The 123,360-nt window shown below is 34.0% G+C and overlaps 1 long non-coding RNA gene across 1 annotated transcript; it reads right to left on the bottom strand.

Moving 5' to 3' along the window:
• Positions 1 to 13,594: 13,594 nt before the first annotated feature.
• LOC145242405 (uncharacterized) lies at positions 13,595 to 91,181 on the bottom strand. The gene is made up of 3 exons (XR_013862727.1): positions 91,025 to 91,181; positions 90,809 to 90,914; positions 13,595 to 14,902 (listed from the first exon to the last, which is right to left on the bottom strand). It is a non-coding gene; the product is annotated as an uncharacterized LOC145242405 (long non-coding RNA).
• Positions 91,182 to 123,360: the final 32,179 nt, after the last annotated feature.

Below are 123,360 nucleotides of genomic sequence, written 5' to 3'. Positions count from 1 at the left end.
GTAGAATGAAAGAAAAAAGAGGGTAAAAGAAAAGAGAATGGAAGAAAAGAAAGGTAAATAGATAGAATGAAAGAAGAAAAAAGGATGAAAGAGAATGAAATAAGAAAAAAGTCATAGAATGAGAGAAGAAAAAAACAATAAAAAATAATGAAAGAAAAAGATAAAAAATAAATAATGCAATAAGAAAAGAAAAGAAAACGATAAAAAGAGGGTGAAAATAAATTTCAAACAAAACAAAAAGAAAAAAGAAAAACAATTATAGTCTTAGTTTGCATAAGTGATTTTTTTTTCTGAAGGATGGGTCAGAGTTGTTACGTGTAACACCAATAAAGGATGTACTCTGGAAGAACCCCTCCACACACAAACACTAGCCTCATGATACCCGTTCAATCCACCCAATACAATTTACTACTTCGTTTTCAGTATTTCAAGTAGTCTTTAAAAGTAACTTGTACCAGCTCGTAGTTTTACTTTCTTTATGAAGATAAAATAAAAAGAAAACGATACAAAAAATAAAAAATAAATAAAAGGAAAAAAGAAAAAGAAAGGGAAAAAGAAAAAGGAAATCTGAATAAAAGAAAAAAAAGAAAAGAAAAAAGTTATTTTTTATAAAATGCCTGAATCATCACTCCCTTAAGTCACATCTTAAGAAAGCTATATATCTTCCTTGTTTGTATACTCATAGAAATATTTCTATTTTACTTTTTCTTATATATGTAAGATAAAGTGCCTTTGTTGTTATTTTTTGTTACTGAATAAAAAGTGTGAAGAGGAGTGCTATCTATTGACAAATGAATTCTTTTTATTTCGTTCTTTTTAAACATTTTAATGGAGTTTGATATTTTTTAAACTTTTTTGTCTATCTTTATATTTAGTCCCTATTTGTCTCATAGTGTCTTCTATGCATTATCTTATTCTATCTCTGAATGCTGTCTTCCACTTCCATCTCATTCCTTTCCTCCTAAACTGGGCATCTTGGGGGTGTTTGCTTGCTACATATGTTCATGTGACTAGCCTAGGCTACTCTTGTCGGACAGGTTTGAAGATATTGGTTTTTCCTTGATCTTGTGGAATTATGTTCCAGCAGTAAAACAATTTTCATCAATACTTAATTCTGATTCGTTTTCAAAATCAGACCTCCACCAATCAGAAAAAAAATTGCTCTGGGAGCAGAGCACTTGTTTTGTCCAAGCTATTTAATAACACACGAGTATGAGGGAGGGGGGGAGGAAGACTGACTGACTCACAAACTCTTGTCAGTCACAATATTGGTGATATTTATACATATATTATGCATTTATCTTTCTTGTGTTGCGCTTATTTTAATTTTTATGGGCATTTTAAATTAAAATGCTCATAAAGAAAGTAATTTTGTATGATTCAATTTTTGACGGATTACAATTTATTATTATTATTGAAACACGCTTTTATCCTAAACAGACGTTATTTATATATATATATATATATATATATATATATATATATATATATATATATATATATATATATTAGGCACCACCAAAACTGGGGGGGGGCAGGTCAGTACTTTTTGACGGACCGTCTTTTTAAAAATCTACCAAAAATCAGGTAATTATCCGATCAATACGAAATTTTCAGCGATTATTAGGAGAAGAATGAACTTTATAACAGTGTACTTATTTTTCATAAACGATATTTATATATATATTTTTTTTTGCTTACAACCCCCCCCCCTGTTTTTAAGTGGGAACAAATATGCTTAAAATAATCATCTGAAACTGAACAAAACATATTGTGTTGTTGTAAGGGACAGAATTATAGATTCAAAAAAAAAAAAAAAAAAAATTGTTTGCATACCTTATTTTGACGTCTGAATATCAGAACTTCGATTGTGTTTAATTATCCCGCTTTTGAGTTTTGAAGTGTGAAATTCGGTGAATATGTTAAGTAAAATAATTAATTTAAGTTAAGCAAAACAAAAAAAAATTTTTTTTAATATTTATACGAAAAAAGCCATTTTTAAATTTTTGATAAATAAATTAACAATTTTTTTTTTAGCGAGCCGAATAATGCATGAACATTATTAAACAGGACATGCTTTGAATAATCGATACAAAAAAAAAAATTCGATAAATATTGTGCCCTTTGTGTTAAAAATAGCATCATTTTTTCGATCTCGTTTGAAAACGTTTGCCGCTTTTCGACTACGGTGGACCAAACGCGCTGAAATAATTTTTTTTTATTCTGCTTTAAATTGCCCCCCCCCATTTTGGGGAGCCTGGCCCCCACACACATACACATTAAAAACCAAACTCATACAAATGGTCACCCATCTGGTGCTGGCCAGCCTCAGTTTAATAATACATTGAAATTTTCGTCACTGAAAAATAAGTTTTTTTTGGCCTGTTTGGTCTTCCATAGTTTTCTTATCATCAAAAGAAAACGTAAACAGAGTCGATCTGAACTCTACGTCGACGCGAAATATTTGGTTACCTATATGAATAAGTGGAATTATTTGAAATTCAGGTACTTATATTATAATATTTTTGCATATTCTCTTAGAAAATCATCCTAAATCTTAGTTAGACAATAAATAAATAAATAAATAAATTATTTCAAAAACCCTTTTTTTTTTAAATATTTAAGTACGTTTTTTGTGCAAGACAAAAAATGTCAATTGTTAACTTTTGGGGAAAATTTAACATTTAAAATTGAATTAAAAATAGTAGAAAAAGTTTTACATTATTCTGTTTTCTATATGATAAAATTCAGGGTTTTATCTTTCTGGAAAAAAAAAGTTACTCAGAAATAATGGATTTTAATAAATGTAATTTAGTTTTAAAAAACAACAACAACTTGATTTTGCGGCCATTTTTGGCGGTGCCTAATATATATATATATATATATATATATATATATATATATATATATATATATATTATTCAAATTCAAATGGCTGTCTTTCAGAGCATCATTTGATTGGTTAATTTGTCCCGTAACAGCTTGTGAATGAAAACAGATTTCGCAGTCGACACCTAAAATATTTTTCCACAGATAAATAATGATGTCGTTTTGTCAGCATACATTTCTGATCTCCGTGGATACCATTTTCATTCTTGAGGAAAATTACGTCAACATCAAATTTGCTTAATCTTTTTTTATATATGCTTGATATTATGATGTCGATACTCATTTTAGATACAGTAGCATAGATTTGAGACGTTGTATCTCTTAATTATTCCCAATGTCAATCGGTTGACAACAGAGTCAATCTGGGTTGTAGTCATTCATCTATGGATTTGATGACAATTTTTACTTGTTTTCTTGGAAAAGTGTCAAGAATGTGTGTGTGTGTGTGTGTGTGTGTGTGTGTGTGTGTGTGTGTGTGTGTGTGTGTGTGTGTGTGTAAAAATATATATATAATGGAAACGGATTCCTCTAGCACTTCCGACATTATACATTTTGTCTTTGTTTTACTATAACTATTTTTCCCCTGTTGGACGTAATCTCACAAATATCTAAATCCACTGAGAGAGTAGCAAAGGCTTTTAGTCCAATGCAAATCTCTTCTATTCCGTAACCCAATTTCACTGCTTCTTTTTTGGTTAATTTCATATGTAGCCGGTTTATTATTTGCCTTTCAACAGACTTACTATTTTATATATAGTACATTACAGTTAGAGATTCGTTTAATAAATGCTCCTTTATTCTTAATCGTTTATTGAAAATACAGTTTAAACCAAACCTATTAACTTATACATATTACGAGCGTATACACTTAGTTTTAGGATTGTCACAAAAACGAACACCTCAGCTTGTACTAACATAGTCAACTTTGCATACAAATATCATGAAAACAAATATTTTGCCATATCGTCCTATTAAATTGGCTTCCTTTAATTCAATTTCACAAGACTTTTAGAAAAGCTTACAAAATTATTCTTGCCATATGCGTGAACTACACATACGTGAAGATTCCATACATATGTTTCTAAGCACGAACACACCTGCTACATGGTGACTGGTATGGTAGCCAAAATGCTACATGGTGACTGGTATGGTAGCCAAAATGCTACATGGTGACTGGTATGGTAGCCAAAATGCTACATGGTGACTGGTATGGTAGCCAAAATGCTACATGGTGACTGGTATGGTAGCCAAAATGCTACATGGTGACTGGTATGGTAGCCAAAATGCTACATGGTGACTGGTAGCCAAAATGAATCAAATTACTATCTACCAGATCTGTACACTTCCATAAGACTATGTGATGAATTAATGCGCCCACAGACAACCTTATAAATTCGCCAATAACGTGCAAAACTGGGAATGTGCGACATGTTTTGGCATAGGATTTGCAAGTTACTTTACTTTTTTTTTTGTGGTATTTCTGCTTATTACATTGTTAAATTAATGTACACACTATGTTTACACAGATAAAAGTATGTGTTGCTTTCTTTCTGTTATAGGATAGTCAAGTTGAATTAATTTTTTGTGATATTTGTGTTTATTAACTTTTTAGAAATAAAAACTGAAAAAAAAACAAAACACGTTAGGACTACCTAAACACTTATCAATCTTACTTCTGGTAACATTTATTTCTTATGTAGATGTTTTTTTATTTTTTTCACTTCTTTGCTTAGCAAATTTTGTGAAAGTACAAATTGTTTGGCTAAGGCCCCCCCCCCCCGTTTTCATAATAGTTTTCGAAATTATATCGTTATTTGTTCAGCATAGTACGTAATCAATCAAAGAAGGATATTTTTATTTGAAACAGAACGAATAATATTTTCTTTGGGCCATTTACTGGCCAAGCTGTCGGTGCTTCTATCATGTTAATTTGATACACGAAAGTAATCACCCACTATTTATTATTTTTTTATACTTCCTTCTTTGAACATCTTTTTAAACCTGTTGGAACGTACTAACCAACAAACAGTAGAGTTTGGCTTGGGAGAGAGGGTGCTATAAGTCAAAATTTACACTTTCTTTAGGATTTTCAAAGTTCAGTTTATTTTTAATAGTACTTGTGTTCAGTACATAATTATATAAAAGTATAGAATATACAGGTAGAAGAGTAACTTATTTTGCTTTTGATAACATTTTTGGGGGGAAGGAAGTGAATAAGATACCCAAACTTTACCATTTGGGGGGTGGGGGTGCTTTTCAAGTTGTTAATTTTTAGCATTTAGCATGTGATTATGAAATTGTTAGATAAAAGTACAGAATAGTTAATTATACCCCCCACTCTCCCTATATTAAGAATGGGTTTTTAAATAATAACGTGTGGTTTGAGTTGTCCCCCTTTGCAAATTGGCTGTTTGGAGAAATGGAAAACTAGATGGCTCTGGTTGATAGTCAATTTGCATAAGTGGAGAAATGGACAGCATATAAATGGTACTTTTTTTTAAGCAGGTGTGAAGAGTGCAGAGAGTGTAACAACGGTTGGAAGAAGTGACGGCGAATTCTTTTTGTGACGGTGAATTATTTTTGGACGTTGAAGAGCTCGACCTTTTGAAAGGAATAGCTGTGTATTATATATATTTTTTTTTAATTTCTTTTTTTTTTCTACTTCACTACAAGCTATTTCGTCGGGAACTATGGAAGCAAAGAGGATGAGCAGATTCTGTCCCCCAGGGAAACGAACAGGGGGAAGCCACTGTGCCGGTGGCTACCCCACTTATTTGATGAAGGCGCTTCAGGGTATGTCACCACAAGTAGAGGTGACCCTAAATGGACGAAGTGCAAAAGCCCTTGTCGACACGGGCTGTACGTCAACAATTGTCACCAAAGACATGGTTGACACATGCAATGGAACCAGCAGCATTACGGCAGAGAGGTGAAGTGCAATGGCACAAGTATCGTTCGGTTGATGGTACGTGGGATGTCACTAACAATCCACGCGATTGTTATTAACAAAATTGTCACGGGTGTCGATGTGGTGCTAGGGATGGACGCAATTGCTCGACTAGGGGGCGTTACGGTATATAGGAACTCCTTGAGATTTGGAGGACATCAAGGGGCTGCAGGTGGTCAATTCGAAAAAGGTGTCACAGGAACGGCCGGGTAAGACAAAAGTTGCACGATAGAGGACCAAGATTTCTCTGCACACTTTGATGGTGAGAAATGGACAGTCAAGTAGGCATGGAAGGGAGAACCTCCCATACTGAACAACAGAGTGGCATGCTACGAGCATACGTTGCAAGGAGGCACAAGAAGTGAATTTGAGAAGGAGGTGGACCAATGGATCTCAGAGGGGATTTTAAGACCATGGATGGAGAAGGTGGAAGGTGTGCTGCCGTTAATGGCGGTTGTTCAGCCCACAAAACAAAAAGTTCAGCCAGTACTGGACTTCAGGGAGCTGAATGTACACGTTGCGTGTCACATGGGAGGCGATGTGATGGACGTGTGCGGAGAGACCATGCGAGAGTGGAGGCAGATTCAGAAGGCTGCGACGATTGTGGATTTAAAATCTGCATACCTACAGATCCACATTTCACAGGAAATCTGGAAATACCAGCTGGTCAGATACAAGGGCCGAACATACTGCCTGACTAGGTTGGGTTTTGGCCTGAATTCTGCACCAAAAATCATGGCAGCGATCCTCAAAACGGTGCTAAGCAAGGAGGACGCAGTCAGAAGAGCCACCAGTTCCTACATTGATGATATTTTGGTGGATGAGACGGTAGTAAAACACCTCAACAGCTTTGAGCTAATTGCAAAATGCCCGGAATCGTTGGAGGGAGGAGCTGTGTTAGGGCTCCAACTAAGGAACGACCAGATAGGACGGTTAGTGTTCCGGAGGGGAAATGAGATCCCGGAGGTGTCGGAAAAATTGAGCAGGCGAGAACTCTTCTCAATATGCGGAAGACTGGTGGGCCATTACCCTATTGCAGGATGGCTACGGACTGCATGTAGCTATATAAAAAGGCGAGCTAGTGGAGTGAAGTGGGAGGATGGAGTTGATAAAGAGACTGTGGACATTATGAGAGAGATTATTGAAGAGGTGAAGAGAGAGGATCCAGTGAGAGGTGTTTGGCATGTACCCAACAGTGCAGAAGGTGTTGTGTGGTGTGATGCAAGCTGTATAGCAGTGGGGGTCACCTTGGAGATAGGTGGTGTTACTGCAGAAGATGCTGCTTGATTGCGGAAGAAGGACGACGTGGCTCACATAAATGTGGCGGAACTGGATGCGGTTATGAAGGGCATCAACTTAGCCTTGAAATGGGGGCTACAGAATGTTGAGGTGAGGACCGACTCAGCCACTGTGTACTCTTGAATCCAGTCCGAAGCTACAGGAGAAAGGAGGGTGAAGATGAAAGGCACTGCCGAGATGCTAGTAAAGCGTCGATTGATGATGTTAAGGGAGCTGATTAGGGAATTTGATCTTCAACTTAGGGTCACTATCGTTCCTTCAGCGAAGAACAGAGCAGATGTGATGACGAGGGTGCGGAAGACCTGGCTAAAGGCGCCGAATGAGGCGGCTGTTGCAATATGTTGTTTGAATGAAGACACTCTGAAGGATTTGCATGACATGCACCATTTTGGAGTGGATAGAACCTTGTTCTTGGCCAGGAAGGTGGACCCCAGAATCACAAAGGAGGTCGTTAGGACAGTGGTTGAGAGATGCAGCCGGTGTCAATCGACCCTGCGTCGAGTAGACACGAAGCTGGTGAGGTTCAGGTGGCAGAGAACTGGAGCAGGTTGGCGATAGACGTAACACACTATCGACAGAGGCCGTATCTGTCAATGGTCGACTGTGGACCAGGAAGAGTAGCCATTTGGAGGGAGATCAAGGCGGAAAATGCAGGTGAAATTGCAAAAGTCTTGGAAGAGGTGTTTTTGGAGAGGGGTCCAGTGATGGAAGTGCTAATGGACAATGGAACTGCCTTTCGCTCAGCTGCCATGGAGAATGTGTTGGATAAGTGGGGAGTGCGGCGCTATTTCAGGGCTGCATATAGACCAGGCGGAAACGGAATTGTGGAGCGGCATCACAGGACCATTAAGGCTATAGCTGAAAGGGGCCAGATTTCGCCGCCAGAAGCTGTCTTCTGGTATAATATGGCTCCAAAGTCAGGGCAAAAAGTGGAGTCAGTGCTGCAGAGGGCAGTCTTCAAGTACGAGTGGCGGCATCCCCGAACTGCACAGGTACCCGCGGAGGAAGGCGAGAAGCGAGTGACTGTGTGAGTGGGAGAGGAAGTGTGGATCAAACCGCCTGATGCTCGCTGTACCACACGCTGGGGGAGGGGCATTGTGACAAGTGTCCAGTCCCCGAACAATGTATCTATCGACGGCATCCCTCGACACATCCTTGATGTGCAGCTGGTAGTGGTGTCATCAGAGGAAAACAGCGACGTCGAGCCAAGTAGCGACGTTCATGAAGAGGCTCCGCGGAGATCGCAGCCAGAGAGACGGCCGCCATGTTGGTCGAGCGACTACGTGATGGGTTGACATGTGATGATCATGTAGATCAAGGGGGCGTGTGGTTTGAGTTGTCCCCCTTTGCAAATTGGCTGTTTGGAGAAATGGAAAACTAGATGGCTTTGGTTGATAGTCAATTTGCATAAGTGGAGAAATGGGCAGCATTTAAACGGTACTTTTTTTTAAGCAGGTGTGAAGAGCACAGAGAGTGAAACGACGATTGGAAGAAGTGACGGTGAATCCTTTTTGTGATGGTGAATTATTTTTGGACGTTGAAGAGCTCAACCTTTTGGAAGGAACAGCTGTGTCTTATATATTTTTTTTTTAAATTTCTTTTTTTTTCTACTTCACTACATAACGTTATTATTTTAACATGAGGCTTGCCTCCCCACAAAACCAAATTTTGATACAAGGTCGGTTCTTAATGTGTAAAACATCCAGCTGCCCCAAAATAGTAAAACTTATTGGAACAAAAATAAAAATACTTGATTTAGTATAAAAATATTTTTGCACAATTGCCATACATTAGACTAATTGTAGCATAAGAACAAATACTAATCTTTTTTCCTATAAAAAGAAAGTTCCTGATGAATATCACATTTGTACGGGTACAATCTCTTTCACGAAAAACAAAAGTACATTGGTTTTAGCATTTTCCAATACTGTGTCGTTAACATTTCACATTTTTATTATGTGTGTGTGCGTTAGAGGATTCGGAAAATTATGTTTGTACATGATGTCCCCTCCTCAGTATTTCACTTACACTACCTCGGACTTTGAACATTACCTATGCTGAAGTAATATTTATTTTATCTGTTACCAAAAAAATGCCTAGAAACAGCTTCATAAAATATGCGCAAAATGAGGACGTCACTGATTCTATGGCAAGCATTGGAAGTCCCTATTGATCACTTAATACAAAAGAATACAATTTCATTCATTTGCAATTTACTCAAAAATTAGCACAGAAATAAGGTTCATAAATTTTATTTTTGGGTGCTTAATTTTATATTCAGCAATTTTAAGCTTATATTCATTAAAAAAAAAGCATATTTCATATTTTTTGTTAGCTTTTTTTAATTCCTCCAGGCAACGGGGTCTGCCAGTATATTATATATATGTATTAGTGTTGGGAAGATTAACCGGAATTAGAATTGGAAAAATCGGAATTTGGGGGTATCGAAATCAGTATCTGAATCGGCAAAAATTTGTGCTTATTTTCCAATGTCGGAAACAGTTCCTTTTGTCTTTTTAATTTAATTTTGTTTAAAACAAATTCTTCCACTGCTGGGAGTAATAATAAAATAATAAATATTTATTGATTTTAAACTACAAGTAAAACTAAAATCTATATCATTCCTTGCAAGTATGTTTTTACGTTTGAGAAAATATCTGCACGTTTAACGAGTTTTTATGGTAATTGGAAAAAGTAACAATTCTATCAAGAATTGGAATCAGTAATTGTAGCAGAATCAAGAAAAATATTGGAATCTTCCCATCACTATATATATATATATATATATATATATATATATCCTGCCCCCTACACTAGTCGAAAGAAGCTGACTTGGATAATTTCTGCATTAGTGTCCTATATGTATGGTTTGAACTTCATTTAAATCGGATTTAAGGAGTTCTGTCACTATAGGTCATTCAGAGGTGGGGGGGGCACGTAGATATTCAACACAATGAGGGTAACAAAGATTCAGGACCACTTTCGTTGTGTTTCCAGAAAATTTTATGCATATGGTATAAATTTTATAAAAAAAATAGGATATATTAATGATTAAAGTTTATGGCCTCATAGACTCCTTAGTGATTTGAGAACACTTCTATATTATTTTGCAGTAAATGTTACATGAAAATACACTTTTAGATTTTATAAAGATTCTAAGTTTTTTACATGTGTGTGTGTGTGCGCGCGCCAACTGAGCTTGCTACCTCAACTGTCCATAATATTCTAACTCAATAATTCATCTATTCTTTCAATTTTATTAAACCAACGAAATCTTATACTGTCCAAATTTAATCTTCCTGAGGTCATCAGATCTAAGCCTATCTTTCAGATTCACATGATATAATGCATATATAGCATTATATCATTTCACTCCATGCCACGCATATCCTTAACCCTCACTGGTAAGGTTTCATTTCCATACATTATCACACTTCATACACATGCCTGATAGACCCTTACCTTGGTTGACATTAAAAGTTAAACATTTCTGAAGAAGTTATGACTATGATCAAATGCAGCTGAAGAGGGCCAAAGAGTAAAACAGCTGAAATGATATTACCATGACAACCAAGATACAGAGAACAATTCAAAAACATAAATGATATCTCATTTCAGAAATAAAATAATTTTTTTAACACAAATAAAACTTAAGTCGATTTAATTAACATTAAGTAGATATACAAGTAAATTACACTCTTCTATAAATAATCGCATTATTTTTTTTTCTTTTTCTAAAATGAAAGAGTACTTAATATTGCTATAAATAGATCACTAATTTTAAACGAGGTCAAAATACTCCCCAACTAAACCCACCCTTAGCAAAATGAGGTGACCAGCAAAAATATTTTCTACAGGGCATAAATTCCTTTATCTCAAACATTCTGAACTTGACTCATAAGGTACACGCTTTATTTAATACTAGCAGGACTCGTTAGCCGGCGTTGCCCAATGGAAGCATGACAGATCCAGAACAGAATCGTTACTGGTGGCCGTAGCCCAAATGAAATAATCTGACATCCACTGCTAGGCATTGATGAAAGCTACTGTCTGATTGTCAGCACTGTTGGTTACTAGAGATTAGTGTTAGTTTGGGGCGATAACATGCAGGTACTGGATGATTATATAGAAAGCATTCATTTAGCATAAACAGAGGTAGATAACTGCCTTCTACCGAAGACAGTATATTTCAATTAGCCTAGTGTTTTTCTTCTCGGTATATTGCAAGCATTATTTTCTAAAATTAGCTGTAACACATTTTCTAAATAATAAAATACTCCACAGAAATTAAAAGTGTAAAGAAAACAAATATATAACAAATCAGTGTTTCAGTAGTCAATATAATGTACGTTGAAACCTACCTGCGTAATATTATTGTGTTTTAACTTCTATAAAACCAATGGGTCAATGTGCACTGGTTGTCCAACCTACAAAGGGTGTTTAATCCAAAAGCTGTTCTTAATGGGTTGAAAATAAGAAAATGCCTTTTGGAATTTACTTGTATATCTTTTTTTTTTTTTTTTTTTTTTTTACAAAGGCATCACCACATTATCAAGGCCCAGAGGCCACTCAAGGATAAGGGTTAAAGAGTGTACAGTAGAAATTGGTCAATATAGTAATCATTAATAATGAAAATTTGGTAAATTTAATAACTTATATGGAACGACTCATCAAGAACTTATTTACTTTAGACTTGAACACAACCATATTGTAGTCAGCCGGAAAGCAGGAAAACGGAAGACAATTCCATAGGCGTGCAGTTCTAAGAAAGAAGCTTTGTTCATGGAATCTACGTTTAGGTTTAGGCACAGATAAAGAGTGGGGGAAATTATTGATAGTGTTTACAGCTAGACGAGTGTTTCTTGTGAAAGTTTGGCAAGGGGGGACCATAGATTGAAGCTCAGTTGAACACTTTCCATGAAAATAACGATACATCAGAGACAAACTCGCAACATCTCTTCTGTGAGATAGAGGTTGCAAGGAGGAGAAAAGGACATCTCCTACGAGGCTACGAAGTCTATTTTGAACTCTATCAAGGCAGGACAAGTCCTTTCTAGCAGCTCCTGCCCAGATGTGGCAACAGTATTCCATCCTTGGACGTACCTGGCTCTTATATAGGTAGAGAATAGCATCAGCAGTGAGATATCTACTGGATCGATAGAAAGATCCCACCATTTTTCCAGCGGCCTTGGCAACAGATTTGATATACGTGTTCCATTTAAGATCAGGAGTAATGGTCAAGCCCAGAAGCTTGTCAAAACTTGAGGCCTCCTGAAGACGAGAGCCATTCATTTCAATTGATGACAAATGTGAATTAGAATGTTGATGATGTAAAGAGAGAAGCTTGGTTTTAGATGCATTAAAAGTAACCAGCCACTCCTTTCCCCATTGTACTACATGCTCAAGATCAGAGGAGAGAGAATTGGAGAGAACTTGGTCGTTTACTGTCTTAGATGTGGTACCATAAATGGTAGTGTCGTCAGCATAAATGTCTACAAATGATGTAAGGATATGATTTGGAAGATCATTAATGTAGATCAGGAAAAGAGTTGGGCCCAGGATGGATCCCTGAGGGACACCGGCATTAATACTGTGAGCTTCTGATTTTTGCCCCTCAACTACTACTTAATGTTAATTAAATCGACTTAAGTTTTATTTGTGTTAAAAAAATTATTTTATTTCTGAAATGAGATATCATTTATGTTTTTGAATTGTTCTCTGTATCTTGGTTGTCATGGTAATATCATTTCAGCTGTTTTACTCTTTGGCCCTCTTCAGCTGCATTTGATCATAGTCATTACTTCTTCAGAAATGTTTAACTTTTAATGTCAACCAAGGTAAGGGTCTATCACATCTGGGGCAGGAGCTGCTCGGCCCACTCTATCCAGCCTTGATAGAGTTCAAAACCGGCTTCAAAACCTAGTAGGTAATGCTCTTTTCTTTTCTCTGCAACATCTTTCTCACAGAAAAGACTTGGAAGCTTGTCTCTGCCCTATCGTTATTTTCATGGCAAGTGCTCGACTGAACTTCAATTTATGGTTCCCCCCTGTCAAACTTTAAAAAAAAAACACTCGACTAGCTACAACCACTATAAACGATTTTCCCGACTCTCTATCTGTGCCTAAATCTAAATGCAGACTCCATGAATGAAGCTTCTTTCTCAGAACTGCCTGCCTGTGGAACACTGCTCCGCTGGCCTTCTTCCCGGTTGAATACAACTTGGTAGACTTCAAATCCAATGTAAACAAGTTTTTGTTGAGCTGTCCTCATAAATAATCAAATTCTACCCAATTTACACTATTAGCGATTACTACATTACCACCTTGCATTCATTAACCGTTATCTCTGAGCTTTGATAACTGGTGACTCCCAAGAAAAAAAAAAAAAGGATAAAAAAATGAAGATGTTATATGAATATAGGGAGAGAGGGTTAGAGATGATAAACTAACGGAAATCTTGTTAGTTTTAATTTTTTTAATTTACTTTTCGATAATATTTTTACAATTTTATTTTATTGCCGTTGTTCAAATGCTCTGAAATTCGTGTTTACCCAAGTACTTTCAATCCCTTCAGGAATCATTAGCAAAGTTTTTATTCGACCTCATGGGTGCGGTAACTACGAGAAGTAAATGTACAAAAACAAGTCTTTGTGTTTTTAATTATCAATGCAAAATGACATTAAGCATGTGGTTACAATAAAATTACAATTTAACATTTTTGTTTATATTGTGTTCAAAATGGTTCCTGAAGTAATTAAAAGTACTTGCCAAACATCCGTTAATTCACACTAACAACCTCGACAATCAATCTGAAAGAGGTTTTATTACTGTCAGTCTGATGTATAGTTCTGTTCAATGCTAGGAAATTCACCCTCTGTCTGAAAAAGGGTTTGCTTATTGTTAATTGCCTGAGGTGATCCTACTGAGGAATGCCGACAGGGCTGTTTAAGCAGTTTTTGTAGGCCAGAGTGCACTTATCCTAATGTTTTAGTTTTTCAAAGCCACACTTGACCTTGTGTCTAATCTACTGGAGAAGAGGTAAATAAAACGATTCGTTAAGTCTTCCAAAAACTTTTTTTTTAATGACAAACTATACATAGAAAGCATTATTCAACTTTGATTTCTGTTAAGACAGTTTTCTAGAATAATAAACGTAAGTCACTTTGAAGATAAAATACACGATATATCATAAAAATGGATCTTGGGTTTACTTTCAGTAGCCTTGTATCGCTCGCTTTCTTTATTTAGTCCTTTAGTCCTCACATTCCATGAAAAATGTTTCTTACAAAGGGGAAATAACTGCTGTTTTCTTGGTCTGAATTTATTAGGTTGTTGCATAATCTCCCAACGTTTTTTGTTTTTTTTTTAAGAAAATCAAAGAATTTTAACAGCAAAAGTAATTTTGTGTGGGACCCAAGCTCAAAGTTTTTGTGTGAATCTCATCGACTGAAGGTGGCGTGAAATTGTCACAAAATCACACATCATCTTTTCACCCAATTCTCTACATGTCTGATGACCATCTTCCTTCAAAAGAATCCTGAGTTATTCTTCGTCTATCTTGATTGGTCTTCCAGAATGAGGAGCGTCATTGAGGTCAAAATTACTGTGTTTGAATCTGGTAAACTAATCTTTAACGGTTCTCTCAGCTATAGCGTTTTCTCCATATACAGCACAAATATTCTTGGTCACTTCACTCGTTTTTTGACCTCGATTAAAGGCGAAAAGAAAGTGCCGAAAATGTGATTTTTTTTTTATCCACTTGACAATTCTGAAAAACGAGAAAAAATTATATGAGCAAAAAACGATGACTATTTTCTTGTAGAACAGAATATGTGCTTTCTGATGCCAAACGTCAAAACATGTTTTAGAATAAAAAATTTTTATGAAACGGCGAGAACTTATGCAACAACCTGATATAAAAACACTTTTCAGCTAATTTTTCACATTGAAATAATGTTTTTTTACTCCTTACATCAGGTAATTTCATTGTTTGGAGTGATTTCCATTAAAAAATATTTTTATTTTTCTTGTATAGAACTATTATTATTTTTATTTTTCTTGTATAGAACTAATATTATTTTTATTTTTTTTGTATAGAACTAATATTATTTTTATTTTTCTTGTATAGAACTAATATTATTTTTATTTTCCTTGTATAGAACTAATATTATTTTTATTTTTCTTGTATAGAACTAATATTATTTTTATTTTTCTTGTATAGAACTAATATTATTTTTATTATTATATAAACACTAGCTGGCAACCCAGCGTTACTCAATCGTACAATACGCTTAAACGTGATATTTTAATTTATGCAGATTGCATATTATTATAGAATAAATCCTCTATTAGCTATTATATATTATGAGGAATAATTCACAAAACAAATAAAAAATAATAATGATAATGTCGTTCATCAAATTCTGTCTGTGATTGTTTACACTATCATGTCAGCTGATATTTAGGCTTGACAATGAATGCCTTGGAAAAGTCACTTCTGATTAATTAGTTTTAAAATATGCAAACAAAAAAATGATTTGTTTAGATTTTAAGTGGTACCTCTTCTTTTATCGTAAATTGAACTCATTAATAAGAAAAAATTAAAATAAAATAGGCTTGAACAGGGGCTCATTTGATCTGTAACTGAATGCTCTACCACTAAGCTATATCTTCAAATTATAATAAATCTGTTTTTTTAAGAGGAAATGATTTACTGAAATTTTATTATCTCCCTTGTCAGTGTAATGTAAAATATTCTCCTCTAAGAATTATTCTTTTTATATACTAGCATGGGTGCCCGGCGTTGCTCGAGTGTTTGGAGGTGTGTGTTGAGCAAAAAAAAAAAAGTGGTAGTAAGAAGGCAGGCTCGAACCCGTACTGCGAAGGAGGAAAAGAACGGGAAAAAAACATGATGTCTTCGCTGTTACGACCACCGTCAAACCAGAAGTGGCGTAGGTTTAAATTAAGGCTAGACAATCGAAAAGAGGGATGACTTTTGAAAATATCGGCGAAAAAAGTGACCCCTCTCTGTAGGAAAGTGCCCAGTTGAGGTTGAAGAAATTAATGTTTTTAGCCAATTTTTCGGTATTAGTCATTTGAAGGGTCGAACTTAAAAACGATACTGATCTTCTGAAAATCCGTCACCTCTGTCGAAAGTTTTAGGCAGACATGTAAACATACATACATAGATTTATATATTTATAGCTCAAATTTTCGACCCAAACCGATTAAAAAGCTTACCTTATCTATGAATAGCCTTTATGTAAAATTTCAAATGTTTAGACCAGAAATTGTCTGAGTAATTTGGTAGAGACCGCAGAGGTCAATTTTTTTTAACTTTGACCCCTATTATGGCCCCTTAACATTCATTGTTTTGGGCTCAAATCAAGTTATTAAGTTAGATCCATGTCCAAGGAACCTATATCTAAAATTTTAAGTGTTTAGACCCAAAACTGTCGGAGGAGTTTGGTAGAGTTCTCAAAGGTTAAATCGTTGAACTCTGACCCCTTAACAGCCAAATTTCTGGTCGAAAACTGATTACAAAGATTTTCCCAAATCTCACTACCCTATATATCAAATTTTGAGTCTGTAGACTGAAAATTGACAGAGATATTGTGTAGGGAAATGTATACAAACACACAGACCGACAGACAGACAGACAGTTTCACTTTTATAGATATATACATTAAAGTTATTTTTAAGATCGAATGTTTTCGATTTTCAATACTTATCGAATGAATTTATGTATAAAACACATCTAAGAACATGTTAGTCATATAAATTAACTTTCTGTGAAATTTGAAAAAGATAGGCTCAGCCGTTTTGGACCCTATGAGGAACTTTCTCACACACACACACACACACACACAAAACGACTTTTATATCATGGTAGAGATAGAGATGTGTTATCTTATATAAAAGTAAAGAGACTTATTGTATGGGAAGTGGAAACAAATGTTTTTTATGTATCAACTCTTGATTGGACAAAATCTCCAATCACAACAGTGAGAATATTCAGTGCCAAAATTTTGCGCATAAAATAAAAAAAACTCAAACACAGCATTTTTCTTCCTTTTTCTTTTTTTTTGCTTTTCTTCCATAAACGACATAATACATTGTTAATTCAGACTAAAGAGACATTCACAAAGAACGGATTTGCATTGACTTTGATCCATAGTTTTTAAATCTGAATGAAACAATTTCAATTTATTTTTATAACACTCAAAAGCTTAAATTGTAAACATTTTCTAGAATCAAAATCCTGTAATGAATTTTGATCAAAATTGTATTAAGGATTCTAGACGTAAGGTATTCTAATTTGAATCTTTTTAAGTAGAGACAAAGTTTGCAATATCTGGGTAATTCAGACTATAGTTAGTTGGAGATTATTCTCATATATCAGCCGATAAACCTCCAACCTTCTTCAAGTGTATCTTGTCAAACTTGGGAATCTGTAGAGAATTTAAAATAGAACTTTCTATTTAAGTCACGAGGGTAGCTTGCACTTGTTCCTTCAGTCAGGACCAGGTAGAAGTCTTCAGCAATTCGAAATTGTATGTCGAGTTTTGCCGGCACTTATTTAACTTGATTAATACTTAGCAATTATATCCATTAATGCCACTAGTTCTTATGAACACTTCTAGTATGAATTTTTAGGGACATAAAACCTATTCTTGTTTTAGATGTGTAGTCTTACCACTTATTAGTATAGATTGCAACATTTTTATTAACTTTCTTGGTAATGCTATTCTAACCCATTATAATGAAAGATTTCCATATTGTATTAAATCCTACATTCTAGGTCAACTTAGGATGTCATTATTGCCCAACACATGTGTTGCTTCTTTGAGTCATCTTATTCTTCACTGTTCTTCTGTCTATAATTTTTACTTTGTCCCATAAGGGTTACAAAACTTGTCTACAGGGATTAATTTTATCAGTCCTGGGACGGGTATTCCTCTCAAATCTATACACGAGAAATTCCATATAACTTGACTAAGCTCATTGTAAGTAGGAAGGAATAGATTTTATTGTTGCTATAACCCGACGGTCTTGACATTTGACCCGGTATAGGCAGGTACTTCAAGTTCTTGTACATTCAGTTCTAGTGCATTTATTTGTTGCAAAACAACTTTTGAAACGTCTTGTAAATAAAGCTTGTACCACCAGATTTTCTTGTTTTCCTTCTTCGCTTTGGATGATATAATCTCCAACCTGCAAGTGATGATTGATGATGCAGTCGGGGATTAATGCTGCTGTAGCTTCTGGCACCTACACTAATGCTCAATAGGAAAGCCATGAATAAATATCTTGAGAAAAATGCAGAAAATAGTTAATTGATGAGAAAGTGTAAACAAATAAAATAAAAACAATTTATACCAAATGCAGTAGAATTTATTTATCTATCGACCTTGTTTCAACAAAGTAGGTTACCAACGAGTGTTGGAATGATCAAGTGGAAAAATCACAACTTTTTTGGTGGTGGGTATCAGAATCAGAAAACTTTTAGACTAATTTTCGATTTCAAAAATGATTCTTACTATTTTTTTTAACTGAATTTTCCATTGCCAGTACTAATAATAAAATAAATGTTTTTAAACTAGCAGTAAAACTAAAAATTTATACAGCATAACATCAAAATACAATGCAAAATTTATTTTAATCATGTAAAACCTGAAACTTTGCATAAAGTAAGTTTTAAAAGAATGCAGTTGATTTTAAAGGTTCCGAAAAATGTTTATAAATTTAAACATTTTTGTCAAGAAAAAATACTGATATTATAAAAATTTCATTTATTTTACGTTGTTGGATTTTTATCCGTTTTTCTAATATGAAAGGATTTTGCCTAGTGTATCTTACATCGTGTGAAACAAAATTGAACATTTTGAAAGTTTTAGTGTTAAGTTAAATTAAGTATAAATGAATTAGTGAATTCAAAGATTTTTATGGTTCTGTGTGAGAACACATTTTGGTTGAGTTCTCTTTTGATTTTACATTTCTATGTCTGTGCACTGGTTGTAAAAAAAGAAATATCGAAAGAAATAAAAAAAAAAAATGTAAAAAAGTAAATGAGAATGCAGATAGTTTTTTATGTTGCTGGATTTTAATGATAAAAATGATTCTTCATTATTATTGAAACCGGTTTGTAGTTCAGTAGTAACATTTTCATTCCATTGAAAAGAGATAAATACACTGACAACCGTGAAAGAGTGAATGTTTGCGATTTAACATAAAAATGTGTCTATATATTTTTTGTTAACTATTTAAGATAAATATAGTTTAAAAATTAATTACCAATATGTTTTTCATTAATTTTTTTCCAATATTTAAAACTAGCAGTACCCATGTACCGGCATAGCCCGATGGAAAGATGATATAATGCCAGAACAGATTCGTTATAAGGCCCCCTCCTTCAAAAACAAACTATGGTTATCTAGCGCATTATTGTTGACTCAACTAAATTTATTTTGTTTTAGTTTATGAAGAGGTCGGTAAGTGAAGAAGTGATACCGGACCGATGAAAGAAATATTGAAAAGTATGTTAGTTAATGTTAACTAAATGACAAAAAAATGTGCATGATCACAAGGAAAGTAATGAATAAAAACTGTTTATAAAAATGTTTTAATCAATCCTGAAAACATTCTAATAAAGCAGGTATCCTTCTATATTGTGGTAATTTTGTTTTGCTTTTAGGAAGTAGTCATTAAGTTATGAAATTAGACTTCCATTAAAAATTAAATAATCATAATTTTTAAAAAATGTGTATCCCCCTAGAAACAAAAGAAAAGCAATGAAAATGCTGCTGTGAAATGACCCAGAAGCGAAACTGGCAAAGCTGTGTTGGCACTCCATATCAGGATTGAAAAAAATGATGATCATGAGGATAGCAGTAGTAATAGTACTGATAGCAGTCGTGGCAGCAGAAGTAATAACAAGAGCATTAAAGACATTTGACACAATTTCCAAGATAAATAAACTATTTAATTTGTGTGAATGTTTTTTCTAATAGCGAACTTTAAAACTTGTAAAAAAAAATGATTGAATTTAACTTGTTCTTTTACTAACAAAAAGTTGCACGGTTTGGTTTTTAAATAAAATAGAAGCAGTATGTTAGAAGTGAAATATTCAACATTTTGACTTTTAGAGATTTATAAACATTTTCACAAAAATCAAATTTATGAAAAAAAAAAAAAAAGATAAAGTGAATGCAAATTTTAACTTTTGTTTTTGTGGAAAATACTCAGCTAGATCATACGCAAATCTTATAGACGAACCGCATGTGAATTTAATATTCACTTGATAATTCCTCCTTATATCTGTTTAAAAAATTTTGCCTACCAAACCCCTCTATCAGTTTTTGGTCTATACACATGAAACTTCATATATAGAGTATTCGAACTCATGCAAAACTTTATATTTGGGTTTTATCCAGGGAAAATCGGTGCAAAAGGGTAAAAATTTAAAAAGTGACATTTGCCAGGTGAAGGTTGAACGACAGTATTACGAATACGCATGTATAACGTAATAGCTATTGGTTCATGTTTTAATTTTTAGCCTTGCAGCAAACATGTCTTCATAGCGCAAGCATTAACGTCAAAGGAAAAAGTAAATCATAAGCTAAACGTTTTGGTTTCAATTCTCGGTGGTGGCACATGAGTCATTTTTGTTTAAGTCTAATATAATAAAAAATGCAAAATCTGCATTAATCAAAATATCATAATAAAGCATATTTTACAACTGTGCAATGCTGGGAACCCTGCTAGAATATATATATATATATATATATATATATAATAAAAATAAAAGTTACAATAAGTTTACTAAGGTAATCAAAATGGTAAACTTAAAATATATTATAAATATTAAAGAGTTAATATTTACAAGTAAAATAAACTCAGCTAGATGTAAAAAGCTCAATAAAACCGAAAAGGAAATAGAGCTTATAATATGAACAAATGATTAATAAAATATGTTAAAAGACATCTTGAAAAAGAGTTAAAAACATATTTAATTTTTAAAAAAGGAAGCACAAGATAAGTGGATAGTCCTTAATCTGCGGAGTTTCGAAGAAATACTCTCATTCTCATCAGAGGGCAGGAATTAGCAAAATGCAGGATCGGATTTTGCATATAAAAGTATTTAATGAAACTACAAGTCAAAGATCTTACTTGGTTAAAAAAAGGGTGAGGTAAGGGGAACAGAAGGCAAAAGAAAAATAATAAAAAGATTTCACATGAATGGATAGTCCGGTGAAGGGTAAAAATCCAAAAATGGTAAAATCCAAAACGGTCGAATTTAAAATTTCAATCCGATGGGTAAATTCCAAATGGTCCAAAATCATCCAAAAGGCAGAGTTCCTTGGAAAAAAGCGCAAATGGAATGAATTCCAAATCATTAAAAGAAAAGCACTAGAGATAATATTTAAAACACGTCTGTCAAGGCGGGATGAATCAAAAAAATTTAATTAAGGCTTAAAAAAAACCCGAAAAATGGTGACAATTTAAATTTGAAAAGCAAGGTCAAACTGACCCAGACAAAAAGCGCGAAAGTTAGCGTTAATAATTAGGTCAGCTTAGATATGCACGTGAAAGTCTCAGAATTAAATTAAGAAAACTGATCAGATGTCTTTTAACATATTTTATTAATCATTTGTTCATATATATATATATACTAGCAGGGGTGCCCGGCGTTGCTCGGGTGTTTGGAGGTGTATGCTGTGCAAAAAAAGCAAAAAAACAAAAAAAAATGGTTAATTTTTTAAAAATTTGACCCCTATTATGACCCCTTAAAATTTATTGTTTCGGGCTCAAATCACTTTATTAAGTTAGATCCAGGTCCAAGGAACCTATATCTAAAATTTCAAGTGTCTAGACCCAAAATTGTCGGAGGAGTTTGGTAGAGTTCTCAAAGGTCAAATCGTTGAAATTTGACCCCTTAACAGCCAAATTTCTGGCTGACACCCGTCACATCGATTTTCCCAAATCTCAGTACCCGGTATTTCAAATTTCGAGTCTATCGACTAAAAATTGACAGAGTTATTGCGTAGGGAAATGTACACAGACAGACAGATAGACACGTTCACTTTTATAGATATATAGATAGATATAGTAATTTATAAAATATATATGGCGATTAAGTCATATATATTTTATAAATTACTAACTAGCTCTACCTACGTATTGAGCACTTTTGAAGTAAATACTTAAAGTTTACGCATAAATCTATACTTTCGTATATCAAATTTATGTGAATAAATGAAGTAGTTATATATATATATATATATATATATATATATATATATATATATATATATTAGATAGATAGATAGATAGATGAAGCATGTTGGGAATTTGATGTACTTTTTTATTCATCCATTTTTTTAAATTTTTTTATTTATCCACTTCTCTTAAGTTTGTCTTGTATTAAAGCCTTGACTACTTTTCTGGTTTATTACAAAAGAAATCTTTTTTTTTTTTTGTGCAAAAGCTTTTTGAATTTTATCTTACTCACTAAGACTGTCCTAACACGTCTTTACCCTGCATACTTATCTAAGCATTAAACGCTTTGAACTTAGATTCTTACTTTGGCATCAAAAATCCTCCATCTAAATTCATATTGATTCTGCCGAAACTCTAATCTATCTCTCCCACTTCTGAATTGAATCGTTCTACCATAATCCTTATATACACAATGCCCGATATATGAGATATGAGACTTTTGAATCCAGTTTATGCGCGCGCGTGTGTGCGTCTTTTTTTTTAAGAATATATGTCTATTCTGAAACGGATTATAATACACAGATCGAATAATGCGCTTGATATTCCGGACAAATTACCGAACAAAATTCTTCACTTGCAACCTGTATCCACATGTACACCTGCATCTATTGAACTTTGAAAATAATAACTTAAATCCTGATTTCTTTTAATCCTTCTTGTTTCTTTGTCCTTTCCTTTTTATATTATATATATTATTATATTTTATTTCCTTCTTTTTTTTTTTGTATTTTCCTCGTTTATTCTTTCCTTCTAATTTCTACTTTTTTTCAATTAAAGGAGCAAGGACCAAGGTTTCATTAAAAAAAAAAAAAACGTGTTTAAAAAAAAAAAAGGTTTTTAACTTCGGACTTTACAGGTAAATTTCTAAAAAACACTACTTTTTTGTTTTAAATTTGAATATATTATTTATTGATCTTTTATCTTCAATTTGTGATATATAAAACTTTGGTGAGTAAATTAATTATTTACTTTTTAATAGACATTTGAAAATGGGGGGGTAAAAAAAACGTTTGTCTAAAATATTATATTCGGTTTATTGGAAAGAGCATAAAATTTCACATTCACCCTGAAAATATCGTAAAAATTGAATCAATAGAAAAATTTTGATAGATTTTTAAAGTTTAAAAATTGAAAATACTGAGCTCGTAAAATTCAATTAATTTCATTACTGTTTTTTTAAAAAATAATATTTCTATTACTTTTTATACAACTTTAATAGTTTATTTTGGAAGTATAATCCATAAAGAAAATAAACAACCCACCTTTAAAAGAGAAATTACGAGTTTTTTAAATTTTATTCGCAGTTTCATGTTAGAGGTGTCAAAAATTCATACAAAAATTCTGATACAGCTAGTCATTTAAGCCTTACTCCTTAAGCGATAAACGGACATTTGTTTATTATTTTTTTTTTTTATTCAGTGTGTAAAATCTACTTTGAACAACATATTTGGAAATTAGAAAAATAAAAAAAAATTTAAAAAAACTTTGTTTGAGCATGTTAAAAGTATTTAGTTTGGTAGATAATTAAATTCTATTGTGTTTAGTATAAGTTTTTTTTTTTTTTGCTGTTGTTTCTTGCTTTTTAGAATTTTTGACAAAGCGGGGTTGCTTAGATCGTATTTTAAACTAAACTACGGAGGTTGGAATGCCCCCCCCCCACCTAAAATGTACTTGGAAAAATCGATATTATAGCGAGATTTAAGAATGGCTAGCCGAAAAAAAAAAAAAGGTGAAAAACAAAACAAATAATCAATGAATAATTGTTACCAAAGGCAATAAATGCTACTTTTTTACTTACATGAATGAGTTTATTTTATGGTTTAAAGTATTTTCAAGCGCTTTTCTTTATTTTTTAATCTAAAATTGCGGGTGTGTGGGTACAAAATATCTCCAGATTTTCTAGAATTCCCCGCTAGATTGCAAACGAAATCTCCAGATCTAGCAGGAAAACCGTTAAATTGGAAACACTGGTCACGTGAGGCAAGCGGTGATAAATAATTGTCCATAAATAAAAAAAATGGCCTATCGGTACAAAGAAAACCACCTATTTATTAAAGAAAAATTAAGTATAATGTTATAATTAAAAAGAGATATATAGAAACACGCATGAGTACAATAAACATACCAAAATGTCGAAGCAATCATTTATGTAGTTATTTAGACTATTAATTACGAACGAACCAAGAGTTACATTATATATATATATATATATATATATATATATATATATATATATATAAAGTAAGGTTTTTTTTATTTGCATGTACAGAATTCATTCCTGAACTAATTCACCGATAATTACTATTTTTGGAACACAGCTGTTAGGCATAGAATCTAAATGTGGGTTATATTTTGTTTATTGCAGTTTGATGCAAAGAGAGTAAAAAATAGGGTGAAGTCCTTCATGAAAAGTCAAAAAACATTTGTGAAACTTTAACAAGTATCAGACATCAATCAAGAAAATATTCCACACATTTCAGTTTCTTTGGAGCATTTTAAAGGGTTGCGTGGGGCATCACCAACTAAGCAAGATTTCTTGAATTTAAATTTTTACTTAAGACCCTTTAAACTTAAGTTTTAGATTTTTACTCCAAAACATTCTTAATGTCATAATCTTATTGCTTGATGCCTCTGTTCAGTCTGAAGAGACAATGGACACTCCTATAAGGGTAACTGCACTTGTAATAGTGAGACAAGGGTTGCGCAATTACCAACCACACCTCCTGAATCAGCACTGCTTGGGTCCAGTGGCAAGGAGAGGCCCAAGACTGACTGGAAACAATGCCAAGATAAGTGGAAAACACATAACGCACCTGGAATTCCCAAATGGTCACACATTTTAGTACTGATCAGATTTGACATTGCTTAACTTTGCTGATCTGACCTGAACCGGTGTGTCAATGTGATTATTATATACTAGCAGGATCGTTAACTGGCGTTGCCCGGTGGTAGCATGCATCCCCCCTCCCCCACGTAAAAATTTAAAATATGGCTGTTTTTGTCATTTGCCAACCCCCAACCTCCTCATGTTAAAAAATTCATAAGCACCAAGTTATGCTGGCACATAGCCGCATATGGTATCGCGCTCTTCCATCATAGGCATCAGAGATCAATATCTACTTTAAAATTTGGTGTTTATACATTTTTTTGTACCGTGCTATTTGTAATTAGTGTTTTCAGGTTAAATTCAACTTTCACGCTATTTTTTTTTTTTTAATTGTAAGGTGGAAAAATATTTACAAAAGACCCTCCCCTCCTCATCTATATTGCTCAGCCCTTTTAATTATAAATTATTATAAAATGAAGCACATTTACTCATTGTAAAACTTCATCTGGCATTATTTCTTTATTTGGTAGATATGAAGAATGATTACACCCTTGAGAAATCCTTTAAAATTACCACTTTTATAGATTTTCAGGGGTGCTGAAAATGAAAATAACGTATAAAACCTCAGCATATGAGTAGTTTCCAAGATATGAAGAAATGTTAATTTCTAAAAAGTGGGGGATCATCTTTCTATAATAATTTAAAGCAAAATGAGCACCCATTATATGGCCACTTTTTTTCGGGGGTGGGGGTCAATGTACAATGAACACAATTTAATGTAACATGAGCACCATCGTTTTTTGTTTGGGGTTTGTGCACGTCAAATCGATTATTAATGCCTAGTAGCCCCCCCCCCCAGCAAAAAAAAAATTGGGGTGCTCAGTTTACGGTAAATTGGGGTCATTGTACCCCCCAAAAAACAAAAAGGTGGCCATAAAGTGTGTGCTCAATATACATTAAATTATTATATACAAGTGGTCTCCTACTTTTGTGAAACTAACAGTATTTTAAATTTTTGCCGGAATTTTACACATTATTTTCATCTTCAGCATACCCGAAACCATTTTTTGAAAGAAACATTTCTTCATACATGTTAAAGTACTTGGCCGGAATTGTACATGTGATTGTTAAGGATTGATCGTAGGTGGAAAGAATCCTCGTATTTACTTTTTTTTTGTATTTATTAAATAACATGGTAAAGTACTTGTTTACTGGAATTTTAAACGTGATTTTTTTTCAGGGGTGTTGAAAACATATATGTCGTAATTTGAAAGGATTGGTCGAAGGTGGAAAGAATCCTCATATTTACCCTTTTTTTTGTATTTGTTAAATAACGTATCTAAGTGAAATTAAAATTTAATGACACCCTCACATGTATAATAATAGCGTGATGTAATTTTATCCATTTATAGTTTGTATATTGTGGTTTGAGTTGCCCCCCTTTGCAAATTGGCTGTTTGGAGAAATGGAAAACTAGATGGCTCTGGTTGATAGTCAATTTGCATAAGTGGAGAAATGGGCAGCATATAAACGGTACTTTTTTTTAAGCAGGGGAAGAGCGCAGAGAGTGAAACGACGGTTGGAAGAAGTGACGGTGAATTCTTTTTGTGACGGTGAATTATTTTTGGACGTTGAAGCAAAGAGGATCAGCAGTGAAATGCTTAAGACGTTCTCTGGAGAGGGAGATGTTATAACCTGGCTGACCAAGGTTAAACTTGTCGCTAGGATGCGGGACATCGCGGATGTAGCCAGCTTGATACCGCTGTATCTTGATGGTGATGCTCTGGCCCTATATCTAGAGATGCGGGAGTAGGATCGACTGTCTGTTGATGCCATTGAGATACAAGGGCCGAACGTACTGCCTGACTAGGTTGGGTTTTGACCTGAATTCTGCACCAAAGATCATGGCAGCGATCCTCAAAACGGTGCTAAGCAAGGAGGACGCAATCAGAAGAGCCACCAGTTCCTACATTGATGATATTTTGGTGGATGAGACGGTAACAACTGCGGAGAACGTAGTAAAACACCTCAACAGCTTTGGACTAATTGCAAAACGCCCGGAATCGTTGGAGGGAGGAGCTGTGTTAGGGCTCCAACTAAGAAAGGACCAGATAGGACGGTTAGTGTTCCGGAGGGGAAATGAGATCCTGGAGGTGTCGGAAAAATTGAGCAGGCGAGAACTCTTCTCAATATGCGGAAGACTGGTGGGCCATTACCCTATTGCGGGATGGCTACGGACTGCATGTAGTTATATCAAAAGGCTAGCTAGTGGAGCGAAGTGGGAGGATGGAGTTGATAAAGAGACTGTGGACATTATGAGAGAGATTATTGAAGAGGTGAAGAGAGAGGATCCAGTGAGAGGTGTTTGGCATGTACCCAACAGTGCAGGTGTTGTGTGGTGTGATGCAAGCTGCATAGCTTTGGGGGTCACCTTGGAGATAGGTGGTGTTACTGCAGAAAATGCTGCTTGGTTGCGGAAGAAGGACGATGTGGCTCACATAAATGTGGCGGAACTGGATGCGGCTATGAAGGGCATCAACTTAGCCTTGAAATAGGGGCTACAGAATGTTGAGGTGAGGACCGACTCAGCCACTGTGTTCTCTTGGATCCAGTCCAAAGCTACAGGAGAAAGGAGGGTGAAGACAAAATGCGCTGCCGAGATGCTAGTAAAGCGTCGATTGATGATGTTAAGGGAGCTGATTAGGGAATTTGATCTTCAACTTAGGGTCACTATTGTTCCTTCAGCGAAGAACAGAGCAGATGTGATGACGAGGGTGCGGAAGACCTGGCTAAAGGCGCCGAATGAGGCGGCTGTTGCAATATGTTGTTTGAATGAAGACACTCTGAAGGATTTGCATGACATGCCCCATTTTGGAGTGGATAGAACCTTGTTCTTGGCCAGGAAGGTGGACCCCAGAATCACAAAGGAGGCCGTTAGGACAGTGGTTGAGAGATGCAGCCGGTGTCAATCAATCGACTCTGCGCTGAGTAGACACAAAGCTGGTGAGGTTCAGGTGGCAGAGAACTGGAGCAGGTTGGCGATAGACGTAACGCACTATCGCCAGAGGCCGTATCTGTCAATGGTCGACTGTGGACCAGGAAGAGTAGCCATTTGGAGGGAGATCAAGGCGGAAAATGCAGGTGAAATTGCAAAGGTCTTGGAAGAGGTGTTTTTGGAGAGGGGTCCAGTGATGGAAGTGCTAATGGACAATGGAACTACCTTTCGCTCAGCTGCCATGGAGAATGTGTTGGATAAGTGGGGAGTGCGGCGCTATTTCAAGGCTGCATATAGACCAGGCGGAAACGGAATTGTGGAGCAGCATCACAGAACCATTAAAGCTATAGCTGAAAGGGGCCAGATTTCGCCGCCAGAAGCTGTCTTCTGGTATAATATGGCTCCAAAGTCAGGGCAAAAAGTGGAGTCAGTGCCGCAGAGGGCAGTCTTCAAGTACAAGTGGCGGCATCCCCGAACTGCACAGGTACCTGCGGAGGAAGGCGAGAAGTGAGCGACTGTGCGAGTGGGAGAGGAAGTGTGGATCAAACCGCCTGATGCTCGCTGTACCACACGCTGGGGGAGGGGCATTGTGACAAGTGTCCAGTCCCCGAACAATGTATCTATCAACGGCATCCCTCGACACATCCTTGATGTGCGGCTGGTAGTGGTGTCATCAGAGGAAGACAGCGACGTCGAGCCAAGTAGCGACGTTCACGGAGAGGATCCGCGGAGATCGCAGCGAGAGAGACGGCCGCCATGTTGGTCAAGCGACTACGTGATGGGTTGACATGTGATGATCGTGTAGATCAAGGGGGCGTATGGTTTGAGTTGTCCCCCTTTGCAAATTGGCTGTTTGGAGAAATGGAAAACTAGATGGCTCTGTGTGGTTTGAGTTGTCCCCCTTTGCAAATTGGCTGTTTGGAGAAATGGAAAACTAGATGGCTCTGGTCGATAGTCAATTTGCATAAGTGGAGAAATGGGCAGCATATAAACGGTACTTTTTTTTAAGCAGGGGGAAGAGCACAGAGAGTGAAACGACGGTTGGTGAATTATTTTTGGACGTTGAAGAACTCAACCTTTTGAACAGCTGTGTCTTATATATTTTTTTTTTAATTTCTTTTTGTTTCTACTTCACTACATATATATAAACAAACATGGAAACATAAATCGAATAGGAAACTGGAAAGCCAAATGAAACAAAATATTATCAGATGCATCTGTGCATCTCTAGAACTACTATTGGGGTATGTTTATTAATAAAATAAAAGGTTAATTTAAATTAATTGTTAACCACATAATTGGAAACTGGAAAGCCAAATGAAACGAAATAATTGTTAACCACATTCTAACATGTGAACTAATAGTGTGATTTAAGTTTAGCCATTTATAGTTTTCTCTCTCTATTTATCTGTCTGTCTCTCTCTCTCTATCTGTATTTCTCTTTCTCTGTCTCTGTCCCTCCCTCTGTATCCTCCTATGTTTCTGTTTCTCTCTTTTTGTATCGTTCGCTAGTCGTAGTAATCCTCAAGTTCATAAGAAAAGAAAATACGGTCCAAGTAAATAAATAAAAACAATGAAGACGGGTTAGAGTGTAATTCTCACTATCTATCTGTCTTTGTCAGTCCGTCTCTCACTCTCTGTCTTTCTCCCTTCCCCTGTATCAACCCCCCCCCCTCTTTCTGTCTCTCTCTATTGCTTGCTGGTTGATATAATCAGCGAGTTCGTAATAAAAGCATATACGGTCTAAGTAAATATAGGCATAAATAGAAATATGTAAAAATAACGAAAACAGGATTGAGTAAGACTAAATGTAGAGCATAAGGTTCGTAACGTAATTAACAGGTATATATAAACCAGGGTTGCGGAGTCGGAGTTCTAAAAAGTAATCGGAGTCGGAGTTTTTCTTATCCGACTCCCGACTCCTTAAATTTATTTTTTACATGGTTTTCCTGTTTGGTTTTACCAGTTTTTTCTTTTTGTTTTATTACATTTTTACCCCAAACAAGGCACATTGCCACTTTGATGTGCTGGGCTACTATCAGGGACCTAAGTTGCAGGGATACTATGTCGAGAGTTCAGCAGAAAGGTGTCTATTCACATTACACTTGAACTTCTGCATGTCAGTACAATTGGGGAAGCAAGAACCCAGAAGAGAATTCCAAAGTCTAGCAGTTCTGGGAAAGAAACTATTAGAGTAGAAGTCTTTCTTACATCTAGGGATCTCTACTGTGTAGGGGTTGGACTTCGCTACTTGTTGGGTTTGTTGGGGATATTTTCGTCGAGGAGGTACAAAGGTTTGTAGTTAGTCAGAGCAGCCACCATTAAAATCCTTGTAGAACAGGCAGAGGGATGCAACATTTCATTGATGGGAAATGGGCTGAAGCTTACATGAAAGTTCAGGACACATCAGGTTGGCGACTCTCTTTTGAACCCTGTCCAGGAGCAAGAAACTTGTAGCAGAGGTCAAATTTTTTTTTTAACTTTGACCCCAATTTTGACCTTTTAACATTTATTGTTTTGGGCTCAAATCAAATAAAAAAGTTTGATCCATGTCCAAGTAACCAACATCTAAAATTTCAAGTGTTTAGACCCCAAATTGGCGGAGGAGTTTGGTAGAGTTTTCAAAAAGTCAAATCGTTGAATTTTGACCCATTGACAGCCAAATTTCTAGCGAAAAACTGATTAAAGAGATTTTCCTAAATCTCAATACCACTTACATCAAATCTCGAGTCTGTAGACTGAAAATTGACAGAGAAGTTTATTAGGGAAATGTACACACACAGAGACACACAGACAATTTCATTATATAGATATATAGATTGTTTGGACGTGCGCCCATCAAGGACAACCTGGATTCTTCTCTCATTTAAGAAGGATTTAATTATGTTAAGTATTCGTCCAGTAATACCATAGGATTTTATTTTCATGAGAAGACTATTGTGCCATACCATGTCAAAAGCCTTAGACATATCTAGGGCTACTGCCCTCCCTCTCTGCCTTATCCAGTGCTTGGTATATGCATTCAGAGATTACAGTTAGAATATCTGAAGTAGAATGGGCTTGTCTAAATCCATATTGAGTATCTGACAGAAGTTTAGCAGCTGTAAGGTGCTTGATTAATTATGGACTCAAATATTTTGGCGAAAGGAGAGAGAGGGCTAATTGGGTGAGAATTTAATGGGTTAGTTCTTTTGCCAGAGTTTTTGTAAACTGGTACCACAGAAGCAGTTTTCCAGCAGTCAGGAAAGCAAGATTTGTTAAGGCATTTGTTAAAGAGTTTAGAGAGAACTGGAACAACCTCAGCAGAGCATTTTTTTAATAGCACAGCTGGGATGAGATCAGGTCCACATGCTTTTGAGGTGTCTAGGTTTTTTATAATATCATGTACTTGAGAAGGGCTGATTTTCAGATCATCTTGTGTGGTTTCTGTCCGCCGAGGAAAATCAGGGAGGGAATGGCTTGCTGGGTCCAAGGTAGAGTTGGAGGCAAACTGATGGGCAAGCATGTTAGCTTTCTCAGATGCTATACAAACAACATCATGATTGTTGGATAGTGAGGGTATTGTCGATTGCCCATCATTTACTACACTATTATAGATTTTCCAGAAATCATGAGTTCCTAATTGTTGTGCTTCAATGCGTTTCCTGGTGGTTTCAGTGTATTCACTCTTAACTGTCGCAACTTCTTTCTTACAATTATTTCTAGCTTCTATAAACTTTTTTTCTATTTGTACAGGACTTATGCTGGATAAATCCACGGTATGCATGTTGTCTCTGAGCAATGGCAGCTGCGCAAGTAGAAGTAAACCATTGGGGAGAGTGGGGTTTACTATAGAACTTCCATGTAGGAACATGTGCTTCAATTGCTGCTTTGAACCATTCAATAGTCTCATTTACACTCAGTTCTGCAGGAAGAGAAAAGATATTTCCCTATGGGGCGTCTCTGATATGATCTCTAATGGCATCCCAGTCAGCGTTATTGTAGTACTTGGGTGTTCAGAGCAATGGCTCTTCAACATGAGGTCAAGAGTTTAGAGTGATGTCTATCAGTATCACAGTGTGATCAGCATTGCTGAATGGGCAATGAGTATTTGTTACACAATCCTCAGGAACTGTTGTAAGAAATAGATCCAGAAGTGAGGTTTGCTGATCCTAACAATTTGAAAGAGGGGTCGGGAATGTTACTGTCTGTGTCAAGGAATGGGATATAGAAAAGTTATGGATAACGCTACCAGCTGTGTCAGTGTAGTTAGAGAAGCCAAGCAAATTTCTATGGTTGGCGTTAAAGTCACCAAATACATGTATTTGGGCGCTAGTGTCAAGGGAGAGTGCTACAACTATATCGGCTAATACATGATTATAGTACAGTTCTGGGTTGATGGAGAGCGATAAAGAAAATGCTAGTAGCTAACATTATGTTGTAAAGTTTGTTTAAAGAATATGAAGGCTTGGTCACCTGATCTAATTTAGATTCCCTAAACAACATGGAGAGGGTGTTATGAATATAGACTCAAAATCCATGCATGTGTCTGTCAGAGTTTTATGACAAAGTGGAAGATAACCAGACATGTTAAAGTGGTTAGCTGAGATAGAGGAGTGCAAGTTAGTTTCACTTCGTGCTAAGATATCCGGGGAGTTTGCTAGGAGAAATGATTCAACATCATCTAAGTTAGCTCTAAGTCCACAGATATTTGTAAATGCAAGCCTCAAAGGAGGAGCGGAATTCTTTGTGTGTGTGATTTGAACATTTTTTTTGGCGGGGGGGATTGAGCTGTTATTTTATTTTGTAGTTTCAGATCTAGGGTGAGCTGCTAGGCAAAACGGACGTGCATAGCCATCACCATGCAACACAAATAAACCATCAGCTGACTCCTCATCTACAGGAATGTGGCCTCAGGAATGCCCTCCAGAGATGAGTGCAGGGCCCTTTTCCATACGCGACATGCCACTACAAACATCCCAATATTATACAACTGATGATAGAGCAGCCACTCTAAGCACTATCAAAGAGTTAGGGATCCTGTACTGTCAGTTGGAAATAGCAACTAGCAACTGTCAAACCAGTACCCTCAAACCTGTCTGACAGCAGTCCAATCATGTTAGCATATATGGTGAATAAGCACCCCAAAGATGCCCAGCTATACGGGGGGGGGAGAATGAGACAAATGTGGGGGACAGCATTCATTGCCCTAGTCAGGAAACAAGGCTAAGCACTGGACGTCTCTAATGAGTCCTTGTGGCCACACTTCTTCTCCTGGCTAATAGGCAAAGAAGTATGGAAGCTGGGCTATAGGTGGAGCCTATCTACTCCTTAAGCAGTTTAGGTTTGCAAACCCATGATTTGATCAAGTCACCAGCTCTAGGGAGGTTGTTATCAAGGAGGCCTCCCTCCCCTCTTTGGTGCCAAGACGTATGAGGTCAGTGGCACAGGTTTATTAATCAGAGTTTTCCTTCTAGATGGATGACCTGACCAGATCTACGAGTCCATCAGCACCAAAAGAGTTTTCCCCACGCCTGGTTTCAAAGCCAGGTATTTCTATGCCCCTGAAGTGAGAGTTTGGATTGATAGAGTTAATATCTGCTTTGAAGTTACACACCTCAGAATAGGATTAAAATTGGAAGATGTGGTTACGTTTTGAAAGGAGGTATCCATGAGTATGGAGTGTAGATTTACGGTTAATATCTACTAGGGTGAAGAAAAGATCAAATATGGTTTGTGGATTAGTGACTAATTGGAAAGTATAAGGGTTAGGGTGTGTTTCGAAAGTATAAGGGTTAGGGTGTGTTTCGAAAGTATAAGGGTTAGGGTGTGTTTCGAAAGTATAAGGGTTAGGGTGTGTTTCGAAAGTATAAGGGTTAGGGTGTGTTTCGAAAGTATAAGGGTTAGGGTGTGTTTCGAAAGTATAAGGGTTAGGGTGTGTTTCGAAAGTATAAGGGTTAGGGTGTGTTTCGAAATGTGCTTTAAGTGTTAGCTTTCATGTAAAGATAATCACCAGTACTTTATTCCATCTATGTGAATTTGGGCACAAACTGTGGCTAATAGGTATCTATTTTATAGATATTCTATAGAGTATAAATATAGGATAAGCTAATGCATACCTTAGCAATAGAAATCTATAGATGTTTAATATTTATCGATTTTTAAAGGGTCAATCTACTAAAGTTTAGGACCAGAAGCTAAACCCTCCTCCCAAGGTACGTGCAAAGTATGAGATTTTATATTAGTTTGGAGAAAAGATCAATTGGTTTTTTGTCAAGTTGGAACAGGAGAGAAGTATTATCACTTCAAAGCAAACATTTAGAAATAACATTTGTGCCAGTTATTTTATTAACATACATCAGTAACAATATACATGTGGCCAGTATAGGTCTTATATTTAATCATTACACTTATTCATAGAATGATAAATTATGATTTCCAAAAGAGGGAAGCAGTATAAATAAATAAGAGCAGGAAAACATATTTAGTGAATAAGCAATAACTTAATTGCTTCCTAAACAGTGGTTTACACAATTTAGTAGTTTTTGTATGGTTTTGCTTTTATTTTTGGAGATATATTTTGTACTGTACTGTACTGTAATGCTTCTACTTCAAGATATTTTGGTCTATCGGATCCTGTCTGGACAGCTGTTTGTGTTTTGGCTGTGACGTCACATAGGATTAATGAAAATTCTGTTTTTGAGTAGGATCACTGTGGATTACATTGGATAACAATTGGATTGTAATCTGATAGTTATCCAGTTCCTGAATCTACTAGAATTTGGCAATTGGATTAGTCCGGGATCAATCCAGAGTTACAATCTTATCCCCCCCCCCCTCAAAAGAAAATGTGCATAAATCAATAAGAAGCAACCCATGGAACTATGGCCTTTTATAGCTTTTCTTTCTTTTTTTTTACATAGGAGTTACCACTTGGTGAGGCCCGGATGCCATTCGAGGATAAGGGTTAATGAGAGTACAGAAGTCAATGGGATAATATTGTAGTAATCGTTAGTAGTGGAAATTTTTTAACTTGGATTACTTAAGAGGAACGGCACATCAAGAGTTTGTTTACGCTGGACTTGAATATGACAAATTGTAGTCAGCTGGAAAGCAGGCAAATGGAAGAGAGTTCCACAGGCATACAGTTCTAAGAAAGAAGCTTTGTTCATGGAATCTACATTTAGGTTTAGGCACAGGTAAAGAGTGGGGGAAATTATTAATAGTGTTTTCAGCTAGACGAATGGTTTTTGTGAAAGTTTGGGAGGGGGGACCATAGATTAGAGCCCAGACGAGCATCTGCTATGAAAATAGCGATAAAGCAGAGACAGGCTTGCAGTGTCTCTTCTGTGGGAAAGAGGTTAGAGGGAAGAGAAAAGGGCATCCCCCACTAGGCTATGAAATCTATTTTGAACTCTGTCTGTCTAGTCTTTCTAGCAGCTCCTGCCCAGATGTGGCAACAGTACTCCATCTTTGAATGTACCCGGCTCTTATATAGGTAGAGAATTGCATCAGCAGTGAGATACCTACAATTTTTCCAGCGACCTTGACAACGGATTTGATGTACGTGTTCCATCTCAGATCAAGAGTAAAGGTCAAGCCCAGAAGCTTGTCAAAACATGGAGCTTCCCCGAGACGAGTGCCATTCATTTCAATTGATGCCAGATAGGGGATCAGAGCTTGATCATGTAAAGATAAAAGCTTGGTTTAAGATGCATTAAAATTAACCAGCCACTTCTTTCCCCATTGCACCACGTACTCCAGATCAGAGGAGAGAGAATCAGAGAGAACTTGGACATTTATAGCCTTTGATGTACTGCCATAGATGGTAGTGTCATCATCATAAATGTCTATAAATGAACTTAGGATGTGATTTGGAAGATCATTGATGTAGATCAGGAAGAGAGTTGGGCCCAGGATGGGCCTTTGAGGGACTCCGGAATTAATACTGTGAGCTTCTGATTTCAGCCCATTAACCACTACTCTTATGAACCTATCAGAGAGAAATGATTTAATAATTGAGAAAACTTTCCAGCTATACCGTAGCTGGAGATCTTGTGAAGTAGGCCTTTATACTATACCCTATAAAAGGTCTTTGATATGTCAAGAGCAATTGCCCTAGAAAAGAAGGCTCTATCGAGAAATTCACTAATCCTATGAGATATAACTGTAAGCACATCTACTGTAGATCTAGCAGAATTGAAGCCATATTGCATGTTACTAAGAAGGTTATTTTTGCTGAGGTGGTTGACTACTTCTCCATTTAACATGGATTCCAACAACTTATGAAGCACAGGAGACTTTTTGGTTTTTAGTGAGAGGAAAGTGCCTGATCACCTGAATTCTTAAATATAGGGCATACTGATGAAGTTTTCTGGGGTGTTGGGAAGCAATTCTCCTTAAGACAACGCTTAAACAGCCCTGTAAGTAGGGGAACTTGTTCTGCTTGAAGCTTTTTCAGCACTATAATTGGAATGCCATCATTTACTGAAATCAAAGTTTTTGATTAGCTTGGCAACATCACACACAGATATTGGTATGTCACATCGCGTGTTTTCTGATACAAGAGGAAATACTAGGGATTGACGGCCTTCATCGTATAGGAGATAATTAGTTGCAAAGTTCTTGGCAAAAAGTTTGGTTTTGTCTGATGCTGACGAGATTACCTCATCCATTGATGATGGTTGGGATAGAGCACATGCTTCTGTTCAGGATCCTGTTTGCTATTTGCCAAAACTGGTGGGAACCAAGTCACTGCTCAGCTACTTTGGATTTAACAAACTGAGCATACAACTCTCTTGCATTCTTTATTACTCTTATACGGTGTTTGCTGGCAGTCCTAGAATCGGCTTCAGTCTCAGTACAGCTTCCAGTTTTTCTTTGATCCTCTTTCCATAAAGGCAATACTATCTTTAAAAAAATTTGTGGTAGTAGGAAGGCTGGCTCAAACCCATACTGCGAAGGAGGAAAAGAACGTGAACAAATGTGACGTCTTTGCTGTTATGACCACCGTCAAACCGGAAGTGACGTAGGTTTAAATTAAGGCTAGACAATCAAAAAGAGAGGATAACTTGCAAAAATAACGGCCTTTGGAACGGACACCTCCAACCTCCTCTGATCAATCACAACATCCCCATATTAAGAACAGCTCTCAGAATAGGCACCCCATCCTGTGAGTGGGAAGAGTTTCGTTCAATTTATCATGTCAATGTAGGACGCCCAAACCAAACATTTTAAAAAGAAAGTTAGTCTTGTTTACTAAGATTTGTATATTTTGTCATCTCATAATTTCAGACGCTGAAACCAAACAATAAGAAAAGAAAGTTTGTCTCGTTTAATAAGATTCGTTCATCTTGTCATCTTATAATGTAGGACACTTAAAGCTAACATGAAAAAAAGAAAGTTCATCTCATTTACTAAGATTCGTCCATTTTGTCATCCTATAATTTAGGATACTGAAATCAAACATTTAAAAAAGAAAGTTCGTCTTGTTTACTAAGAATCGTTCATAAATTCATCTAATAATTTAGGACACTGAAACCAAACATTTGAAAAAGAAATTTCGTCTTGTTTACTTAAATTCGTTCATGTTGTCATCTCATAACTTAGGATGCTGAAACCAAACATTAAAAAAAAAGAGATGTAAACAGTTAAGAAAGAAAATCGGGCAACTTATTTCTAAAGTTTTATTCTGAATACCTTTTTGGTAAGGAAAAAGTAAATGTCACGGTAAGGTAATGTGAACGTTCGTCTTTAACCTCACGAAAATGTGACAATAGAAAAGTATATTTTTACAAATAACGTGTGACGATAATGTGTGTGATCTTAAATGTGAGGGTGTAACTATGTATAGTTACGATTATGAGAGTTCTAGAATACTTTTATTTGGTTTAACATTCAGAAAAATATTGATTCACATAAATGTAGAGGCCATGTTGGTGAAGATGTGAAGTATTCGTTTTTAGTATCAATGTGTGTAATCCGGAATAAGAGATGTTTACATTTTCAGTCAATGAGAATACTCTGGATGTCAGTGGAAAGAAATCATTATTTTTGAACAGGGAAGTGTAAAAGTAGTTGTATGTCTATCAGTGTATGATGCAGTTAATAAGCGTGTCAGGACAATATATTTATATTGTATATATTTTTACTCGGTCTTCACTGGGAGAGGGAGTAATACTTTTTATTTAGAGAGGAAAATAACAGCTACTTCCATTGTAAATCTTTGCGATAGTGATGATGTTTCTCCTAGGTTGGAATGTAAGATTTTAATATAGCAAATATATGTGTGTAAGATGGCGTTCAAAAGTTACATAATATACGTTCTAATAGTCTAAATATAATAAATTTTGAAACAAACCTAGTGTACTTTGGTCCAGAGGGGAATTTCTGCAATCAAATTATTGTATATAGGATAGGATAGGTTTATGTATTATCACCTATGAAGAAAATATTGAACCTTTCGAACTTAGTTACCAAATTCTGTTCGGACTCTTCGATGTCAACCATTTATTACTAACACGATTATTTGGTTGTCTTCAGATGAAAATGTATACAAAAAAAAAAAATAAATACAGCAAATAAAGATTCATGGTATAAACCCTTTGCAGGGACGGGGAGAGGGGACATTTCTCCCACATTCCTTAGAAAAGATAAGGATCATTGACTTAATGTTTGAGAATGCGAAAGTTTATCGAGTATGACTATTGCTAGTGACATTCTTCAAAAATGGGTGTCACTTTATAAAACCAACATGTCCTAATATTGCTTCCATCTAACCGCCAACTTATTTGGAACGAAAATCTTAATTTACACTAGTGAACGTTAATCAAAACTGACACATATGATAACAATAAAAATATACGTTGTGTACAAGGAGTGTTCAAAGAAGGAGAAATACTGAACGGCAGTGCAGCAAATTTGGCTGGACAGAGGAGTCATGCAAGGCAGAAAAATTATACTACTACTACTACTACTACTACTAATAATAATAATAATAATAATAACTAGCGGGACCTGTGGAAATTCCACAGCAGCATTTTTCCTATGCAATATATTGTTGCTGGGCATGCTGTGAGCGTTCATTCAGCATGAATGAAGGCACAATCATATTCTAGTTTTTTTATTAAAACTGTACTGCCCCTTTACTAAAATAATAACTTTGATATACTTCATGGGCTGATTATTTCATTACAAACACACCGGTCAATTAACTCACATTTTATCATTTTTCATAATTATTTAATATGTTACTATGTTCGACAATAATTTTGCATAATTTCAACCCACATTATCGCCTCTCCCTTTACTAAAATAGTAAATTTGATATATTGTATCGGCTGATTATTTTATAAAAAACACAACTATTAATTAACTCATATTTCATCATTTTTATTTTTAATAATTCTTGGATATAGTACTGGGATCCTTCTACCACTCCAGAAGATATCTCACTACTGATGCAATTCTCTATCTATATAAAAGCCAAGTACTGCTGCCATATCTGGGCAGGAGCTGCTAAAAACAGCCTATCCTGCCTTGACAGAGTACAAAAAAGACTTTGTGGCTTAGTGGGGAATGCCCTTTTTTCTATCCTGCAACCTCTCGCCCACAAAAGAGACGTTGTGGGCCTATCCTTGTTTTATTGTTATTTCCATGGCAGGTGCTCGTCTGAACTCCAATCTCTGGTCCCCCCTCGCCAATCTTTCACAAAAAACACCCGTCTAGCTGAATCCACTGTCCAAAATTTCCCCCACTCTATATCTGTGCCTAAATCAAAACGTGGATTTCATGAACATAACTTCTTTCTTAGAACTGCACGCCTGTGGAACTTTGTTCCGTCTGCCTGCTTCCCACCGGACTACAACTTGGATGTCTTCAAATCCAACGTTAACAAATTCCTAATGAACCGCCCCCTTAAGTAAACACTTCATCAAATCTCCACACTAACGTAATGTACTTGCAATAACCCTTATCCCTGAATGGCTTCCGGGCCTTGATAAGTGGTGATCACTGTAAAAAAAAAAAAAAAAAAAATCTGGAGAATAAGGACTTTGTAAATTGTTTTTTGGAGTATTCAGTCGAACAATAAATTTTGATTGTAAATTTCAACTTAGTTTTAATTTTCTTTCTCTTATATATATATATATATATATATATATATATATATATATATATATATATGAAAGGAAATTTTTGTGCACGTGTGTGAGTGCATTCTCTATAGATTTGGAGACAGCTGGGCCATTCTTCTTTTTAATTTCACGCGAAGATACTTGATGTATCTGAGAGTGTTCTTATATAAGTTTTGTATCAGAATGCGTCTGGTAAGTATCGATAATTAATAATTGAAAAAGTCAGATTAAAGAAGGAAGTCCGATTTTGACCAAAATTAAGACTTTTATACAACCTAACATCATAATTGCATTTGAGAAGTTTTATCACTGCATAAGCAGAAAGGCTCGGTCTATAAAATCAACTGTAGATTTTTTATAAGACAGGGACGCATTCGAAATGAATCTTTTTAGATCACAAATAGAACCATGATACTTGACTTTTGTTCGTTTAATTTTAATCCAAGTGATTATGTAAAAATAATTTCATAAAATCAACAGTTGATTCCTTGATAAGACAGGGGCGCGTTTGAAATGAATGTTTCTGTTTAGATGACATCTGAACCAAAGTACCTTATTTTTGCATTTTTAACTCTAAGTGAAGTATTCACAGATAATTTTTTTAACCATTCATAAGGGGAGATCGGGGAGGGCAGGTAAAAATGGCAGAAATGTATATAGGGGAAAATAACGCAGGATGAAAATCTTTGCGAATATATATATATATATATATATATATATATATATATATATATATATATATAAAAATAAAGGGAAAGCGTTAAGTTTGTCAATTTAAAAAATAAATTATAACTATATTTAAAAGCGGAAGACCCTTAGCAACCCCCCTAAAAAATGAGATTTGGCTTTTTTTAGGCGATTACGTGTGAATATTTCGAATAAAATATTTTAGAATTTATAGTAGAAGATCATTTTTTCATATAAATTTAATAAAATGATCCCTCATTTCTAGGACATTCCAGCTTTTTGGGACAGGTTACTAATCTTTAATATATGTCTAACTCTGTCTTTCTTGTAATGTAGTAAAACCCTCTTAAGAGCTAAAACATGCGAAATTTATCTCCAATAGCAAAAAATAAAGAAAATGCTTAACAGTTTCGAGTCCGAAACCATTAAAAAGCCTTAGAAATAAGGGTGTTACTTTATGTTAAATTCGACAGACTGTTCATGCCCACCATTCACAATCAAGTATATTTTTATGTGCTCTGAATATTTGGAAAATAAAAATAAAAATTGATTTAAATATTTGCCAATTTTACAGTATCCTTTTTTTATCAGTTTGTATCATTTTTACTTTTCCAGATGTAATTAATGTAGGAACAACACAGTCATTTGTTAAAGTATAAAATAGCTAACAGTTGAGAAATTATAAACAATGACAAAAATCAGCAAATACCTGATACCAAATGCAGTGAAATTCAAGTATCTTTTATACGGGCTTTAACTGTGTTTAAGTTCTTTTTATTTCATTTCTTTTACAACAATTAACTGGTTGCTTGTCGCTTAACCATTGGGAACTTTACTCTTGAAAAATTGTATATAAAATGTCTCACTACCACTAACTCTAAATTTTGGAGTGCAACTCAAACTGAAGGTTAGTGGTAGAATAAGTCATTTGTTTCCAACTTGAAGAATTAAACCTCCTTAATTAAATTAAGCGTCCATTTGTAATCAGTGTGTAAAGACCACTTCGAACAGCATAATTGAAATTATAAAAAAAACAAAAAACAAAAGCAAAAAAAAAAACAACATTGTTTTAGCACGTTAAAAGTACTGTATAATTGTTTTTTTCATTTTGTGCTATTGTTTGTTGCTTTGTACAAATTTTGGCTGGTAACTTTTCTACACTTTAACTAAGCAAAAAAAAAAAATACTTATAAATTAGGTGGGGGTGCTTCGAGCGTATTTTAAATTACAGTGGCTGTAACCCCACCTCCAATAAAATGTACTTGGACTATGCAATTTTGTGGAGAGTAGCTGTCAAAGATGTGTTAATGCCAACCGGTTAGTTATATGAAAAAGAAAAAATGTAAAAAAAAAAAAAGTTACCGGCAGCTCCTAGGCATGAACGCTTATTAGAAAATGGGGCAAATTAAAAAGCAAACGCACTAACAAATCGGCGACATGATCTTGTCACTGTAATTGGTTTAGAAGTTACCCTTATAATGCATGATTGAATGAGTAACCTAATTAAAATTGTAACACAGCTGATCTCTCTCTCAATCTTTCCCTCCCCTCTATCCCCTCTCTCTCTCTCTCTCTCTCTATTGCTCACTGGTTGGTGAAAATGTATCCTGCTCACGCAAATCAGCAGGGGTGGATTTTGGAAAGGGAGAAATTATTATCTATAAATAAGAATATGCGAAAGATATTGTAAGTAGTGGTGGGACGATTAATCGGAATCGTTAATCGTAAGAATCGTGTATTTTGAGAGGTATCGGAATCGGAATCGCATCGTTAAAAAATACCTTAATTTTCCGATTCCTTCATTATGATTCTTTTAGTCTGATGTTGAAAAAAAGAAAAAAAATTCCTGATATTTCTAACTGCAAGAGAGAAATGTAGCATGTTATAAAAAGAAACCAAAGAAATTCATTATTAACAGGGCAATGCTTAGTGCCCCCTCCCTTACAAGGTTCATTCATTCAGATCTATTGTGATCAAAACTACAAAAGAGTTAACTTGAAAAGAAGTATGCAGGGCTCTACATTGCGAGTAAAAATAAAAAACCGCTTATCTTTTTGGCGATTGTTTTTTTTTACTGACAAATCTTCTAATACTGAATGAAAATGCTTTTTCAACTTATATTTTCTTAAAATAAAACGAGCAAAGTCAAATTATTTAAACAGTAAAAGGTTTAATAGAACAATATACTTTTTTTTCTCTTTTTAAAAGAAGGCTTTTGAAAGAAATATCTCTAAAATGAAATTGATCACGTTGTATTATTTCGCAAAATTTTGACAGTAGTCGGCTTCTTTTGAAGTTTCAAAAAAATCGACCCCATACCTATCTCTTCCAAACCTAAAGTTATTAAATAACCCCTTCGTTAATTTAAGGATAATTAATTCAATTCAGTCAAGTTGTTTTTTTTTAAATTTCATTGAAATAAAATCCATTTTTTTAATTTTTTTCTCCAGAAAGATAAAACCCTGAATTTGATTATATTAAAAGCAGAATAATATAATCTTTTTTTTAGAATTTTAAATTGAAAATGAAAAAAAAAAGTGTTTCACGCAGTTTTTTGCTGAACGAAAAAGAAATTAATATATATTTTTTAAAAGGTGTTGTAATCAATTAATTTTTATGTCTAAATAATATTTACGATTAATTAAATAATTTCATTTTAAAAAGTATTTATAAATAGAATTTTACTTAAGACTTATAGTTTAGCAATATTGAACCGCATCAACCATGTGTGAATTGAACACAGTCAACCAAAAAAAAAAAAATTCAAAAGAAATGCATATTTGCATTTCATTATGTAAACTTTTATACATTGGTTTCAAAAATTAAATTCTATAAGTTTTTTGTTTTTTTGTTAACTACTGAGGGTACAATTTACCGCTCCATCCCTTTATATTTTTTTCTTTTTGTCTTTTTTAGCGGATTATTTTCAATTAATTATCCAAATAAGTGACTAGCTTTAAAACAAAATTTAATAGTAATTTATTTGTTTACAGATAAACTGAATTTTCTAATATGGCCTCAAAGTCCAAAAAAAGTCTTGCATGGAAACTTTTTGAAGTTGATGAAGATCATGAGTTGAAAGCCATTTGCAAAGTCTGTCAAATTAAAATATCGCGAGGAACAAAACCATCTAACATGACAACAACCAACATGTTAAAACATTTAACTATGAAGCATCCAAATGAATTGGAGGAGCAAAATAAAAAAGAAAAGGAACAAAAAATTACCAACTAGTCACTCAGAGCAGTTTTATTAGTGAGGGTCGAAATCGCAGTGTCTTTTTTTTTTGCCCAAGTCACCAATTTTTTTAACCTTCCTTAACTTCAAAGAGTAAATACAATATATACAACTAAAAAAATAATTTTTAAAAATGCTGATTCTATTCATGAAAAATTCTTTTAACTAGAAATTAAAACTTAGGTAAAGATAGCTGACTGACAGCAACAGGAGCACTGGTTAACTACTGAACCACATGGAAAGGTGGGGGAGGAAAAAAGGAAATTAAATGATGATAATAAATTATGATAACCGTCTTTGAAAGGCACTAAACTCCTAAAATTTACTTCTTTAAAATTTTAGGCGGCATTCCCCGGCGATTTTAAAGCACTCTCTCTCAAAAAAAAAAAAAAAAAAAAAAAGATTTAATTATTAAGTTTGGGAAAGATATATTTATTATAACCGAATTCCTGTATGAAGACTGGATCTACTTTATTGGACGTTAATTTGTGAGATAAGTAATTTTTCAATGTTTAATGTTTTTAAAGTCTCAATTATCAATTAAATTTTTTTAATTGCGTTTTTTTTTTCAATTTATTTATAAAAAAAAAAACAGGGTTTAAAATGTAACAAGCTTCGAAATAAGTCTAATTAAAAAAAATCACTTAATTTTTAATTTCGACAACCCTGAGAATTTAATTATTAAAAAAATATTGAAATTTGACATTTTTTTTATTTAACATTTCTATTAGTTCAATTAATTTTCTTTCAATAATTCATTTCACTCAACAAACTTCACCATTTTTTGTTTTGTTTTATCTTTTTCTGTAATTTTGGTAACTATTTTTGCTCAATTTTATCTAGTATTTCATTTGTTTTTTATAGTGGTATCATTTTTATATGTGTTCCTTTGATATACCCTATTTCAAAATTAGTTTGGCTAAACTTATTCTTCACGTTAGAAACAACGTGTAAAAGTAATGAAAAAGTAAGAAAAAACAATAGGTGTTAACTACTCTTTGTGAATTATGGAGGTCTGAAGAACTGCCGTCACAAATACAACTATCAATAGCCAAACAAAAAATCGTTTTTGAAATTCCTTTACTTGTAACTTTTCGCTATACCTACCTTTTGGTATAAAACACAAAAACTTTCGATTAATGGTATTTCTCAAATATGGTCGTTAACTTTGGAAGGGTTATTTTGTATCTACAGCGCCATGTCACGTGGTATATTGTTTTTTTCATTACGCACGTTCATTTATAAATTATTAAATTAAATATTTATCTTTTTTTATATTTAATTAGTATATATTTTCTTTCTCTTCCGCTATATTTTTTTTTATTTAATTCATTAAATCTGTAAATTATGAGGACCAAAATAATGAATCGTGTTAATTTATTCTCTAATTTTCTTGTTTTTGTTCTGTTATATAAATTCTATTTTATTTGTTTTTGCTCTGAAGGATAAATTCTATTTTCTTTGTTTTTTTTCTGTATTCCAATTAAGTAAAATAAATTTTCTCTAAAATAAATTTTGCTAATTTTTCCGTTTAGTTTACTATATAATAATATTATTTAAACCAAAACATGACAGTGTAGACATAAAATATCTCTTCCAAAGTTAGGGAACATATTTGGGAACTACCGACCATAAGTATAAAACTACCTGGTATATTTCAAAACAATAATTCCCTAGGAATCGGAATCGGAATCGTACTTGGTATCGGAATCGTTAATCAATATTTTCCTGGAATCGGAATCATATAAAAATTAGAAATCGTCCCAACACTAATTGTAAGTATATGTATCAAATAAGTTAAGAGCGGTGAAAATCCAGAAGAGTAGGAATAAGTTGGAATGGTGGCGTTGTTAAGTGGGAGCGGTGGAAGTACAGGAAAGTAGAGAGGGAAATAGGAACTATTTCCTCTATAGCTGGTGAGATTATGATTGTGACGCTCTTCGGAACTAACGTAAGATTTTAATATAACGCCTAAATCTGTATATAATGGTGTGCTAAAGTTACATCAGACAGTGGCTAATAGTGTAGATATAATAAATTTGTATGTGCCATCTGCTGTTTTAATCCTATGGTATTTTGGCCCAGAAGGGAAAAACTATACCTCTTTTATTATATATAGGGATAATACAATTTATATATCTATATATATATATATTAATAAAATACATAAATTATGTATAATATATAATACAATACATATATAATGCACTACATATAATATATAATATAATACATATATAATGTATAATATATAATATTTTTTTTAATTACATTTTCACCCCAAACAAGGGATAGTGCCACTTTGATGTAGCGGGCTACTATCTGGAGCATAATTGCAAGGATATTGTGAAGGCGGTTGATCAGCTAGATGTCTGTTTAAATTACTTGAACTTCTACATGTCAGTACAGTTAGGGAAGCAGGAACTCGGAAGGAAACTCCAAAGTCTAGCAGTTCTGGAGAAGAAACTATGAGAGTAGAAGACTTTTTGACCTCTGGGGATCTCTACTGTGTAGGGGTGGGACTTTGCTGCTTATCGGGTTTGTTGGGGGTATTTACGTCGAGGGGGTATAAGTGCTTGTAGTTCTTTGGAGCATCTACCATTAAAAAACTTGTAAAACAGGCAAAGGGATGCAACATTTCGTTGATGGGACAGAGGTTGAAACTCAGATGACAGTTCAGGACCTTTCTAGTTTGCAACTCTCTTTTGAACCCTGCCCAGGAGTGAGAGACGAGTAGCACATGCACCAGTCCAAATGTGACAACATTACTCCATACATAGGCAAATGGTGGCATTGTAGATGTAAAGGATAAGTAACTTTCTAGCATAGTAGAGACAGCCCACCTTCCTTGCAGCAGCCGCGGCAATGCCACCAATGTATTAGTTCCAGCTCATGTTCCCTGTAAATGTTAAGCTGAGGAGTTTAAACAAAGGACTTTCAGGTAATGTATCATTAGCCATAGCTATTGGAGAAGGTTTCTTGTAATTATTAAAGGAAACAAGCTTAGTCTTGGCAGCATTGAATGTTACCATCCATTTAGGCGTTATATTAAAATCTTACGTTAGTTCCAAGGAGTGCCACAATCATAATCTCACCATCGATAGAGGAAGTAGTTCCTAGTTCCCTCTCTACTTTCCTGTACTTCCACCGCTCCCACTTAACAACGCCACCATTTCACTACAGACTGGAGATCTTCCTCTAGGGTTACTGCCATTGCCTTGAATATGTGTTCATTTATTTTCCCCTCATGCCTGTTATAGAGCGTGGTGTCTTCAGTAAATATACCCATCTCAAAAATAATTTTATCAGGGAGGTCATTTATGAATATCAGGAATAATAAAGGTCCAAGGATCAACTCCTGAGGTACACCTGAATTTATATCATATTGTTTTGACATATGACCATCAAGGACAATCTTATTTAAGAAGGATTTAATTATGTTAAGTATTCATCCAGTAATACCATACAATCTGATTTTCCTAAGAAAACCATCGTGTCATACCCTGTCAAAAGCCTTAGATATATCTAGGGCTAATGCACTATCTTCCCCTGTTTTATCTAGTGAATGGTATATACGTTCAGAGATTACAGTTAAGATATTTGCAGTAGAATGGGCTTGCCTAAATCTATATTGATAGTCGGACAAAAGTTTAGCATCTGTAAGGTGGTGGACTAGAGCTTGATTAATTATGGACTCAAATGTTTTGGCGAAAAGAGGAAGGACGTTAATGGAGCGATAATTTAATGGGTCAGTTCTTTCACCAGAATTCTTGTAAACTGGAACCACAGAAGCAGTTTTCCAGCAGTCAGGAAAACAAGATTCTTTAAGGCATTTGTTGAAAAGTTTGGAGAGAACTGGAGCAAGCTTAGCGGAGCATTTTTTAATATTGCATCTGGAATAAGATATAATATGTATAATACAATGTACACATATAATATTATATATTAGACAATACATGTATGTAATATCTCCATCTCCATATATAATAAAATGACTGTAGAAATTTCCCTCTTGACCAAAGTATCATAGGTTTGCAACAACAGATGCACCATGCAAATTCAATACATCTAGGCTTATAGCTACTATCTTATGTAGCTTTCTTTGAAAGACCCATAAACACATTCAGACGTGATAATAAAATGCTACATTACATCCTACAAGCAACACCATCACAATCACAACATCTTTAGAGGAAGAAGTCTCTATTTTTCAGTCTAAATATTTAGTCCTACCACTGCTACCAATTGTCATCCAAACAAATTCTACCCATTCCAGATTCTGTGATTATACCGAACGTAACTGGCTATTACATACATTGACCTAAAATCTTCCTTATTTCTGACTCATAATAAAGGCCGTTCATTCTGATTGGCTGTGTTCCAAAAATTCTCATATTACGGAATCCAATTCTTTGCTTTATAAACAAATTTTTAATAATATTAAAATCTGGCGTCATTAAGAAACATTTGTATGTGGCCTCTGTTGTTCTAAACCTACAGTATTTTGGTCCAGAGAGGTAAAACTGTGCCTTTTTTATTATATATAGGAATAATGTATAATACAATACATTATATATATATATATATATATATATATATATATATATATATATATATATATAATGTACTACCAGGGACACCCAACATTGGCTGGGATTGAATGATGATCAACGAATATTTCAAACTCCTATATTTTTATTGTCCTCAAAATCCGCGAAATCGCCCAGAAGGAAGCTTCACATGCCTCCATGAAGTAGCTTAGTCCAAAATGTTATTTTACATTGCACTCTAGAGAGCCTACTGTTTCTTTTATAAAATTATTTTATATAAAATTCTTTCCAGTTAACGAAAAAAACATTAAGAAATTTATGTGCAGGGTTTGAACCTACAGACCACGTCATGCAAAAATAAAAAAACACGCTATCAACTTACCCACAGTACAATTTTCACAGCCCGTTGTTCTTATCATTGTTGCTATGTGACGACATGGAAAAAATGGCTTAACTGATGATAGATAACTTAAAATAACGGTTTCGATTATCATGGTAATTATCAGGGTACTCTGAGACAAAACTTAACTAAGATCACTTCCAGACTTACACACTAAAGTTCTGTAAATTTTTTTAAAAATCTGTTCAGCCATTTCAAAGTCTATAAGGAAGGAACTCACACATGCACACACAGAAAAATTGCATTATGTATCTATAATATAAAGCTGTGTGTGTGTGTGTGTGTGGTCACAAATAGGCTTCTATATGGTTGACTATTTTAAAAAACTGATTACATATAATGATAGCAGATGTATCGAGACACAGGAATGGGTAGGTTTGATCTGGCAGAACGGTGGTTCATTAAAATTGTGGGGTCTGTGTTCGCGCTTGGTCCACAAAGTATGGAAATAAAAAATTTAAAAAATAAAAAAAAACGTTTACAAGTGTTTTTGATATGGATGTACATAAGAATACTTTGATAAGTATGTTTTAACTTAAATAGGGATGGTATAATAAAATTGTGGGGTCTGCGTTCACGCCTAGCCTCCATAGAATGGAAATAGGCACAAACTTTAATAAAGACTTTTCATATCTATCTGCGTAAGTATACTTTGATAATTATGTTTCAGTTTGAAAAAATATGGTATAATAAACTCATGGGGTGTTCGTTCGCGCCTGACCTCCATAGAATAGAAATATGTCAAAGTTTCCAGACTTTTTTATACAGGCATTTTAAATTTTCGTAGACTTTTGAAAATTCAATCTGTTATCACTATACATCTTATGTGATGAGTGACTAATTTTATGATTTCAGGTTCAATGAACAGCTACAGCAGGAATTGGAATACACCCTATTAAAGCCTGATTGTCACAGCTGGTGAATTTCAAAAATGCGATCTGAACGTCAGGACACTTTAGAAGAATGATATGTTATAAAATTGTTTTAAAACTGGAAAAAAATACCACAGAAACGTATAGAATGCTTCAGGTTGCTTTTGGACCATCTTGCATGAATCAAGCATCAGTTTTTGAATGGCATAAGAGATTCAAGGAAGGCAGTGAGTCTGTGAGGGGTGATGAGAGGTGTGGGAGGAGTAAAGAAGTCAAAACACCAGACTTGATTGACCAAATAAAGAATTTCATGGATAAGGACCGCTGTGTGTCTATAGAGGCAATAAGTACAGTTTTATGTCAGTGTGCGAGCTGTACACACAATTATTCACGATAAACCGAAGATGCGGAAGATTTGCGCAAAGTTTACTCAGAGAAGATCAAAAAGAAAGACATTGTCATGGGCATCAAGACAAGTCCTCACCCTCCTTATAGTCCAGACCTTGCTCTCTGTGACTTTTGCTGATTCCCTAAGCTCAAGGAAGGCTATCATTATGAGATAATTAAGGAGACGAAAGAGGCTATGAAGAGGGTCACTGACATGCTCAAACAAGAGGACTTCCAGGGGGCCTTCTGGAAGTTGTTGGAACGGTGCAGCCAGAAAAGATTATTCCAAAGGGGGTTAGAGTTTCACGTGTGTACTAACAATAGAAGTGCCCATACAAAAATGTTTGGAAACTTATTGAAGACATTCTGAATATATATATATATATATATATATATATATATGATTAATAAAAAGAGCTTATAGCTCTTTAAAGCGCTAAGGTAGTGAAAAAAAATAAAACAACAAATAAGTTGCCCGGCATTGCCCGGTCGCAAAATATGCTTAAATATGATATTTTGATTAATGCAAATTTCGTATTCATTATTATATTATATTGGACCCAATATATAGTAATGATTTGAAAAGTTAAAAAAAAGAAATGACTTGTGCGCCACTACTGAGAATTGAAACTGAAACGTTTAGCTTATGATTTACTTTTTCCTTTCACGTTAATGTCTGAGCTATGACGACATGTTTGCTACAAGACTAAAAATTAAAACATGAACCAATAACTATTACGTTACGCATACGTATTTGTAATGCTGTCGTTCAACCTTCACCTGGCAAATTTCATTTTTTTTAATTTTCACTTTTGTACCGATTTTCCCCAGCTAAAACCCAAATATAAAGTTTTGCATGGGTTTGAATACCCTATATATAAAGTTTCATGTCTGTAGACCAAAAACTAACAGAGAAGTTTGGTAGGCAAAATGTTTTAAACAAATATATATACACATGCATAAATATATATAGAAATGCTTACTTATGCAGAATACAAACAATACTAACATAATAATGATAAATTTTGATAACTATTATGGACTTTCAAATAACATTTTAATTTTGGGCTTCGAACAAAACACCACATTGGTCATTGTCCACAATGACAATTACGGCCAATGAACAATAGTTCTTTGAGACACTGTGAGTGCCGATCAGTGTCCTCCAGAGACTGTCGATAAACCCGATTACCCGCAAGTAATCACATCAAAACAGCAGTCATCAACTCAAAACAGCAGTCATCGACAGAGCACTGACCAATATAGATGATGGTGCCCGCCACTTGATCACAGTGCCCAACAATTGAAAACAGGTGATTTGCCGACCAGTTTCTGCCAATGCCTACCCATGTCCAGAACTGACAGTAATCACCTGGAAAATCATTGTCAATCACTGTCATAACCACCATCAGGCAACAGTCTCCACTACTGGATGACAGTAACATACAATAGATGACAGTGTGTGAATATTGAAGAGAGGCCATTTCATTTCAAAGCATTTCAATGGGACTCGACTGGTCATGATCGATAGTAACCAACAATGACCAAACACAACTAAACATCTAAAAATGCCAATGACTACCAGTGCTTGCCATTGAAGACAGATACTGGTTATGGCTGAGAGTGAATGCCAGGAACTAACAGTGACAGTTATAAAGGCAGCCAGTGTCCACCAGTTAATGCAAATAACAACCTCAAAACAAAAATAAACGTCAGTAACCATCAGTGCTCATTACAGGCATCCGATGTTTGAAAGTTGAAGACAGACGATTTCTGTTCAGAGCAGTCTAATGGAGGCTGACACTGATCATGACCACCAGTAACTGCCAAACAATGCTCGATAATGGAAGCAAGATGATTTCGTTTTGGCCACAGTCGCTAGTGTCTGCTATTTGCCAGAACTGACAATCTTAGTTTAATTTGTTTTCTGTTCTAGCTTTGTGTCATACTTCAACCAGGCAACACCAGTACATAGATCTTGCTAGTAATATATATATATATATATATATAATCAGGTTGACACGAAAGTTCTTGCAGTTTTTAACTTTTAAATTCAGATGAACATATCTCGGCTCCTACGAAAATTTGTTGATAGAAATAAGCATCATCAGAATCAACACAATTTTGCCAACGCAAAACAAGTGTATTTATGCCAGTAATGTAAAAATCTTGCATTCTGGTGGCGATGATATCACTTAGATTTTGAAGCATTCCTCAGGCAGAAAGTTGTCAAGAAGTTTGAAAAAATGATAGTCGGTAGGTGAGAGGTCAGGAGAGTATGGTGGATGAGGCAGAGTTTTGTAGCCCAATTCGTTCAACTTCTGCAAAGTTGATTTAGCAACATGCTGTCAGGCATTGTCATGGAGGAGAATTGGACCTTTTCTGTTGATTAATGGTGAGTGTTGTTGTCAAAGTTTCTGATGCGTTTTATCCATTTGTTGACAGTATTTCACCGCCGTAATGGTTTTGCCTGCATTCAAAACACTGCAATAGAGGAGACCAGTCACAGACTACCAAACAGTCAGCATGACCTTCTTTTGGTACAACTTTGGCTTCAGGAAGTGTCGTAGGGTTTTGTCAACATCTAATCATGGAGCTGAGCATCACCAGTTGTCGTAAATAACCCACCTTATATTGCAAGTCACAATCCAGTCAAGAAACAGGTCATTCTTTGTTGTAGACCCGTGCTAGAAGTTACAAATGAAAGAAACCACAAGTAGTGTAAAGTGTATAAAATATAATATGTATTTATCACAAAGAATACAGGAGCCACTAAAGTGGTATGAGAGGAACGTGTTCGTAGCATGCAGTTAAACATGGTATGAATGTCTCCATTTAGTCTCTGAAACCAGTGGTTGATTCCACTTAGTTCTGAAATAGGGGTGATTTATACCCCCTAACCCCCCCTCCCGAGCTTTTCATTCCCCTGGAATGATCGTATAGCTCTTTTTCCTGGGGCTGATCTCTATCGGGTCAGTAATTTTCCTTTTCCTGGAGGACCAGCGTTGTCCCGCTGCTTGTGGTGTTACCAAGTCGAACGTGTCATATATCTCGTCCATTACCTCTTCTTGTTCAGCAGGAGGCTGTCTTTCATCATCTGTGATACGTTTCTGAATTTGGTATAAATGTTTCTTGTGAGTAACTCTTGGACGTTCGATAATGTAGACTATCCACCCGATCCTTTTCTGGACCTTAACTAGTTCCCACATCGTCCTATTATTTTGTGTACCTGGAAAAATACCTTTTCACCAGGTAAATGCCTCTTTTTGGAACTATAGTATTTGGCGATTTCACCTGTTTTGGCAAAAGTTTCTTGAAGACTGGCCTAATTTTCCTCGCAAACATTAACTCTGCCGGTGACATCTTCGATGGAGTGCTTTCATTTGGCGTAATTCGGTAAACTTGTAAAAACTGTGTAGCGCCTTTTCTGAGGGCGTTCCTTTAGCCTTCTTCAGGGCTCTTTTCAGTGTGTCTACAAACCTCTCTGCCTGAACATTTGATTGGGGATGATAGGTTGGCGTCGTTATGTGGTTAACCTGGAAATCCTTGCAGAAACTTTTAAAATCTGCTGAAGTGAATTGTGTGCCATTGTCTGACACAAGACAATCAACCACACCAAACCTAGTGAACAATTCGTGAAGAGCACTGATTGTAAAATCCGTTGCTGAACTTTTATATCAAAATACCTCAGGCCATTTTGAAAAACTGTCTACCACTATTAAATAATAGTTTCTATCCAGTGGGCCTGCGTAATCTACATGTATTCTTTGCCATGAGTGATCCGCTTTAGGTCACAGACTAAATTGTATTGGGGGCGCTTTTGCAGCCAATGCGCATCCCTTCCATGACTTTACCATGCTTTCTATATCAATGTCCATATTCTTCCAGTAAACGTAGGACCTCACGAGGCTCTTCATTCGCGTAGCCCCAGGGTGCTCCGTATGAAAATCCTTTAGAATTTTCTTTTGTAGTGTAGCTGGGATTACTACTCTTTCTCAGTACAACAGTACCTCATTGCACATAGAATAAGCTTCCGCCGCCAATTCATCCAATTTAATTTTTTGTTTCATTTCTTTGATGAAACTATCTTCTTCGGCCTCCCTTATCATATCTTCCAAAGTCACTGGTAGTTCCTTGATCGTATTACATAGTATTTATGTATAGTCCTTTTCACTTTGTAGTGATGCTATTACTGTGTCTTCCAGCGGTTCCCTCGATTTAATCGCGACAATCTCTCTACGTAACTTATCTTCGCAAATGTAAGAAATTCCAAACTGAAATCGTAATTCAGTAGAATGGTTCCCCCATCTTTTGCAATCTGTTGACTGTGTAAGTTGGCAGACCTTTTTTAGAGCCAAAGATGGTTATAAGCGGCTTATGGTCAGTTTGCAATTTAAATTTACGACCATGTAAAAATTGGTAGAATTTTGTAACACCGAATATGATCCCCAGTGTTTCCTTTTCGATTTGGGAGTAATTCTTCTTAGCAGGAAGTAAAGTTCTTGACGCATGGGCGATCGGCTTAATGGACCCATCAGGCATCTTGTGTAGAATGCATGCCCTGATCTCATAAGAACTTGCGTCAGTTGCGACAGTTGTGGATCTGTTTGGATCGGGTTTCCTCCCGTCCTTATCTATTATATGACCCAGGTATTTAATTTGTTCCCAAAAATTTAAAAAAAAAAAAAAAAAAAAAAAACGCATTTTGCTTCCTCCAATGTGAAGTCCTATTCTTTTATTCTGTCAAACACTTGAAATACATGATCTCTATGTTGTTCAACATTTTGACTACACATAAGAATATCGTCCAGATAGCCTATTGCAAAATCCAAACTGCTTAGCAAAGTATTGATTACCTGTTGGAAAATTGCAGGTGCTACTTTTATACCAAATGCTAATCTATTGAATTTATAAAGTCCTTTGTGCGTTGAGATACACAAACGTTTTGAGCTATCTTCCTCTACTGATATTTGTAGGTACGCCTCGCTTAAGTCTATTTTGGAAAAATATTTTCTGCCATTTAACTTAGCAAATATTTCATCTGGTAGTGGGTAGTGATGGTCATCGAGCGCCGTATTCAATCTAGTCAAAAAGCCTGTGCATACCCTAATCTCTTTAGATTTTTTTCACGTATACGGTGAGGGGTTAAAATCCTAGTGTTAACTAATCTTTCCAATTCTTTTTCAATTTTTTCCCTCAAAGCCAATGATATGCTCTGTGGTTTTTTGAATATTGGTTTTGCTTCATCCAGCAATTTGAATCTCGCCTTTATTTTTGTGCAGCATCCAAGCTTTTCAGAGAAAACACTAGGGAAAGATTTTTTAAGATCTTTTTGAGTTTATCGGCTTCGGCCGTTAGATTTTCGACTTTGTGACAAAAATCACTCATTGGCAAGTCCCATAATTCAAATTCCTGAATCCAATCGGTCCCAAATAAGTTTGTTGCGTTTCTTAGAACAAAAACTTAGCTTTTTTGTCATTCTTTTTAGTGACACATTAACAACTACCTCACCCTCAAAACACCCTCCCATGTCTAGGGAATCTAAACTAGAATCACGTGACCAGCCCTTCATGTGCTTTAAAATAATTTTACAACATAGCATTAGCTACCTGTATTTTCTTTATCGCTCTCCATCAACCTATGACTGTACTATAATCAATCATGCCTCTGACAGCATAGATGTAGCACTCTCCATTGACACTAGTGCCCAAATACATGTATTTGGTGACTTTAACGCTCACCACAGAAATTCGCTTGGCTTCTCTAACTACATTGACACAGCTGGTAACGTCATCCATAACTTTGCTATATCCCATTTGCTGACACAGACAGTAACATTTCCAACCCATCTCCCAGATCACCAGGACCAGCAAGCCTCACTTTTGGATCTATTTCTGATAACAGTTCCTGAGGATTGTGTAACAAATACTCATTGCCCATTCAGGAATGCTGATCACGCTGTGATACTGATAGACATCACTCTAAACTCTTGACCCCATGTTGAAGAGCCATTGCTCTGAACACCCAAGTACTACAATAAGGCTGACTGGGATGCCATTAGAGATCATATCAGAGACGCCCCATAGGGAAATATCTTTTCTCTTCCTGCAGAACAGTGCGCAAATGAGACTACTGAATGGTTCAAAGCAGCAATTGAAGCACATGTTCCTACACGGAAGTTCTATAGTAAACCCCACTCTCCCCAATGGTTTACTTCTACATGCACAGCTGTCATTACTCAGAGGCAACATGCATACCGTGGATTTATCCAGCATAAGTCCTGTACAAACAGACAAAAGTATATAGAAGCTAGAAATAATTGTAAGAAAGAAGTTGCGACAGTTAAGAGTAAATACACTGAAACCACCAGGAAATGCATTGAAGCACAACAATTAGGAACTCATGATTTCTGGAAAATCTATAATAGTGTAGTAAATAATGGGCAATCAACAATACCTCCACTATCAAACAATCACGAGGTTGTTTGCACAGCAACTGAAAAAGCTAACATGCTTGCCTATCAGTTTGCCTCCAACTCTACCTTGGACCCAGCAAGCTATTCCCTCCCTGATTTTCCTCTGCAGACAGAAACCACACTAGATGATTTGAAGATCACGCCCTCCACAAGTACATGATATTATAAAAAAACCTAGACACCTCATCTCATCCCAGCTGTGCTATTAAAAAAATGCTCCACTGAAGTCGCTCCTGTTCTCTCTAAAGTCTTTAACAAATGCCTTAACGAATCTTGCTTTCCTGGCTGCTAGAAAACTGCTTCTGTGCTACTAGTTTACAAAAACTCTGGCAAAAGAACTTAACCATTAAATTACCGTCCAATTAGCTTCCTCCCTCTTTTCGCCAAAATATTTTAGTCCTTAATTAATCAAGCTCTAGTCCACCACCTTACAGCTGCTAAACTTCTGTCAGACCACCAATATGAATTTAGGCAAGCCCGTTCTACTGCAGATATTCTAACTGTAATCTCTGAACACATATACCAAGCACTGGATAAGGCAGGGGAGGGGAGGGCAATAGCCCTAGATATATCTAAGGCTTTTGACAGGGTATGGCACAATGATCTTGTGAACAAAATAAAATCCTACGGTATTACTGGACAAATGCTTAGCATAATTAGATCCTTCTTAAATGAGAGAAGAATCCAGGTTGCTCTTGATGGGCCAAAAAAAATTGATATAAATGCGGGTGTACCTCAGGAATCGATCCTTGGACCTTTATTATTTCTGATATTCATAAATGACTTACCTGATAAAATTGTCTCTGAGACTGGTATATTTGCCGACGACACCATGCTCGTGAGGAAAACTAATGAGGCACGTGAGGAAAAACTAATGAGCACATATCTAAGGTAATGGCCGAGACCCTAGAGGAAGATCTTCAGTCTGTAGTGGAATGGGGTCATAAATGGATGGTAACATTCAACGCTGCCAAGACAAAGCTTGTTTCCTTTAATAATTACATGAAACCTTACCACCACCAATAGCTATGGCTAGAGATATTTTACCCGAGAGCACTTCGTTCAAGCTCCTTGGCTTAATGTTCACAGGAAAAACGAGTTGGAATAGATACATTGAGATCATTGCTAAGGCTGCTGCAAAGAAGGTGGGCTCTCTCTATCATGCTAGGAAGTTACTTACACCTAAAAGTATCCTGTACCTCTACAAAGCCACCATTCGCCCATGTATGAAATACTGCTGTCACATTTGGGCTGGTGCATCTGCTACTAGTCTCACTCTTGGACAAGGTCCAAAAGAGAGTCGCCAACCTAATAGGTCCTGAATTGTCATCTAAACTTCAGCCCCTGTCCCACCGACGAAATGTTGCATCCCTCTGCCTGTTTTACAAGCATTTTAATGGTAGATGCCCTGATGAACTACAATCACTTGTGCCCCCCTTGACGAAAATACCCCAGACAAACCTGACAAGCAGCAAAGTCCCATCCCTACACAGTTGAGATCCCTAGATGTAAGAAAGCCTTTTACTCTAATAGCTTTTTCCCTAGAACGGCAGGACTTTGGAATTCTTTTCCGGTTTCCTGCTTTCCCAACTGTACTGACATGCAGAAGTTCAAGTGTAATGTGAACTAACATCTTGCTGCTAAACTCTCTACATAGTACTCCTGGAACTTAGGTCCCTGATAGTAGCCCCCTACATCCAAGTGGCGATGTGAAAATGTAATAAAAAAAAATTTTTTTCATTATTTTTTCACCAGTTACCAATCTTGCGACTTCATTCATCTTAGCCATCATGGCCATCATGGGCTTTCCTATTCGCTTCCACGTGTGAAAATTTATAATTGATAAATCCGACCCTGAATTGAGCTGCAGTTTTACTTCTTTATTTCTGATTCTCACCGTAACATATTTCCTTATGTTCTGTTTGTGATGGGTTCATTTTTGCAGTTTTTACGTAGCTTGTTTTTGTTACTTTCACTCTGCAATATGAGGCCTTTGTGCCCTGCTCGCATGCATAGGTCACATGTTATTTTCCTTTTTCTTTGTACCCATGAGGTCCTCCACATTTGTTACAAGGGGTCCTAGGATTTTGTCTATCCTGATAATGTTTTGAAGGGTTCTTTTTGCCTCTTCATTGGTAATTGCTGGCGGGTGGGTGTCCTTTATTTTTGAAGCATATTTTTTTAATGTGAGCGATACCTGCTTTCTCTATGTTTCGTGAATCTTGCTTCATTGCCATGAACCGCTGACAATCTTCAGCCAGTTTTGAAGCATCAAATCAGGTTCTAATTTCAATTTATTTAGAGCACGACATCTTATATCGGCGTCTTTTGTGGCTATCAAATCTTGTGTGAATATTAAGCACTTGAAATTGTCCGCCGTTAATGATGACAATTTGAAATCGTCACAGTGATTATTAACTATAGACACAAAAGTTGTATAGTCCTGACTCTCCTTACGTGTAAGATTCATGTATTTCCATCTTTTATGAAAAAGACTTCTTTTTGGATAGTATAACTCCATTAACAGTTTGACTGCCTTGTCAAATGACAATTCGTTGGTTTTTCTTGGTAAAATATAATCCACGAATTTGTTATGTTCGAATGTACCTAACTTCCATAGCAATAAACGAACCTTCTTTTGATCCGTCCATGCACTACAATCAATTTTAAAAAGATCTTCAAATCTTCTGAAATATGCCTCAAACATTAGGTCTTCCTCAGGAGCATAATGAAATGTATCAATAGCTGACCAGATCGCATTTTGGGAAAAAGCCGTGCTGGTTTCTTCTCCACTGTCCTTATTGACTAAAACTTGCATTATCAAATTCATTTTTTTATCTGACTGGTTTCATTGCTCTAAATGTAGTTTTTTCAATTTCAATATTTGTTCATTCATTTCTTTCCTTTCTATTTCCTGTTTTTCCTTGAAGAATTTCATTAAATCTAACTGCTTTTCCAATATTTGTTCATTTATTTATTTCTTTTCTCTTCCTTGTTTTTCCTCAAAATGTTTTATTCAATTTAACTGTTTCTCTTCGTTTTGTTTCTGTATTGCCAAATGCTCTTTTCAGGACCCTTTTCCAAGTTCTAATTGTTGACTTTGTTGGAATTTCACCATTTCCAAAATTTGTTTTGCACAGTCGGCCATTTTTTTTTTTTTTTTTTGACGGGGGTGGAATTACTTAATGACAAAATGAGTTTTTTCAGAAACACAATTCGTTGATTTACTTTTCCTATAGTACCAACTCTATAGAAAAAAAAACCTTTACAAAATTCGTACCTGGTTATTTAAAGAATATTTCTTTCATATATTTATTTCCTCATGTAGTAATTTGTCTGAGAAAATGATTCGGCATTTGCATTTATACAGAAAGCAGTACATTTCGTTTGTCATTTTTCAATTTTCGTAACATGTAGGTACTGGGTTCAATTCCTTGTTGATCCTACACATTTTTTCCTCTTTTTTTCTTAAAAAAAGAAAAAGTTACTTATCTGTGAAAGAGAGTTTATAACATTCATTTAATATTGGCTCTTCTGTTTAATCTATGTGCGAAAAAGAATGTCCTTTTTTCGTTAACACTTTATTTATCATGCTTAGCGAAATCGTTTTTTTTCTTCTTCGACATGCAGTCCCGTCGACCAGCGAAAAGTTTATTTTAATTGGATTAAAATCCGATGTTTTTTTTAATTTGTGCGAATACTCGCTTTAGCCAATAAAATAAAACATACTATCATTTACCTTTGCAGAAGTTTTTTTTTTCTTTTTCCAACGCTAATGCCTTTTAACCATAGGACGTATTAGCAAGACATGCTTTTTAGAATGCCAAAGTTTTTTTTTTGTACTTATTGAAAACTTGGTCTCGTTAATTCAGTAGTAATAATTTTCCATGCAATTCGTCTTATGAGTTCTGTTTCAGTTCGTAGTTTACGTTTTAGTAGCTTTTTTAACAGCAAGACAAGGTTTTTTGACAACGTCTTTGTTATATTCTTTTTTTGCCAAGAATTGTTGTCCTTTTTTCAAAGTGTTCTTTATCCCATGTTTGTGGATTTTTATGTTTGAATGTTGGTTTTTGTCCCAACGTTGACAAATAGTTTTTCCCATTCTTCAAACCTTTGAAAATAAATACTTTTGAAGTTTTGAATTCCCTCCGAGTGTAGGAAAAATTATTTCGAATATCCGCGTATGTTCTTTTTTCTTGAATACTTTTGGTTGTCAAATGCTTTCTTGCAATGGCTGTTTTTGTAGAGTGAATTCGTTACCCGAATATTCATCATTCAGTTGTTGTTAGCAATTATTGTAGATTGATCCAGGAAGTTCTTGAATCGTCCTCATCAGCCAGTTGTTGTAGACCCGTGCTAGGGGTTACAAATGAAAGAAACCACACATAGTGTAAAGTGTATAAAATATAATATGTATTTATCATAAAGAATACAGGAGCCACTAAGTGGTATGAGAGGAACGTGTTCGTAGCATGGTTAAAAATGGTATGAATGGTTCCATTTAGTCTTTGAAACCAGCAGTATTCATAGGTCTGGTTGATTCCACTTAGTTCTGAAATAGAGGTGATTTGTACTCCACAACATTCTTGCTGCATAAAAGAAGGGAAGATGATGCTCCATAACAGCGTTTCTTTTGGTTGTTGTTCAATTCGTGAAGCATCAAATTTTTTTGTCTTTCCAAAGTCTCAAGTGGTTGAAATTATTGTAGACATTATGTCTAATTCAGAAGCAAGTTCTCGAATAGTTGTGTGTGAATTAGCTTCGACTAAGGCTCTTAATTGATTGTTGTCAACATCCAATGGCCAACCATTATGCTCACCTTCAAGACTCTTGCCACCGCCACAAAATTTTTTAAACCACCATTGTGTTGTGCATTCAGTAGTGGTTCCTTGGCCAAATGCTTCATTGATAACGCAAGCTGTTTCAGCAGCTTTTCAGCCTAGCTTAAATTGAAATAAGAAAATTATGTGAATTTGCTTTTTTCCATCTTGTGTTTAACATTCTCAAAAGAAGACATAATTGTTTTTAACAATTAGATAGAGCGAAAACTGCTCTTTAAAATGCTATATAAAGTAAAGTAAAACTTGTTTGAAAATGCATCATTTGGAATAAAAATTTGAAATTCTGCAAGAACCTTCTTTTCAACTAATATAATACACATATATAATAATATATGTATAATATAATGCAGGGGTGCACACATTTTTCAGCACGAGAGGTACTTATGACATGACTAAGTCTAAATGATCTATCACCTACTAAAAATGCAAAACACATTATTTATAAAGATATTGTAAATTATTTTTATGTGTACAGTATAGGCAGGTGTACATTGCATTATTGCATGAACCCATATTGCACAGTACAGCTCTGTACATTTGTCATTACCTTACTCTGATGGCTTGCATTAGATGGAATCAGTCAGGGATGCATACCCCAGACAGTAGCTGCTAATAGATAGCCTCAAGCTGGCTCATAGATGCTCATCAGTCCTGGTGTAATGGTATTTGGACTTAATGATCTTCATGACTCTCATAGGTGAAATCAAAATAATGCAGTCAAGAAGGTAGCACATTTACCGATGTTGGGGTTCTCTGTGAATAAGTTCAATAATTATCCATGAACTCTGCATCAGCTGAATGTCGGCTTATAGTGTCAGAATCACATCCCTCACTCAAGAAGAGTTCATGTTGCAATTTTCGATGCAAGTGAAACAACCTCAGCATTTTCTTAAAAAAGGCAGTATATGAATATAGCAATTAGCTTGAGTAAAGCAAATTCTTTAAGGCGTTTGTCGAACTCTGACGAACAATTGCCAATTCGTTTCATCTAGTATGCACTCTCAAGCTGTGTACATGACTGCTCATGTCTCCAACTTTGCCGCAAAGTTGTGAAAAATTGCTTTCATCGGGTATAGTGTTTATGAAAAAATGATAAGTTAATATCGACTATAGTATTTATCAAAAAATGATGATGTAATATCGGGTATACTGTTAATCAAAAAGTGATAAGGTTATATAGGGCAAAGTATTTAGTAAAAAAAAATGTTATATTCAAGCATAGTGTTTATCAAAATATTCGGGCAGAGTATTCAATCGGACATAGTGTTTATCAAAAAATAATGTTATACTGGGGATAGTGTTTATCAAAATATGATAATGTAATATCGGGTATAATGTTTATCAAAAAATAATAATGTTATATCGGGCATAGTGTTTATCAAAAAATGATAATGTCATATCGGGTATAGTGTTTATGAAAAAATGATAATGTCATATCGGGTATAGTGTTTATCAAAAAATGATAATGTCATATCGGGTATAGTGTTTATCAAAGAATGATAATGTCATATCGGGTATAGTGTCTATGACAAAATGATGATGTAATATCGGGCATAGTGTCTATGAAAAAATGATAATGTCATATCGGGCTAGTTTTTATCAAAAAATGATAATGTCATATCGGGTATAGTGTTTATCAAAAAATGATAATGTCATATCGGGTATGATATTTATCAAAAAATGATAATGTCATATTGGGCTAGTTTTTATCAAAAAATGATAATGTCATATCGGGTATAGTTTTTATATAAAAAATGATAATGTCATATCGGGCTAGTTTTTATCAAAAAATGATAATGTCATATTGGGTATAGTGTTTATAAAAAAATGATAATGTCATATCGGGTATAGTTTTTATCAAAAAATGATAATGACATATCGGGTATAGTTTTTATCAAAAAATGTTAATGTCATATCGGGTATAGGTTTTATCAAAAAATGATAATGTCATATCGGGCTAGTTTTTATCAAAAAATGATAATGGCATATCGGGTATAGTGTTTATCAAAAAATGATAATGTCATATCGGGTATGGTATTTATCAAAAAATGATAATGTCATATCGGGTATAGTTTTTATCAAAAAATGATAATGTCATATCGGGTATAGTTTTTATCAAAAAATGATAATGTCATATTGGGCTAGTTTTTATCAAAAAATGATAATGTCATATCGGGTATAGTTTTTATCAAAAAATGATAATGTCATATCGGGCATCGTTTTTATCAAAAAGTGATCATGTCATATCGGGCATCGTTTTTATCACAAAATGATAATGTCATATCGGGTATAGTGTTTATCAAAAAATGATAATGTCATATCGGGTATGGTATTTATCAAAAAATGATAATGTCATATCGGGTATAGTTTTTATCAAAAAATGATAATGTCATATCGGGTGTAGTTTTTATCAAAAAATGATAATGTCATATTGGGCTAGTTTTTATCAAAAAATGATAATGTCATATCGGGTATAGTTTTTATCAAAAAATGATAATGTCATATTGGGCTAGTTTTTATCAAAAAATGATAATGTCATATCGGGTATAGTGTTTATCAAAAAATGATAATGTCATATCGGGTATGGTATTTATCAAAAAATGATAATGTCATATCGGGTATAGTGTTTATGAAAAAATGATAATGTCATATCGGGTATAGTGTTCATCAAAAAATGATAATGTCATATCAGATATAGTGTTTATCAAAAAATGATAATGTCATATCGGGTATAGTGTTTATCAAAAAATGATAATATCATATCGGGTATAGTGTTTATCAAAAAATGATAATGTCATATCGGGTACAGTGTTTATCAAAAAATGTGCCAGAGGTTAATTGGCCAAAATGTGGTGAGACGACAACAACTACGGATGGCAGTGATGGCTGAGAATGCAGTTAGGAGATTCGAAGTTCCTATCCGTCGCGGTTACCACCTGACGAGGGCCAGAGTAATGAGTTGGCCGAAACGTTGTGAATAAACAAACAAATAAAAGATGAAAAACAACAACTAATAAAGATGAGACTAGTAGTCCGAAATAAAAATAAATTAATATCAGGCAAAGTGTTTATCAAAAAATGATAATGTAATATCTGGTATAGTGTTTATCAAAAAATGATAATGTCATATCGGGTATAGTGTTTATCAAAAAATGATAATGTCATATCGGGCTAGTTTTTATCAGAAAATTATAATGAAATATCGGGCATAGTGTTTATCAAAAATGATAATGTCATATCGGGCATAGTGTTTATCAAAAAATGATAATGTCATATCGGGTTTATCAAAAAATGATAATGTCATATCGGGTATAGTGTTTATCAAAAAATGATAATGTCATATCGGGTATAGTGTTTATCAAAAAATGATAATGTCATATCGGGCTAGTTTTTAACAAAAAATGATAATGTAATATCGGGCATAGTGTTTATCAAAAATGATAATGTCATATCGGGCATAGTGTTTATCAAAAAATGATAATGTCATATCGGGTATAGTGTTTATCAAAAAATGATAATGTCATATCGGGGATAGTGTTTATCAAAAAATGATAATGTCATATCGGGTATAGTGTTTATCAAAAATGATAATGTCATATCGGGCATAGTGTTTATCAAAAAATGATAATGTCATATCGGGTATAGTGTTTATCAAAAAATGATAATGTCATATCGGGTATAGTGTTTATCAAAAAATGATAATGTCATATCGGGTATAGTGTTTATCAAAAAATGATAATGTCATATCGGGCATAGTGTTTATAAAGAAATGATAATGTCATATCGGCCATAGTGTTTATAAAAAAATGATAATGTCATATCGGGTATAGTGTTTATCAAAAAATGATAATGTCATATCGGGTATAGTGTTTATCAAAAAATGATAATGTCATATCGGGCATAGTGTTTATAAAAAAATGATAATGTCATATCGGGTATAGTGTTTATCAAAAAATGATAATGTCATATCGGGTATAGTGTTTATCAAAAAATGATAATGTCATATCGGCCATAGTGTTTATAAAAAAATAATAATGTCATATCGGGTATAGTGTTTATCAAAAAATGATAATGTCATATCGGGTATAGTGTTTATCAAGAAATGATAATGTCATATCGGGCTAGTTTTTATCAAAAAATTATAATGTAATATCGGCCATAGTGTTTATAAAAAAATGATAATGTCATATCGGGTATAGTGTTTATCAAAGAATGATAATGTCATATCGGGCATAGTGTTTATAAAAAAATGATAATGTCATATCGGGCATACTGTTTATCAAAAAATGATAATGTCATATCGGGTATAGTGTTTATCAAAAAATGATAATGTCATATCGGGTATAGTGTTTATCAAAAAATGATAATGTCATATCGGGCATAGTGTTTATAAAAAAATGATAATGTCATATCGGGTATAGTGTTTATCAAAAAATGATAATGTCATATCGGGCTAGTTTTTATCAAAAAATTATAATGTAATATCGGGCATAGTGTTTATCAAAAATGATAATGTCATATCGGGCATAGTGTTTATCAAAAAATGATAATGTCATATCGGGTATAGTGTTTATCAAAAAATGATAATGTCATATCGGGTATAGTGTTTATCAAAAAATGATAATGTCATATCGGGTATAGTGTTTATCAAAAAATGATAATGTCATATCGGGTATAGTGTTTATCAAAAATGATAATGTAATATCGGGCATAGTGTTTATCAAAAATGATAATGTAATATCGGGTATAGTGTTTATCAAAAAATGATAATGTCATATCGGGTATAGTGTTTATAAAAAAATGATAATGTCATATCGGCCATAGTGTTTATAAAAAAATTATAATGTCATATCGGGTATAGTGTCTATCAAAAAATGATAATGTCATATCGGGCATAGTGTTTATAAAAAAATGATAATGTCATATCGGGTATAGTGTTTATCAAAAAATGATAATGTCATATCGGGCATAGTGTTTATAAAAAAATGATAATGTCATATCGGGTATAGTGTTTATCAAAAAATGATAATGTCATATCGGGTATAGTGTTTATCAAAAAATGATAATGTCATATCGGGCATAGTGTTTATAAAAAAATGATAATGTCATATCGGGTATAGTGTTTATCAAAAAATGATAATGTCATATCGGGTATAGTGTTTATCAAAAAATGATAATGTCATATCGGGCTAGTTTTTATCAAAAAATGATAATGTAATATCGGGCATAGTGTTTATCAAAAATGATAATTTCATATCGGGCATAGTGTTTATCAAAAAATGATAATGTCATATCGGGTATAGTGTTTATCAAAAAATGATAATGTCATATCGGGTATAGTGTTTATCAAAAAATGATAATGTCATATCGGGCTAGTTTTTATATAAAAATGATAATGTCATATCGGGTATAGTGTTTATCAAAAAATGATAATGTCATATCGGGCATAGTGTTTATGAAAAAATGATAATGTCATATCGGGCATAGTTTTTATCAAAAAATGATAATGTCATATCGGGTATAGTTTTTATCAAAAAATGATAATGTCATATCGGGTATAGTGTTTATGAAAAAATGATAATGTCATATCGGGCATAGTGTTTATCAAAAAATGATAATGTAATATCGGGCATAGTGTTTATAAAAAAATGATAATGTCATATCGGGTATAGTGTTTATGAAAAAATGATAATGTCATATCGGGCATAGTGTTTATGAAAAAATGATAATGTAATATCGGGTATAGTGTTTATCAAAAAATGATAATGTCATATCGGGCTAGTTTTTATCAAAAAATGATAATGTAATATCGGGTATAGTGTTTATCAAAAAATGATAATGTCATATCGGGCTAGTTTTTATCAAAAAATGATAATGTAATATCGGGTATAGTGTTTATCAAAATATGATAATGTCATATCGGGTATAGTGTTTATCAAAAAATGATAATGTCATATCGGGCTAGTTTTTATCAAAAAATGATAATGTAATATCGGGCATAGTGTTTATCAAAAATGATAATTTCATATCGGGCATAGTGTTTATCAAAAAATGATAATGTCATATCGGGTATAGTGTTTATCAAAAAATGATAATGTCATATCGGGTATAGTCTTTATAAAAAAATGATAATGTCATATCGGGTATAGTGTTTATCAAAAAATGATAATGTAATATCGGGTATAGTGTTTATCAAAAAATGATAATGTCATATCGGGTATAGTGTTTATCAAAAAATGATAATGTCATATCGGGCTAGTTTTTATCAAAAAATGATAATGTAATATCGGGTATAGTGTTTATCAAAAATGATAATGTCATATCGGGCATAGTGTTTATCAAAAAATGATAATGTCATATCGGGTATAGTGTTTAGCAAAAAATGATAATGTCATATCGGGTATAGTGTTTATCAAAAAATGATAATGTCATATCGGGTATAGTGTTTATCAAAAAATTATGTCATATCGGGTATAGTGTTTATCAAAAAATGATAATGTCATATCGGGCATAGTGTTTATAAAAAAATGATAATGTCATATCGGGTATAGTGTTTATCAAAAAATGATAATGTCATATCGGGTATAGTGTTTATCAAAAAATGATAATGTCATATCGGGCATAGTGTTTATAAAAAAATGATAATGTCATATCGGGTATAGTGTTTATCAAAAAATGATAATGTCATATCGGGTATAGTGTTTATCAAAAAATGATAATGTCATATCGGGTATAGTGTTTATCAAAAAAAAAAATAATGTCATATCGGGCTAGTTTTTATCAAAAAATGATAATGTCATATCGGGCTAGTTTTTATCAAAAAATGATAATGTCATATCGGGTATAGTTTTTATCAAAAAATGATAATGTCATATCGGGTATAGTGTTTATGAAAAAATAATGATGTCATATCGGGCATAGTATTTATCAAAAAATGATAATGTCATATCGGGCATAGTGTTTATCAAAAAATGATAATGTCATATCGAGCTAGTTTTTATCAAAAAATGATAATGTCATATCGGGTATAGTTTTTATCAAAAAATGATAATGTCATATCGGGCTAGTGTTTATCAAAAAATGATAATGTAAAATCGAGCATAGTGTTTATAAAAAAATCATAATGTAATTTCGGGTATAGTGTTTATAAAAATTATAATGTAATATCTGGCATAATATTTTAGAAAAAAATGATAATCTTATATTGGGCAGAATGCTTTATAAAAAATGATGTCATATCGAGCATAGTGTTTATCAAAAAATGATAATGTCATATATTGGGCATAATACTTATCAGAAATCAATTAGAGAATTGTTGGATGTAAATTTTCATTTTTGTTTACTCAAGATGGACAAAAAAATTACTTCAGACAATAAGAATTTTCGATTGATCTCATCGTGGTTTGAACAGATACTATGCTTCAATTCCAACCTGATCTGGCCAAGTGAGTCATTTGTACATGCCTCTGCAAAATTGTTCAACTGTAGTGGTTTTGCAAGTTAGACTGCTACGATATGCTGAGTGATGATTGCAAGTCTGTACTTTTTAAATGCGAATCTGTTGTAGGTGTGCACTTTTTGAAGTTGAGAAGTATTTCATCGGAATTAATCAGTGGACATGAAATTGTTGAATAATATGTGTATTGTATTCGTGGGACTTTTTTTGTTGTTTTTATTTTAAGTTTTCATAAATAAAGGATTAACTCTTTCAACAATCTGTGCACTTTATTCATAAAACCTATGAGATTTCTCCAATGGTTCTTTTTGCGATGACTTTTGGATTGAAATTCTGGATATTTTTTATACGAGATGAATGTTAAAGCGTAGTAGATTATGACCTCGTTTGTTAGAACATGTTGGTTATCCTCAAAAATCATGAAGATGTTCATAAACGCGACTTGCATCGATCAGGTATTAAGTCTTAATTCCTTATGACAATGGGTGTTTCAGCATAGCCATTGTTCATGAAGAGTTAGGTCTGATTGATACATTGATTGCTGGTTTCTCCATGTGGTCTGCAATTTTGTTTTATTTTTTTACACCGCCACTGCGTTTTTATCACGTAAAGGTTACAACTTGTTACTTGGGATCTAACATACTGAGACTGTTCTGAAGATTATCTCATCATGTAGACAGCTAGCGTCTCATTAGCAGACAACATTCAGCTGTAATTGAGATTAATAGGCTATCGCTTATTATTTCACCCGAGAGTTCTAATGCATTTGCTGTCGTTTCTTCCCTTATAAGATAGTAATAGTCTCGTCTTCGTTACATTTTAAAAACGTTAGTTCTGGATATAGAGATATAATTTTCGGTTTCCCTTTTGATAAATAATGGTCTCTTAATATATTAACGCTTTACGTCCATCATCCAAGGAATCTCTTATAATCAGAGACAGATTTCTGTCGTCTAAGCATTGAATCAGTTCTGCAAAAACAGTTGCGTTCTTTTCAATAAATTTGGGGTCTTTAAGATTCTCTGGTGGAGATTGAATAACTTTGTGTAGTTTTCGTATCCTTAAATACCCCAGAAATTTCACCTGCTGCAGTTCGAATTTAGATTCTGATCCATCAAAGCAAAGTCAATGGCTGGGCTCATAACCTGTTAAGTGTTGAGCCATTATGTTGAACAAAGATGGCAATAATAAATCAAATCGGTGTAGAATCAATGCAATTACGATCTTGTATGTTGAGCAATTCTTAAGAAGAAAGATGGCGAAGAATCAATGTAGTTCAGATTCAGTTGTTTCAAGACGGAGACTGAGTGAACTGACTTGCATCCAAAATTCGATATTTTTATAATGAGGTCGGAGGCTTCTCATTGGTTGATTGTCCTAATGCTTATAAATAAGATCGTCCAAATGTTGGTAGTCATACCTTCCATTCCAATCAAAAACATTTCAATAACTTGCAATCGTTTTTCTACTCAATTATTTTCATAATTTTTGGAATTTTTATTAATTCCAACATGACACGTAAGTATCTAATAAAGTTTTTACCAAAAATGCATTATTTAGATTTTTTAGATATCCACTTGTAATACAGAAGCACTCAAATTATTAATATTATTTCTTTTAAGAATTTTGAATTTAAATTTTGTTTGGTCAATAAAATTATCATCAGTGGTGTATTATAGTTAACAAAAAAGGGGTGAAAAATTACAATAAATAACTTTTACCAAAAGCAATAAAATTCAATCATTTATCAATTTGCATAGATTTTCAGTGTTGAGATTTTTATGTCTTTTCAGATCTTGTATCTCCAGAGGTTGGTAAACTAGGAATTCAGGATGGTTATCATGTGAATCTCCACATGGTAATGCCATCTTGCATCTGTTTATTTGTGTAACATCATTAATCTGAGGCAAAATAATTAATTGAACAACGATTTAAGTAACACAATGAGGTTTACTGAACAAAGAATACAAAACAAGAATATAGTCCAATGAAGGGGATATATATATATATATATATATATATATATATATATATATATATATATATATATATATATCACAGTGGGTAAGTGTGGGAGAGGATTTCGCCAACAACATATATATGGAGCTCCTTTCTTTTATTTTCCCCCCTCTATGTGTCAAACTCTCTTCCATTTTCTGTCTTTCTTTAAAAAAAAAAAAAAAAAAAAAAAAACATCATCTCTCACGACTGGCTAACCATTTAGTGTTAGAGGGGTGCTAGGTTTTACCATTATAACAATTTGTAAATATTCTAGGAAACGATTTAAAATCTGAAAAACAAACACAAAAAGTGTCAAAACTAAAAATCTATGCAAGTTGGTGGAAGATTAAATTTTCTTGTGTTTGGTAAAAGTTATTTGTTTTCCCAACACATTTTTGTATTTAATTATTATGAACTATTAGCAAATTACCAACTGAACCATGAATAAAACTATAACTAATTTTGTTAAGATAATGTTTTAATCTTAAAAAAATATTTAATGTAAATAGCTTCTAAAGCTTTAAATTTTTTTTAATTCGTAAAGAATTTGCTAAAAATTTTAAAGCCAGCAGATACCTTAAAGCGCATCATAAAATTACTCCCTCCATATGAAACATGATGTAACATGATGTAACTTTAAGTTAATATTAGTGGTGGGACGATTAATCGGAATCGGAATCGTTAATCGTAAGAATCGTGTATTTTGGGAGGCATCGGAATCGGAATCGCACCGTTAAAAAATACCTTAATTTTCCGATTCCTTCATTACGATTCTTTTAGTCTGATGTTGAAAAAAAGAAAAAAAATTCCTGATATTTCTAACTGCAAGAGAGAAATGTAGCATGTTATAAAAAGAAACCAAAGAAATTCATTATTAACAGGGCAATGCTTAGTGCCCCCTCCCTTACAAGGTTCATTCATTCAGATCTATTGTGATCAAAACTACAAAAGAGTTAACTTGAAAAGAAGTATGCAGGGCTCTACATTGCGAGTAAAAATTTAAAAAAAATACGCTTATCTTTTTGGCAACTGTTTTTTTTTACTGACAAATCTTCTAATAGTGAATGAAAATGCTTTTTCAACTTATATTTTCTTAAAACGAGCAAAGTCAAATTATTTAAACAGTAAAAGGTTTAATAGAACAATATACTTTTTTTCTTTTTTTAAAAGAAGGCTTTTGAAAGAAATATCTCTAAAATGAAATTGATCACGTTGTATTATTTCGCAAAATTTGGACAGTAGTCGGCTTCTTTTGAAGTTTCAAAAAAACCGACCCCATACCTATCTCTTCCAAACCTAAAGTTATTAAATAACCCCTTCGTTAATTTAAGGGTAATTAATTCAATTCAGTCAAGTTGTTTTTTTTTAAATTTCATTGAAATAAAATCCATTTTTAAAATTTTTTTTCTCCAGAAAGATAAAACCCTGAATTTGATTATATTAAAAGCAGAATAATATAATCTTTTTTCTAGAATTTTAAATTGAAAATTAAAGTGTTTGACGCAGTTTTTTGCCGAACGAAAAAGAAATTAATATATATTTTTTTAAAAGGTGTTGTAATCAATTAATTTTTATGTCTAAATAATATTTACGATTAATTAAATAATTTCATTTTAAAAAGTATTTATAAATAGAATTTTACTTAAGACTTATAGTTTAGCAATATTGAACCGCATCAACCATGTGTGAATTGAACACAGTCAACAAAAAAAAAAATTCAAAAGAAATGCATATTTGCATTTCATTATGTAAACTTTTATACATTGGTTTCAAAAATTAAATTCTATAAGTTTTTTTTTTTGTTAACTACTGGTTGGTACAATTTACCGCTCCATCCCTTTATATTTTTTTCTTTTTGTCTTTTTTAGCGGATTATTTTCAATTAATTATCCAAATAAGTGACTAGCTTTAAAACAAAATTTAATAGTAATTTATTTGTTTACAGATAAACTGAATTTTCTAATATGGCCTCAAAGTCCAAAAAAAGTCTTGCATGGAAACTTTTTGAAGTTGATGAAGATCATGAGTTGAAAGCCATTTGCAAAGTCTGTCAAATTAAAATATCGCGAGGAACAAAACCATCATCTTTTCAATTTATTTATAAAAAAAAAAACAGGGTTTAAAATGTATTTTTCAAGGTAACAAGCTTCGAAAGAAGTCTAATTAAAAAAAAAAATCACTTAATTTTTAATTTCGACAACCCTGAGAATTTAATTATTAAAAAAATATTGAAATGTGACATTTTTTTTATTTAACATTTCTATTAGTTCAATTAATTTTCTTTCACTAATTCATTTCACTCAACAAACTTCACCATTTTTTGTTTTGTTTTATCTTTTTCTGTAATTTTGGTTACTATTTTTGCTCAATTTTATCTGGTATTTCATTTGTTTTTTATAGTGGTATCATTTTTATATGTGTTCCTTTGATATACCCTATTTCAAAATTAGTTTGGCTAAACTTATTCTTCACGTTAGAAACAACGTGTAAAAGTAATGAAAAAGTAAGAAAAAACAATAGGTGTTAACTACTCTTTGTGAATTATGGAGGTCTGAAGAACTGCCGTCACAAATACAACTATCAATAGCCAAACAAAAAATCGTTTTTGAAATTCCTTTAATTGTAACTTTTCGCTATATCTACCTTTTGGTATAAAACACAAAAACTTTCGATTAATGGTATTTCTCAAATATGGTCGTTAACTTTGGAAGGGTTATTTTGTATCTACAGCGCCATGTCACGTGGTATATTGTTTTTTTCATTACGCACGTTCATTTATAAATTATTAAATTAAATATTTATCTTTTTTTATATTGAATTAGTATATATTTTCTTTCTCTTCCGCTATATTTTTTTTATTTAATTCATTAAATCTGTAAATTATGAGGACCACAATAATGAATCGTGTTAATTTATTCTCTAATTTTCTTGTTTTTGTTCTGTTATATAAATTCTATTTTATTTGTTTTTGCTCTGAAGGATAAATTCTATTTTCTTTGTTTTTTTTCTGTATTCCAATTAAGTAAAATAAATTTTCTCTAAAATAAATTTTGCTAATTTTTCCGTTTAGTTTACTATATAATAATTTTATTTAAACGAAAACACGACGGTGTAGACATAAAATATCTCTTCCAAAGTTAGGGAACATATTTGGGAACTACCGACTATAAGTATAAAACTACCTGATATATTTCAAAACAATAATTCCCTAGGAATCGGAATTGTACTTGGTATCGGAATCGTTAATCAATATTTTCCTGGAATCGGAATCGTATAAAAATTAAGAATCGTCCCAACACTAGTTAATATTATCATAAACTTTTGTACCATCTTAAAGAAGACAAAATAAACTAGTAATAAGTAAAAAAAAAAAATTTTCAGCATGCAAAAATGAAAATGCGAAACTAAAATATTGTTTACATAATTGACGCCTTAAAACAACATTCCTTATGTAGTTAACATTTTTAATGTGCTGATATGAGTTTAATAAACCTATGAAAAATCGTCTAACGTCTAATGGTCAGATTTTCATGAAATTTCCGATACTTGTTCACTTTTAGATTATTTTACATTCAAAATGCAGGAAAATATATTTTTATAGATTTGATCTCTACTATTTTATTTTACAAAATCCAAGTGAAATATTGATGGAAATCTCAATATTGTATACGTGGATGGCAATGGATAAAAAACAACACAATATGTGCAGAGCGTCTGATCACATGGCTTCTTTATTTAAGGGAAAACTACAAAGACACTGCTAAAGGTAGTGTAAAACCTAATTAGTCCCTCATGCAACATTTTCCCTTTTATGAAAAACAAAACTAAGAATAAAAAAAGAAATTTAATAAAAAGTAACATGAGAAAATAGTAACATAGGCATTTATTGACTACCCTCTTGCCTAACAGATTATTCTGCCCTTTTCACTTTAAGACTCGGTTTAAAATGTATAATCCTTGAACCTAGCCGGATTTCTTACTAGTCTTCCTGACTGTGTCATTCTCACCCTTTTTGAGTTTGGTTTTGTTGGGGATAGAGTTGGGCTCACTCTTTATTCTATCATTTTTCTATTGAGACATCTGAGGGTCACAAGTCTTTTCTGTATCCAGTCCCACATTCGCTGGTACCTCACTATAAAATTGGTATGGCTGGTAGATCAGTGATGGTAATGGGGGTGTTTCTGTTGTTGTTTTTTTTGTTTTGGTTTTTGTTTTTTTCAAATCCACCCTATTCTGTCGATGCAGTTTTCCATTAACCTTGACATGGTATGACCTATCATCTAGTCTCTGCCACACAATGGCTTTCTTCCACTCTTTCTGAAATTTTGTGTGGTTTCATCCGTACCACATTTCCGGAGTACAATAGTTGAAGTTGTCTTACTTTGTGATTGAAATAATGCTCTTGCTTCGTGCTTCCCCACTTAACTATCATATATTTTTTGGTAATTCTAGTTTGAATAGATCCTCTCTAGTTGGAACAAGTGCTTCTGGACACCAGTTTCTGTGCTGGTGATAAGAGACCTTTAGCTGGCATATTTCTGTGGTCCAGCATCGCTTGGTATGGATCAACCTTATCATCCATCCCTTTCTGGAAGAGGTTCTTACCATCTTTACCACAGATTCTGCTTTCCCATTTGCCTTGCTATTGTAAGGACTGACAAGTATGTGCGTGAAATGTCACTTTCTTGCAAAGATGGAAAATTCCTGGCTGCTTAATTGGGGTTCATTATCAGTGACCATGTCATGCAAAATGGTGTTTAAGTTTAGTGATCACCGTCTTTGCCTATGTAGTTGGAAAATGATCAATTTCCCAGAAATATCAACTGCAAACAAAGAATCTACTCCTGCTTTTGGTCAGGGTTTCTTAGGGCCATTATGGGCTCTGCCTGATTGGTTAACTCATATTTTCTACATGTAAAACATTTTGAAACATAATCTCTAATGTCATTGTTCATATTTGGACAGTACAAACATTCTCTTCTTCTGCAACATCCTTCGACTCCTAGGGGAGTGGAATGCAATCTTTCTTTCAACACATCCTGCTGGGTGAATAGTACCACTGCTCGGTTTCCTCTGAAAATCAAGCCATCTTGTACAGTCATTTCATTTTTGATGTTAAAATATCATCTTGCCTCTGTATCTTCTGTCCATCCTTCCACAATTACCTACTGCAACAGTGGCATGCTTCTGTCTCTTTTTGTAGCCGAGTGTAAGTCAAGCAACTTTCCCTCTGTCACAGAAATATATTCAGTTTCCCTGTCATAATCATCTATATATTTACTATTCATTCCATAGATATACGCCCTTGATAGTGTATCTGCAAGGAATAATTCTTGTCATGATGGTACAGAACTGCATCATCCCCAATTCTTTTTTTCATTATTGCTTCCTATGGCCTATGGTCATTCACATTGTACCTGTTTATCAAACATATACTGGTGTAACCGTTCACATGCACATGCTACTGCTAACAGTTCTTTCTCAATCTGTACATATCTGGTCTTTGTCTCTGTAAGCATTCGACTGATATCAACTAAAAGTTGACCTTCTTGTAGCAATGCACCTTCCATGTCTTTTTCACTTGCCTCACTGACCAATGTTTTGTTTGCGGTCATAGCATCTGAATACTGGTGCTTCACTCACTAGCTTTTTCTTCATGGATCCTCAACCATGTCCAAGTCACACCTGCTTTTATTAAATTTCAAATTGGAGCCATTACGACAGATATGAGGTAGAAACTTTGCAAGATAATTCACAGATTTTTCCAATCCTTGCACTCCCTTTATGCTTTACATTTTCAGGGTCAGGGCGTTAATCCTGACTAGTTATCATGTTCCAAGAATGATGCAGATGTTTGTTGCAGATTCAATTTTTCTCCATTCATTCACATCCCACGTTCACAACATTTCTGCAACAACTCCTGAGCTGTCATGATCTATCAGCGCTTCTTTTCTCACTACCAGAAGATCATCTGCTTTATTGACAACCCTCAGCCACATTGTTATATAGCACTCCCTGAAATATCTCTGGAGCCAGAGCAATGTCAAATGGTAACACCCTCCAACGAAAGTAACAATATAGAGTAGCAAATTCTGTCAAGCTACTATTGGCTTCATCTAATTTTAGATGGCAAAATTCATATCACAGAACCATGGTTCAAGAAGACTTTACTGTCAGTAAGTTTTGTGAGTAAATCATTTAATACAGGTAACTGGAAGTGTTTCCATTTAAGAGCCTTATATATTGGTCTTGTTTCTATACATATATGTAAATGTCCATCTTTCTTAACTACTAGTGCTAATGCACTTACTTATGGTGTTGGCTTATTTACCGGTTCAATTTTATTCTTTTTTATTAGTTTTTCCAATTCATTTTTTACTTTGTCCTTAAGTGCTACTGATATTCTCCGTGCTGCTGCAACATTAGATGTTACGCCAGGCTCCACTTTCAAATGTACCTTTCCCAGTAAGTCACACAATACTTTCTTGAATACATTTTTAAATTCTGTTATAATGCTTTCCAAGTGCTGGCTGCTGACTTCATTCAGTTGAGATACTTTGGCAACCCTCTTGAACCTGTCATTATTGATTGTGATGAGTGTCATCTGCTGAATTGTATTAGCCCCAAGTACGGGTGGGGGGGGATTATCCCCTTAACAATGCTGCATATTTCTGTCCAGTTTTAGGGGTTTATCATTTTCACCAGATACTTCCCTAATGGCTTAATTTCTGCTCTATTGCACATGACAAGAGCCATATTTGAGTGTTCAAGTATTTTTCCTATCACATGCTTCTCATTCAATATATTGACTGATGCTCCACTATCAAGCTTAAAAAACACCATTATTTCTGCCGCCATTACTGCTTGTCTTACAGAATTTATTTTTTGTTTTATGGTGATCATATTTACATGTTCATAGTCTGAATCACTACCACTGTCATGTTGTGTTTTGATTGTACAAATATCCTTTTTCATCACGATCACGAATTTGCATTTAATAGTAAAGTGGTTCTTCTCATTACATTTGAAACATGTTTCCTCAAATGCTGGACTCTTTACTTGGTTCATGTCGCACATACCCTGCACTATGTCACTTTGTGTCTATAGTTTTCTCTTAGAATTAAAGTAGATTCCATTTACTTCCTCAGCTCTTAGAATTTTAGACTGTAGCTTAGCATTTTCTGACAGCTTACATATGTCTATGCATCTTTGTAAATTTGTCTCATTTTTAGTAATTCTGCTTGTGTATGAGGATTATGTATTCCAAAAATCATCTGACCCAGCAATATTGATGAGACACAACTGTCACAAAAATTACTTGTTTTTATCAACTTAACTAGTGACGTAATAAATGCGTTAACAATTTCTGATATTCCCTGTTTTCTTGTATGGAAGACGTAATGTTTGTAGGTTCCATTTATTTCCCCTATAGCATGTTGATCGAACGCTTGAATTATTTCATGGGGTGTTCTCTTATCTTCAGAAATTAAAAACTGAAACCCATAAATGCCTTGTCTCCTAACGTATGAAGCAAAATGGCCATTTAGTATTATACCAGCTGTCTCGCCAGATATGTTATAATAGCATATGCCATTTCAGCTTAAATAATTTCTAATTTGCTGATAAATTATTTTACATCCACAGAGATAATACCAAATAAACCTGTGGCTTATACCAGCAACAAGTTTATTTGTTTCTTCTTTGTCGAGTTTCACCATTTTCTTTTTTACTCCACATGCACACAAATTAAAACAATAAAATGTTAAAAACAGAAAAACAAAATGTGCAGAGCGTTCGATTGCATGGTGTCTTTATTTAGGGACCAACTACAGTGACACCACTAAAGGCAGTGTAAAACCTAATTAGTCCTTCATGCAACAAAGAGTTTAAAAAATATATATTTTTTATGTTTAATCAACCTATTCTTTTGTCAATTACCTTTAATTTGTAAATTTAATATTATTTTGCTTTATAAAAATTTGTTTTTCTCATATATATATGCCTACAATCAGTTGAATTGCAAAAGAAAAACATTCTTAAAAATAATCAATTTTTTAAATTTAAATGATTTAAATTCCATTCTTCTGAAATGTTCAGCTTTAAACATAATTTTGAGTAAGTTTCTAAGTTTTTTATTTTAATATTTTGATATAATATAAAAAATGACTATTTCCGACAGTAAAATAGCGAAATTGACACTAATTTTAAATTATAATATAGTAAAAATGATTTATTTGTCACTAGGTCCTACAATTTTTAGCAGCTTTTCAACCCTCTAAAATATGGATACCCAGAACAGAAAACTTATTAATACATTAGTCGTTTAAATAAACATATTTATTGTATTATAAAAAATATTAGATTAGCAGAAAAATAAATACATAAATATCTTAAAATAATAAAATTGTATTTTTAATAAATGTAATATTTGTATAAATATCAAAATCTAACAAACCAAGAGCAAAAAATTTTATTTCCATTATTCATTTTTGATCACGTATCTATATTGAATTTATGCACAAAATAGTGACATCACCGATTTTGTGAAAAAAAAAAAATTGGAAATGCCTAAAAGCTAAAAATGATTTTCTATTCAAATTGTTTATGAAGAAATCGAAATGCATTTTGGAAGATTTAATTTCGTAATTAATGTTTTTAATAGTATTTTTAAAAGTTTGTTTTAGAACTGTAAGCTATTGCATTTGTTTATTTCAACAAATGTGTGCTGAATAGTAAATACAAAATAATTCAATAGTTGTGATACAAACATGTAAGGATACTTGAAGTAAAATTATATTAATATAGAGACATTAAATTTATGTTAGAAACGAATTTTTTTCAATAATATTCGACAGTAAATTTGAAAAATATTAAATAAACAAAGAAACAGAAAATTAAACTAAATTAAAACATTAAAAGGTTTAACCCCTCCACTCTTAAACCAAGTCATTTTCTTATTTTTGTAAATCTTGCTGTAGTCACATATTTACTTGCATTCAACTGTACAAATATAATCTACTTGTTATTTCAACTCGATATGGTCTCCAGTCATCCATTTAATTTGCAGGTGACCTATTTTTGTATTCTGCCTTTTAGAAAGCACCAGATCAAAATGTAGCATTAAATTAAACTGATTTTAAACCATTGGGAATATTTTATGTAGCCCATAAAGTAAATGTGGTATATTGCGGTGACTTGAGGTGAATGTGATGGGAAAATGGTGAAAGACTTAAAGGAACCATATTGAGACAAATGAGTTGATAGACTAAGGATGACCACTGACCCTTCGACACAAAACTTTGCTGACGTTTTTTTTTTTTGCAAATAAATAATTCAAAATGTATCTCTTCAGTTCCAGAAGGTCATCTTCCCAGGAATTACCCACTTCAAGAGTGTGGGGATGAGCATCTTATATGTCGTCAGGGGCATCCTCAACTTTGAAAAATTTATTTTGTAAGTAAATAGTTTGAAATGTACCACTTCAGTTTCAGAAGATTATTCTCCTAAATATTATCCTCTGCTTTTGATGGCTATTGAGATTTTTGCGATGCCCTCATCTTTGAAGGAATGTTGTCAACAAGATAGATGACTGTTTTTTAAGTTGCACCAGAATTTCTCTTTTTGTTGGGGGGATCCATTGTCATAGGCGCTTTACAATCGCTATTCCCTTGATACAAAGTCAGAGACTTAACTAATATGACTTTTCCTTTCGAGTTGGTCAATTTGTTTTAGTACAAAATCAGCAAGTGAAAAGAATATTGCCTCTCAGGCATTGATCATCATAATCTGTTCCTGCCTAGTTCTAACTTGCAAAAACTCAATCAATCACATTACAGATATCGACTGGTACCCGATTTATTTTCTATCTGACAACAAGACGCCTGTTAATTAAACTAGTCCACATCTCGATTGACTATCGACTAGCTCATTGTCCAACCAATAATTTGAACTATTTCTCAACTGCAGTATAACATTTCTCCTTCCGTCTATTGAGCAGTAAGTGTTGCGGACCGTAGCTTCGCTAAGGTGTTGTCTTTGAAAATGTGCTAAAATTCATACTGACAATTAGATTTTTATAAAGGTTTGAAAATAGTTAAAAAGAACATGAATTCTGCATAAAAGTGATAACATAATATATACATATATATAACTGAATACTATAAAAATAAATATTTTATATTAGATCCTATCGTGGTAAAAAAAAGCTCAATATTGTAGATAGAGCATGAATATTATATGGATATTCCTATCCATATATTGATCTTCTACAGATTTTCGGATGGATTTTATTGGAATCATTCATGTCATTATTCATGGCTTTGGATTTATTGTAATCAAGTATTTCAGTGTATATCGAATTCAAACAATCTACTGTTCAATTTTTATTCCACCATTTTAAAATTGCTTTTTTGATTATTTGCATTGATACCCGTTTTTATACGAGATTCTATAACTTTCCTTGATAATTTTCTTATTTAAATGATGAAATTCTCTTGCTTACAATTTTTTAAATTTTTATATTCATGTTATAATCAGTGATTTGTTATTTTATTGGTTTTCTTCATCAGATGAAAAGAGTATATTTTTGAAAACCTATGAATTATTTTCCTTGCATTGAACACTTGATAGTTTAAATAATTTGGTAAACTTTCCAGTTTGATTTCGATAATTTTAATAGTTTTATATATATATATATATATATATATATATATATATATATATATATATATATATCACATTTGGGTGAAAGTTACTTCATGAGAGTAAATATTCATTTGATAAGTAGATTTTTCATTATAGAAAAGTGAATGTGTATCTGCATGTGACAATGTGGGAGAATTAGGCAATGTATGTGTGTCAACACTGTGTATTGAGAATTGTGAGTAAGTGGTGGTTAGGTTTTAAAGCCAAAATCAGAAGCTTCTCTGTCAAGTATGCCCAGCACCTCACATTAGATAAGGCCAAGACGAAGAAGCAGTTAGAGCAAAAACTAGCCTGGGCTACAGGGAAGGGTGATAGGGTTAGTCAGGAACTAGCTAAGCAGGACCTTCTACGCGAGACTAGCGAGCGTTATGAAGGCCAAGTAGTTAGAGCTAGGCTTAGAAAGATAGGCAACGAAGCAGTCAATTCTGATGCGGACGTGCGTTGTGAGGTTTCTAGGCATGGCTCGGACAAGTATATCAGCAAAGTGAAACATCCAGATGGACGCACCCTGGAATTGACTTGGGAGATCTGCGAGGGGTTTCGAGATCATTTCGAGGAGCGTTTTATGCAGCAGCCCAATCTTCCGGTCCTTGAATTTAGTGACTATTTGGCCGACTCTCCCCATCTCGGGGCGGCTAGAGTGGCTAGTTGCGAGAGCCGGATGACGGAGCGGGATGTTTTTACTACACTGAAGCAGGTCAGTTTTGACAGATGTGACATGATCTTTAAATTGGACTATGTATTTAAATCAAAATTTAAATACTTAATTTTAGGCTGACGAGATATATCGTTTTTGTTTTTCATATTTCGTCACCGAGATAAAATAAAACAGGATTCCCACAAGATAGGCTAGTGCAGTAGTCGTTTTGGAACTGAGCAAGAGTCTACTAATGTACCCCCCCCCTTTAAAACTTTCAGAGACTTTGCCAGCTGGAGATTTCATCAAGTCTATTTTTAGACCTGACTGTGAAGCAGAGAGGAAGGGGGTAGACCGGAAGAGTTATCGGTCCCCTTTCCCAACTTGACACCGTCGGAAATCGTTCTTTTCAGCTTGGACCGCCGACCTGTTAAGAGGTCTCTCTCCTCATGAGAGGAGGAGGGGAACAGATGCCGATACACGAGACGCGGACGACACAACCTTCTCCAGTCATGCGAGAGAATGCAATGAATTTACTTCCTCACGAAGAGAGCATGGCTTTTTCCCATCATGCGAAAGAGATATGGATGTGCCGAACGCACGATGTGATATCTTATCCCTCATGAAAGTGACAGATATATAACGCGCGAACAAGAAAAGAAAACACATGAGATGGCTATATAAACTTTTTCCACGCCAAAGGAAATATCTTGGATTAACTGCGTCGTTGAGTTGTGAAACACCCCAGCAAAAGAAACAAAAAAAAAAAAAGGGAAAACAAAAACTTGTAAGTGCAAAGACTTTGATTCCCCCCCCCAAAAAAAGGACTTTCGCTCATTTCCATAAGCGTAGATATACTCCAGATTCTATAACTTTGAATACATTTCCTTTTCTTTCGTTAAACTCCTCTTTTTTTCTTAAATAAATCTACTTTTGTATCATTTGGAAAAGTGTTTGTTATTTCGTTATTTTTTCGCGCTTTTTATTGTGTTCGTCCTTGCAGTTCCATCCACTTGTTTTATTTTTGCTGCGTCACATATGTGATAAAAACATATGTGATAAAAACATATGTGATAAAAACATATGTGATAAAAACATATGTGATAAAAACATATGTGATAAAAACATATGCGATAAAAACATATGCAATAAAAACATATGTGATAAAAACATATGTGATAAAAACATATGTGATAAAAACATATGTGATAAAAACATATGTGATAAAAACATATGCAATAAAAACATATGGGATAAAAACATATGCGATAAAAACATATGCGATAAAAACATATGCGATAAAAACATATGTGATAAAAACATATGCGATAAAAACATATGCGATAAAAACATATGCGATAAAAACATATGTGATAAAAACATATGTGATAAAAACATATGTGATAAAAACATATGCGATAAAAACATATGCGATAAAAACATATGTGATAAAAACATATGCAATAAAAACATATGGGATAAAAACATATGCGATAAAAACATATGCGATAAAAACATATGCGATAAAAACATATGCGATAAAAACATATGCGATAAAAACATATGTGATAAAAACATATGTGATAAAAACATATGTAATAAAAACATATGTGATAAAAACATATGCGATAAAAACATATGCGATAAAAACATATGTGATAAAAACATATGTGATAAAAACATATGTGATAAAAACATATGCGATAAAAACCTATGTGATAAAAACATATGTGATAAAAACATATGCGATAAAAACATATGCGATAAAAACATATGCGATAAAAACATATGTGATAAAAACATATGTGATAAAAACATATGTGATAAAAACATATGTGATAAAAACATATGTGATAAAAACATATGTGATAAAAACATATGCAATAAAAACATATGTGATAAAAACATATGTGATAAAAACATATGTGATAAAAACATATGTAATAAAAACATATGCGATAAAAACATATGCGATAAAAACATATGTGATAAAAACATATGTGATAAAAACATATGTGATAAAAACATATGTGATAAAAACATATGTGATAAAAACATATGTGATAAAAACATATGCGATAAAAACATATGTAATAAAAACATATGCGATAAAAACATATGTAATAAAAACATATGCGATAAAAACATATGTAATAAAAACATATGTGATAAAAACATATGTGATAAAAACATATGTGATAAAAACATATGTGATAAAAACATATGTGATAAAAACATATGTAATAAAAACATATGCAATAAAAACATATGCGATAAAAACATATGCGATAAAAACATATGTGATAAAAACATATGTGATAAAAACATATGCGATAAAAACATATGTGATAAAAACATATGTGATAAAAACATATGCGATAAAGAGAAAATACTTGGGTTTTTGCTTTCCCGTAAATTCCCTTATACCCCCCACCCCTTTTGGGCAATGTCTTACAAAGATAAACAATTTTCATTCTTCTCGGGAATTTCTTATCATTTATTTGTTGCTTAAATCCCCACCTTTTATTGCACATATGTTAGATTACCAGGAATTGATGGTCTGCTATACGAACTATTTGCGGCTGCTTCTTGTCACAAATGTGTTCAACCATTGGTTTGCTAAGGGATCTATTCTTGGGCAAGTCATCAAGGGAGTGATCACATTGATGAGGAAAGGTGACGGGCATGGTGGGGAAGAATTCGATGACTACAGGCCTATAACTCTGCTAAACACAGAGTTGAAGATTTGGGCCAAGATCTTGTCGAATTGGCTGCAGGTTGTCATCGGCAACTTGATTGAACTGGAGCAGAACTACGCTGTGAAGGAGAGATTGATTCAGAACAACTTGCACCTGATCTGCACGATACTAGAGGGAGGCATAGAAGGCGACACGGAAGCCGCGCTGATCAATTTAGATCAGTCCAAAGCTATCGATAGGGTCGAGCATCGCTTCCTGGCATCTGTGTTAGATGCCGCCGGTTTTAAACCGGACTTTGCGAGTGGGTCTCCATGATGTATTGACAGCCCACGGCTGTCGTGCAAGTCAATGGAAAGTACTCAAAACCCTTTGTTGTGTCTCGGTCGGTTCATCAGGGTTGTCCACTGTCGCCTCTGCTCTACATCTTGGCGTTGGAGCCTCTGTTCCGCCAGCCGAGACATGGGGAGGCAAATTTGGCCCTATGCGGAATTGCTATACCTGGTGGCTCAGCTGCCAAGGTATCCACGTTCGCCAATAACGTCACGATTTTTGTGTCAAGCTTCTGAGACATCAAGATTGTGTCGGTGGTCGCTCAGTACGAAAGAATTATAGGAGACAAGATAAACCACAAGTCGGTCAGACTGTGGTTGAATGCCAGGAATGACAACGCAAACCTCTCGGCACTCTTAGCTGGACAGATGGCCTGGTTCAGATCCTCAGTGTGTAGTTCGAACCGGGTCTCCAGCTCGACAAAAATTGGTCAGAAGTACAGTCAAAGGTAGAAGCTGCGGTCAACTCGTGGCTTCCTAGGAAACTCTGCTTAAAGGGTAGAGCTGAGGTGTGCGCACGTACGTCTTTCCTCTCATCTTTTACTGACTGACCAAACTTCCCCTGCCTGCACAACACCTGAAACCTCTCGTTGAACTCTTCTCCTTGCTCCTTTGGGACAGAAGAGGATACTGGGTCAGTAGACGGGTCTGTATTCAATGTCCGTATGATGGAGGATTAGGAATGCCGAACTTGAAGTGTCATCGAAACACTGAGAGGCTGGCCTTCCTGAGCCACTATATGCAAGAAGATCAACCATGGCACCCCATGGTTACTGCCGCCTTTCCTGACCTTGTTCTCAACCCCTCTGTCGAGAGCCGTCACAAGCCACGAGGAAAATCTGCCTTCCTAAAAGAGTGCCAAGTTGTGCTAAAACAATTACCAAGGTCCAGCGACCTTGTGACTGCTACCCATAGGAAACTCCACAGGGATCTAGTGAGGGGGCGGGCCTGCTGACAACCCGGTATGCGCTTGTTTGAGTTGGTCGCAGCATGAGATCCGCTCTGCATGGAGTTATGCACCAGGTTCAAGTCATCTGAACAATTTGGAGTTCTCTCGGACTTGGCGATTAGCCCAAAATGCACTTCCACTCAACAACATACAATGCAGTTCCGGGCTTTTGAAGTCGCCTGCTTGTCCCCATTGTGGAACAACGCCCGTAGAAATGACTGATCACGCTTTCTTCGACTGCCGCAAACTCCACTGGTACTGGTCATATGTCAGTAAGGTGACAGCTCACATCGATCCCAAGCATCCTCACCTGATTACCATATCCAATGTCGTTGACAATATGAGGCCGCCATGGGACAGGGAAAGACAAATGGTCTACATTACGATCCTGGCCGTGACGAGAATGGTGATTTGGACGTCATGTCTGCAGGGTGGCCGGAGGGTGTTTTCTTTTTTCTGATCAGGATCTGATGGCTTTCTTTAAACACCAACTACGGGTGAAGATCAGATGTGGTAGAAGAAGGCTGCATCGCGCAACATTTGACAGAAGATGGATATATGTAGCAAGTCTGTGTGTACGAAAAGGAGCCAAATTTGAATATGTGTTCCCTGCTTAGGTGTGGAACACGCAGTTCCGTCAAGTATAACTTGATCTTAAGCCTCTTAGCTAGCCGACTAGGAAGCCTCCAAGATCCCCACTCCCTTCTAAGTGCAATTTTTTCTTTTCACCCCTTCCTATAATTTTCACCCATCTTGGAGAGAAAGAAATCAATAACTAACCCCCTTCCCCTCCTTTACCCACAAAATTTTCTTTTCTCCATTTCATTCCATCTAGAGGGCATCCCCAGTTAAAGACTGTCCCGCAAGAGCTGAGGTTACTTTACAAACTAAAACGGAACAAGCAAGTTTATAACTAGACGGGGTTGGGAGGGTCCTACTAACCACTGGTTGTATTTTTTCTTCCCTCCCCCGCCCTCGACACAAATTAATTATTGTATTACCGTTATTGTTATCTTTTTTGTTTATACATGCTAATAAAAAATGTTTTAAAAATTGGGTGCTAAGTCCCCAAGTACGAAAGGGCGAATGCGGTATTATGGTGGAAGAAGATTCTAGCTAAGAGAAACTTTCGTTTAGTTCAACGACCCCCATATCCCACCCCCTTTTGAGTTGGCCTTGTGCCTAAGTTTTTTTGTTCATGTTTATTTTTTTGCCTGAATAAAAGATTCAATTTCCAAGTGTAGAATCTGTTCTTCAGATGCTGCTGCACTGCTGCAGTGCTGTGCTGCACTGCTGCACTTCCATTTCTGGTTCTCTGTCGGTGGAGGAAGAAATCCTTCACGACCGAGACAATTTTAAATTTTTGTTCCTTTTCTCCACGTTAAAAAACGACCCTGATGTCTAACTCTGCCCCGTGGGGAGGCATTGTAAATAGGAACTATTAAATAAATAGAAATAACAACAACAACGACGACGATAACAGAAACACTAAATTATAGCAAGATTCATCACACACGTGAAACCCCGAAAGAAATCTAGATCAGAAAGATATGGTCGCCATCTATAAAAACTAGGAGAGAAAGAGACTAGCTAAGGAGGAGGATAACTCAAGTTTATAACATTTGAATTTAACTAGAAAATAAGGAGCTCTAATTATCATTCTTCCTTAGATAGCCTATTTCTGGATTTGTTATAAAAATCATAATTACTGGGTTTTCATCTCAGGGTTTTGTTTCACGTGCAATATAATGAACCTAAAAAAAAACAAGTAATTTCGAAACTGATTTCACTTTAAACAATTTACGTGACCAAAATAGGAATTTACTGTAGTTTGTTATTAAACAAGCATGAGCGGGGGAAAAGAAAGAAAAAAGAAATTAATTCATGGTTTTCCATTTTTTTTTTTTATTTATTTAGAAAATGCAAAACTGTGATTTCTGCTGTTGAAGATATAGGAATAAGAAATAAAAGAAAATAACTTTAATACTTACCGTGTTTTTTTTGTTTTTTTTTGATTTTAGAAAAAAAAAACATGTACATATCGGTAAACATATATATATATATATATATATTATATATATATATATATATATTATATATATATATATAAATAATTGTATTACTTGTTGCAGTGTACTGTTGCACGCTGTTAATGTTAAAATAAAAATGAGATTGTATTTCTTCCCCCCCCCAAAAAAAAAAAATTCAAAATACATAGATTTCTTTTAAGAATTATAATTTTAGAGAGGGATCACTTACTTAACTATATAAATATAACGTAATTCGTGTGTGTGTGTGTGTGTGTGTGTGTGTGTGTGTGTGTGTGGTCCACAGACAGACCGTTTCGCTGTATCGACGCAGAGCTCATCATCAGTGCAACTAGACTAGCATTGATCCCGATCCAGGAATCGAACCTACAATCATCTAGTTGATAGTCGGCATCAGGAGGGATACTTTGATTGGGTTCGATTCCTTCGACCGAAAGTATATGTAAAGCACGAAACACTCTGGTGTGTAGGTAAAAATAATTCTTTCAACTAGGATTAGGTTTATTTAACTTAAGAGTTATAATAAGCTGTCGAGTTGACGTGTAATCGCACACTTCACAAAGGTCACGGTTAAATCAACTCCCCCGCATAGGACAATCTGGACGGGTACAAAACTACCCGAGATCGGGAAATACTGATAGGTTCAGTAATTACAAATGATGGGATAATGCCTGGGAGGGAACACTTCCAATGACCGATAGTGTGCCGATGGATAATTCCATTACATTTATAGCTTGTAAACTCTCTTAAGGCCCATCCGGCGTTTCCTCGGGAATCAATGGGGAAACCTGTGCCGTCCGTCCTGCTCCAAGCCCTAAACCTCTTAACATATATATTATAAATAAAAATGTCAGGTTTTCTTTTTTATTGATATCAAGTGCGAACGCAGGCAGACCCCACAATAATATTGTTTACGCTTTGATCAAAATGAAATATACTTCTAAAAATACCCTGGATACAGAGTATATAATGTTATGAGGATTTATCCCTCAAATACTAGAAGTATATAAATCAGGAAGTGCAACTTTCACAAAGATTACTTAAAAACTCGAACAAATTTTTGAAATTTTCTTTTAAATATTTTCAATTACGTGTTTAATTATAACTAACTGCTTACAATTATATAAGGTGATGTTTATTTATTTAAAAAAAAAACAACAGAAATCATGCTTTCTTTTAATTCGGATAAATTAACTGCTTAAAAACTGATAGTTTTAATTTACTTTAAAATAAAGACTGAATCCATGTTACTTGTCGTCCAAAGTTTCCAAGTCAGCTGAAAAATCAGTGTTTACATTATTTTTATAAAGTGACTAGCCAGCTTTAATTGGCGTTGTCCGGATGAGGAGATTAGAGAAAAATAATTCAAAACAAAATCAGATTTACAATTTTTTTAATAGGATATTTAATTTGCTTCCCTTGTTTTTTTGTTTTTTTTTTGGGGGGGGGGGTTAAATAAATAAATAATATTTCAATGTGTAATTATCGAAGTTACGTATAGGCGAGAAAAGCACATACACATGCGATCTTGTCTAATATTTTGATAGCTATACAATGGTGAAAATGTTTCTTGGAAGTTGCGTTCAAAAAATTCAACCAGAACGAATAAACAAACGAAAAAAAAAAAAAAGTGTTTAAGTTTACGTGATAAAAAAACTGGCCATGATGTTCATGTTATTTTATAATCAAAATTTAAGAAAAAAATTGTGTTCATGCTTTGATATTAATTCAATATTCGATTAACAGAAAATAATACTTTTTAATTCAATGTGTATTTATCAAAGTTACGTAGAGACGAGAACAGATCAAACCACAAATTGTAAGGAATTGTTTATAATTTTTACTACTAAGTTAGTACTAACTAATTTAAGTCGACATTTTGGGGTGGGTTTCGTGTTTTGTACGTTTGAAGTAAAAGTCGCAAATAAATTAAACTGTCAAACGATTCCAAATAATAAATCAAAACAAAAATAGACATTGACCGACGGAGTTCTCCACCCAAAACCAACATTATTTCGTCTAGACAACAACAACAACAACGCGGGAATAACGAATGTGGAATAATAATCAGCGGACTTTACGCGGGGGGGGGGAGGTGAGGGGGAGATGATGTCTGCAAAAAAAGTTTTCGAAATAAATTTGTTTTTGTTACTTAATTGAATTGTGCCATGTTTTGTCTGTGGCTTACCTAAAGCAATCAGGATGCCATGTCGAGTGAAGTGCTTGGATCATAACACCCGAATCGTTGTCGGTGGTTATGTCGGCGGTACATCCACGGCATTTTGGTAAATCCCCTGTGAAAATAAAAGAGGGGACGTGCAGAAAATTAGGCGAACTGTTTACGGATGGGTGGGGTCAACTTTGGACGTTTCCGAAAAGTTTTGAATATGAATTTTGCGCTTACCTTTCGAGACGGGACGAACATCACCGGACATTTTTTTTATGTTTGTATTTATGGCGTGCTTTCGCTTTCTTTTCTTTTTATTTTTCAAACTGTCGGCCTGTTTATGTCGTACCCCTCTTCTTCTGCTTCTCTCTCTCTCTCTCTCTCTCTTTCTTTCTCTTTCGTTCTACTTTTTTACTTTCTCACTCACATTTTTCTTACTAATTTATCTTTCTTTTTCCTCGGCTTTCTTTCTGCTTTCTTTCGGTCGACCCGTTTGTCAGACATTTTATCTGTCTCTTGAGTTATTTCCTTCTCTTTCTTTCCGTCTCTCTCCCGTTTTCTCTCCATACTAGTTTTTATTTTTCTTTCCTCGATATCTCCTTTTTTGACATTTCTTCTTTCTGTCATTTTACGACCCCCCCTCTCTCTCTCTCTCTCTCTCTCTCTCTCTCTCGTGCTTTCTTCCTTTTTGGCTCGGCTTTCTTTCCTTCGGTCGAATCGTTTCTGACTTTTTATTCTTCTCTCTTACATTACTTCTTTTCTCTCCTTTCTACTAGTCTTTCTTACTCGCTGGTGTCTCTTACTTTCTTTTTCCAACATTCACGTAACACCCCCTATCCCTTCATCTACATTTATTTATCTGCTTATTTTGTCTTAAGACTTACTTTTTGTGATTTTACCTTTCCTTTTCCATTTGTTTTATTTTCCTTGTTCTGATGACAGACATTTCTTACCTTCCTTCTTTCTTTTCCTGTATAGCTTTTCCGCTTGTGTTCCTTTTTTCTTTCTTTACACAGAACACGAGGACGATCTCATTGAATCATTGACATCCTAAAACTAAGAATTACTCTCTCTCACACACACGCGCGTGCGCGCGCGAGGTGCCTTCAATAAGAGTACAGGCATTTAAAATTGTCACAGACTCTTGAAAATTCAGTAGGCTATTGCTATTCATCTTATGGACCAATTTGACTTGAGTTGACTTGTCAAATAAAGAAGTTCATGGGGAAGGACAGCCGTGTGTCTATAGAGACAATAAGTGCACAATTTGATATCAGTTTGTACATGTAATTATTTGGAAGGAACTGAAGATGTGACAGATTTGCGCAGAGTTTGTGGCAAGGGTGCTCAGAGCAGATCAGAAAGAAAGATGTTGTCATGACAGCAGGGAGATGGTCGAACTGATCAATTCAGATCCTATAGTTCTTGATGCTTTAGTGATCTGCGATGAAAGCTGGATCTACTACTCTGACCCAGAGACAAGAGACAGAGTTCTTACTGGAAGCATGCTTGCTCTTCCAGCCCTAAGAAAGTCAGACAGAGCAAATCCATCCAGAAACTTATGATCCCTTTTTTAACAGCACAGGCATGATCTACATGCACTGGGTTCCCACTCAACAAATAGTCAACAAGGAATACTATGTTGACGTTTTAAGGGAGTTCAGGAAGAGATTCCGTCCAAAGAGGCCAGCACTTTTCAAATCAGGTCAGTGGCATTTCAACCAGGACAATGCATCATTCCACAACTCCATGCTTGTCACAGACAATGGGTATCAAGACAATTTCTCACCCTTCCTATAGTCCAGACCTTGCTTCCTGTGACTTTTGGTTATTCCCTAAAGTCAAAGAAAACCTTAGAGACGGTTGTTATGATTCAATTAAAGAGATGAAAGAGGCTGTGAGGAGAGTTATTGACCTGCTCACAAAAGAGAACTTTCATGAAGCCTTCCAGAAGTTATAGGAATGGTACAAGTGCATTGCAGCCAGGGGATTAGAGTTTCATGTGTGTACTATCAATAAAAGTGTCCATGTGAAAAAAGCCTAGAAAATTATTGAAGGAAACTCATATATATATATATATATATATGTATGAGTTTCAGCCCGGCGTTGCCCGGGTGTTTGGAGGTGTATGTTGAGCAAAAAAAAAGTGGAAGTAGGAAGGCAGGCTCGAACCCATACCATGAAGGAGGAAAAGAATGAGGAAAAAACGTGACGTCTTTGCTGTTACGACCACCGTCAAACCAGAAGTGACGTAGGTTTAAATTAAGGCTAGACAATCGAAAAGAGGAGATGACTTTCGAAAATATCGGTGAAAAAAGCGACCCCTCCCTGTAGAAAAGTGCCCAATTAATGTTTTTAACCAATTTTTCTATATTTTTCGTCTGAAGGATCGAGCTTCAAAACGATCCTGATCTTGTGAAAATCCGTCGCCTCTGTCGAAAGTTTTAGGCAGACATGCAAACATACATACATACATTTATATATTGATAGCTCAAATTTTTGACCCAAACTGATTAAAAAGCTTGCTCTATCTCTGAATACCCTTTATGTAAAATTTCAAATGTTCAGACCAGAAATTGTCTGAGTAATTTGGTAGAGACTGCAGAGGTCAATTTCTTTTTTAACTTTGGCCCCTATTATGACCCCTTAGCATTTATTGTTTTGGACTCAAATCAAGTTATTAAGTTAGATCCATGTTCAAGGAACCTATATCTAAAATTTCAATTGTTTATACCCAAAATTGGCGGAGGAGCTTAGTAGAGTTCTCAAAGGTCAAATCGTTGAACTTTGACCCCTTAACAGCCAAATTTCTGGCCGAAAACGGATTACAAAGATTTTCCCAAATCTTAAATTTCGAATCTGTAGACTTAAAATTGACAGAGTTATTGTGTAGGAAAATGTATACAGACACACACAAAGACAGACAATAAATGTTAAGTGGTCATAATAGAGATCAAAGTTAAAACAAATTTGACTACTTCGGTCTCTACCAAATTACTCAGACAATTTCTGGTCTAAACATTTGAAATTTTACATAAAGGGTATTCAGAGATAGGGCAAGCTTTTTCATCGGTTTGGGTCGAAAATTTGAGTTACCACTATATAAATGTATGTATGTATGCCTAAAACTTTTGACAGAGGCGACGGATTTTTACAAGATCAGTATCGTTCTGAAGCTCGACCTTTCAGACGACAAATATCGAAAAATTGGCTAAAAACATTAATATCTTCATCTTCAACTATTCTGCAGGTTTCTTGCATGGTTTCTTAAAGTGTATGGCCCAAGAGCCCAGATGACTAACACCCTCTTATCAGAAGATGGAAACGCTATACTGATCTGACCAAAACAGTTAATTCAACGATGGCAAGAATACTTCGGCAGCCTATAGAATGTAGAATCTAATACGGATGAGAAGATCTTAAACCATGTAATAGTCTTCCCCCAGCAGATGGACCTGAATGACACACCAACTCTTGGGGTAATAAGGGAACCAATTAACAAAACTTAAATGATCAAATCTCCAGGAATTGACGGTAAACCAGCTGAAGTATACAAGTTCAGCAGAGAACAACTCATAAGAAAACTTCACCAACTAATAACAAAATGCTGACAAGGAACGCTGCCACAAGGATTCAAAGATGTCATGATCATCCCAATCTATAAAAACAAAGGTGAAACAAAACTCAATTGCTGGATAAAATAAATGTGTTGTTTATTTACTGTTGAAGAATGAATGTTTTAGGTGTAACATGTGTTCATGTCTGCGTTCGGGTGTCACCATCGTTCGTTGTGGGACTGGTGGTATAGAAAGAAATGGAAATGCGTGTTCATCTCACATTCGGGTCACCAACGTTTGTTTGCGCGTGGCAACAAAAGGAAATGGAGTAGAGAAATGAGAAATAGGAGTCCGGCATGTAGAAAGAGAAAGAGAGAGGGTTGACATCAGTTAAGCTGCGTGCCATGTTAGCAGTCAGCTACACGGAGGTGTTCTGAGGCACGAGTTGTAGAAGAGTTGTCTGGTTGATGGACCAAAGCAAAAGGGGAAAAAAGAGTGAGAAAGTCAATCCAGTTCATGTGGAGAGAGAAAGCGTATAAAGTGTACGTACTGTCTGTTGACTCTTGCCCCACATACAGTAGCAGGTGGTGTGAGGCGCGCGGGCGAAATTGTTCATCGACCACTCAGCTCGGAAGGCGAGTTGAAAAGGAGGAAGCAGCTTATTGCTCTTGCTTTTATAGTTGTTTCCGGTAGTCTTTTGCGCATGTGTGTATTTCCTTTGAAAGGGGAAGTGATGTTGCCCATGTGTACATATGTGTGCACATATGTGTGCGTGCGTGTGTGTGTATACACGTGAATGTGAGTGTATGTACGCAAACGTGAATATATCTATGTGTGTGTATGTGTGCGCGTATGTATATGACAAGAAATATTGCTTGAGATGTGAACGCATGTTTTTTGTGCGAGACTAGAAAGGCTCGCACAATACTCCCCTTCCCATGAAAAAAATTTTGCAGTGTATACATATTTTTTGTTTTTGTAAGTAATGTTTTCGACAATTGACTTTTCATCCTGTTTTTTTGCTGTGGGTGTGGTTGTTTAAAAAAAGGTCAAAAACGGAGTGTGTTCGTACAAAAACAAGTATTTACTTACATGTGGAAAAGTCGTTTACTCTTTTTTTAGGCTGACATTTGTTTGTTTGGTTTTATTTGTGCTGACATGTGCAACAAGTTACTTGCATAGTGAAGTGAATTGTTCGTTTGGAAGGAAAATTTTTCCGTGTTGACGTGGTGTGTGTAGTTGCCGGTGTCTTCGCAAGTGGGTCTGCGGCGTGTGTGTACATTGTCTGTACGGGCACTTGTTGTGCATTCATGAGTGTGGTTGCTGGCTTTCAACGAAACTTCCAGTTGTGAGTTTATCAGCATGCATGGTGCATCTCAACTCGTATTGTTGATTCAACTTCTTCCTATGTGTTGATAGGGATGTCCTGTAATTGTTTCTTTGTTGTTGCGTCTGCTGTGCGGGAGAGAATGTGTATAGGCCTATGTGATTTTGCTCCTCGCATTTGCTGCAGGGTAATGTCAGGAAACCGTGAAAAATGTTTGTCGAGCTCAAATATTTCTTTATATTCGATATGAAGTCGACAGCTCCGTGTCTATTTTTCTGCCAAGTCTTACAAGGGGTTTCATCATTATAGTTCGTTGAGGTTCTTGTCGGTAGTAGTTCACTTGTTTTTCTTTGTTGAAATGTTCGTTTTTTTTTCTTTATCAAATAAAACGCGCGTCTCGCTCAAAACAATTAATTCCAAAAAGGTAGAGTCATCATGCATGTTCGTTTCACATCGGTCGGTCACCAGTTTGTTGTGGACTTGTGGTTATAGAAGGAAATGCGTGTCCCTCTCGCGTTTGGGTGTCACCAATTTGCTGAGGTGCGCAAAATAGAAAAAATGGATTGCTTTGAGGAAGGAACGAACAATGCATTTATTGAAGTAAATGAACTAGGATTTATTTCGTGAAGAAACAAATTAAAGAAAAGGGTACAGCACATGTTTAGTTTGACGTGTGTCTCTCGCGGTTAACTGGTGAGAGGGAAAGTCTATAGTTTGGCATGCGTCTCTCACTGTTAACTGGTGAGAAGGAAAGTGTATTATGAGAGAGAGAGAGTGTGTGTGTATGAGTGTTTCATTCAAACTCATCCATTTCATTTTAAAATAACGGGGTCACCATCGTTTGTTGCGGGCCAGGATATGAATACCCTAACTCGCTACAAAAGAAAATAATGAAACGAATGGAAAGAAGGAAACAAAACTCAATTGCTGGATAAAATAAATGTGTTGTTTATTTACTGTTGAAGAATGAATGTTTTAGGTGTAACATGTGTTCATGTCCGCATTCGGGTGTCACCATCGTTTGTTGCGGGACTGGTGGTATAGAAAGAAATGGAAATGCGTGTTCGTCTCACGTTTGGGTCACCAACTTTTTTTCACGTGTGGCAACAAAAGGAAATGGAGTAGAGAAACGAGAAATGGCAGTCCGGCATGGAGAAAGAGAGAGTTGACATCAGTTAAGCTGCGTGCCATGTTAGCAGTCAGCTACACGGAGGTGTTCTGAAGCACGAGTTGTAGAAGAGTTGTCTGGTTGATGGACCAAAGCAAAAGGGGAAAAAAGAGTGAGAAAGTCAATCCAGTTCATGGAGAGAGAAATCGTATAAAGTGTACGTACTGTCTGTTGACTCTTGCCCCACACACAGTAGCAGGTGGTGTGAGGTGCGAGGGCACGCGGGCGCCAAAAGGGGTGAAATGGTTCGTCGACCACTCAGCTCGGAAGACGAGTTGAAAAGGAGGAAGCAGTTTATTGCTCTTGCTTTTATAGTTGTTTCCGGTGGTCTTTTGCGCATGTGTGGATTTCCTTTGAAAGGGGAAGTGATGTTGCCCATGTGTGTGTACATGTGCGTACATGCGTGTACGTTAGCGTGTGTGTATACACGTGAATGTGAATGTATGTGCGCGAATGTGAATATATCTACGTGTGTGTACGTGTGCACGTATGTACATGACAAGAAATATGGCTAGCAACACTGGCAGAAAGGGTCCTAACCGAATCACAGTGCGGGTTCAGGTGTCAAAGATGTACAATAGATATGATCTGCAGCCTATGGTAAATCCAAGAAAAAGCCATTGAACAGTACCGGGAACTCTACATAGTCTTTGTAGACTTCTGCAAAGCATTTGATGCAGTTAACAGAAAAATACTGTGGAAAGCCCTTAAAGTGTTTGGATGCTCCGATCACTTTGTGGGAATTATCAAACATTTTCACGGAGGAACAAAAGGGAGAGTAGGGAACCTAGAATGCAAACTCTTGGAAGTAAACCATTGCACCAAACACCGTTCACCCTATTTCTGACAACCATCCTAATGCTGCTTCATCAAAACATCAAAGAAGGTGTCTTCATCTGCATGCGTTCCGATGGGAAACTTTTCAACCTTGCAAGGCCAAGATCAAGACTAAGAAGGAGCTGATAACAGAAGTGCTGTTCGCAGACGACACTGCTCTATTAGCTCACAATCAAGCTCAGATGCAGAGGATAGTTGATACTTTTTCTCAAACAACCAGGAAGATCAGCCTACAAATCAACATAGGGAAGACAGAAGTGATGTATTAGCCCTCACCAGATAACAACAACCCCCAAAGAGCCAATAATAACAATCAATGGCGAGGTGCTAAAAACTATTGAAAACTTAAAATATTTTGGAAGCACTCTAAGCACTGACAACCATGCTGACAAAGAATCCAAAGCACATGTGCCTCCTTCGGTAAGCTAGAAAAGTGGCCCTGAATAAGGACTGGTATCCCACTAGACACAAAGTGCAAAGTTTACAAATGTATTGTCCTGCCAGCCTTGCTGTACTCAACAGAGACCTACACTCTGTATAGAGAACACATAAGGAGAGTGGAAGCCATCCGACAGAGACATCTGAGAAGGATCATAAAGATCAAATGACATCAGTGACTATGTATCAAATGTGGAAGTTCTCAAGAGAGCGAACCTAGACAGCCTGGAAGCTCCACTTGCTACTATGCAACTATGATGAACCGGGCACATTGCCAAAATGGAAGACAACTGAATCCCAAAGATGATCTTCTACAGGGAACTGGAAAATGGAGCCTGCAAGGTAGAAGGTCAGAAGCTTCACTACAAAGATGTAACAAAGCAGCACCTGAAGACGATGAACATCAATGTCGAGAGTTGGGAGAAACAAGCGAAAGAAAGGAGTAGCTGGCAGAACAGTCTCTACAAAGAGATGGAAGAAATAGAAAAAGATTTGGAGAAGCCTTAGAGCTTTTTTAAAAAGCTCTCGCCCTCCCTAAATTATGTTTTAAAAATATACAAATTTATTTTCTTTGGAAGGGGGGAGAGAGCTCTTTTTGAAGCTATAGCTACCTCAGTATTTTCTTTAATTTCCTATTTTTGAGCGATTATCGAGACTTCAATATGTGATCCTCTCATGTAGGACATTTTTTGGTTCTAAAGTAACACTCGACACTACTTGATTTTTTTAACTGAATAAACGCTTTAAAATAAGCTGAACCACTAAAAACTTACAAAGGTAGGTAGAAAACGAACACTTAGAAAAATCAATTTTATTTTTTTAAACAACAGTAAACAAGTAAAAAATATTTTTTAAAAAAATAGAAAAATATCATAGGATGTGTATTCTCTTTTAAAAACAGTATCTCCTTCAAGAACTGTCATAAAATGTGTTTTCAATCGATATTTATTCAACAATTGACCAGTTTTCCTACCTAGCAAAAATGGACGAATTTTCCGGACACGTTTAATCCACCACATCTTGTCTCTTTCGTGCCAACCTCGTCTCTTTATAATCTCTCCAGGTCTGCTGACTTGTTGATATGCAAATTAATGCATCTAACTAAAGACTCACTGTCTTGTTGTCTTCTTTGCTACCCCCATAGTAGTCCGGCCAAAGGAATCAAGGGTGAAGAAGAAATAGAAGGGAGAGAAGGTGTTTTGAGGAAGAAATTTTTTTGCCATTTTAATCGGTTCTAAAATCTCCTTCCAGTTGAGCGGTTGTATGTTTCCGTCCATGAAAATTATAGACGTAAATTTTGTCGACCAGCTAGGGATGAAAAAAAGAAAAAGAAAACAAGCAGGTTTTCGGTTGTTCCCATCTGGGAAAGAAGCAATTTTCCTTTGAAAGAGATTGGAAAAGAGATTCCCTCTTCATTCAATAAATTTACCAACAAGACGAAAAAGTGTTTTAGAAGATAATTTAAACTTGAGTCGGTTTGAACGAAATTCCCTTTTTGAGTAAAAGGACTATTTGTAAAAACAGTTTGTTTGTTTTTTTTTTGTTTTTTTTTTTTTTGTTTTTTTTAGTTTACCTTTTCGGCAAGAATAATTCGAACTTTTTAAAAGAAAGACTGACAGGAAAAAGTACCAAGAAAAAAAAAAGCAATACGGAGAGGAAAAACTTTTTAAAAACTTTGAAGATACTTTTATAAAGGATTTTTCGTTTCTAATTTTTTAGCGCTTCTACAGAATTGGGACGAGATTCTCGGAAATCGTAAAACTAAATTTGACATAAAAACAATGGTATCTATGTATCCCTCCTATTTTAAAAATGATTGTATCCCAAAATTACGAAAATTGATAATGTAGAAAACTTTTTATTAAAGAAAATAAAAAATAGAATTTTATGAAAACGATCGGAAAACACAGCAGAGTTCAAAAGGGAGGTTATTTTCCGTTCGAATTAAGCAAAGATGGTGGCAATTTTCCACCTGCTAACACGATTAAAGTCTTGTTTTTTTGTTGTTTTGTTTTTAATAATTGAGTAAATTTCGACTGCATAAATTGGAAGCTACCACTGTAACTTATTAGAATTGATAAGAAAAATCAGTTGAAATCATTGTTTTTATCTGAAAACTCCATTTATCGACTACAAAATCTCGTACCAATAATGTAGAAACACCAATTTTGGTACTTGTACAGTTTAATGAAGACATTAAAAAATGAAAATATCGAAAAAAGATTATAGTGTACGTACGTATCCGTTTTGAACTGAAGATCTCCGAAAAAAAAAATTCACTTAATTTGATCGAGTAGTTTCGAGTCGGAAAAAAACGTTTTTATGAGAGCGCGTTGAAGCGTGGCCTTCGTTAAGACGGTCTTGGTTGAAGGCAGACATTGTTTGTTTGTTTTTTTTTTTTTTTTGTTTTTGTTTTTTTTGTTTTTTTTAGTTTATAAATGCCACGGGGAGATAACTCCATGTAAAGCGCCGACACTCCCTCCCCATCTTTAACAACCAGATTTTCTCCCTAAAAATCGAACCTTTTCCTCGGTATCATAACAAATTGTTTTCGCTGTAAAATAAAAACTACTTGATGAAATTAAGTGAAATTTTTTTCGGAGAACTTCATTCCATAACAGATACGTACAATTAAAAAATTTTTTTTTCGATATTTTCATTTTTTAATGTCTTGACTAAACTGTACAAGTATCCCAATTTCTTGTACGTTTTTTGTTTCAGTCTAATTTCGAGTAAGCAGAAATTGTATATAACATAATTAGTGTTATAACAACATATATACTATATGGTGCCGGGAAAACTCGTTTCCGGAAAACTCGCCCCCTTTCGCTAGGTAGGAAAACTGGTCCCTTATTGAATAAATATCGATTGAAAACACATTTTATGATCGTTCTTCAAGGAGATATTGTTTTTTTAAAATAGACTATAGCCCCCATAATATTTAAAAAAAATATTTTTACTTGTTTAATGTTTTGTTTTTTTTTTAAATAAAATCGATTTTCTAAGTGTCCGTTTTCTACCTAACTAGTTCTTAGTCGTTTCACTTATTTTAAAGCGTTTATTATGTTCCTACAAAGTGAATTACAATTTTTTTTTTTTTTTTTTTTTTCTTATTTTAACGATGTTTTTGGAGTCATAAAAACAATAATAAAAAACGAAACCAAAAAATTAAAAAACAGGGAGCGATTCGATTTTTCGTTACTTTTTTGTTTTGGTTTTTTAATTATGATAGTTTTTTGTTGTTATGTTTTTGTTTTCTCTCATACCAAATGCACTCATGCGTTATTTAAAATTATAATTTTATCAATTATCAACAGTTATTGTCGTCCTGTCAAATTTTGCAAAAATTAACTAATAAATTAAAAACGAAATATTTTTTGGTGCGAGAGATGCCATGTGCTAACAATCTCTCGTTAACTCATTTTTAATTTTTTTAAATTTTAACTTCAAAATTCTAAAATCAATCATTAAGAGAAAAAGTAATCACTAAATAAATTTATTAATCAATTTTATTGAAAACTCCGCTATCGTTTATCAAGAATCTTTTTAATTCCATTTTTTGTTTGTTGTTTTTCGGAGGGAGATATAGTTTTTACCCCCCTCTCTCTCTAAATTATATTTTAAAAAATATTAAAATTTATTATTTTCTTTTTAAAACCAAATCTCCCTCAGTAATTTCTTTAATTTTCTATTTTTTTTTTTTTTTTTTTTAGCGATTATCAAGACCCCTTAGATGTGATATACCGGACATTATTTCTCGTTTTCACGTAACACTCGACATGTTTTTTGTTTGTTTTCTGTGTTTTTTTCTTTACCGAATAAACGATTCCAAATAAATTAAATAAACAACATAGTCGGCGAGGTAGAAAAATCGATATTACCCTTTTATAAACAACAGTATATAAGTATTTTTTTTTATATATTAATATAAAAAAAAATATGCGGTCTCGTTTATGAATATAATAAACGCTTTAAAATAAGTGAAACCACAAAACAAAACAAAAAACATTAAACAAGTAAAAATATTTTTAAAAAATATTATGGGGGGGGGGGGCTATAGTCTATTTTAAAAAACAATATCTCTTTCAAGAACGATCATTAAATGTGTTTTCAATCGATATTTATTCAATAAGGGACCAGTTTTCCTACCTAGCGAAAGGGGTCGAGTTTTCCGGGGTCGAGTTTTCCGGGGTCGAGTTTTCCCGAGACGAGTTTTCCTAAATTCCGTCCCCGGAAAACTCGTCTCCGGAAAACTCGTCCCCTTTCGCTCGGTAGGAAAACTGGTCCATTATTGAATAAATATCGATTGAAAACACATTTTATGATCGTTCTTGAAGGAGATATTGTTTTTTAAAATGAACTATAGCCCCCCCCATAATATTTTTTTTAAAATATTTTTACTTGTTTAATGTTTTTTTTTTTTTTTTTTAAATAAAATCGATTTTCTAAGTGTCCGTTTTCTACCTAACTGGCTAAGTTCTTAGTGATTTAACTTATTTTAAAGCGTTTATTATGTTCATACAAAGTTAATTACAAATTTTTTTTTGTTCTTATTTTAACGATGTTTTTTGGAGTCATAAAAACAATAAAAAAAACAAAACCCAAAAATTAAAAAACAGGGAGCGATTCGATTCTTCGTTACGCTTTTGGTTTTGTTTTTTAATTATGATAGTTTTTTGTTGTTATGTTTTTGTTTTCTGTCATACCAAATGCACTCATGCGTTATTTAAAATTATGATTTTATCAATTATCAACAGTTATTGTCGTCCTGTCAAATTTTGCAAAAATTAACTAGTAAATTAAAAGCGAAATATTTTTTTGGCGCGAGAGGTGCTAACAATCTCTCGTTAACTCATTTTTAATTTTTTTAATTTTTACTTCAAAATTCTAAAATCAATCATTAAGAGAGAAAGTAATCACTAAATAAATTTATTAATCAATTTTATTGAAAACTCCGCTATCGTTTATCAAGAATCTTTTTAATTTCATTTTTTGTTGGTTGCTTTTCGAGGGGAGATATAGGTTTTATCCCCCCCTCTCTCTCTAAATTATATTTTTAAAAATATTAAAATTTATTATTTTCTTTTTAAAACCAAATCTCCCTCAGTAATTTCTTTAATTTTCTATTTTTTAACGATTATCAAGACCCCCTAAGATACCGGGCATTATTTCTCGTTCTCCCGTAACACTCGACCGACATCTTTTTTGTTTGTTTTCTGTTTTTTTTTTCTTTACCAAATAAACGATTCCAAATGAATTAAATAAACAACATAGTCGGCGAGGTAGAAAAATCGATTTTACCCTTTTATAAACAACAGTATATAAGTAAATTCTTTTTATATTAATATAAAAAAATATGCGGTCTCGTTTATGAACATAATAAACGCTTTTATTAAAAACACAAAAAAAACATTAAACAAGTAAAAATATTTTTTAAAAATATTATGGGGGGGGCTATAGTTTATTTTAAAAAACAATATCTCCTTCAAGAACGATCATAAAATGTGTTTTCAATCGATATTTATTCAATAAGGGACCAGTTTTCCTACCTAGCGAAAGGGGACGAGTTTTCCCGAGACGAGTTTTCCGGAGACGAGTTTTCCCGAGACGAGTTTTCCCGGGACGAGTTTTCCCGGCACCGTTTTTTTGTGTTTTGTATCCATTATGCTTTTTAGTTTCGTATATTTTCGGTTTGTACGAAACTCCCTTCAATTTGGAGAAAAGAGAAATGCTAGCCCTGTGATGACGTCACGAGCTCAGCGCGTATTTCACCCTCTTTTGAAATTCTGCTGTCGAGGAGAGAGAACGTGTTCTTTGCCCGGCGCTGAAGATGGAATTTTGAAGAGCCCTCCTTGAAAGAAGTAAACCCGGCAAGAAATTAATACCCGGCTGTGACGAGACAGGCTTCTGGAAATTAACTACGTGGCTGCGGTCCTGCACGTATTTATTTTATTATTATTTTACAAGGAGTGGAATTTAAAGAAAATGCCTTTTACGTGACAAGGTATTATGGAATTTCCTATCCGGACAAGCGGCGAGGTCTTGGTCCTGTAATACGTGTGTCTACGATTTTCATGCAAGGAAGGAAAATTCTGAAAGAACTTTAAACAAAAAAAGAAAAAGGCCACTTGCCTGACAGGCTTTCAATTGTGAGTACGCTCCGCAAATTAACTTCATATGCGAGAATGAATGGGAGATACTATTTTGTATATTCTTGTTGCATTATTGTATGGATACGCACAACTTCTTTATAAGAACCAGCAGTGTTATTTTTTCTTTACATGTTACTTTTTCATTATAAGTTACATTGGCGTTTTAAGTTTAATGCCCACAAAGGGAAAAATTTGCAACTTATTGTAAATAAAGTTTCTTCTTCGTTTTAAAGCAAGACATTTATATTTTATTCTTTACCCCCCCCCTCTTTTGTTTCATGCTTTTTTTTTCAGCTTAGTTACTTTAGCGTCGAATTTATCTGGAAGCAAGATAAATTCCGACATTATTTAGTGATTACTTTTTCTCTGAATGATTGATTTTAGAATTTTGAAGTAAAAATTTAAATTAAAAATGAGTTAACGAGAGATTGTTAGCACATGGCATCTCTCGCGCCAAAAAAATATTTCGCTTTTAATTTATTTAATTTTTGCAAAATTTGACAGGACGACAATAAATGTGGATAATTGATAAAATTATAATTTTAAATAACGCATGAGTGCATTTGGTATGAGAGAAAACGAAAACATAAAACTATCATAATTAAAAAAAAACAAAATAAAAAAGTAACGCTCCCAGTTTTTAATTTTTTTGTTTTGTTTTTTATTATTGTTTTTATGACTCCAAAAAACATCGTTAAAATAAGAACCAAAAAAATTGTAATTAACTTTGTATGAACATAATAAACGCTTTAAAATAAGTGAAACCACTAAGAACTTAGCCAGTTAGGTAGAAAACGGACAATCGATTTTATTTAAAATAAAAAAAAAAATATTTTTTTAAAAATATTATGGTCTATTTTAAAAAAAATATTATAGTCTATTTTAAAAAGCAATATCTCCTTCAAGAACGATCATAAAATGTTTTCAATCGATATTTATTCAATAAGGGACCAGTTTTCCTACCTAGCGAAAGGGGATGAGTTTTCCTAAATTATATTTTTAAAAATATTAAAATTTAATTCTTTTTAAAACCAAATATTAAAATTTAATTCTTTTTAAAACCGAATAATCTCCCTCATTAATTTCGGGTTTGTATTACTGTACACATAGATTCGAAAAAGTTGTCAAAACAAATTTATAACAAATAAATGATATCAAAGGCAAGATAAGTTACTTTTCTACCAAACTGGATATATTTTTCGTGTTTTTATTCAATGTAACATGTTTATTCAGCTCGAAAACCATACAATTGGAAAATTCAAGATGGCGTCTGACTCCCTCTTTAACACGGTAAGTTTGAGAAAAGGTGCTATAAATAATAAAACTGGATAAAATGTTAAAAACTCTCTCAATATATATTACCGTGACATATATTCGGCTGGTTTTTAATAGTATTTTTCATTTATAACACCTTTTCCCAAACTTACCGTGTTAAAGAGGGGGTGAGGCGCCATCTTGAATTTTACAATACATCGGTAAACACTGTATGTTTTTCGAGCTGAATAAACATGTTACATTGAATAAAAACACGAAAAATATATCCAGTTACGTAGAAAAGTAACTTATCTTGCCTTTGATAACATTTATTTGTTATATATTTGTTTTTTGACAACTTTTTCGAATCTTTGTGTACAGTAATACAAACCCGTAATTTCTTTAATTTTCTATTTTTTAGCGATTATCAAGACCCCTAAGATGTGATATACCGGACATTATTTCTCGTTCTAACGTAACACTCGACATGTTTTTTGTTTGTTTTCTGTGAAAAAGAAAACTTTACCAAATAAACGATTCCAAATAAATTAAACAAACAACATAGTCGGCGAGGTAGAAAAATCGATTTTACCCTTTTATAAACAGTAAATAAGTAAATTCTTTTTATATTAATATAAAAAAATATGCGTTCTCGTTTATGAACATAATAAACGCTTTAAAATAAGTGAAACCACTAAGAACTTGGCCAGTTAGGTAAAAAACGGACACTAGAAAATCGATTTTATTTAAAAAAAAAAAAAAAAAAAAAAAAATTAAACAAGTAAAAATATTTTTTAAAAATATTATGGGGGGGGGCTATAGTCTATTTTAAAAAACAATATCTCCTTCAAGAACGATCATAAAATGTGTTTTTAATCGATATTTATTCAATAAGGGACCAGTTTTCCTACCTAGCGAAAGGGGTCAAGTTTTCCTAAATTCGTCCAAAAAGTGGGTGATAATTTTACTTTAATTTTATGAAGAAAAGTGATTCCCTTCTGAAATGTAAAATAAAAATTTTGGCGTAATTTGTATACTGATATATTTTTTGAAATTTTTTCACTGGATTATTATTGATTGGACACTAATTAATCAGATTATGAAAAAAAAAAAAAATTTTTTTAAATCATTATTTCGACATTTGAAAGGGGTGCTCACTTTTTAATTACAAAGTTCTGGTAAATCAGTCACCCATTTTTTTTCCCCCCTTAAACACGGAAGCGGCTGTCGGGAAATATGAAACGGTCCCATGTTGACAAAGCAATATATCGGGGGGCGTACTATGTGAAAATTGACAACGGGATGGAAAATTATGAAACATTTCTCCAGCATGTTAGTGAAATTTATAATATTAAAAAAAAAATTTTAAGTTTTGAAAAAAAATAAAAACAGATAAATTATTGTAAAGGAACACCTACAAACTCACCTTTCATAATTATTTAAAAAAAACAAAAAAAAACACCCACGAACTCTCTTTTCAAGACCCAAAAAAAAAAAAAAAAAAAAAAACTCGAAACTTTATTTTCATAAAAAAACAATAAAAAAAAGTCATGTTCATTCTATTTTTTTTTTTGTTTCTTTGAGAAACAAAAATATTTCTGACTTGTAGGCTCATGTCATTTTTACTTTCTACGGTTTTGATATTCCCGCGTTTTTATTGGTTATAAAATGGGTGACTGATTTACCAGAACGTTGTAACTAAAAAGTGAGCACCCCTTCAAATGTCGAAATAATGATTTTTTTTTTTTTTTTTTCATAATCTGGTTAATTAGTGTCCAATCAATAATAATCCAGTGAAAAAAATTTCAAAAAACCTATCAGTATACAAATTACGTAGGGGGGGGCGGGATGATTGTACAACTTCGCAAAAGTTTTTAATTATTTGCGGAATCTGTTTTTCAAGAGGATAAACTACGATGGAAGTGATAGTAAAAATGTGCTTCCTTTTACTTTATTTATTCATTGTTCCTTTTTGTTTTTTATTTATTTATTTTCTGTTTTAATCTTTTTTAAATTTTTTCCTTATCTCTTAAATATACAGTCATGTCCTGCACACAGACAGGCTCATTCTGCTTCGGCAGGTGAGGGACATTCGCGGTGGAGGATTAAAAGCTATGTTAAAATTAGATGTCCCAACTGAAAAGACACAGCTGCTTCCCCTTTTAACCACTGTTAGCTTGAGGCGCTGTAAGAAATAAGGCAAGTTGAGAGAAACGAGATTGTTTTTGTATCAATGCTCCTTCTTTTTTTCCTTGTTTTTTTTTTTCTTTTTGGTGGATACAATACGAGATGCATCTTGATAATATCTTATTGGTTGGAAATTATTACTTTTTTGTAGATGTTCCTGTAGACAAAGCGAAAACACTTGGACATGGCTACAAAAACGAAAACACTTGGACATGGCTAAACAGGGAAATGGAATCTCTAAGCGCAAGATAACGGAATCAGAACCAACCACATCAAAGCAAGAATCGATAAGACACAAGAAAACAGCAAATGCAGACTCTGTAGACAAAGAAACGAAACAATAAACCACATAATAAACAAATGCAACAAACTAACCCAAAAGAATATAAAATTGAATAAAATTTAAGATTTAAATCAGAAGGATGGCTAATAAGATACAACGGATAACAATAATGAAAAGGGTTGAAATATTAAGGAAAACCTTTGAATGTGGAGATTAACACACATGAGCTACAAACACAAACTGGACTTACAGAAATGACTACAGATGCAAAACACAAAGGAGCATCACATGGAATCATGAAAACTGAAACTGTATGATTTGAAGTTAAACCTCCTGTGCCCCTGCTTTCCCACCAATTTTCTTTTTATGTATGTCACGAAAAACTGGTGCCACACCAAATAAGTGAGGAGGATCAAGGAGGATGAAAAGGCAGAGGAAAGAAAGCACTAACCAGACCTCCGCTGGATGAGTGCAAAGAGAACTGGGACCTTGGGAATGCTTTAATGGAGTAAATGCGGTATTGTGGTGGCTGCTGAAGAGATAGTTAAATGGTGAAAGAGAGAATGTAACAGTACTTGTACGAATTAATCAGAGTTTAGTTCAGAGTAGGGCAGGCAGAAGACAATCAACGTCAACCTATACTTCACACAAATGGTACCTAATTTGTCAAAGTGCAAATTATCATTTTTTTATCAAATAAATAATTCAAAGCATAGTGTCTGTTCCTATCTCGTCCATTCTAGCACAGAATCTGGTTTGTTGATGGCTTGACCAGTGAATCAGGATTATGGTTCTGTTCAATCCTAGGATACTATGTTCTCTGGCATTATCTTCTCCTTTGACACAAGGCCTTTGACAGGAGGCATTGGTTTATCACCAGCTGCTTGAGGCAACCGACAGGTCTAATTATGGCAAATTTTGCATCTCACCAGAGTGTTGATCATTTGAAGGATCTGGATTTGCTTTTCATGTTAAACTTCATTTCTAACTATGCTGCTGTTGGAAGAATGTAAATAATCTCTACACTGACCATAAGGCTTAAAATGTATCTGTTCCAGCTGCCATATACATCACATTTTGCACATTAGCATATATCTGATCCCTTGCTATTCAATATTATTTCAATGACGATTTGAAGTGCTTTGTAATTGATGTTTGAAGATGCGAGTGGGTGACTGCAAATAGGTCAAGGTGGAGGAAATCGAATTTTGAAGAAAACAAGCAAGAATAGGATGAAACGCCAACAGCTGAGGAAAGCAGTGAGAAAGAGATTGGATGTAGAGGAAATATGGGACAGCTAACATGCCAAGCTTGCAATTTGGTAGCTATGTTACGTGCTGGTTTGTTAAATCACCAATGAGTGCATATGCGGCGGAATCAAGATGGCTTCACTTATGGCAACCTTTTAGATCATCACAGCACTTACGACTTCTGGGATATGGTCTATAAAAGTTGCTTGATCATAAAATATACTTAAATATGATATTTTCATTTATGCAGATTTCATGTTTATTATCATAGAGCCAATTCTATATTGATTATTATATTGTACTTAATATATAGTAGTGATTTCAAAAGTAAAAAAAAATTAAAATATTGCTTAGGTGCCATCAGCTAGAATCGAAACTAAAACATATAGCTCCCTAACAGTATTTGTTACCATCTCAGCTACGTCATTATACATATCAAACCTTGAAAAATTAATGTAATTAAAAGTATAAATGCATATTTGCATGTGAAGTATATACATGATAATCTGGTGGCTAATGATTTTCTATTCAGGCAATCTCGACATGTCATTTGAGCAATTTGGTTCCCATCATCATATCCCAGCAATCTGGGCTCAGCAGCCTGAAGTATCTGAAATATTTCTTGCTGTATTATTTAAAATAAGAAATAAAACGGATTTAGTTACAACATTCGGTCGAGAGTTTATTTTTGACAAATATCTTTTTAGGCACAAACCTATAAAGATATCTGCTAAAAATCTACTATATATTCGTTTTTAATTATCTATCTTAAGCCTGAAAAAATATTTGCTTAATTCTTACAAAATGTTTGAAATAAATCTTAAATAAAAACAAGTGAAAATTTTTTCATACAATAACAAATCTACATAATATAAAAATAGAAAATTTTCTAAAAAATAAACATTTCTTTTACAGTTATAAGAGGGGATAGTAAAAACAAGAGAATTATCCTCTTAAATTTGAAGGAAAAATTTATTTACTTTTGAGTGTACCAGTTTAATTTTTTAAATAGTAAATGACAGTATCAACAAATCATTCTGAAAAAAAAAAAAAAAAAACAAGCAATAGTTGATCATGACTGCTAGCTTTGTACCTATTTACTATGCCTCCCCACGGGACAGTTAGACACCAGGGTCGTTTTTTAACGTGGAGAAAAGGTACAAAAATAAAAAATTGTTTCAGTCGTGAAGGACTCATCCTCCACCGAAAGAGAACAAGAAATGGAAGTGCAGCATCTGAAGAACAGATACTACATTTTGATCTTGACCAAAAAGGCCAAGTTGACTGCTAGCTTTGTAAAAACAAGTTTTAGAAGACAGTTTATCTGTGTCATTGGATATAAAAAATAATCAAGTATTTTTTTTTTTTTTTTACTTAAGAGGGAATATTAATTCTAGATATAAGATCTAGCCATGCATTTAACTCACATTACACATACATCACATTGTTCTCATATCATTTCTCTCCATGCAACACATGTCCTCAAGCCTCACTGGCTAGGTTTCACAGTATGTGCCATATCGCACAGTCAGGGAAAGCACTGGCGCACAAGAGTTCTATTTGTTTCTGCTACAATACTCTCAGGTAGGAGTAATTTTCTAGTAGAGTAGTGGGAGCTCGCTTTCTTTGCAGCAGCCTTAGTAATGTCCTCAATGTATTTGTTCCAACGCATGTAAATGCGTGTAAATGTTAAGCGCAGGAGTTTGAATGAAGAGCTTATGTATTTCATGGCCGTCAGTGGTTGAGAGGGTTTCTTGCAATTATTAAAGGGAAGAAGTTTAGTCTTGGTAGCATTAAATTTTCCTTGAAGGTTTTAGTCATGTGCTTATTTGTTTCTCCTCTAGTCTGTTATAGAGCATGGTGTCATCGGCAAATATGCCTTTCTCGGTCATTATCAGGAATAATAAAAGTTCAAGTATCAACTCCTGTGGCATATTCCCATTTATATTATGTTGCTCCGATGTACAACCAAGGACGACTTGGATTTGTCTCATGTTTAAGAATGATTTGATTATACTAAGAATTTGTCTAGTAATGCATATGATTTAATTTTTGTTTGTTATAAAGAACCCACTTTTTACAACCCGGTTGAGAAATTTTTTATCTTCCACCAGACTATCCATTCGTGTGTAATCATCTTTTTCTTCACCATATTCCCTCTGCTTCACTTTTTTTGTTTTCAAGTAAGATCTTTGACTGACTTGTTGTTTCATCAAATACTTTTGCATGCAAAATCCGATCCCGCATTTTGCTGATTCCTACACTCTGATGAGAAGGAAAGCATTTCTTCGAAACTCTGCGGATTAAGGACTATCCATTTATCTAGTGTTTCCTTTTCAAATTAAATATGTTTTTAACTCATTTCAAAGTGTTTTTTAACATATTTTATTAACTGTTTGCTTATATATATATATATATATATATATATATATATATATATATATATATATATATATATATATATTAGTGGCCTGGCAATGCCTTAGGGGAGACAACCAAGCAAAAAAAAACCCGAAGTAAAACTTAAGTTGGCCTGCAGGACACTATATATATATATACAAATGTAAGCAAATTTGGGCATATTTTATTGGTTTAAAAATATAGGTTCTTTTTTACCAATTGTCATAAAATTTTAACCATAGATTAGTATTATAATCTTTAAAATGACTGCAAATTTTCATGTAGTTTCGTCCAAGAGAACCCAATATATGAGCATTTCAATATTCAATTTGGCTACTAGTATAGATATATCCACAAATATATCACCTTTTTTTGGCAATTTCATAAGTTCTAAATCTCAGTGACTATTGATCAGAATTTAACAAATGAAGGTTCGTTGGATAGGTAATGACCTGAATTATGTAGTGGGCTATGTGATATTTGCCCTTAAGATTTCACATTTGAGGGATTATCCATCATCCAGAGCCTATTTTTGACACTTTTTACAGCCATAAAATGTTTCAATCATTGTCATTTGTTTTCCTATTTTTGTATATGAATTACAAAATATCTGATATTTCCCCAAAACCTCTGGCCTTGATGGAGGAGAGACTAAAACTTGCTGCTATGGTTTCAAATGATCTGAAATAACAGCAAGGGGGGACTTGATTTCAAATATTTCTCATATGATATATCATGGGATATCTCCCCTCTTTAGTTTTCATACATAAAGTAAATTTCACAATGTATAAGGATTATTTGTCGCTGGAGATATTCATAATCGTACCCTATTTCCAAAAGAGGGAAGATATAACATATGAGAAATATTTGGAATCAAGTCTCCTCTTGCTGTTATTTCAGATCATTTAAACCTTCGTCACTTCCTGTTTGGCGATGGACGCAACAGCAAAAGGCCAGAGGTTTGGGGGATATATATATTAAATCCACTTATTTTGTGCTTCCTTTTTTAAAATTAAATATATTTTTAACTCTTTTTCAAAATGTTTTAAACATGTTTTATTAACTACTTGTTCTTATATATATATATATATATATATATATATATATATATATATATATATATATAATTTAAAGGAGATTAGAACAATAGTCTAAAGAGCTGAGTGTATTTCAATGTAACAGTGAAATTACTAGTTTAATTAAAATACAGGAAAGAGAAAGTGCTCATTGTAATTTAGATATATAATAAGCTCGATAGGTAAATAATATTACTTAATATATATATATATATATATATATATATATATATATATATATATATATATATATATATATGTTGTTTGTTTTGGTTTTAGCAATATGTTTTGAATGAATTCAATTATTTGCGAAAGCGCATTTTTACCTAAATGTGAGCTGGGAATAATTTTCCCTTTAACCAATTTGGTTACCCCACAGTGGGAGCGGTATATATATTATTTTTGAAATGTAATTATCCACTGACACGTGTTTCGTCGTCTACGACTCATCAGAGTGGCTGAATATAGCAAGATTCGAAATATAAAACTCAAATGACCTTGTAACGGGTGGTGTAACACAATATCTGGTTTGCGATTTCCGGTTGCGCATGCATACATAAACAAATAATCAACACGACAATAAAACGTATTGTTTTACTGTGTACGTTTTCAGCATTCCAGTTGTTTTTTTCTTCACGTTTAAATTATCCAAATAAACAATTGTTAATACTTTCTGCATTTTTTTTTTTTTACATCGTTTATTTTCATATTAGTTTTAAGTTATTTTAATGCAATTTTCTTACAAATAAATCTACTTTAACCCGTTGACAACCATAAGAGAATTTTACAACGGCGATTTACTCACCACCTTCATTTTTAAAAAAATTATTCTCCATTTTTTTAATACACCTTTCTTAAAAAAAAACATTCATACATTTTCTTCTACATTACCAACATAAATAAATAACCCTGAAAATGTTTTTTTTTAATTTGTGTTACAAATAAATAATCAACACGACAATAAAAAGTATTGTTTTACTGTGTACATTTTCAGCATCCCAATTGTTTCTTTTGCGTTTAAATTAAAAAAATATATCAAAATTTGAATTTAACTTTAAGTATTATGGTATCTGTTTAGTGCACATTTACCTATAAGTATGGCAAACCACTTATAATTCAATGGCTGTAAGTTATTTTTTTTTTTTTCAAAAATAAACAATTATAAACAGAACGACTCATAGAAATCTATCTATATTCTTTTTTCATTTTAATATACTTTCATAGAAATGTTTCTGTTATGTCACAAAAAACTATTTTCTTTACGTCACGTGTGTCACACTCACACATTAAGTCTATAGCTAATATAACATACTGACCCAACGGTTCACGAGTAGTCTAGTATATATATATATATATATATATATATATATATATATATATATAAAGTACATTCAAAGCAATTATCGTTGGTACTATTTTGATATAGTCTATCTCATAAAATTCTTAACATCTTATCTTTTATTTTTTGAAACTCCTTACTTTTTGCACCTTAATTTTGTTTTCTCTTTAATCTATCGATTATATATATAAAAGTGAACGTGTGTGTGTGTACATGTTTCCTACGCAATAACTCTGTCAATTATTAGTCTACAGACTCGAAATTTGAAATATAGCGTACTGAGATTTGGAAAAATCTTTGTAATCCGTTTTCGACCAGAAATCTGGCTGTTAAGAGGTCAAAGTTCAACGATTTGACCTTTGAGAACTCTACCAAACTCCTCCGCCAATTTTGTGTCTAAACACTTGAAATTTTAGATATACGTTCCTTGAACATGGATCTAACTTAATAACTTTGAGCCCAAAACAATAAATGTTAAGAGGTCATAATAGGGGTCAAAGTTAAAAAAATTGACCGCCTTTTTTTTTCTTTTTTTTGCTCAACATACACCTCCAAACACCTGGGCAACGCCTGGCTGAAATGCTAGTGTATTATAACAAAAGCAAAGGCTGTACGTCTTTTTCCATTACAATGTTTATAACGATTAGTAAAACAGGCGGCTATATTGGAAATATGTCTGTGTCGGCTAATTTACTAAATTAAAAACTCAATTGGTCTAAACGGCAATTCATTCAACGTGTTCAAATCTTTTAAAAATGTATACAGTTTTTGAGCTATTGTCTTTCATGCTTTGTTTGTGACCTGTGTTTTACTCTTTTTCACTCACAACATACTTTTGGTGAATTTAGTACTTGCTACATGGTGAACCATCCTCAATCCTTCACAGCATTCATCATCTTGCTCGTGTTAACACAGACAATCTTTTAAAGTTATTAGTATTTTTTTTAATGTTAACTGCAAGTCAGCATTCACAGTGAAATTGACGACTTTTGCAGGTTTTTGGGTATGCTAAAACCGAATGTCACATTTAAATTTGAGGCAGACAAGTAATTTTCTGGATATTAAGACATTTATGATCCAATGTAATCCATTGTGTTTTCATTGACATCATATTTTTCCAACTAATGAACAAGTAGTAATGCATACGCATGTCACGATGGTGACAGCCACTAAAATTCATTGAGTAATCCATTGGAAAAAATGCTTTTATATCCAGAAAACTACTTGTCTGTCCCAAATTTGAATATGATATTCCTTTTCAGCATACCCGAAAACATTTAAAAATCATCAATTTTTACTTTAACTGTAACTCAACACTCACCTTTAAGTAAAAGTTAAAGTAAAAATTTACCAAGTTATTTTCAGCGTGGGTCTTGGAACCTTTCAAAAGACGCAACTGTTGTCTTATCCGAGCGAGGATACACGCAACAAATCCTTAACACCAACATTAAAATAATTAATGTCGTAAGGACTAACACTAAATAAAGAATATTGAAAATGCACAATCAGCCATCTCGACCTAAATTATGTGCCATATATTATATTTCAATAGAAACAAAATGTTCGTTTCTGGAAATATAACATTTCAGATTGAAAATTAAGTCAGATCGTCACGTGAGGGTGGCAGTGGTTATGGAGGGAGGGGACGGATACTAATCGTTTTAACCACAAACTATCCGGGTCCTGGATGTGTATGAAATAAAATATCTTTGAAAGACAAAGCCGGTCTTGTTGTCTCTCCTTACAGATAAAGTTTTTTGGTTTTTTTTTTAATTGCGTGCAAGCTGCATCAAAAAGAAATTGGGTGATCTCAAGTCACTCTTATTGCTTGTCGCCTGGGGTGCCTTTATGAAGGAGTGCTGATGGGTCTGCAAGGTTATTTTTGTTCTGAATTTAGAGTGGGGAACTAGATTTTTTGTTGGGGGGAGAGGGGGTCGAGTTTACAATAGCTACACAATATTGTGAATTTGGCGAATTTTCCGCTAATTCTAGAGGTTTTGTTTGGAAGCTAGCTAATAAAGTTTGCATCTAGCAGCTAACATTTGAGGGGAGGGGGGGCATTTCGTTTGTCATACTGCAATCTCAGATTAAATTTAATATTTTTGCGTGTATCTAGTCATCATAGAAGAAAATTTCTTAAAACATTTTCCATCTTCGATATATATTTGTAGAGCAGTAATAGTTATACATTTCAATACAAAAAAAAAATTCAATATTCTAAAATACCCCGGAGATCCCCCAGTCCTATAAACCATAATCGACCATGACTTCAAACAACGTTTGTTAAACTTTACATTTCTGTATCATTCAGGCATACAACTGTTCACGAATTACGCCCCTTGGTCGTTTTTATTTCATTTTTATTTTCACAGCCAAAAGAATAGACCAACAAATCCTGAATTGGAAACTCGACTGAAATCTCAAATCAATAAACTAAATAAAGAAGCTAAAGTTGTGAATAAGATTAAGGAGATCAGAAAACGAAGGTAGAGGAGAAATGCAGCTGACAAAGAAGAAACATAAAGAACTAAAACAAAAAGATACTAACAGAAAAGGGGAAAACTAAGATAAACAAAGCAATCAAAAAAGAACTCTTGAAAACAATTAAAACCAGTTTCATCAAAAACAAATGGAAAAGAGTAAAAAGCAGAATACAAAACTCAACACAAACAAGATAGGGGAAATGACAAACACAATAGAAATTCTGAGTAACTGAAAAACATTTCATGATATCGAAGAAGAAACAGAAACCAAAATTAGTTAATAAAACCTTCAACACTACTTAAAAATAAAAAATGGTAAACTGGAAAGCATATAGTTATGACAGCATACATTAATACTAATTTAAGAAATTCAACAGCCAACATGAAAAACTAGCAGAAAACATTGGGAATATATACACAAAACGGATATAACAGAATGGATAACTAACAAAAGAACTACTTTAATAAAAAAAAAAAATCTAAGAAGGCAATGATAGCAAGCAACTACAGGCCGATAACCTGCGTACCAACCATGTGGAAAATGTTAACAGCAGAATTTAGCAAAGAGACCTATCATTTACTTAATTGCTGTGGACTACTCTCTGGGAAAAAGAAGTCAATAAAAATCTGGTAAATAAAAAAGAATAGCAAGCATTTGTATGCAAGCGAGAGAAAGATTGCAATTCTTGCTGGAATAATTATTTTTGATAAAAAACTAAGCAAAATATTCAAACTTGTACTATTTTTGTATTGTAGACCACACTTTAAATACAGTAGACCAAATATTTTTAGCTTTAAATGCATCATGAAAAACAACTCATAACATAATTTGCTTTTCTTTTTTTTCTCTCTATAAATTGATATATATTTAACTTCAATATTTGTAGATCAAATGAATGAATGAAAGTTCAATTTTCAATAAATTAATATAAATATGCTCATATTTAATAATCGTGTGTGGGATGCTGTTTGTAATGTTTTCATGAACAGGTTTTAGCATATTTTTTTTAATGAAAATCGCCCCAGACAAAGCATGAAGCCACTTGATATAAAGAGCTAAAAAGAATGGAAGATGATTATTGCAAATGCAGAATATGACTAATGCTATAGCTAGGAGGAAAACAGTCAGCAGAAAGAGAGTTTTACAAGCTTGCAATTTTTGGAAATAACCTACTAGAATAGGAAGCTGTATTGTAACGAAGTATTAAATCAGAGGGTACTTCTGCATTTACCGACCCATATTCCTGTTGCCTTGCCATCGCCCATCAGCTTACGTAAACTGCCGGAATATGCCAAGCGCTGATCAAGTGAAAAACTTTCAGCCAATGAAAAATCGATAACAACACTCGGTGGGTTTAGTAAATGAAAATCTCAGCAAACGACAGTTAAAAATTTGGCATCTTTTTTTTTTTTTTAATACCCGAATAGACATATCAAAGATTATAAAGATAATTTACATGTGATCCCACGACATGGCAACAATTAAAAATCTCAAGAGAAAATGTGGTATAGGGTTGGAACATGCTATCATCGACTGGAAAAACTTTCTGAAATACATTTGCCAGGACTATTTCTTTATGAATTCCCGGCAGATTGAAGGCCCAGGACACACTGTGGAAATCGATAGCTACCATTAGGTAGAATTTATGAGGAGACAAAAATTCGGAAAATGCCATTTGTCTCCAGCATAAACCACATTGCAGAAAACTACCTGATTGGGGAGCTTCCTTTTCACCCCTCTTTGCTCTTCAGTTGGCTGAAAATATTACTACTGAAATATCCTGTCTTCTAACTATTGAATTAAAAAATTGAAATCTAAAAGGAAAAAAATTCCTCACTCTCCACAAATTAGTTTAAAAAAATTTTTTTTTTCAAAAACAAAAATCAAAACAAAATAAAAGCAAATAATACGAAAAAATATGGTACTTATGCAGAGAAGTTACCGTGCTGAAATGATAACATCATTTAGAAATTCATTCTTAACATGGAGCGTGGAGAGAGTTTTGTAAATATTCTGTACTTTTACCTAACAATTTAATAAAAAAAAACATATCATAAAACTTGAATTTAACTTTAAAATACTATGAAAAAAAATATCACAGTAACTTATCTGCATACGTACCAGAAATATATATATATCTTTTCCAAAAATTTACTTACAAAAAAAAAATTCTTAGAAAAAAACTGTTTCCATTTGTTGATATGTTTGCAGAAAAAATAACTTTTCTCACACACACAAGATCTCTTATAAAAAAAATTAATCCATTCAAAAATTATTCTTAAAAACTCTTTTACAAAAAAATTATAAACTATTCTTACATAACAAAGTTTTTAGTTATTTAGCAAAAAAAAAAATACTATTCATGAAACTTACGATAGGTTGATGTTATATTTTTAGTGTATTTCCATTTTTCTTCATTGATAAATTCTTCATGATACATGGTGTTTTTTTTTCTTAGCGTTTTAAAATTTTATCAGCATTTAACATATTCCGACGGTTTACATTAGCTGTCAGAATATGCCGAGTAAATGCAGAAGTACCAATCAGAGAATTAGTGACAAACTAGTCAAACGGGTTGTAACAAAAGAAGCAGAGAATGAATCTGACAGTTCTGAAGAACACAAGCCATAATAATACTTATAAAAGAAAGTGAGACTAGCGACATCACATCTGTGTGAGAAAGAGAGGAGGTGCAGAAAAGAAGAAAGGATGGGCCAATTTAATTGCAGATACGCTTCTAAACTTTATCAAGAATCCTCAAATGGAACAGAGATTCATCAGCCTAAATATGACAACAGCACTCTATACAAGGTCTGATAATATATTTGTAGAAATAGAGAATAGACTCAAGTGTGAAAACGTGTTTTAGGCGATAGAGAGAACCAACTTAACGAAAAACAGAAAGAGCAATTGATATGATATAATATTGAAGAAGAAGAAGATTTGTGTTTTATTTTCTTTGTTTTATTTTTATTTATTTTTTTTTTTTTTAAGAATTAAAAACATGTTAACTGATGAAGAACATCAAACGTAATTTTGACGTCTGCTCCTTTCATTTCTCCATAAATTCTGAAAAGAAAAAAATAGAAGAACCATGTTTTAACTATTATGGGATATACAACTTGGTTTGGTTATTTTTTTTACTTTACCACACACGTTCCAAATATGTGTAAACAACGACTGGATTTTAAAACTAAAAACAGGCTTGAAGAGAATATGATGAGTGTAAACTACTGATGCAAATAAGATTATTGTGAGAGAGGGATGAGAGAAAAAAGGGAAAATAAATTAGTGGGTATAGGAAGAAAAAGAGAATGGAGAAAAAGTATATTGAGATTGAAACTGCAATAGAAGCAAAATGAGAAGGAAGCTAAGATTTGTGGAGGTGCTGCTTCATGGAATTATGTTTTGTTTTTATTTTGCAATTAAACATGTTAGCAGATGGAAAAGGATAATATGCAAACTATTTTTAGGTATTCTTTTAAATTTTGTAAATTTAACAGAATAGTAAAACAAAGTTAATATATATTTTTTCCTATAAGCAAACAAACGAAAAAACATGTGAAAATACATGACATGATTTTATTTTTAAATCTTTTTCCAAATTATTTTTACTAGCAGGACCCGTGTATCATTACTGCCTGGTGGAAGTATGACACAAAACCAGAATAGATTCTGTAAAGTACCCCTGCACCTAAAAACAAATTACATCAGTCCTGGAAAATTGTGGGCAATCGCGGCTGTGGCCAGATTAAAGTCATCTGGTTTCCACTCTCAGGCATTGTCTAGCAGTGGCAGCTAGCGGAAAGTGTTGGCTGTTATTGCCAGTACTGGTAGTTACTGGCGATCAGTACTGGTTTAGAGCGATTACTTGCAGGTACTAGCGTTTACTGGTGGGTATTGGATGGCTTTGCAACTAGCAATCACTGGCGGCCAAGGTTGTTAGTGTTGTTTTGTAACAGATACATGCATTTACTGGTGGACACTGGCTGCATTTACAACTGTCAGTGTCGATTCCTGGAGTTCACTGTTGACCATAATGTATATCAACCTCCATTGTACTGCTCCAAAATAAATGGTCGATATTAATGATGTTCTGCTGGTTAGTAATGGAAGTTCTCCAAACTTACTTCATCCATTCTTACTTCTTGCAATCACACCAGCATCTTTCTCCACATCTGAGTTCTCATCCATCTCGATTGTCTTTTACACTGCTGCACACAAATTGATTATCTTCTTTCAATCTACCAGCGTTAACAGTTTAATCTTCATTAATCGGTATGCTAGTGTTAAATATTAGTAGGCATCTTAGTATAAATATTAATGAAAATATATTTGTTTAGGTTCATCTGGTCTTATTTTTTCAAGAAGATATATCCTAGACAGAAGAGGTCACAATGGAGTGATGAAGTTGACCTATTAAGAAATAAGCTGGGTTCATAAGAATTGAAAACGATAATAAGTAAGCAAAAATTACCCTAGACATCTGAATGAGAAAGTAGTGGTTGTAATCTAAGCAGTTTTGAGTGGAAACTTAGACAAGAAGTGTTTTAAGATGAACTCATGAAATATAGTTGAACCATGCACTTGTAAAATAAGTTGCTCACGTTCTCTCTTTTTTTTTTGTTTGTCTCTTTCTGTTCCCTACAACTTTGACTTTGCAGCTCACTAGACTATCAAATTGGGACAGATTGAATAAATTATTCCACTGCTTTAAGATGTGTTGAATTAATTAATTTATGATTTATATCAGAATTAATTTGATAAGCACCAGACGGTTTTGATTTCTGGTATAAAATTGTTCTCTGTCTGATCGGATATCAACGGCCTGCAGAGAAAAGAAGGAACAATTTTAATAACTTGAATTGATTGAATAATTGATGCAAATTAACTTTATAAGTAAATGAGTCAATAGAAATCAACATGGATAAACCTCCTTAAGTATGCAACAGTAATAATAAGTTAAAAGAAGGAACCAGTATTACAATTATACTGACAATTGAAGAGAACAGGTTTAAGATAAGCTACGCACCTGACACATTTCAAAATCATACACAAAATATATTTCAGATTAATTTGGTTTCAGAACAACATTTTCTCCATTAACAAATCTGAAATCATTTTTACTTATTAATATCGTATACAGTAGAACCACGGCTATCGAGAGAGTATGCCAGTGAACATGACAGCATGACGTCATTTCCAGATCAACATGTAGGTATAGAAAGTTTCCGGTGCTCAACCATGTGGCCATAAAATATTTTTTGTTGCCTTAGATTTTGCATGTTTTTTATTCTCCTAAAGAGAAAAAACAATTCTTCATTTGGATAATTATATAATTGCAGTTATTATAATAATTGCACATTGGGATAATTTTAATCTAATAAAATATAACAGTAAGTGTATTGTTTTTGAATTTTTATATCTATCAAAAGAAGTCGAATATTTATTTGATTTATTTTTTTAAACTGCAAAACACAATTTTTATATGAGAATATTTTTCAATCCGTTCTTTTAATAATAAATAAAACTTTTTATTGAGTATTTCCAAATATTTTAAAGTTAGAAGCATTTTTCACGACAGTTTTTTTTAAATTAAAACAATTGATGAATTCAATATTTTAGTACCAGGCGTAATTTATTTCTTTGAAATATATTTAAAACTTAAAAGTTTTTGTCTGTTTCTTTGTTTTATAACATTTTATCTGTAAATAATTTACATGATGAAATGGGAAATGAAATAGGAAATTTTCTATTCTCTCAAACACATTCACTTTATTCTTTAAATTCTTTATTCTCTCAAACATTTTATTCATACGAACACAAATTCATCTGAAAAATTCATTAACTAATCAGTTTTAATTAAAGTTTTGATCTGAACTAAAATTAAAGAGTACATTAAATTTTAGTTAACATATTTTCTTTTGTCTATCTTATTAATAAATATTGTTTGGTATTTGTGCCATGTGCTGAAATAATAACGTTATTTAGAAACCCATTCTTAATAGGGAGAGGCTTTCTAACTATTCTGCACTTTCACCTAACAATTTGATGAAAAAAAAAGATACCATAAAATTTAACTTGAAAATCCTATCTAAAATATAGCACCATTATTATTATTATTATTATTATTATTATTATTACAAGCAACAATAATAAAAAAAAAAAAGTACTTCACGGGGAACGTGGACGCTGCGTAAACGAGTTTTAATTTAATGGTTGCTTCTTAAAAAGCGCATACACAAAAGGTTTTTATTGGTTTATTTAATCACCAAAACCTTTTGAAGGTACTATTTGAGGCAAAAAAAAAAAAAAAAAAGCCAAAAGCATTATTTGAATAAGTATGAAAAAATAAATGTAACAAAAAATAAATATATTTAGTGTGAGAATTATAATAATAAAAATAAATTAAAATGAAATGAAAATAAAATAAAAACAAGTACAAAATAAAAGTATGAATCAAATTGAATTAAAGAAATAAAAAAATTCGAAAAACAAAATAAATACACACTCGATTACAAAAAATTGAAACCTATTTACGCAGGGTCCCCGTGAAGTGCCAAAAAACACTGTATATGACCTCACTGGCGCCGCATCAACTAGTTGTGAAGGGTCAGGGAGGATGGAAAGTCCGAAGTGAGAGAGAACTAATCAGATCTCCACTGGAATTGTTCAGTTCAAATCTGGTACCTTGGGGAGGCATTTTGTCACCCAAACCCTAGGAAACACCAATGGCCGATGCCAACGAGAAATCTATGGCAAACAGCTGTTGCGAAAGCGTGCAATCATCTGCACGAGTAGTCAAGAGGTGAAGAACATTG

Source organism: Euprymna scolopes, chromosome 21 (assembly GCF_053919585.1).
Source record: "Euprymna scolopes isolate OS-2025 chromosome 21, ASM5391958v1, whole genome shotgun sequence".
NCBI lineage: Eukaryota > Metazoa > Mollusca > Cephalopoda > Sepiida > Sepiolidae > Euprymna > Euprymna scolopes.
The sequence above is the reverse complement of the archived record's forward strand: the minus strand, read 5'-3'. Positions and strand labels throughout refer to the sequence as shown.